This window comes from Ammospiza nelsoni, chromosome Z (genome assembly GCF_027579445.1).
Source record: "Ammospiza nelsoni isolate bAmmNel1 chromosome Z, bAmmNel1.pri, whole genome shotgun sequence".
Classification (NCBI taxonomy): Eukaryota; Metazoa; Chordata; class Aves; order Passeriformes; family Passerellidae; genus Ammospiza; species Ammospiza nelsoni.
In genome coordinates this window covers 38067110-38180672 of record NC_080669.1, presented here as the reverse complement: position 1 = coordinate 38180672, position 113563 = coordinate 38067110, and the positions used below count along the sequence as shown (strand labels likewise).

Sequence of the window (113563 nt, the reverse complement as noted above, 5' to 3'; positions counted from 1 at the left end):
AGACAGAGCTCCTGTATCACTGTATGTTTGCCCCACATGTTGCAGCCACTGGCCTCTGCTTGGATGCCGTAGGACTGTCTCCTGAGGTGGCCAAGTGAAGACGTTGGGAAGTAGAACCTCACTTTCTCAATTACTTACACAAAAAATCGTAGCAAGACGAAATGGCAAGAGATTCTTTCAACACATAATGACAACAAAAATGAGAAGGCTTTGGGGTGAATGCCAAGGCATTAACATCCTCCCTATCTGTAAAGAAGGTCATTGCTTCAATGAAGTTATGTGTGTGCTACATGGTACTTATACTGATTGACAGTCTTCTGCTCTTCAGCAGATACACAGCTGCTGGTGATGCCACTGTCACATTTTGTGGCTGCTTTGAACTTCCTTACAATCTCCTTACTTCTCTGCCCTTAATATCACAGCTGAACCTGATTCTCCTCTGCTACTCATTGCCACGTCACCTGTGTCTCCAGAAGGGACGTACAACTAAGGGACTGTTTAATTCCAAGTGCACCAAAATATTTCATATTACGTAGTGTCATAATGAAATAATGGTATTCACAAACAACATAGAAGGAAATTAAGGTGAAATTAAGCTGTTTTCTCTTTCTAAGGGTCTGTCTATATGCCAAAACAACTGAAACAACTGAGCAACTCCAGGTGCACTGTGTGCGTACAAGCTCACAGAAAGATACCAGCTTTGGTCCCAGAAGCAAAACAGTCAGTTCTGTAATATATTATGTATAGGTGTTATTCCTCAGTGGGGATGGAAGGTTTAATTTATGAGGAGGGGCCAACACAGCTGGATTTGTTCAGCCTGAAGAAGAGAAGCCTTATTGCTTATTTTTAGACTTCTGACAGAAGAGTGCCTGGAGCGCAAGGAAGAGACATACAAGCACACTAAAACAGCAAGGTTTATTTAATAAACAACTAATCAAGGCCCAAGCTGCTTGATGTAACTTTGGAGCAAAATTTTCCATAAAACTGGCTTTTCTTGGGAAAAGAGGTAGGCACAGTTACCTGCAGAGGTCCTTTTCACCCTGAATCATACGCTGACTCTAAGCTGAAAAAGCAGAGCCATCTGACTGCTAAGATCTAAGATGGTTAATTGCAAACATAACAAGTGAGTCTGATTGTGAGCAGAGCTACATTGATGTAAGTAAAAGATTAATACAAATTATTTAGACAGCTATCTACCAACACAAAAGAACTGAAAGTAAAATCTGACACAGCACCAGTAAGTCTCAGCTTTAGTAACTAAAACTTGACAAAAATACCTGTAATCACAAGTGGCTTTGAGCCAAGTCTCAATGACACCTAAAGCCTTCATTGGGATTTGGATGAGACTTCAAGAGTTTCTCTGCATGTGACAAAATCTCTGGTTTCCTGGGGTATTTCCCTCAGCACATGGATCACAATTGCCCTAATCTTTCGCAAAGCTGGAAGGGCATAATGGAGAATGATTGCTGTAGGTTGGAAGTTGGATTGATTTGTTTTAATTAATACCAGAAAAGGTTTGCAAGAAACAGAAAGAACATACAAAAATTCTTGAGGACACATTTAAAGAAAACAAGTAAGAGCTTTCCATGATTTCTAGGAAACAAAATTAATGTTATTATAGTAATTAAAATCTGGCACGGGGCAATGAAAGGATTGTGAGGTATTAAATTAGGAGAATGTGCACTTAACACATGCACCCCTTGGACTGTTTGCTATTTAATGGTTCTGTTCCATGCACACAAACAAGAATTACAGGTCACCAAGAAGCTAAGTATCTGGCAAGGTATTTGCTGAGTTAAGGAATGGCAGATAACACCCTGTAAGTAGTTACACCTTGGACCCATGCCAACGGCAGAGATGCATTTTGCCTAAGGTAAAGTGCAATCCTCAGTTAGCTGAGATTGTGACTAGCAGAATTCTCTAACTAGGAAATACATTACTTTAAAAATACCCTTCTAATAACCATTTGAAGAAACAGTGTATAATTGTCTGCAGAATTTGCTGGAATATCTCAGCAAAACACAGTAAAAGCAACTTGTTTTTAAAAGGTGATGATTCCAGACAAATACATAGAAATCAGCAGGAAATGTAAAATCTTTGTAAGCACATACATTAAGGGACACACATAAACTTTTATGCATGCATATGACTAATAAACCTCTTCCTGTTTTAGATTAATCAGTTGTCTGAATGAAGATGAAAATGTAAAAATGCTGACAGTTCCCTATTGCAAAATAAGTGTACGATTTTAAAACATGCATTTAAAAAATAAGTTATCCCAACTAAATGAAATACATCCTTTTTAATGACTTACTAGTATCAAAAGGTTTTAACATATGTTTCAGAGCTTTTTATCACATTTGTGTCTCTCATTAATAAGACAATTCTAAGCAAATAAATCTTATTTAGCTCTTCCAAGCTTTTAAAGCCACAAAGTTTCATTATGTCTGATGAAAAAAAGCCAGCATGGTTAAGAAATTTATATCAAATTAGGATAAAGTAAGCTGTTTGGAATCCCAACTTTCAAGTTAGCTTCTACTAAAGCACTGGCAAAACCCAGTGCCTGCTTTCCTCAAAGTTAGAACTGAGCTTTCATCCATCTCGAGCTCAAAAATTACTGTCTGGCTGCTCTGCTGCAGCATTCAGCAACAAACTGAACTCTGCAAGCTGCTAAGCACTATTACAACCACAAACCCCACAGCATTCAGTTTGTACAACAAACTTGAATAAGATACTTACAGGTAGCAGCGTTTCTGCTGGAGGCTGAACATGAGATCATTCTAGAAAAAGTGGAAAAATGTATGTCACTGACCCAGTAATTTCTGTTTTAAAAGGCTGGCAGAGAAAGAAACCCAACGAGTGAGCGACAGAGAGAAAGCAGAGAGGGGGAGGGGAGATAGATAGATGAAATTCCAGTCTTTCTGGTCAGCTTGGCTGTAGTTTTCTCTGTACTGAAAATCCACAATAAACACTCCTTGCTTGCAAGACTGCTCCTGACTGCAGAGTCACAAATTACAAATACTTTCAGGCTTCGTATGATAAAAGCACTCACAGATGCCTTGTAGTGTTTACACTCAGCAATGTTTCTCTGCCAGTCAGCTCCAGATCTTCTTTTCCCCTTCTCCCAGTTAAGTCTGTTGGGACCAGAAACTAAGCTGCTGTTACTAATGTTTGCTCTTTGTTGTTCTCTTTTTTCTTTTTTTTTTTTTCTTTTTTTTTTTTTTGTCCCCATTTTTGCTACTTTATTTCCTTTGAAATGCACACAAACACACCACTACAGTAGTATTCAAATTATAATTTTATTTTTTCCCATTCAGAACAGCAAAAAAGACAAAGAGTATAGGCAAAATCCTACCAATTATTAAATATCTAATAGGATTTAAGATGTCTCTCCAGCTTTCTGTTATGAGATTCACATCAGATTTAACTGGCTGATGAGATTCTAAGTAAAATTTGCTATAATACAGTGGGTCATGGGTGCACCCTGAGGAGTAAACCTGACAGCCCTAATTTTCAGAGCACAGAAAGTGAATTGCAAAGCGCCAATACAGGGACAGACTACCCTAATCCATCTCAGCACAGGGACCTAAAGAGTTTTTTAAGTATATAGAACAAAAACATTTTCAGCCCAGCAACAGGGCACTGGGACAAGGGCAAGAGGAACAGCATGCAGAAGAGCTACTGACTTCCAGGTTGTTTTGCAGGAGTCAAATCCAGCACAGCTGTAGTGCTGCAACATTGTCGGCCCTTGTCCCTCTTTGAATCAGCAAGCTGACTTTGACCCTCCTATGGAGACAAAACCACAATATAAAAATGCAAAACTGAAGTCAGTGGGAAGAAAGAAAAGAACCAGCAGATGTTCCTGTGGCATGGCTTATGTACGGATGAAGAAAACAGATGACTGTTAAAAATTAAAATTAACTCGAAGCTACACAATGTGTAATATGATACAATCTGGCCTATATTTCCCTAGGGAAAAAACCACCATGCACAAAATTTTCCTTGAGTTACATTGTTCTTATTAGAGTAATGTACTGTCCTGGATTTCAGACCACACATTTATCAGGCTTCAGAAAAACTTGTTATAAGTATTTGTCTCCTCTGAGCTGTGTAGATGGCTGTGGGTTAGCCTGTATGTTTCTGGTTTTGCTTGCTGAAACGTAACTTCTAATTCACTGTGATGAATGGCCCGTCTGTACTGTACCATGGTCTGATTGGGAGCATCAGCATAACTGTCCTTACAGGCTGATTAAAACAGTGGCAGCTTATTTTAAAGCCTGTGACACATTAATCAATAATATCATTGCAGAAGCTGTCTTCAAACTGGTTTTATTACTGCAGCAATGAACTTAGCATTCCATTTTTTATTGTACTCCTTAACTACAATTAATTTTTGCAATCTATCAAGGTCACATTACCTAAAGGATAGAACGAAATTATCCAAGCTTTTCTTGATAAATGCCAGAGCACTGAAGAGAAGACAAGCCTTTTGTAAAACACTCAGTCTTTCCATTTCAATGTTTGCCCACACAGGAAATAGTGTAGGTATGTTTCCCATAGACAAAACTTAGGCACAGTATATATTTTTTATCAATTATTAGTAAAATCATGCGGTCCAGATTGTTGATATGAAGGTAATAAGTTAAAAGTTTTCTGCAAGCTTTTGTTAACAAGATACAGTCAAAATCAGCCACTTTCTTTACAGGCTTTTATTTGAAAAATTAAAGACCTTACTTGAGGCACAAGGTAGGCAAGAGTACACACACACACACAAGACACCTCACACACAGCCCCATCTCTGCTTTTTCATTTTGACTTACATTGATAATAAAGGCCTAAACCCACATTGTTTGATATCTGCACATTCAGTCAACGGTCCTGTAAGGAGGATGAGGTTCTCAAAGGAACAAAAAAGAATTGTTCTTATCCTAATCTGAAGGCTGTACAAGAAGATCTGCTACATTGTGAGGGAAAAAATACAATTATTTTCCAGGTATCTACTACATGACATAAATTTTATTGTGTGAGCAACAATACCTGATAGCAGCGGTCCATTCTTCATACAACTTTTAAAGAAAATATTCTAATACATCAATGTCTTACATGGAGCACAGAGTTCCTAGACAAGTTGAGCACCATGAAAATATTTAATTTGGCACCATTGTAGAGTAGCACTTAATGAAGACCTAGGAAGAATGGCAATATCCCTGTGGTAGAGGAAATAATTATATTCCCACTAGAAAAGAGCTGGCCTGTTCTTTAATGTACCTAATAAGGGATAGAAAAAGCATTTTTTCACACATCAAGATGCATAGGAGGGAAACGGTAAACACTATGTGTTCAAAATGTAGGCTAAAAATGGTTAAAAATAATCCCAAAACACATGAAGGATTGGTTCATGCTGCCCACTTCTTGTAACAGTGCTCACAACTGGGCTTCAAAATGCATGTTAAAAATGCCCATGTTTTCCCTCTCTTTCTTTAAAGTCTGTTGTTACATGTCCAAGCATTCAACCAAATCTCACAGACCGTGTGTCCTCATTAATGCAAAGGGGCAATTGTTTCAATTGCAATTTACTTAAAACTGAAAGATTTTTAGGAATATTACGTTATTGTTATTAAGGTAATTTGCACTCAGGAAAGGTTACTTAGTTGTTTTAATTGAGATCAATCAAGTGAATTTAATGAGACTCTGGAGATTTTTATCCAGTCTTTGAAAATTGAGCCTTTTGTGGGGCAGGGCCTTTATTTTGGCTTTAAACCACATATGGATTTAGACCACAGCTGTTACAAATGGATTTCCGTCACAGTTCATGTTTCCAAAGTTTCACTGGCTTTCCTTATTTAGCTCGCTCTGCCACTGACTATGAAAGATCTGCAAAAAGAGCTTTCCAAACAATGTCACAGATTTTATTTTTGTATTCTACAGCAGGGTGTAAGTTCTGCAAATGCAGAGTACATTATGCTCAGAAGCATAATATGGTAGGTCTAAGGCATAGCAGATACTGCTCCTGACCTTAAACAGTAGTTCCAGAAAACCCATAATTTTTACAATATTGAAATCATTCTATGCAGAGCATGCAGGCTAAAATCCAGGAATGCTGATTCTCATAAAGAACCTCCCTTGCCTCTGGAGTGTACATTTTTACCTACAGCAGCGCTTTAAGTGTGACAACACATTCCCAAAACCTCTGCAATCCCTAACTGCTCCAAAGGCATGCAGAAGTCTTTAAGCACAAAAAGTGCTTTAAGCTGCAATAATCCTCTAAAAAGATTACTTCTGAAGAATTTTCATTTCTTGGCATTCAACTAAGGTATTATTAAGATGAGAGGGTAATTAAAGAAAATTGAAGGAGCCTTCTGAGATAGGAGAAGAAAAGAAACCACACTAGTTTGCACCTGCTGAGGACAGCTTAGGGAATTCTAGGAAGATGTGTTATTTTAATTCTAACAGCACCAGATCTGACTCTTGCTTGTAATGAATGAAACACAGCAACTGGAAAAATGGATACTCCTCCAGAATATCTCCACTCTACAGTTGGTTACTCCTGTCATCTTTCTACTTTATTATCAAAGCCCAGCCGTGGCACAAGCAGTACCCTCTGTTATCTGGGCAGATGCAGACCTAAGGAAGGTAGAACAGAAAGGGCAACATGAGAGGTTTGAGAGACAAAGCCAAAAAGAAAAGGAGAGGAGAGCAGAACAAAGACTGGCTTGGAAAGGAGAGCTTGAAACCCAGATGCCAGCTATGGCCAGCAGCATCATCTCACACACCTTTGTTTCAACATTCTACTCAACAGCACATTTGTGATAAGACATGGTCTGTTGAGACCAAAGAAATGTTTCCCCATGCTGACACAGATCTGTATCTTTATGTGTACAAGCAGATGGAGATCAGCAAGAATTTTATAAGAAACTATGCATGTAATGCAATAAAGTTTGGTCACTGGAAGCAAGGTTTTCTTTTCAAGAACTCAGGATTACAGTAGATAGTACAAAGAGAAGAAGAAAATTCTTAAGTAAGGACCTCTAATGTCTGAGAAAGAATCTTGAATAGGTGTTTTGAGTTGTATTAACTTCATAAGCGTCCATATATGAAAAAGGAAATGGCAAAAGACATCACAAAACACTAGACATGCTATGAGGAACAGAGACTTTCTAAAAATTCAGCACCTAGCCACTGTAGTTGGTACTCTTTAAAAAAAAAAATCTATTCTACCTTCTCTTCCTCTTTCACTATTTGCACTATTTTTTGCTGTCTTTCTTTTCTAAGTCTGCAAATGACCAAATGTAGGTCCATTTCAGTTTCACCTGGAAGTGCCTAGTTTTTATTCACAGCATCTGTTTCTTTCTTGAACCATCCTTCTTGCACTGGTCAGAGGACAAGCCAAGTTAAAAAAAAAAACTGAAGGAAGTAAATATACTTCATTTAAAACCTCTTTCCAGCTGAGGTTCTTTACAGAGTGACAGTGAATGATAATGTGAGGTGTCTTTTCTCTTGGCAGTTTGTCCAATCAGAATTTTAAATTAGCCAGCCTAGGTCTGAGTGAAAAAACACAAAGTCTCTTGAGGAGTGTAGGGTGTTGGTCAGAAAAACAGATGCTTGCATAAAGAGCTGGGATATTGTGAAAGAACAGAAATACGAATGAGGGACAAAGTTGTCCCATTTTCTGCCTTTCCCAAGCCAAAGGTAGCCAAGGTTAGATCCAAAGTGAGAGCACTACATCACATATGTTGAATCAGCTGCAGAACTTCCAGACCACCAACAAGCCTCATAGAATTCTAGAATGACAGAGTGTTCTGGTTTGGAAGGGACCTTAAAGATCATGTATCCAAAACCTCCTGCCATGGACAGAAGTGTCCTTTACAGGACCACGTTGCTGAAAGTCTCATTAAACCTCATCTCATAGGATGGATTGGGGCACACTTCAAGTGTTGTTAGACTGAAATTTACAATAACTTTATTAGTGCAGACAGAATAGAAAGCCAAAGAGAGCCTGGGCAGAGTGATTAGAAACCTACTCAGCCTTAACAGCATTACAGTGTGCATGGCTGTAATTAGGAAAATTAGTGATGCATGCACCTGTATTTGCATTGCATGTCTCAGTTGCCCACAGCTTTGGAAAATGGCTTTTTCCAGACTGAATTAAATGTCACACTGAACGATCTGAAAAAGTAATCTACCTTGAATTCAAGAATACTAAGTTCTTTGAAGACATGCGTGGCTGCAAGCCCAAAGGAAGCTTGTCCTGTGGGACACCACCATGCTGAGCAAACTCTGCCTGGCTGGTGCAGAAGGGGCTCACTTTACACCAGAGTTTTTCAGGAGGTGAATATTTGTTCATTTTCTAGTGAGATGGAATTTCTGAACTGAATTTTTTTATAGCTTTTGAGGCGAGATAATCCTGTCCTCTGCAGATGTAAGAACTGACAAGACATACTTCCTTAGCAGTTTAGCCCATCACTACATGCAGCAACTGGATACTTAAGGAGACGTCAAAACCTGAAAAAGACATTTTTAAAAATACATCTTGGTTTAAAAAAATAAAAGTTTTAATGTCACAAATCTGTAGACTGCACGTCAAATTGTCTGGGACAATTACACAATTTCAAATTGTAAAGAGACGTATTTAAATGTGGATCATTTAAAAAGCGTACCAAACTTCTCATCACTAATGTTCAAAGTTTGAACCAGGACAAGCCAAAAGACTCACCAGTGGCACTTATGAGCTGTTCAGTCTTGCAGCAAATAGCTTTATTATAACAAGCCAGTGCACACATCAACAAAAAAACCTAGCCAAAACCTGTAGCTTGATCCTTTTAAGACATGTACTCAGGTCACATCTGTAATCACACAGAAGGGAATTATACAGGCAGTATCAAAGACCTCTGACCTGTGGTGGCAGATATGATCTTGACTCACAGTCTTTAATGAATTTCATTATGTTGAGGCTATTGTATTCTGCTATTTACTCTTTCATCCTAAGAAAAGGTAGAAAGAATGGTTTCAAAAAGTTTTATTGATGTAAAAGAGTTTGAAATCATAAGGTAAGTTTGCCCTGTTTTTTAAATAAACAAGCACGCTCTTATCTCTCTTTCCATGCATGCAACATGAGAAATTTGAGCCTGGTTGCTATGATGAGGAGAGGAGAAGTATGTGAGGGGGTTCCTCAGTTGAAGCCACTTGCATGGCCATGCATACACTGTTCAGTTTGCAGGAAGAAGCCATGCAAACACTGTTCAAGATCCTTCCCTTACTGACTGTTTAGAGCACATCCATAGTGTACACCCTCCAGCTCTGACTTCAGAGGGAAGTAGCCCTGTTGGGTCCACTGTTGGGAGACATTTCGTGCACTGCTTGTGTCCTGGGAAAGCCCTTCAAACAACACTTCAAACAAATCGGACAGAACTACTCCTCCCACATGTGCTGCATTGGCTCCAGACCAAAGTGGGAAATTCACTGCCTCTGTGCTCACCAGCTTGGGCACAGGGAGAGCTGGAGCCTCGTGACAAATACAGACACGGTGCCTGCTAGATGGGACCTGGAGGAGCTCAAGGTGCAGGAGCAGGATGCTTGCAGAAATCCCAGCTGCGGCAGACCCGGCTCCTGTGAATGACTGCAAACAGCTTTCCTTCCTCAGGCACGGCTTGGGCTGCTCTGTCCCCCCAGTCTGACAGGAAAACATTCTCTTGTGAACTGGCAGGTCTCACTGGGATGAGAGTGGAATGTAAGGAAACAGCTAACAGTGCACATTTCTTTCCTTTCACCAAGCCTATTCCCTCCATTAACAATACTGCCATAGCATTTCTACAAAAAACTGAGGTGTCAGAGAGACTTCATCCTACAAACACTTAGCTCAGATGTACAAGCCATGAAATTATATATTGCTTGTGGCCAAAGAAGGCAATGACTTACATATGCTGTTAACTACCTTGTGCTATGGTCTGAAAAAATAGTGTAAAACAGCATGGTATTTAGAACCAAATACCAAAACTACTGGATGGAAAGGGGGGGGTCATTAGTACAACTGAGGGATGCATTGATAAACTGGTAATAACTGTATATTAGCAAATTGTGGATAGTTTCCATATTTTTAACAAAAAATTTATTCTTTATATTTTTGATCTCTCTCTACTGCTGCATCTTCCTAATACAGCTGACTTCCTTCCCAAAAGAGGGACTTGCCTGAGCAGGGAATTGCTTAGTCCAGCTTTTCTAGCCTTCAGGGAAGCATAGCCAATTACATTTATATGCAATGTTTAAGGGCAGTTCTTGAAGATTAAGGGCAAGTTCTTGACCAGACTTCAGTGTTTAATGTAAACTCTATGTTGACTTCAATATTCAAAGTAAGTTCGTGTTGGCCAGCAGACACCCCTCACTTCCCTCACATGTCTTTTCCTTTTTCCTGCCTTTCCCTTTTTTCTCCAGCATGATGCAGGATACTGACCAACAAAACAACTGACAAAAGGAATCATGTGTCTGAGAGAAAACATTATCTTGCCTCTAATACTGTGCCTTTATTCCCAAAGCTGACCTTATCAGGACTGTTATAAATGGGGGTGCAGGAAAGCTACAAAACCACAGAATTCTGGTCAGCTTTGAGATGGAAGACCATCTCTGCTAAAATCACTAAGACCTGATAATTTTTTGACTTATTTTTTCCTTTAGGACCAGGATTTACTCTTTAGAATCCACAGATTTTATTGAGCATCGAGAAGATAATCATGCAAATAGAAAAAGTACCTTTTAACCTTAACCAATGTTTTTTTAAAGTCTCTAAATAAGCCAACAGTCTGAGCCAAATCTCATTTTAGACCTCTATTTTTAAAGTATTTATTTGAGTAGATGAAACATGTTGTACCAAAACCAGAAAGTCACTGTGTTTCAAACCAAAAAGAGAAGGCGAAGTTCTTACTGAAGTTATAATAATTTTAAAAAATAAAAAATTCTTAATCCAAATTGATGTCCTGTGTCTTCTGTGGTAATGTGTTCAGCACATGTTTTCTCCCTCCCAGTCTTCATTCAAGTCATGGATAAAACCCTCTGGAGCCTCATTCCTCTCAATCCTGAAGCTGTGTCCTGACAATTTTTAACATCTTCCTCTTTGCAAGAGCCTGTCATAGTAAATCCCTCTCAGTTGTGTCGGTACCAGACAGGGCCAGGAAATTCCCTTGGATGTGGCAATCGGCTGCCCTGTGTTTGGATGTCCTCCTGCAATGCACTGATCTGCAGAGGTGCTGAGCATCTGGCATCCCCCCCTTGCTGGTGCCAGCTGTTGAGGATTTCAGGTGACAGCAGCACACCATCAGAGGCCTGACAGTGAGATCAGATGCAATATTTTTAACAGCATATTCATTTCAACCATATCCTATCAATGTGCTTCAAAACCAGGAAACTTCAGTTGTCTTGATTTTAAGCACTAGTCAACAAACTGCTTACCCTGCAGGCCTAGTATCCAACCTGTAATCCTATGAAAAATTATCATTGCCTAGGTGGATCTTTGAGCTCCCATGGAGCCTCACTGAAATAAATCTTGTTCTCCCTATTCAGAGTTTATCAGGGGATCCAAAATTCATCATTTATCAACAATTCAGTAGAAGTACTATTAGCAAACAAAGCAGAAATACTCCCAGTGCCAAAAACCCTGCCAAATGGATTGTTGATTGCATTTAAAAATTGGATGCAACCACATAGCACTGTAAAACAGAAATGTCTACTTTCATTTTCACAGAGTGTTGAAGGATCCCCTCTATCCTACCTAGGGCTCAGCCAGGGCCCAGCAATGCAACAGTGTGTTCACTGCTCTCATTTTGCTGGGCTGTGAGACCAGGGAGGCAGTAACTTGAAACTGGAAAGGTCACCCCTTTCTGAGTTTTTGTTACAACAGATGGTTACAATCAGCTTTTCCCAGTAAGCACAAATGAAGAATGATGTTTAAATTCTTAGCATCCTCTAGATAACATCTCATGTAAACAGAAATAAATTGCATATAAGAAATGTCTTTAAATGTATTTAAAGGGACTACTGCTATTTCAGCATTCCTCTCTGAAACCAAGACCATGACTTCCTGAATATCTACAGTCCAAGGGGCCCCAAGTTTGTGTTCTGCTGTAATAGCCAAACCAGTTCTTGCTAAGAACACTGCCAAATGCTGGAGACAACAGCATATGGAGCAAATATATCACCCTTCATAAACAAAGTAAATGCCAGAGTTACTATTCATACTGTCTTTGCACTATATAATTTAATTCTGTAATGAGAACACTCTCTCTTCACTAACTATACCAAACATTGTTAAAATCAGGAGGCCTGTGTTACACCCATACTTAGCATGCCATTTTCAGCCTTGCTAAAACAGGATACTAAGATAATGAAAAGCACATTTCTGAAAGATGGGAGGCAGGAGGAGCTGGACAGGAACGTTCCCAAAAAATAACAAACCGTTAATAATGGCAAGAATCAACATAGCTGACACCTGTTACATCATTTACAGTTTAACAGCAAAATGAACTGTTTGTTTAGGAAATTAAACATAATGCTACTTACTGCAAACACATTTCTTTGCTAATGCTGCTTTGTAACCTCCTGCTGGCTACATCACTGAAGCATTTGCTTACTTTGGAAGAAATTTGCTCCTTCCCCATGAGAAAAATGTTTCCTATAATTTTTGCAGTGAGCAGAGGGAGCTCAGGGGTCAGGGGCCCATCCAGAATATTTTTGTAGGAAAAGCTAAGTAGTATTTTGCCTGCTAGCTTACAACCTTATTTTCCCTGTCTCTTTCTTCTCATCTTTTCACTCAAATTTCCTTTAGGGGAATGCAGGGGATAAAAATAGGAAGCCAAAAAAAAAAAGAAGGAGTTTTTGGATATCCTTTAACTAATAGTGCAAAGGTGCAAGTGTATAAGAGAGAAGTAGGTCTATTGCTGCTGAAACTCTTTACTAATTAGGTCAGAACATTAAATTTTGATCACTTCAAATATAAGTTATAGGGGAAACTGTGAAAATTGTTTTCCCACTGGAGTCAAGAAAAGGAAGGCAAAAGATACAGAGAGCCTGGGGAAATTCTAAGGTTGGGGCTCTTCTAAGCTTTTGTTCACAGCTTTTTATCCTGATTTTAATAGCAGTTTGGCTAATACTTTGAGATATCTTCCCATCAGTCAAAGAATACACACAGAAAACACATATGTGAGCCTTTTTCTGTGTCAGGACATCCTTCACCTGAACCAGCACTGAGCAGAGCAGCTATTTCTGATGCTTATCAGGAAAGAAAACAAGCAAAGAGACTATTCTTAAAATCAGAGATTTTAAGGTTGAGTAGAAAAGGCTAGCTCTTTATAAGACCCAGGAAAGTCAAAAAAGCAGATTTGAAATTTCTTTTATGGGTTATATTTTGGTCCACCACAAAATAAAATAATAATTGTAGTGTCAAACTTTTTGTTTCCCGTTAAAAACAATTAAATATTTACTAGTCAGATTTCACTGTATAACCTCAGTGCTTTTTGTGTTTAAACACACAAAAATTCACTTGACTGAAAGATGCTTGTTTTGCAGAAAGAAGAATTGTAGGTTGATAAAGTGGCATGTTGATAACATGGCATGATAAAGTAAACATATCTCCTTTGTGTTCCTGAACAGTGGAGGGGTCTCTTTTCCCATAGAATAGGAAGAGCGGTTGTGTTAATTCAACACAAATGTGTAGTGTACCCTCTTGAAGAGAAAAGGAAAAAAAAACACAAAAAAAATCCACAAAAAAAACCCCAAACCAAACCAAAACAAACCAAACAAAAAAAATCAAAAAACCACCAAAACACTTGCTAATAAGATATCCAGAGTTTAAGTGTTGTACCTGCATGGTACATGTGTTTTTTTTTTCAAAACCATGAGTAAGTTGAAGAAGTCATCATGTTCAATTAATTATTTCTATAGTAACCCTGGAAGTTTGAGCAAAATAAGCAGGAGGACAAACCTACATGTCGGTGGTAAAAACACTCGTATTTCACTTCCAGCAATGCTATTAATAGTTTCATCTTGATTCACTTTCCTGTGACTGGAAATTTCAGTTTCTCTTGAAGAAAAAGGCTCCTCCCATTTTTTCCAATCATGCCCAGTTTGTGTGATGGATGTAGTCCTCCCCAGGACCACGATCTGTCTCTCAGGACATTGTACTGTCTCTCTCATTGTACTGCTTGAAATATCCCCATCTGGAGAAATGTCTTCCTAGAAAGTCTTAGAAAGTTTTAGCAGTCTCAACGCAGACCATGACTTACCTTGCCCAAAGATAAAACAGTGAAAAGTCACCCTATGTACCCCGAGCCACTGAAATTTGTCTGTGATTAGCACAGCCAGAGACAGCTGGAGCTGAACAAACTGCACGGAGACCTGCTCTCTCAATAGGCAGCCAGTCAAGCATCATTTTAGTGTTTCCCAGACAATTCCATGAAATACAGATAGCCATAAAACATCAAGAACATCTCCCTCAGACCATACATTAATCTACTTTAATTGTTTTAGTCAGAACTGGCAGTTTTCTCAGTGTGACTGAGCACATACAGCTTCCCTGCATAGTTTTTAACACGCTGCTCACTCACCCTGTTCTCCACAGGTGGAAGCAAAGGCGCGTGTTGGTAAGAGTGACAAAGAAACAGCCCTACCACTTCCAGGGTAACTCAGCATATTGAAAGGAGTGGAAAAACTCCAGATCCTTTGTTTCTTCTAACAGACACTAAAACTCCCAAGACGGTCAGAAAACGTAATAAGTAAAGGCGCCTTTAATAATTTTCAGTGCATTACATTTTATTAATAATCGTTTGTCCCAGGCAAGCATTTCAGCATGCTGTAAAAATATTCCACATTCTCTAAGACTTAACAGTATTTGTTCACAGCTTTGTGCATACAGAAATAAAAAAGCTAAAATAAGGCCCAACACAAATGAAAATAAACCACAAAATTATTCAGAGCTTCATATCTGTTCCAGAGGAGACAGCTGCTTTCCATGCCAACAGAGAAATCTATTCACATGCAAAGATTTGCTATTTACCTCCACGCATGACATTTTTATCCATTAAAGCTTTAAAGGGGAGGAAAGAAATACAACAGAAACCACTTACTTATCCACTTATTGGGGAATGTATTTGTAAAATATGGCTGCACCAGAACCTGAGCTGTGTTTTTAAGGAGCTGATATGTTCCTGCCCTGAGGAGATCACCACACAGGGGCAAGCACAAGGGCTATATTCTGCCATCAAAAGCTGCTAATCTACTTTGCTCATGTGGAATTTCAGTCTTCACTGGATCTCCTATTCTAGCGTTTTATGTAGTGCTACATAGATTTCTTACAGAGTTTATACTTGTAGAGAAATTCAACTTTTCTTTAAAGAAATTAGATGGAATGTTGCCAGTTTTAGTAGTCCAGTTCATTCTGACCCAAATTTACTTTCTTCTACAATGGATGATAAAAACCAGTATCCATTCTAATACTAAAATGCAGCACTGCTACAAAAAAAAAAAAAAAAGAGTTGGCACAGGCTTCTCATTAATAGCAAAAAATCCTGAGTAAGCATCCTACCACATTCTATGTTTAATGATCCTGAAGGCCACTAAATAAATCCTGTGAACGGATGCATTTTTTTATCTTTCACTCAAATTTATAATTAAAAAAAAAACCCTTAGGAATACAAGAGTGAACCAAAGGTAACAGTACTGAATTATCAAAGGCAGTTATATTTTCATCCCCTTTCATGAGAATCTACATCCATACATGAGGTATTTCAAACATGGACTGTACAAAAGCATTTCAGGTTGACATCTCTGCGCGTAACTTGTCTGGTACAGGGGTAAAGCAATTTGTTCTGTGTCAGTAACAGCATTCATGGCTGATAAGGAAACCTAGGATGTGATTTATTCCTAGAGCAGCTGAAGATGAAATTCCAGCTGTGTTACATTCTCTGAGTTAAGCCAGCTGTAAATTACAGCCAGATCCCTGCAAAAGGCAGAGAGATACTGAAAAGATGAAAAAGGAAAGCATCTCCAGAGACACAGTACCTCACAGGCTCCAGGGCACTTGCCAAAAGGCTTGGCCTGGTTAATGATCGTCTGTGTGATAAGGAACATATGGCTTTCACACTTTAAAAAGAGATTTTTTAAAAGCATCTCAGAGAAGGGAATATTGAACTCAATCAGCTACATTTGGTGAAGGGCAAAGGGAGGGAAGTGCAGTATCTTAGCTGGCAAGAGCTAAAACAACACCAAAAATTCTTACTAGATATGGAAACTGAAAATTACAGATAATGGAAATATAATGTTGCAGGGGGCCACACATTCCCACTAGGGGAAAAAATCTTCCAAAGTCATAGAGTTGGCAGAAAAAAGCCTCTAACCCTGTGGTGGGTTTTCACACCTTCCCAACCTGGTGAATCCAGGTGTAAAATGATCATATGTTTAGCAAAAGTATATGGCCACACTGCCTTCAGGAGCTGCTAAGTATAAGACAGAATTTGCAGTTGTCAATTGTCCATGGAAAGCTTGGACAGAACAGAGGGCAGGAAGAGGAACAAAAATGTATATTTGCCTCTCTTTTCAACCCCTTTTTCCTTGGCTGAGGATGAAACCCTTCAGAGATCCACTGCAGATTCATTATATTTTTGCAATCTTCTGGAAAAGACACATTTAAGATGAGAATGAGAATAAAAACAGCTCCCAATAATAACATTATTAACAAAAATTCAGTTCCTATTTTATTAGAGTCAGTGTTTGTTCTGTTGTAGAAAGAGGAACTTCAGCCTGTGTCTTCTGAATAAGTCTTCCTATTTTTATGGAGATACTTTACATCTGGAGACGTAGCTGCAAAGTCACATAAACATTGTTCAGTTGCAGTAGTTATCCAATACAGAACTTTAAAACTTTTTTACTCTCTGAAACAAAAATATTTAAAACAAACAAACAAATGAAACAAAACAAAAACCAACCAAAAAATAAACCCAAACTAACAAATAAACAGTTTAAAAAAAAAAAACCAAAAACCAAAACAACACCACCAAAAATACCCTCACAACTCAAGTAAATTGCAACTGAGTTATCAAAAACACTGCTCTTGGCAGTGTTTAACTGATTATGCTTATTTTCAAGATGCTTTTAGAAAAAAAACAACAATTTTTTCTCAATTTCTTGATAATCTATTTGCCTCCATTCTCCAAGCCCTATTTCATTTCAAAAAGTATCTATTGAGAGTAATCACAAGCGAAATCAAACTGACAGAAAATTGCTAAACTGTAACTACAGAAAACTAAAGAAAAAACTACTTTTACATGCCAACCTGAGTACCATTTCTTGTCTCTCACTATTATTTCACCACTGTGAGGACATGTACATTTGCCAGCTACATGTGACTAAAACTGCTCCTAAACATGAAGGATGCAGGAAGAAAATGCAAGAGAAGATTCTTGGAATCTCAACTCCACCCCACCACTCCTGTTCTCTGTTTTGTGGACACAGCCAGACTCAGTGGTAGATAGATTCCAGTACTAGTTAAGGGTAATATTTTTACTATAATAGGTTTGAATAACCCCGATGTATGTAAAAGATTCAATGTTATTGCCTTAAGTATTTCTCAGCTTTTCCAGATGGGTATCATTGGCCAAGCTCTGAATTACAGGTACTATGCAAATACCTTGAAAACCCCAATCTCAAGCTTGCTCAGAGACAACTAAGAAATTGCCACTGAAAAATCTTGGTGTCCTGAAAATTTCTGCATGAAAACTCCAGTTGCCACTTTATCTTCTGAAGTCATAAGTTAACAGTGAAATATCTGGCATTAATAAAGAGCAACCATTGATGACAGACCTTGGAAGTGTTTTACTTGATACCATAAATTTTGATAGGCCAAATAACAGCTTCTGTAAAAGCACCTCATTGCAGGGCAAAGCTCACTATGTAGCACAGATTTCATCAACTGATGAACAAATCCAAACAAAATTACGGTGCAGTTGCAGCACTTCCTAGAGGCATGCAGTGAACAAAGCAAGAACTCCCACAGAGAGGGCAGTGATTCCCACCTTACCCCGGAATTGGGAAAACGTGTGAGAGAATAACATCTCCAGGTTGTAATGAAAGAACAATACCAGCAAGACTTCCTCCTCCTCCACTCTGCAGACCAGAAAGCACTTTATTAGCTAATCAGCAAGACCTCTAGCCAGTGGGAACTGAGGGAGTAAAAGCTGCAAAATTACATTGCCAGTCTTCCTGGATGACTGAGCTTGACTGCTCAATAGGAACTGGAATTCTGATTAAAAGGAATTAAAGACTTGTGGGTAAACAAGTTGAACTCTGGCAAACACAAGGCTTGTTGGCTATAAGTTTTGTTCTCATATCAGTGTTAAGGTATACACAATGGCAGGAGCAGTCAAACCTCACAAAGTCATTATCCTGCATTTTATTATGGCAAACTGGGTGCATGTTTTTCTTCATAGCAAATGAAGACCAGTGTTATTAATCTTTCTGATTTGGTTATTCAGTGTTATTCAGTGTTATTCATCTTTCTGATTTTGACCAGTATATTTTACTTGAAATATAATGGTCAAAATCAGAAAGATGTACGACACTGAAACATTTCATCTCACCAAGATCCACAGGTTAAATGCTCCAAAAAAAGTGTTCATATATGGAGTGTTAATTTGTGAAACTATGATTCTGAAGTTATTTCTTGCAGTAACTTCCCAAATGGTAAATGCAGCTAGGCCAATCAAATTAACACCATAGTGCACCAACACTAGTTTAGCTTTAGGGACTTTTGTCCCTAAAAAGCACCTGTACAAGTCTGCCTTTTGAGTAGTGATCCCTGATATATTTCACCCCTGATACACTTCTAGTTATAAGGGTAACATTCACTCTATTCCTCAGGTCTTTCCATTCAAACCTGCATATATTGAATAACTACTAATTTGAATAATCACTAATTATAAATTTTTTTCAAATTATCGAAATAATCCTAGGGAGGGTCACAAGAACTGATGCAGAGAATTCACACAAAGGTTAACAGCAAAGAATGCAACACTGGAAAACTGTAGCTTTTTACCAAATGTGTGCTAAACAAAGCTATTCCAGAGAAATTAAGTTGCTAGAAAACCCCTTCCCAGTGAAGAAATTACTGGTATTCATGGGAAGACATTTAATTAAGTTTTTTCTGAACTTCTATCTAATTCCTAATTCCTGTACTGATTTTTTGCAAAGTGACTTTTTCTGCTCTTTGTATGAGTGAATGAAATAATGAAATCCCACAGGCGGCTAGGAATGTTGCTTACGAATCTTCTGTCTTATAAATGACCAGACAGGTGCCTTGTGAATAGCTTCATTACTTGAATGATGCATCTCTATCACTAACGGATGAAGAGCAATCAATTGAGCCATGGATAATAACTAAAACTCACAAGAGAAATTATGATCAGACTAGCAATAAGTTACTTGCAATTGTGCTTTCATGCTTTAAATTCCAACAATGTAGTCAGATCAGATTTCCAAGTGGGAGAGGAAACAGGATCATGAAAACCCAAGAATGCCACAGCAAAGGACAGGAAGCATGGTTGAAATTCAGAAGGAAAATTGGCAATCAGTTACTTGCTACTCTGAATTTACAGAGCTCTGATACTGCACAGCTAATAGATAAACTGAAGGATGAGGATTATCTATTAAAAATACACAAATAACACCAAACACAACAAGCCAGACAAAATATATCAGAGCTTCTGAAAATCATATAAATTAAAAATACTACTTTGAAATGTGTTTGAAGAAGCACCATAGATAGTAAAAGGCAGTCACAGGTATATGAACATATTAATTTCCACTGTTTCTCTCATACAGTAATACACTGAGTGGAAAAGAAGACTTAAATACCTGGGAGATCACTGAGACATACATGAAAAAACTATTTGTATCGCAGCCAACATTCATTCAGCTGTGTGTGACATTACACACTGCCAATCACAAGGCCACAATAAGGCAGAAAAAGTTCTCACTGTGCTGTTAGTTGCATTCTCTGTGTTCAACCCCCATGGAGCCAGGGCTAAGCATTCCCTTTCTCCAGCATGGACCCTGTCAGATTTCACAGGATGTCACTAAACACCCAATCAGCATTTCTGAATGGTTCCTTCCTTCAGTAAGCACATTGGCTTCACCGGGACAACATGCAGAGGAAGGAGATCCTGGCCTGTGATGGCAGTGTATATTGCTTCAATTTCTCCCACCAGCAGGCACAGGTTGCATGGGCAGGAACCGCACTGCTGATGTCAGCTGTAAATACCAGCCCAAAGCCTGTGCCAGTGCGGCGAGGTGTATGTGGCCAATAAGGTCAACGTCCGGCTAGCAGAAGGTAGAGGCCGACACCCAGCTGCATAAACTGCCAGCCCCACTCTGTAGGCCTCGGCTGAGCTGTAGGCTTCGGCTGAGCTGGCTTGCGGACAGAACTCGCTGCGGATGGGACGAGAGAAGGAGCCGCACACTCACTGGGGGTGAAGTCGGTTTATTGATGAACCAGAGAAACCAACCAAGGAATGGTACCGAGGGGAGGGAGAAGTGAGGTTTTAAAGGAAGGGGGGTGTATATGGGAGGGATTTACAGGGAACCAATAGGGAAGGGTGAAAGGATGAACTTAACTGACATAAGGGGGAAACCAATAGATACAGAGTAAAGGAGGGGCCCCGGGACCTCAGCCAACCACAACCCCCAGAGAAAAGAAGATTCTGGAAAGCTGGGAGGAGTGGGGGGTGATTGACTGGGCCCAGGGAGGAGGAGTCAATATACATATAAGGGGAGGAGAGGGAAGAGAAATTATATAGCCAAAAGAACTGACAACCCCAATGGCGGGAGTTGCCATAGGAATAACATAACTGGCAGGGCTAAACTGGGGGAGGGCAGAACCATTTACATTAAACAGGGGGAAACAATACATAAAATGGGGGAGTAATACAATAAACTTAACACACACACACCACAACATGCCAGGGTAAAGGGAGAGACAGCCAAGCCAGCCCTTTGTGAATCTCTGGTTGTCTTGAGCAGTAGAGCAGACCATGGTCAGTGTGACAGGAGACACCCCTAGACCCTTGAAGCCTGATATGGCTTCTCACATGGCAGGGAATACAGCACTGGGTGGGCTGATGGCTCCTGCAGCCACAGGACTGTGCCGTGAGGAGCTGGGGCTGCAGCCTTGGCACTGTGCACCTCCCCTTGCCCCTCCACTGCCCCCCAGCTGGTCTGTGTGCAGCTCAGGGCAGGCACATGTGGTGATGGTGGCTGAGCTTGGATAAACCTCTAGTCAGCACAGCCCTCAGCCCAGCCCTCTGAGGGACCTTGGCTTGTGCCTGAAGGGACCAGAGGAGCAGAGAAACCAATTACTTTTGGTTGGATATCAATGGGCAGGTGAGTATACTTCAGCTAAATCCTCAGGAAAATGTTCTCTACTGCCCATGGTCCCACCATCTCCTTCCACCCTCTAAATCATATTGTATTTCCCAAGACACTCACAGCTGGGCTTCCCATGGGACATGGTTCTCTTCAGCATGAGCTCCACAATAGATGTTCCTCCTCACCATCATCTTTCTCAGCATTCAGTTTGACATATGTACCTCAATCTTCTTCCACCCTTCCCTGGAATTTACCCCAAATATTTTTCCAACTCTTTGGTTCTGATGCCCGTTTTCCTCATGCCTCTTAAGCATCCGCTTCATCTTGCCTGACCAACTGACTGCATGAGCTAAGTTGGAGCCAGATGGGCCTCCTTCTTTCTTCTTCTAGAGCTGGCTACGAGGGATTGCCCTGAAAGGACACAGTTTCCCCTCTGGCTTGGTGCCCCAGAAGCTTGCGGACATGTCAAGCCTTGATATCCAGGCATCATCTCTGCTTTCCTCCTTTTCCCCAGGTGGTGAGTTACAAAGCTCAAGCTTTCTCATTCTTATAACAACAGTCAGAGGCAGACCTTAAGGACCATGATTGCAGAACCTTTCCCCATTTCTGAGCTTTGAGTCTTTCTTATTGATTAGGAGAGGAACATTTTCCTTTACAGTAGTATCCTGCGCTTGTATTTCACATACAATACTGTTTATTCCTTACCAGAATGCATCTTAGTCTTCCATTTTAGCCCCAGCAGAGCTAGTGTGCTAGCACAGATCCCTGTGCCTCCTCAGGAAGGCTATGAGCTCCTACTATTTTGATTTGCTTTCTAGGGGCTGGTTTTCATGTTTGTTAGGGGCTGGTTTTCCCCCAGGACATGTAACTGCCACATCCTAAACTGAGGGTATGGGTGAAAAAATGAGGAGTTAGTTGCATGCAGAAAGTTCATGGGGAAAAAGAGGAGGAAAGAATAGAGCCAGAATATGGAGAGAAAAATCTTACCTTAAACTTTAGGAGGTAACATGATTAAGATGAACACAAATTCAGACAGGATCAAGAGGTTATGTGGGGAATATGCAGCGTACAGAGAAGCACAAAACAGGGTATTACATTGTGAATATGATCACACCAGGTGATTATGTTATTAGATCTCCTGAGCCTGCTGGTTAAAGGATGAAGAAATACATGGTGAGGGAAAAGGAAGGGCCAGGCGAGGGCTGCAAAGGAAAGTAAAGACTTCTCATCCTTGGATCAAAAGTATTAACAGAGTTCTCCCACAGCAAGCCAATATGTTTTGCTCAGTTTAAATGTATGCTGTAAGTTTAGGTCCTCCAGTTCAAAAAGCAGATGTTAGGCTTTAAAACAACTCCCATCATTGCTTCAGGATCTCATGGCTGGAAACACAAATAAACGCACACAGCGTAATGAAATTATCTGCCACTGGATGCATGGCTTGTCATCATTACCACTCAGAAGAGCAAATTCCAGTTCAGACCACAGCTCCTTTCCAATCTGACTGTTTTCAGTTTCCCCCCCCCCAACACACTTCATTCTTGCTAATGAGAAAGCAATCTCTTTTCACAGACCCAGAAACATTCCCACAGAGGACTTGCTTGCAGAGAAATAGAGGGCCTTTGTTCTTTGTCTAAATTCAATGTCGTTAAAAACAAGCCAAACAGCTGCAACAACAGTTTCAACCAAACAGTCATCCCAGGGACTGAACCTCCCTAGTCCTTTTCAGATCTTCATTAAAATCTCTCTATTGCTTCTTGTTTCTTTCCACAGTTTTCTTCACTACCTCTTTCTAGTGATGAAACACCAGAGAAAAATTTGCCACAGAAAAATGCATGCATTACATGCACAATGTCTTATACTGTGAATGCGATGACAAATATTTCCAGGATGTTTGGAAAGAGCCAGGTCACAGCCCCTTATGCTTTCAGCTTTTTACTTAGTGCCCCTGTGCATCAGATACCCACCTTTTTCTTTCCAAATGCTCCTGAGACATAAGTTCCTCTGCAAAACCCATGGATGGTTAGCACAAATGTCACTGGTCCGTCCCAAGGCATAGCCTGTTCTCTATTTCACCTGTGTGAAACAGGATATGTGTTCACTTACTCTGTGTCACTGCTTGAATTGGATTCCATGGTTTCTGAAACCAAGGAGTCATTTTTGTTATGTGCCAGAGGGACCTCTTAAGTTTCTTGAAGATGATCCCCGTTTCTGTAATATGAAGAATTTCATGGGCTCCCTCACACTTAACGATACTAAAAAAAAAATGGTAGCAACAGAGGATACTTATTATTAAAAAAAAAAAAAAGCAGTGCTTTGTTCTTATTTTAACTAATTGTTGATCTGTCATATCAACAAAGCAACAAACTCCGCCTGTGTTTCATGGATACATTGTTTTTCCTTTTAAATAGCAAAAAGGGAACATTTTTGCAGTTGCTCATTCACTAATCTCAAAAAGCAGTACAGACAGAGAGTAAATACTCCATTGCAGCAGCTATACGCTTTTTCACAGATCAGTTCAGGAAACAAAATGTTTGAATTAGGAGCAAAAATGGCAGCTTTTTGGCAAGGGAAAGAGGGCAAATATTATTTGGATGAGGTCCAAGCAAAGCTTTCCCAGCACATGTTATTTTATCTGAGGTCAAAGGCCTGCAAAAAAAAAAAAAAAATCCACCCAGCTACAGCTTGTGAAGTTTGCCACCTACTGAGGAAAGCACAGCACAGCAATAACAGAAAAAACAGGTGAAAAAAAAAATTTATTGTGCTGAAGCTATTAGATGTTATAGACATATTTACTCTCATAGACTATTCATAAAGACTTCTCGTACCTCTATACAGCTTCCAAAGGACCAAATAAACAACAGAAATACTTCTCCTCCTTCTCCTTGATACATAAAGTTTTAAAGGCAGTGTTTTACCCTGAATCAGTCCTAGATTTTGCCTTATAAACCTAGAATAAAGTGAAAAAAAATACTCCCAGCTTCAACAAGGAACATAATTTCCCAGAAATCTGAGGTAATGAGATGTTCTAACTCACAAACTGCTAGGTAATAAAAAGTCCTGCTGTAGCCATTTCTAGAATTATATTGGTAATTTGTATTTGCCTCACAGGCCCATTAGAAGAAGTACTCTTAAGAAACGAAGAGTCTGCCTTTATAGCAGGAGCATTGAGAAATATAGCCTGCTAGCAAGTCCAGAAAGATCTGTTGTGGTTTGCAAAGATCTCTCACCATACTTTAGTGTGAAACACATAGAACACAACACGGCCCTGGAGGAAGGCAGAGGGTGCTCATACAGGATGTGGAGACATCACTGAGCGTGACAGGGTTGCTTTCATTTCACATTCACTTAGGTAAAATACATATAAATACAAAAATAACATTAATAACCTTAATGGAGCCATGGAAAAAAAAAAAAAAACAAAAACCAAAAAACGAGAAAGTAAAAGGTGCAGAAGACTCAGAGTCCATCTTAGTTTTCCCTTAGCACCTGGTTATGAGGGTACAAATAAAGCCTCATGTAAATATTACCTCCCTGCTAACAGATGAGTTTGCTGCCTGGCATAGCAGAAAGCAACAGCTCCACAGCAGATTTCATCTGCCTCCTGTTGGAGCATAAATCATTGGCCCTGCCTGCTCACAGGAGAGTGCTGTAGGTGAAGTGGGAGCTTCAGACAAAATCTATTAAAGAAGCCCTGCCACTGAGTCACAAGGTGCCAAGAAAACCCCCCTGCTGTATTAACTCCATCTCAGAGAGAGGAGTATTGGGGCAGCTGGATCTCAATTTAGCCTCTCAACAGTTTTTTTTTTCATAACTATGTCCCACAAGTTTTAAAGATGGCAAATCAGATATATTAATAAAATATGAGTTATCTATTAAAAGAAATTAACAGCCAGAAGATCTGTATCAAAATTAATTACAGTACAAAAGCTAAAAAACTAGTCATCTATGATGTAAAATGGAAAAATGCACTATATTAAAGCAATTTTTTATTAAAGTTAGCAAAAGAAACTTTAAGTAGAAGTTCTGATGTATCTTGCCACAGTTCTTTTCATGGAATATTTCTTCCTCTTTATATAAATCCCTGGGAAGCAACCATGAAGAGGCATCCCAATCCATGGGAGAAACCCCATATACTTCACAAGGAAGAATCTAAGTGAATGAAGGTGTTCTGGACTTCCATAACATAAAGGATTTGTCTACAAGACATACGCCTTCAGGTCAGCTCAGCATCTTATCTGTCAAACCTTACTTCAAAGGGTTTGAAGATGGCAAGCCAAGTAGGGCTTTTAGGATATCCAACACCAAAAAATACTGGCACCTCCACTAGTTCACCACAAATAGTTTATATTGTTGTATCTTTTGACCAGATTCCAGGCCAAGTAGGTAAGCTTTGTCAGGGTGAAGTATTTTAAATACATGTTTAAATAGCATATATATTTATGCACGCATTTTCATATGTATGTCTAAAGCTGCAAGAATGTCTATATATATACACCATGGCAACCAATGTCAAACAAATACATTTTAATAGAGATCTACATGAAATACACGTACAATAAAACAAAGATGCTGAACAAAGTCCCAGGTTCTGGTTAATGAGTAACGTCATTCAAAGTCTTCACCTCTGACAGAAACGATTCTGCAGAATAATATCCACATGGATAAATATGGATATATATTTCATCATATGCAGATAGAAAATCTGTGTTTGGCTGGTGCAACTTAAAACTCAGAAATACTTCTTGACAAAAAAATGTTACTACTGCAAGGCTCCAGGAACGGCATATGCAACAGTCCATGTGCTTCTAGCCCCACACAAAGGCTAATTCAGTACGCACTGAGCTGGTGTCCACTGCTGTCAACCTGTGTGCCAGAGCTCTCAGAGCCCCGCAGTCATCAGGGCACTCATCAGGGCTGCACATGGGGCTCTGACACACGCAGGGCAAGAGCAATCTGCTTGCCAGAGCACCAGTAGAAAAGCATAATTGCTGGTCTTCCAGACTGTAGGCTGAGAAAATGACTGGTTGAGTGAATGCCTTACCTTTTCAGGAGGCAAACTAAATCTCCTGCTGAGATGTTCCTAGTCAATCAAATTGTAATGCCAGAGCAAAGCTGGCATACTCAGTCCTCTCATACTCCTCTTCAGTGAAGAAGATAGCAGTGGCTTCTGGAAAAGTTGCTTTAAGAAAATCTTATAACATTGGCCCCTAATATAAAAGTAATTAATTTAAAATTATTGTTGTCAGTGCAAGATTATAATATAGATTTGTGCACGCTACATTTCTTTGGGTTTCTTTCTGGTGGGATAGTTAAGTTAGAGGAGAATATTTTAGTTTTCAAGTACATTAAAATCTTTATGTAAAATTGGAATTAATTTGCAGCAGAATGTCCCATAAAATCAGCTTCATGCCCATCTGGCTGTAGTGCTTTATTAGCTAATATTTCTTGTAGATCTTCTTTATTTCTTCCAAGCCACACAGTTTGGTTCTCATAGCAAGAGCAGCAAGGAGCTGTCAGGAGATACCACCTCTCTGATTACTGCTATGCTGCCCTCCATGTTCACAGCACACACAGCTCTTTTCTCAGTAGCCCCGGCTTCACATTCCTTTCTCATTTTCAACATCTATCTTCAATCCCCTAGCAGGAAAATTGCAGATTTGAAGCTTTGCAATGCTTGTTTTCTCTTCTGTGGGTGGAGCAAGACATCCATGCACCAGGAACCTTAAGCCCAGTGACAGCACCAGGCTCAGTCTCTATGTGTCCACCACAGTCGCGTTCCTGCTTTTCTCCAAAATGGGAACAGACCCCAGATGTGAAATGCATGAGATCCAAACGGGCAATGCACAAGACTCAGACAGGTCTGACCACAATTAACATCCATCTGTCTCAACAACCCCCTCCGATGTTATTTCAGATACTTCTTTACCCCTCCCACCCTAAATGTCCAAGGAAGGCTGTCCAGCCCCCCAGAGCAGCTCCCTGCTTTGGATGTGTCACGTACTGTACCTATGGATCTCCAATCCAAAGTGTCCTCTCAGCTGGCATTTTCACTGTCATGTACTCATGCACCTGCAGGCAACGCAGCCAAAAAGGCAATGACCAATTTACCTGTTTCTGGAGCCCCAAATCCACATCATCAGTTTTTAAAGAAGTTTTACTTTGGTGATACCAATAGCATTTTTTCAGTCTTCAAATCTTGCTTTCTGCCTTTGAGACTACTGTTTTCTCTGTGAATAACCTTTCTCTACAACCTTCAGATGTCTGTATTCAGTCCTCCAACTGATTCTCCAGCAATTAGAAGATCGTCCTCAGTAACATTGCACACATTTCTCAGCTTCTGCTAATCTTATTATAGCTACAGCTATTTCTTTCATATCCTGGAAAATAACTCCCACAGCATTTTGTATTCCCAATTTCAATTAGCTCCTGTGAAGAGCAAACCCTTTTTAATTGTGTAATTTCAGAATCCTTTGTTGTTTGTGTTGTCAAGGGTTAGGTTAGCTTCTGGCAGCCAATGCCCTCCCTGAGGAATAGTCTTTCCCTTCCAAGAAGTGCTGATCTGCTTATTTAAGTTATTTTCTTGGAACAATATAAAGATAGTAGAGGGGAAGAAAAATCAAGAGGTTGAAAGATCCCATGACAGGTGCTATTTCACAGTCCCTGGATAGTCACTGCAATTCTGGAACAGCACAATAAGCCTGCAGTTTCTGCTGTACTCATATTGAGAAGCATGTGAAGAGGTCTGGAACATCTCAAGCTCAAGGCTCTGCTTTTACACACATGAACATGCTCATTACTTTCACATGACCATCAGTAAATATTCTGATAACAACCAGCTCCCCCTGCAAATTGTGAACAGGGATTAGCAAGGATGAACATTTTGTCATTGAGGATGCTGAAACTGGGTCATTCCATGTTCTGCTGCTGTCTCACTGTCCTGAACACAGAGTTGTGGGATGTGACTAGGTTATTTTCACTGACGGTGGCTTGTCCCACACTCAGCAGAAAAGCTGCTTTTCTCTGCTGACCTATGGTTCTGGCCATCCTGTATCTCATACTCTGCAGTTGAGCAAGTTCACAGTGTCATTTTTTGCTATTGCATTCTCATTTTGCTAATGCTTTCTCATGTGAGTCTGAGAAATGGCTTATGTGACGCACCTCACCTCCAGGCAGGTGCCAAAACAGCAGCTCAAGACTGGAGAGACTGCTATCCTGGGGTGCTCTGCTTAGAGGAAAGTTTTCCCACAGAAGCTACTTAGCCCAGTTCCCAAAGTGCACTTCTGGCCAGCAAAAGTGACTGTGATCCCCAGCTGCTAGAAGGGTCACTCCATTCTAAGGTTTGCAGCAACCTCCCTGACAGATCAGCCCAAGGCCTGGTGAGTCTGCAGTCTCTTGCACGTGTTGCTGCCAAAACCAGGTCTGTGATAGACAACACAGGGTTCTTGTTTGCTGGGTTTTTTTTTCTTTTACAAGGGCACCTTGCAATGTTTGGCATCTTTGTCATTTCACTTGTCCCTGCTCATGTTCGCCACGTACAGCTGCCATTAACTAGGGTCACTTCCGCACATAGCCAAGCCAGAGGCAATGTGAGCCACTGGCAGGCAAAGCCAGGTGCCAGGATATGGGCTGCTCCCCTGGCTCTACACAGTACCCCTGGTGAATCTGTATTCAATACATGGTGCCAGTTCCCTGCTCTGCGAGCTGCTGGACCGTGCCACTCTGTCTGCTCCCCCCATTCACCTGGCACAGAGGGAGAGCCAGGCAGAAACCTGCAGATGAAGCCCTGAGCCTTCATGGAGTCAGGAGAGGAGAGAGAAGATAAACTAGGTCCTGCTAAGGGCAGGCAAAGACAGTGGAGCAGGGGAGCAGGAAATTTTCTTTGAGCAAGACCACCACCCCTCCGAGTTCCTTTTACCAGATCTGAACGCTGGAAGATCCATAAAAGGCACCAGTCACAAAAGGAGGATGAAATCTACAAGTGATGAAGGGCCTCTTGTCTGCTACAGAAGATGGACAAGATGCCTACAAAATAAGATTGAGTAAACAAAATTTTGTTCTATAACAATTATTTTCCTGCCAAATACTTCTACCCTCCATGCATTCTGGTTGGATTGAATTGCATAGTGCTCAAACTTCTGCCTCGAGTCTCAAAAAGAAGGGCATGCACTCATGGTCAGCTACCACAAAGATAGCCTCACACTGTAAATAAAAGAGAAGCAATGAACACTATTTCCACTGCTGTTTTATCTTACTTTGTTTAGAACATACATGCCTTTCTCTCATCTATGAGAGACAATTTTAGTGGTTTTAAAGGAATCAAAGTGCATATAGCTGAGACTTGAATTTGGTCCTTAAAACAGTCCTACTTTGGCCCCAAAAAAAGCTCAGACACAGTATCATGATAGTTAATAAACAGCTGTTTCCACAAACACTGTTGGAATCAATCCAATATAAGCAAGCTTTTGCTGATGGTATATTGTTTCCTAGGGCCTGACTGCCAGCAGGGTACTAAGGGAGGAGAAAAAAATCTTACACCAACAAACTGCTAAATGGCACAGCAGGGCACTATGGAAGTCCATACGATGCCAGCAACGAAATGGGACCTCCTGGTTTCTTCACAAGACCTTGCAGGATACTTCCAAGGCCACTTTGGTAACCAAAGCCACATGTATGCTGTGCAGTGATACAGTACAGCTGGTCACAGAAGACCAGTTAACAGGATCAGATAGCCAGGTTGCACCAAGCACACTGAAATCCATACGGACACACTGGGTTGATAATGGTGGATTGTTTGGCACATATAGACCAGGAGTTACAATGCAGGGTCTTTTCTGTGAGATCTAGCAGGGCCACTGACCAGGCTACTACTACGCAATTTGGGTAGCAGTATTGTAGTTGCCAATATTTAGTTAAGACAGTTTAAGTGCTCCTTAAATGTTCCCAAAGAAATAGCTGGGAGACAGAGCCTACAGCTACACTGATCTATTTTCTGACAAGCAATGTTTTTAATAGTTAACAATACAATTGCTATAAATTTTCATCTATTGTCAGAGCCATGCTACAAAAACAACACTGTAACTTAAGAACTTCCAGATGGAAGAGCTATTTCTGAAATTGTGTAACACCCCCACAGGTTCTCCTTGTTGCAAAGTGAGCGGTCTGGGGGATTTTGTTGGTTGGTTGGGTTTTCTTTTTGGTTTTTGTTTGTGGGTTTTTTGATTTTTTGTTTGTTTAGGACACCACCACCTCTGGATTACATTGCCTCCATTTAGTTAGCAAGTGAGTACTCTGCACTATAATTTCTCTTCCTAGACACCTTTCCGTCAATCCTTGTGATAGAAGTCCTCATCATTTCATATTATTTTATTTGGTTCCATAGTCTAAGGTGACATCAATTGTTCATGTGCCACAGAAACTCCTACTTATCCTTCACACATGAATTTCTCTTGCATTTCCTCCCTTTCCTAGTGGCTATCCTCTTTCCCATCAGTGGGGCCAACTGCCACAGCCAGCAAAGACAAGCAGGTATCTCAGCTGCACATTATTCCAGGGAAGCATGGAGCTAGACACTCATGAAAAAGAAAAGATTTTTCTTTGAAGACTCACACCAATTTCAGACAATCTAGCAAAGAGGTGAGACTTCAACTTTGCTGTCCTAGGAAAGCAGTAAAAAAATTCAAGGAAAATAAAATTAAAGGAAAGTTCCTTCTTCAGCTGCAGAATTCTCCAGAAGGAAAACAGATGCTGACAAATTCTCATCGGGGTTTCATACACCAGAAACATTGGGCGTGTAACAGTTTCCAAAGTCCATCAAGACAAAATTTCCAGATGACACATTATAGGATATTCAGCTTGGTGGACCTCATCTCATTTAGCTGCATAAGTAAGATTCCTGAAGTTAAGGAAACTTGCTTGTTTCAGAAACCAGAATTCCATTTTTTGTCCTGCCAATTTCAGTCAGTAAAATTTGAATTCAATTCTGCAGTACTGAAACCAGTATCTTTCTTGCAACATGTCCTTTGGGTAATATATCAAATAAACAGAGAAGCTTTAATAAAAACTAACAACAAAAAGGAAAAAAAAATAGAAAATAGACTATTCATAATGTAAGGCCCACCAATTTACCAAGTAGCACTGAAAACCAGAAGTGGACAAGAAAATATGTAACTTGATTTTAAACAGATTGCTTGACTTCAAACTCCCATAGGTTATCAAAGGAGAGAGAGATCTCCTAGGGCAAAAGACATGAGGGGATGGTTGATGAACAACTTAGCATGAACTGTAGCCCAGAAACCAAACCAACCCTGGCTGCATCAAAAAAAACTGCCTGGCCTGCAGGGCAAGGGAGGGGATTCAGGACCTGCAAGTGACACAACAAAGAGGAATGAGTACTAATCAAAGGAGGGGAAATTTAGGTTAGAGATTAGGAAGAAATTCTTTACTGTGATGGCGGTGAGGCACTGGAACAGGCTGCCCAGAGAAGCTGTGGATGCCCATCCCTGGTAGCGCTGAAGGCCTGGATGGACACAGCCTTGAGCAGCCTGGTTTAGGGTGAGGTGCCCCTGCCCATGGCAGGCAGTGGGCTTAGACCAGATGATCTTTAAGGTCCTTTTCAATATGTAACATTCTATAAGTAACTTTTCACATACAGCACATATCCAACATCTTCAATTAGCTTATCCGGATCTTCCACAGATTTCCTTAAAAACTGACTTGTTCAGTAAGAACTGTTATTACTCAACAGCATACAGTATTTTGGGTTGCAGGTTTCATTTTTCAGGCAAGGCTTATTTTTTTTCTGCCTAAAACTATTAAAATCTTAGCTTGTAGAAAAACAGTCTGTAATTTGATATTCATTAGATGTATTCTCATAGGCCTCCAGAGTACACTGCATTTAAAGTAACATCCTGATGTTACTGTTCATCTTCTGTGGCCACTCAGAACTCTCCATAACACATTTCACTTTCACCTTTTTCCCTTTTCTTCCAACTCACAAAAGTCTGATTTAAAGCATCTCCCACTCCAAAAATTAATTATGAAGCAGGCACAATGATTACAGTATTGTTAGTATTATTGCTTGCAATAAATGAAGTAAGTTGCTTCCACAGCATATGAACAGTCTAATGAAATTACTGTAAACTATAGGAGGAGTACTTTCCTTTTGGGTTGTGAAAAGCAACCTATCTTGAATTTTATGCATATTATAGAAAAAAAAGTCTAAACTTTCTTCAAAGTGCAAAACCAATTAATAGTAGGTGAAAGAACATCTGACATTTTTTCATTGTCAAAAGTTTTCAATGTTCCTATGTAAAACTAATACAGATGGATTTGAAGCGACTGGTATGACTAGAATTTGCAGATTAGAGCCATGCACCTTTTTTAAGTAAAGCTTGAGCATGCATATTCTACACCACATGAAATTTTAACTACAGCTAGATTCCTTTGTAGAATACTGCTTATGGAAGTTCATCAATGCATGCAATACAGAACCTCTCTTAAAAGAGAAACAATCTCATCAAGGTGGGTGGGGTATTACAAATGAAAGTTTTATATCTGTACTGAACATATGTAGGCAATGTGTTTTGCCTGGATCTAAGTCCCATGATCTTGAGCAAATCTGTAATGAAAATAAAACCATACTTAAATTCATACTGCCCTTTTTTCTACAACCAAGTTTAATTCTGAAGATCACCTAATGCTCTGGAGCAAGTTAAGCCTAACATAAGCTATATAAATAGCATTAACCTAATTTTACACATCCTTCCACCCTGACTGCAAATACTGATGTAACATGTCATTTAAGCGTATCAGTAAAATTATCCTTATATACTCTTATATCCACTGTATAGTCAGAATATTGAGTTTTGAGGTCCACATTTACATGCTCAAGCAGGTAAGACCATTAACCTCTCAGGCAGGATTTTAGTAATACCTTAACTTTTCCCAGTCACATGATGTGAACACTAAGTATTTTCCATGCTTCAATGGCACAGATACTGAATCTCAACCACTGCAATTTTCATGGAACAGAAGACCTGACACAGAAAGACAGAAACATCTCCTCCTGCTTATGTGTTTGAAGAAGTTCTCTCTTTAGATAAGTGACTAAATCTAGGAAGGTGCTCCTACCTGGGATTACAGCTGACATGTGCTTCTCTACACATTGGAAGTACATGCTTACACTACTACAAAAAGGAAAGTATTTAATCTTGCAATCACTAAGCATTAAATTTGTTATGCTAACCATGAACACTTGACTTTTTTTCCCAGAAGGTACTCTTCTACAAATTGCAAAGTTAAGAGCCACACTGTTTCTTTATGAAGCTGTCCTATAGCATTTATTACCAGATTACAGGGAAAAATACAAATCAAAACCCAGAACACAATTTTAAAAAAATCCCAAAACACGAGTAGCACCACAAAACCTTCCCAAAAAACCGAGAAACCCTGCAGCTTATTTTGTATTTGCTATCTACATTCAAAAGACCCTTTGTTCACTCAACAGACCTTGACAAGAGGTCAGAAGCTGTCCTTGACAGCTTTATACAACCACTCAGTCTGGACTGGTTGTATAAGAACTCTATGCTTAAGGTAGCATTTATAAATTAGAGATCAGACCTTATGATGATAATGCTTTGGTAAATCTCATCTAGAGGTTCCTGACATACAACTAAAATACAGTGCCAAATTCAGCACTTGGTAGCACAAGCATATGTGATTTATTCCTCTGAAGAGTAAATACAGTCCATAATAATGAACATTTCTACATACTCTTTAAACCAGAAGATGCTTCATTCCTCATTTTCTGTTTTTCTTCCCTCATTGTTTACTCATCAAGTACCAGATAAGAACATGTGAAAACCTCAGTAGATTACAAGCAAAGAGACTGCAGCACCAGGGGAAATATAAACATTCTTTGTTGCACTAGGCAGTGTAAGAATATACAGAAACAAAATACATGAGACATTAGGATTAGTAATAAAATAACCGCAAAGTCTAAGTGGAATTTGTCACAAGAAATTACTTGTTTTACACATTACATTGCAAGGTGTTTTAGAAACGCAAAAAGATCAGATTGTTATACATTTCTATGGCCATAAAGTGCTACATACAGCTGCTACCCCATGTGTATTAGAACAAATATATAACAATCTTGCACCAGCTTTCTTTTAACATATATTTGCTTTCAATTTTTTTTAAAAACAGAAATTCATTCTTTATTCTGATGAATAAAGACTTACAAACTGTAGTACAATGATGTTTCAACAGATTAATATTTGATTGATATGCACAGACATGAAGGTTTTTGTAATAGTTTCTAAGTAGGCAATTCTTAATCAAAGAGAAGCTTTGTCCTATAAGCAGGCCAATTTATTATTGCTTATCTTAAAAAAAAAATCTATTATCGGAAAGAACTATAAACAACATTTTGTCATAATGTAACTGTAAGCTCAGCCTTTCTTGCTTAAACTAAAAAGTTAAATTTGCTCTTGTATATATTATAATTCCTACTATTATCAAGAGAGGCTATAGCATCATAGGTAAATGATCAGCTTTGCTTAGTTAAGTCTCAGCACAATAGTCAAAATTCCCGTGGAGGACGAGCGTGTGTGGTGAATATTATAAACAGCAGTTAAGACTAAATCAGAGCTGTATTTAAGGCCCAGTACAGAATATAGCAGATTTAAAAAAAAAAATTCAAAAAGCCACAGACCCTTTGTATGAACTCTTAGACAGGAATCACTTAACTCGGGCATAATGTCCTAAATAATACTGCATCACAGATGCATTGTGTCAAGGAGACATGCACTTTTCTGCAGCATTTGGAAAACTAAGCATCTCTTGCAGCTCTGTGGAGACCCACCTTAACTGAAGGGTAACAAATCACTCTCACACATTTGTATGTCCACTGTAAACAACTTGGAAAAAAGCCGTTCAGAATAAAGCTTAAAGTAACAAATCTGATCAGTCAATCTTTCCAGCCAAGCCGGGAACAGCAGCACAGAAAGGAGGCAAGCTCTAAATAGCACTTCATACTGGGTGCTCAAAAAACTACAGAGGGTACTGGAAATTTTTGTGGATAAGCGTGTCTCTTCAGTCAGTAATATCACCCATGGAAAAAGTACACTGCTTCTTGAAGCTTTGTACTAAATTTTGAAAAAATCAGTTTCTAAGGGAGATCACTGTTCATTTTTTGTTAGTTTTGATTTCTATCTCAAATCACCCCTAAAATATTAGCTGTAAGACACTCCCCACAAAAACAAGAGATCAGAGACTACATCATGCTCCGCCCTGAGAGTCTGTAGTCCCAGTTACAACTCTCCTGAAACGAAGTACTGTTTGCAACACAAATTACAGAAGTTTTACTGGTAATTGTTCCCACCACCTTCTACAGAAAAATAAATCAGACCCCAATCCAATAATCAGATTAAACCAAAATAATCCTAAACTGAACATATAATGCCCACAGATGCATCAAAAGTATTTTCTGAAAATACATGAGTTTATGCTCACTACAACCAGATATATATAAATGAGTAAATCTTTAGAGAAGTCATTTGACAGCTAATCTCTGTTTTGAGGTTTAGCTACAGTCAACTGAATATATTTGAAAATAAACATGCATACTTTATCAGTAATTCAGTGTCTTGGGTATTTAAGCTTCAAATTCACGTGTGTATAATTTTACATAATAACTTAAGTTACACATTTACAATAGGCACAAATTCCAACCAACAAAGAAATACTTTGGATCAGGTTTCCATTTTGAAAGACTCATTATGTTTATTTAGCTAATATTTTTAAACTCTTAATTCTCCTGTAAATATACCACTCTATTACAGAATTATAAGCAATTAAATGACCCCATTATTTATAAGTCATAGAAGAAAGCTGCGTTCTCAGTAACCTGAGAAGAACTTCTACAAATCATATTGAATGTTTAATTTGAAACTTCAGTTATTCATTTACTGAGGACACATTCTTCACCTATTTCTTTCGTCCTGATTTTGTTTAGGTGGTAGTTAAGGGCAGCAAATCACATACATGAGCACAGGTACTATGAATTTACTGTGCAGAAGTAAACATACCAAACATGGATAAAATATGGAAATGGCAAGTTTTGCAATAGCTAGTGAAAGAAGAGTTATTTGGTGTATACTTAAATAAAAAAGATATATATTTTTATTTTTAAGAACAGACAGCTAGAATCTGCGTGTCTAAATGAATGGGAAATTCAATTTCATACTGCTGTTTGCACAGAAGCATGAAAGGAAAAATGCACTTATAAGTATCTCAATTTTACTGCTCATTTTTGGTAGAAATTAGACTAGAATACGCACATTTTCTTAACAGCAAGATTAAAAGTGGATTCATTTCTTGATGCACAATCAACTTCTGTTAGTATGAATTCTAACTTGTTATTAGGAAAATACATAAATCCACCAATAAACGATTGCTTTAAAAATGGAAAGAACAATCCTGTCTCCAGATCCATGACAGGGAAGATGGGAAACAATCAGTTTCAGTTGTGTCAAGAACTATTTGGGGTAGACATCAGGCAAAATTTCCCAGTCTTTTCTCACTGGGAAAGACATCCTGTGTAAGTTTCAAAATGACTGTTCTCAGTGCTTTTTTGTTTTTTGTTAAACAGGTGAAATAAATCTGTCAGGATCAACTTAAGACTACTTGAGAACAAGGACATAACATCCTTTATAGCTCTGCTTTTCTACAAGTGAAAAATATCTCCTAATATATGTTTCTTTTGAATGAAACAGACCTGCAAAGACATTAAAACTGTAGCCCTGCTTAGCTTCATCTGACAGAGTAAAAATATTGCACTTCACACAGTTTAATTTTGTTCCCAAAATAAAATTTAGTCAAAAATTACTAATTCTTTCCTCTGGAACACAAATTTCAGAATATAGTATGCAAAAAAATGTGGGTAAGGTTATCTGCAGACATTGCATTTTTGTTCCAGAGGAGAAAAAAGTCTCAAGTGCACTGCAGAAAATAAAACTTTTAAAAAATGCAGAAATTATCACCAGTTTCACTGCATAACCTGCATCTGTTCTTATATAAAAAAAATAAAGTATTTTCATTAAACTTTATTGCACCATCACCTTTTTTTTTAAAAATATCCCCCTTTCATTCAAGTCAAATATTAAATTATTTTTATCAACAAAATATAAGGTCTTCTTTAACAGCATGTAGATACAGTATAGGCGCCATACAGAAAAGTCTAAAAGAATGACATCAAATCAGAAGTGACAGAAAACAATCATTATGTTCTTCTCTATGATTAAAAAAAGATTGTGTAGGCTATCTATTGTATGCATGAAAAGCATCCTTTCTCATTCAAGGTGTTGAAGCAGGCGACACCTTCAAGCTGTCAAGTGCTGCATGAATTCTGAAGTGCAACCTGGACTCCATAGAGTATTCCTTGTAGTTGTTTCTGCAAAACAGACAACTTATTTTAAGAAAAAGATGTTTGGATTGAATTGTTTATACTTCCTATGTTTGTAAGTTAACAATCTTTATTCCCTCAACAGGAAGCGGAGACTGACACACAGATGAGTTAAGAGACATTTAAAACTACATACACAAATTGAGTGAAGAAAACATAGACCAATACTAAAATTAAATGTCCTCATAAACTGAATCCATGTCTTAGCATCTCTTTCACTTATTTTGATTCTTTTAACAGCCCTCCCAAATACTAAAATTTGCTGTGAAAAGACAAGCCAAAGCCTTTTCTAACTACAGAAAAGCATATTAGCAGAAAATGTAGGCTTTGACTCAGAACACAATTAAGCCAGAGTAATAAACATCATATGTACAGAAATCATATTCTGTAAATCCCATCCCCCCAAAACAAACAAATAAGCAAAAAAAAAAAAAAAAAACTATGAGGGGACACTATTACAAGACTGGGCTACTTCTCTGTTAACACAAGGGACATTCTATCTTATACTACAATCTACAGATAATGCAAATATGCTGCTCTACAGTACTTAATTAAACTCTCAACTGGTGTTCTGCAACACCATGTGAAAGGAAAAAGGGCTGCGATCAGACAGGTGTAGTGGCCTTTGACCTCTCTTATGAACACCTTTAGTGGAACAGATTTAATTCCCACAGCTGCCCTCTGGGACAGAATGGTACATATCCCTTCCCTGGACTCTCCAGCTTCATCCCATGCATGCAGTGGACCCTCAGCATCTCTGAAGCCCATACAAGAAGTAAACATTTTCCCTTCATACTGTGTCTTATTTCAATCTGTCTACTCCACTGTGTATGAATTTTGCAGTTTCATGAAACTGCAAAATTCAACTATATTGGACAAGTCCTGCAAATCAAGAACAGAGATTTATAATTACTTGGATTTTGAAAGGAAGCTGTCAGGAAGAAAAAACAAGTGTCCTCAATGCTGCAAATACACAGTTATTCTTAATTTACAAGGTGATAAAAATCCACTTACTTTGCAGTTTCTATGTATCTTATTGCTTTTTCTGTCTCATCCTGCTGTTTGTACAGAAGACCCAATTCATACAGCGTGAATGGCACCAAGTAGCTATCATATTTTATTTGCTTCTCACTAAAAAAACAGAAAAATACAAAAATGGTTACTTACAACCCTGTTTAAGTGACCAGTTAACTTTAAAAGCAATCACTGCCTGTAACAGCACATAGCCAGAAAACACATTCTGAACCCTTTTTTAATGGTTAATCCTGTACACATTGATAAACAGTCTTGAAGCATCGTAGTGCCCTAAACATGTAGAAAATAAAGTTGAACAAAATGTAGGTACTCCATGCACCAGAAAACTTTTACCCTCACCCATGCAAAACATACACTTTATGAAGAATTGCTGTCTTTAGGTTTTTTTTTAAATACCTCAGCTACAAAAGCCTGCCCATTGCCAGCTCCCTTTGGAAAAAGATGCTTAAGAAAGTTCCTTTAACTTGCAATCAACCAAACCCCTCTGCCCTGTAACTCGCAATGTGCTTGACTAAACTCATATAGGACCTTAGAAACTGTAAGAGAAAACAAGATGGCAAGAGAACTAAAACACATTAACAATAACTCAATAACAAATTCTTAATAAAAAATTCCATTATTAATTTTTCTAAATAATTTGTTAGAAACATTGCACATGTAAATAGGCTTCCTCAGCCCAAATACCTAAAAACTTACAAGACATTTTCAACTACAACCAGTACTGGACTCATGTTTCATATAGAAAAGCTATCACAACTGTTTTGGAGCTGACGCCCGAAAATCCACAGCACAGGAGAAATCAGTCTTCAACTGCAACATGTAACAACAACTTCTCATCTACATGGGGAAGCATTAATTACTGAACTGAAGCATTAACTACTAAATATTGAATTAAAAAATTAAGCCAAACAAACAGTAAACCTATCTGTATTGTCATTACTTACAGGTAGCTCTGCAAATATAATTCCAAATGTATTTGGATACGACCTGACAGTTTGATTTATTTAGCCTCAAACACCGCATATACAAAGCTACAGTAAGCGTTAAATTGCTACAGAAAAATACATGCAAAGTTTTCTGGTTTTCTAACTACTTGCAGAGGTATTTTAATTTCAGATCCTTAACATGATGTTTATTTAGTCAAAATTCTAACATGACAGCTGCAACAGGAGTATCAGAAATGTCACCAAAAACTAGAAAATCAATTTCTGTTATTTTTTTTACCTTTGAATTACTTTACTGAAACATAATTCAGCTTGCATGAGTCTTCCCAAGTGTTTCAGACAGAGGCCTTTCAGCAGCTGCAACATGCACACATCATCCACATAGTATTCATTGTGATCTAACAGTGAAAGTGAGATATGTCAAACAATTTGAAGACATCATGAAAAGGAAAATTAGATTTTCAATAGGGAATATGTATTCAGATGCAGGATGTTGCTTCTTATGTTCTATACCTCAAAATGTACATATCCTTCAGGCATGGTTTAAAATACTGCTTGCTAAAGAAGATGCACCCATGACATCTGTATCTTTCTCTTAAAAGACAGGCAAAGAAGAAATAAGAAAAATTGAAACATCCAACAAATGGGCATAAACTTCATTAACTGAAGATTAAACAGTCAATAATTAAATGTATTACATTACATAAATAGTCATTATATAAAGATTTCTTACTTGCCTTATTTAAAGACTTCTTACTTCTTTATAGCTAAAACTACAGTGAGACAGGAACCATCATATTATCCTAACATCTCCCCCTGTAACAGAGCACTGACAGACCTCCAGTAGCATCAGTAGCATAAAAAAACCTGTAAAACCATGCCATGACTCTCTTACAGAACTCTTCAAAAGCATCATTTTCAGGTACAAATGCAAGAAATAATGTTTGCTAGTATTTTTATCATCTCTAATGTTTGAGAAGCCTCAGAAGTAGTGTATAATATTTGAAAAATATTTGAAAATAAGTAATAGTGTATAATATTTGAAAAACTTCATTGAAAGTCTTATGTTCAATAGAGCTAAAAATACCAGATGAAAGAGGGTGTTTGAAACAATTCAAAATTTACTTAACAAGTGTGATCCTTTTTAGTTCCCTTAGTTTGTAGCATTTGCTGGGTACATGGAAGGAAAAGAAATGAAAGAAAACACATATGGATAGACAGATGGCACCACATACATTAACAATTCAGGAAGCAAAACACTCTCCCTTCAGATCATGTTGTTTACAACTAATTACCAGCTCTCTAAGGTCACATTATTTTTTTTCCTTAATAGTCTGCCAAAGAAATCCTACATAAACAGTTCTGAAACATGCAAGACTAATGCATTTTAGGACTCCGCAAAGTGCTTTGCCATCATGTTCAGCCTTATTTCTGTCTGTGTTTAAACCCAGAAAGTCTTGATAGATTGTAACTGACAGACTGCGCTTTTAGGGACAGCAGAAGTGCAGCACAGGAGTACTTTGCATTCTCTCTAGCCTGTTTTGCTAGGCTAAGGTGTTGGACTCTGTGACTGTCTCCTGAAGGACTCATTCATTGAAATAACTGGGGGCATGCACTGATGTCAGTAAGGGCTCACCAGTCTTTAACAACTTCAACTAGTACTCTAATTTCTCAAAAGTATAGAAGCTAAAACATTAACGCTAAATGCACAGGCCAATTTAACACAGATAACCTTGCAATAAATGTGGGAGAACCATCTTTGCAGCTGCAGTGGTCTACAACAAAGGATGTATCAATACCAGGATTAAAAAAAACAAGCAAAAAATTATTTTTTCTTGAAGTTAAATAATCTGTTTTTATATATTGCATATGAAAAAAAAAATAAAGATTCCCAGAAATCCTGGGGAAAAAAAAATAAAAACACCATCTCTAATGTCCTCCATTTGTTCCTTCTACCATCTCTATTTTCAGCTCTATACAACATAAAATTACTTTCAGTCCTTGAGAGATCCCATGCTGTGCCTGTTCATGTGAAACAAATGAAATAAAAACAATTCTATGAAGTCTCAATCCCAAAATGACCTTTGTGTATAATCAACACCTTTCTTTCACAGCACCTTAGCAATCCTTTGATATTACTACCACTAAAAATGGTCTATTAAAATTTTATTGTAACCTTGTCAGCAGCCTTAATCTTTTTTTTTTTTTTTGGAATTCAGTAGCAACTCTTTATTTTCACTGAATCCATATCTTTAAAAGCAGATCAAAATCACATCTATGAAATCCAGAATAAAATAACATCTGACAGAAGTTATTACTAAAAAAAGAACCCAGAAAGTATATACACTTCCAGACTATATCCTATTTGCAAACAGTGAATTTCCATAAGAAAAACACAGTGATTTTATCTCCATTGCTTTAATTTTGGTACCTTGTACATCTTTCCTCAGAGATTCAATAGAAAATTTACTTCACCGTTACAACAGATGAGCACTTCTAGTACAAATCACAGCACAATACAGCACTGGATTTCCAACAGGTTCTGTCAGAACTCTCCATGTGGAACTCATGGGAATTACTTTATTTGCAAGTATCTTGCATGTCACTACACTTTTGTTTTAATATTACAAGAAAAAGGAAAACACTTGAGATTTAAAAGGCACACTTGATCCTGCAGAAAAGTGAAGGGCAACACAGAAAATAAAGGAACCCCATTCAAACATGGCCATACAGGTTACTCTCATTTGGTTTATTATATCATCCAGATTTGACCATTATAAATTTCTTGCACGTCCCTGGATAATTTCTTATGCATCATCTCAATTTACACTATAAATCATACTTAGGTATATATTACATTTCTGAATTGCTGTTTTAACCACTAAAATTGTTCACAAGTGTGACTTAGGGTTTAGTGTTCATAACCACTAAACCATACAACCACTAAACTGCTAAATTGTTCATAAGTGTGAGTACAATCTGCGTTCAATAAAAATTATTTTAATGAATTATCATTTAAAAAGATTCACATGAAAAATGACATTTATTCTAGAAAAACTCAAAAGAGAATTCTCCCCAAAAATTCACATGACAGGTAAAAGAACTATGCTGATAAAATCTGACAAAAATCAAGTACTTGTGCAGTAAACCAGTTGTAATAAATGAATTTAAATTCTTTTAGGAGTAAATTATGGGCTGATTCTCTAAACATTACTCCAAGATGTAAAACCATGGTCAAAGTTTATTCATTAAGTATGTTTAATTTTACAACTAGCAAATGTGTTTTATTTTGCCAGAAAGCAAAACAAAAAACCCAACTCATTCATGCATAGCACTTCATCAAATATTTTATACTTTGTCATATTCTCTGCAACATGTGTCCTATGTAACAAAGCATGATATGAATTGGTTTAGAAAAAATATTTTTCAGACATTTAAGATATCAGCAGATTATGTTCCAAGAACACTCTCAAAGACAAGAAAAAACTAAGCTAGACCAGTCATGTTCTGTAACCAATAACCTGATGTCCCTGAGTTTTCTGTATTCTTCTGCAGCATCAATCACACTGCATAAAGAACATATTGAAGAACCATGCCTAAATTTTGTGAGGCTCCAAAACTTCCATACTTTGACTTAATTAGAACATTGTCAAAGCCAACACTTACTTCACAGAATATAAGAAGACAAAAGCATAGAAAAATGTCAGCATTTCTTATAAGATTATTAATTCCACCTTAATTGATCACTTACTAGTTTCATTTTGTAGAGCAGCTTCTTCTTTCTCAATTGTTACCAGTAAGTTTTCAGTAAGGTCTGCTCTTTTGCCCACAATTGCAAATCCATTCCAGACATACATCATTTCCTGATTAAAAAAAAAAAACAAAACCAACCAACCAACACAAAAAGGTGAGAACAACCCATGGAATTGCATAAATATTTAACTAAAGAGTGCCTCTGAAAAGGCTGTTGTGGAACATTTTTGAGTATATAAAATACTACCAAAGCTTGTTTTGGTACAACACATCTATGAATAGGAAAGGAAAAATTACATTGAATGTGTGCTGACAAAGGTAATTTGTGTTTTTAAGAGTTGAATGTTTTGATACCTTTTTAACGGATTCTACTATCATGTATTTTCACAGATCTTCAGAAATTAAACTGAACAGATTTTATCAGGACAGTTTACCATCACCCACATAACATGTCAGCAAAACCGGATGCTTTAGATTAAACTTGTGGTCCCTGCCACCTAAAATAAAGAAGGAGCTAAAAGTAGTTCTTTCTAAAGGATGATAGGTAAATTTGGAATTTGCATTTGAGTGTGTTCTTGTATATACAGCATACTTATGTAAGCATGCACCCAAAACCACGCTCTAAATGCTCTAATCGATAGACAATTACCTGCCATTCAGGGCAAAACTGGAGGTAGATAAAACTTTCTGGATAAAAATGTGATTCCAGTAGGCACATCCAACACACGATTTTACTATAATTTCTACAAAATTTTGTTGGAAAAAAATCAAGGCAAATCCTGGAAACATATCTTCCCAGATGGCTCAGTACAACAGTAAGCAATGAGCTTGATTTGATACATTATTACATTGTAAAACTTGAGGAGAATAAGGGTTAATGCTCACCAACAAGGAGCTTTGCCAAGATCTTTACTCAGTCATTACAAACTAGAGTATCATTTGTTCTACCGTAATTGAAATTACACCTCTGAAATATGATGCCTAATGTCATTCTGAAGCTGATACAATACATTGGTGAAATATTTCCACTTGCATTTGTAGTGTAAATATGTACATTTTCAGATAGAGAAAAAATCTGGTTGTATCAAAGTCTGAAACAATGTTAATAACATCATCAACTACATCATGCTAGATTATTTCAATTCTGTAGTCCTGTCTAATTTATATTTACTGAAATAAACCATACATTATGTTTGGTTATGCTTAGTCCATGATGAAAATATTCCTAAATTAAAACAGAATGCTGAATTTGACAGCAAGACCAAATACATATATTCACAACTTACAAGCACTCTGCTGTACAAGCCCAAGACAAATTTTACTTAATCCTCTACATGCAATTTAATACAGAATGAATTTTAGATCCAGAGGATTACTTTTATTTAGACTCCTCCATCTATATCAATGAGCATTAACATAAGAAATTTCTTCTTGAATTAGGATTTTCATGCACAGTTGTTGGTAAATTATGCACATACAAAGATTTTAGCATACACATATGAGAAGTATCAGTGCTGTGCACACAGAAGCAGACTGTGCAATACTAATGACTGATGTTAAAATAGAGGGAATTAGAATAGCATTCATAAAGTTACTTCAGCTTCTGCTTGTTTTAATCAGACTCAATACAAGGGGAACAAAAAAACACAAAAAACCAATCACCACATTTCATTTTCATAAGAAAAACAGAAAGTATCAAAGTACTCTTTAACTTCCTAATGAGTCTAGAAGACAAGGACTAAAATCCTACCAACCTAAAGAACATTAATGCAGTTTTCTGTATGCTGAGCTTTTCACATGAAAAATATGGCACTTGTTTTATACTGCTGCTTTGTTGGTAGTATGATCCAGTCTCTAATACTTTTCACCAAAATCACATTGAATTAATGCAGTACTTCTTTAAAAAACTTAAAATGCAGACATATAATACCTGACAATATTATTCCTTCCCTGTAAAATGAACTATTCTGATTTCTTTTCTCTTTGAAAAGGATGAAAACAAAGCAAGAACACATACCAAGGCAGGTAATATCAGCTTCACTGGTTGAGGACATGCATAGCGTCGAGCTTTCCTAACTGCAAACTTCTCAGTCGGGATAGATTTTCCTGCAATTCTCTGTTTTAGACCATCCACTTGTCTACAAGAAGGGAAAATGGAAAAAAAAAAGTTTTTTGTTGGTATTTTTTTTCATCTCATTTTAGTTAGAAAGACTTACTGTTATCCTCTGAAATTTAACATCTTAAAATTTTTTTACACCATGGAGATCAGAGCTGCAGGATTTATCTTTGCTGATAAAAGCAATTCTAATGCTAAAGGCAAACAGAAAATAATGGAAAGTTTATGGTTATAAGCAAGAAGTAAAACACACAAGATAAAGACATGGGAGGACAGAGAGTACACATTCAGCTGCTTTATAAAAGTTTACCTGAATAAAGACACTATGTCCTCACCAGTCCTCTTCAAATCATCCTCTGGAAGCATACACAGAATTGCTGCCTTCTGGAATACATATATTGCCTGTTTCAAAAAGAAACCACATCTGATTTTCTGTGTTTAATCAATACATTAAAGACTCAAATCTCTCACCCAATTGCTGTAGCAAAGTATTCCCATAATTCTCAGGCAGATATAACTATAAAACCCTTTGTCACAGAATTTATGCTGTAAGTTTATTTTTAATGTATTTATATTTTTATATCAGTCAGAAAGTTAAAGGTATCCCCTGAAAAAAACAGGAGAATTTATTTTGCAAACCACTGTCAAAGAGATGAGGTTAAATGACTTAACTGTTCTAAAGTCCATTACTGTTATTATACGGTCTATTACTTGTAGACATGAAAAAACCAGACGGAAATATCTGGGTACTGATTCAAAGAATGTTTAATAACTGGGTTTTGCAGGAAAAAAAAATCCATAATTCTATTAAAGACACTTGCATTTCATGCTGAATATACTATTCTCTTCCACTTTTGCCAAGAATTAGATGTATACCCTTTTTCATTAAGATAATAAAAGAGTAATCTATAGAGGAACAGATAATAATAATGCATAAAAGGTTATTGGCTTGGTTCATTGCGCTTGCTTCATACCGTGAAAAACGTTTTTACAAGGAAAAGGTTATCTGATAGCCCAGCTTTTCTTGTGAGATCCTGTCCCCAGCAGCCTTTCTCATTTTGTGCCACAAAGCATCTGAAGATTAGGTGTGTGTGTTTATAAACACCAAACACAGTTTCTTCAGCCAAGTTTTACTAGTGAATATTAGAATTCGACTTGAGACACAAGTTTACAGTTTTCCCATCCCTCTTCTTTCTCCCAACCTGGGTAAGCAGCTCCATTTTTGGCGGGGCCAAAGCATTGCTGCTTATGGTTCTGCTGCTTCAAAATGTGAAATAAAAAGTCATCCTTAACCACCCAGTTAAAACAGTTTGGTCCCATTGTGTCTCTGTTTATGAGTTTCCCAGGAAGGCAAACATTACACTTATTGTGCAAAATTAAAAGTGACTTTAACTGTAGAGACCACTGGTATACCACAACAATGTCCACCTGCCCATTTACCTTAGACCACCTGCTCTCTTTGCTGAGCAGGTCTGCATATCGATATGCCCGAAGCCAGTCCTGCTGGAAGGTGTAGCACCACATCAGTTCCCAGTAACAGAGATGATGAATCTGTTTCCACTCTTGCTGGGCTGCTATGCAGTCTTGGAACCTCAACTGCGCCTATGAGTAAGTAATTAAGGAAGAATGATGAAAACTGGCTCAATTATAGCTCCATGTGAGAGCAGTGTCTAATTACAGAACAAGCTCTTACCTAGCACCCAGGTGGAAAAACACCTGACAAGTAAAATGAGATAAACTTCCCTTTCAGTCTCACTTAGAGAGAGGGCTGGAATCAACATTGACAGTGAATGTGAACAGGGGTAACAGCATACTTATCAGTCAAACTGATACATAGATGAATTAATTGTTTTTCCTCCTCAGGCTAAACACTAAACAAAAAATTTTAGAAAAAAATATCATTTACCTTTTCAAAATTTCCTTTCAGTATATCTATTCTGGCAGCATAAAATAGAATAATGGAACCCTTGAAAAGAGATGAGAAAAATAACCAATTAGGAGTTTGAGCATAGGGAAATACATTTCTGTGATAATATTTATTAGAAATACGCACATTTGGAAATTTCAGGAGGTAGGGTTCGAGGAGACTGTCTGCTTCCTGAAGGTTGGCTTCCCCTGTACCTAGAAAACGTAACAAACCAACCTCAATGTACTTAAAGGAATCCAAGTTTTCACATTGTATTTGACAGATCAATGGATGATAGCTTTATGTGAAAGCAGAATTATTTCATCATCTTGTGTTTCTATAAACTAAATTCTTGTCTCAAAGATACTTTGTGATTTAAAAATACTAAATGTCTGTAAATTGAAAAAAATTACAGACAATATAGGAATATTTTTTAGACTGTTCCATCACTGATCCTAGTTATATTTTTAAATCCCTTTAATTGCTTTAGCAAGATAGGAAAACATCCTCAGCTGCCTCTTCTAATTTTGACATCAGTAATGAAATACAAGTGATACTGGAAGAAATGAAGTTCTCCTTAATTTCCTGATGAGCCTGAGGGACAAGTACTAAAATACTTAAATATTAAAGAATGAGAAAATATATGGTAAAGAAGCATATAGAATTAATTACGACTTCCAGCTCTAAATGGCAAAAATAGTTAGTTCTGGTTGTATAGCTTTTTTCTGGAGATAGTTTTCACAACATCTGATTTAAATTTATGGATAATGATTTTTCTGTACTTAATAATATTTTGCAATATTTTGCTGTTGAGACAGCCCTGCAAATGGAGCAAGATGTTGGTATAATGCTATCTACCCTCACTATTTCTGCAGACACAACTTTGTCATGGATATTAATTTTAGATCATAATTAAGTATACAGCAAACTCCTATTTGGCCACAGTTTTGAAATTCTGTTATAAAAATAAATCACAATATCTATCATAAGGTGTAGCATGACTGAAAAGCTACACAGTGGGTCTCACCAAGGATTAAGGAGACGTAAGTATGATAAACCAACAGGGTGAAAGTACACAGAATGGCCCTCAAACTGCTGCCAGATGCGCCTTCCCGTAGTTGGCAGAGGCCCAACTCCTAAGAAATATCACAAACACATGCAGAATTAACTATAAGTATACAGAGTTACTATCAATTTTTTCTGGCTAATGAAAATTTAATTTTCCCTTCAGATGTAAGTATTTCACAATTCAGTACGTATCTCAAATCCAACAAAACCCTCTACCAAAATATTTCTGTCACAGCTAACAGCACTAAGGAAGAAGACTAATCTAACTCTTAATAAAATCATGCATTTCAGTGCTCTGGTGAAATGGGAACACCACATGAACCATGCAGACACACAGGTCTACAACCCTTCCCCACTGTGTTCTGACTCAACCTTTCAGAATAACATCCTTCAATCTATGTTCGGTGGGAAACTCTCTCAACTGTTCCAGTGCTACTTGTTGGTGTGAGACTTCCTCCACTGAAAACCCTGGCTATCCTCAATTCTCTTCCATCAAGTCAGCCATAAGTCAACTATTTTGAGGCTCTGACCAAAATATTACCTCTGCTGATACACCAATGTCTAAAGACAGATCCAGATTCATGGAGCCTTACGCAGATCTTAACACATGAGATTTCCCTTACGTTTCTGTTTAGACCCATTACATAACAGCTTGACTATCTGAGGGGTGTTGAGCTCACAGCTTCCCTAATCAAAAGCAATGACTCCTCAGAAACATATTTTTGCCTCAAAACAAATATTAACAGATCAGTTTTATTGCATAGCAACTTGATGAATTATAGGAGAATTCAAGCACCACACAAAAAAAAATTGTGATGATATTTCAAAATCATTCTTTTCTTCCAGCCTTTACTGCATTTTTAGTCAGGGAAAAACAGGTATTTTGAAAGAGCTTCAGCAAGAACCAGGTTTTACGGAGGAAGAAATGGAATGAACTGGTCTCTACTGAAGTCTAATTTTACAGCAGGAGAACCATATTGTGGACAATCTAACAGCAATAAGACCATATGGTGACTGCAGCTATAGTAATTTGAAGTTCAGTTGTGTGCAGTTCTGTGGGTCCCCTCATTACAATTTCTTACTTGAGGTTTTTTTAGGTTTTTCATTTCTTATGGGCATCAAAAGGAGTTTTAAAGAGCTGTAAAATAATTAAAAAACAAGTTACAAATATTTTTGTCATCCATGAGAGAAAGATGTACCTAGAGTCCAGGATGACACATGATATTCAGAATTTTTTTTTTCCCAAAGAAATGGGCAGGGATTTGTGTGGAAAAATGTAGAAATATGACTCTTCCCTCAGTTACTGGTGAGAAATGTCAATTTCTGACTACATCAACTAGGAAAAGAAGCTGATATCCCCTACTTAAGGATCAGCAAAAGGAAAGGATATTGCATTGGCAAAATCTCCTCTTAAGTAAACTGGTCCTTTCTCATGCATGTTAAAGAGTGGAGTATCACCATATGTGCTTTTATGCCTGTATCATCTAACCCATTTCTCTTTTTAACAACAGTAAAATACTGATAAACAATCAATATTATACTTCCAGTGTGGAATACATGGCATTAAATCCATCCAGTCTTTTATCTGAGAAAAAATTAATTTGAAAAAGCAAGTATCAAATTGAATACCCTATTGCCAGAAAATCCAATAAATTCTAGAAGTCGAAGGATCCTTCCTGGTAAAAGTGACAGCATCTGAAATACATTTAAAAATAAAAAGATAACTGTAAACATGTACACTTCAAAAAAAAAGTTACATTGTTATAAATGTGAACCAAAAAGGCCAGCTACTATGTTAAATGCTATTAGACATTAGTAAAAATTTAGTAAAAATTTTTTACATTAGTAAAAAATTAAAAGATGAAAGAACCTGAAAGTAAACATGCATGCTCAGAATTCTGATGACCATCCAGCATGAAAATAGACAGAGTCCAGCTGTGCTTCTCTAGAGAATGACAGATTTTTCCATCTTCAGCTGGTTAAAATCGCTTGAAAACTGTGGGTCTTTTAGAATGAAAGTCTTATCTATTTTAGTATGACTCACAACCTACAACTGCCATGTTCCCATACTATTATTTCATTTTATTGGGAGTCTCACAGAGGCCCTACTTGTTCCTCTTGTGGGAGTACTGAATCAGCAGATCAGTCAGCATAATGGTTTTAGAAATACTAGCTGTTGCTATCATCCTTTAGCCCTCTATCACAGGCATTTTTGTTCCCTCTGTTACTGCATCTTCCACATCACAACAGAAAATGTACAAACATCATAACCACCTTTTCAATAGCATTAAGAAGCAGGTCAACTTGAGGGTCAGTTTTTAGAAAGCTCCATTCACCCTAATACGTTTTGCCCATCAGACACTTTTTCTGTTAAGCCTCCTACTGAGAGGACTCCATGAAGAATAGGAGACGCAAGAACACCTATGAACACAGTTGCTTGAATTTTAAAGTCAGGTGCAGATAAACCTGAGTTCTTCTGACCAGACTTAAAATTGGCCATCTCCAATCTAGAATGATACAGAAATTAACATACTGGCAGAAATCAGCTTTAACTATTGCCATGACAGATGTGAACAGGTAACTGTAGCAAATTGTAAAGAAAAGGCAATTTTCCTTTGCACAAACTCAGTAAACTACTGCTCATTCTTCTACGTATAATTATCTATGAGAATCTAGAGTATGTCACTGAAGTAAAAGAATGGGATACATGAGTTAAAATTAAACAGTCACTCCAGGCATTTTGTAACAACAGCATAAGCATCTTTAAAAATCCTGCTACACACAGGTAGATGCAGCTCCCTTTTCACTTCAGAAATAGATGTATTAGTTACTCCCAGAGAACTAAACTGTTCAGAATAAACTAACAGAAACATCCCAGAAAGCATGCACACACCCAGAAGTTAATGCTAGTTTCACATTGCATAAAACCTCAAACCCCATATCTCTATTTTACAAATGTGTAAATGTTAAATTAGTTACAGTAGCACATATACAAAGAAAGTCCTACAGAATAACCCAATGGCCTTTCTGTAGAAGAAGAAGTCATACCAAGTTGAATGCTCCAATTCCAAGTTTCACTCCTCCTTCAAACTGGTAGTATGTTTCATTTTTGCTTTTGTTCCCCTGAGTCGTCTGTAGCACCTGATGACATTCCCTTGTGATGGAGAAAAAAACGAGGGAAGGGGAAACACAACATAGAAATTACTGACTGATGACTAGGATAGATACAAAAATATTCCTTTGTATTTTGGGAGCATTAATGCCACTCCAACTGCTTATATTACTTTTGAATTCAAGTGTTTTCTAATAGCTTACTTGTATATTTGATAACTTGTCCTAATTTTCAGGCCACCTTTGATAAAGTTGATCATATTTTCATCCTGGAAGAAAAAGATCTAACTGTAAAATATTGTGTGATCATATTACACATAACACATACATAAAAATCCTCCAGCTACATATAAATTTATTAATAAGCTTATGTCATAGTAGGAAACACTAAAAACATTTTTCAGTCACTAAATGTGTCTCTAAGACTGACATTAACACTTGCTCTAAGTTGTCAGGGAAACATTTCTTTAGTGCACATTACAAATTCTAAAACTGAAGAGAGAGGTGAAAAAGAAAGTCGAAGTGTTAGTTATGGCAGAATTTGTGATGTATATAAATGAACCAAGAAAGCTCTCCACCAGATGGTGCTGCAGGAACTGTTTCAAATATTTGGAAATGGCGATTCTGACATACACAAGGAAGCCTACAGAAACTGGCAGAAGACAAACTGAAAAATCCCTCGAACAGATGAAACTATTGCTGATCAAAAGTTACTACCTGTGTTATTCAATTTATGTGCTTACTAACCTCTAGGAAAACCAAAACAAAGCCACAATGTACTTGCCATCAAAACTAAATTCCTGAAAAGCAAAATATTGGTTCAACAGGATGAATTTTTTTCTCCTAGAATTCAAATAAAAGGGGAAGATGCTGGCATTTCAGAAATGCAAATTTAAATACTTAGGAACAGTATATACAACATGGAAAATGAAAAGAGCAACAAAAAAAGGCCTCAGAATGATCAACCAAAGGAAATTCTGGCTTTCATAAAAATATTACCATTTTAAAACTCTTCATCTCTCTTCTCTGCAAGTCTGAACACCCAAATGCAAGTGTTTCAGTACAAGAATTCTATTTCCCTCTGAATGTTTACATTTTTGTTATCATCATCATCATCCTAACACTAATCATGATCAGCCAAAGATGAAAAATATGAGGCAGCACAGCAATCAGCAAAGTAGGGTATTACAGTCAAAAGCAATACAGATGTGGTGTTTTGGAGAAAATATACATCTAATGGTTTTTTATTATTTTATACTGTCCTAACTCACCACCTCCAACAACATTCTTTTCATGGTTAAAACAGACTTCACCCACCGAATAAAAATAAAAGAAGGGTTGATTCCACATGGCTAGTAAAGGAGCAAGCTAGTTACAGGAAAGACTAACATTCCACTAATAGTATTTCCTGACACTTCTGGCCAAATCAAGTAGTTCCTAAGTCATAAGCAAAAGGAACTTATTCTGACCTTAGTGTATCCTATGTGCCTCACTTCGTTCTCATAATTTATACTGGAAAAGATCATCTATAATACATATTTAATAAACACTTGTTAAACACTCACATATCTTCAAAAAGTATGATGAACAACTCCTGTTTTCAGGAATCAAGTTTCAAATTGAATTTGAAAACTCTGTAGCATGAAGTCCCTGAATTACAACCTAAATCACTAGCACCACACAGTATAAAATACCAGATCTTTCTGTGAGCTGAATTGTTACCTCAGCAATGCTAAGCATGCCCATTTTATAAGCATTCATTACTGTATTATTCCTGACACCATGTGCACACAGAGCAAGATGGAATTGGAAATTACACATGTATCAGCTGAAGTTTGTTAGTTGGAAAACATTCTACTCATTAATGCAAAAAATGACTTGTACTTTCAAACAATACACTTCCTCATACTTGAAAATATTTTTATGCAGGCACTGGACACTGTCCAATGTGATCCAATGTGCAAATCATTTAAACATACCATTTTGTATAAAACAGGAGGTATGTTTAAAAGGTGGTATGTTTATACCTTAGGGTAATACCTTGATATCTGAATATCATCTTTGGTTATTCATACAAACAAAGAGAGAACTTTGCTGAGCAGCACAAGATTTACCATACTTTCAACTGCTGCCATGAAATAACATTCAACAGAAAAAAAATTTTGTTTGAACATCACATCTTTTGTTGAGAAACGGACTTTACCTGTACGAAGGTGAGAGCGGCTTTCTGTAATAAGCACTCAGCATAGCAGATTTCAGCATGCATTTCCTCTATATAAGAAAGAAAAGTTATTTACTATCAGCAATGTTATTGTCAATACTGTCTTCTTGGGGTCAATGGAACAAACAAAATGCTGCCAAGACAAGAAAGAAAAAAAAAAAGAAAGAAAAAAAAAAAAGCAAAATTCTGCTGTTGCCATTTCAGTAATTGCTGAGTAATAGCTCTAACACACAAATCCCAACAGAATTCTTCTATTTCCCTTCTTCTCAGACAAAACATTGTCAGAGCTGACCTCAGTCTATGGCAAAAGCTACCTGACATTCTGGTAGATGGGTCTCCTACAATTTTCATTGATTCTAAGCTTAACAGCCCACTGCAACTCAGTCTTTCTGGCCTCCTTCCACGTCTTACAAGAAATTTCTGTAAATGAATATTAACCCTCACGGAGGTTCAGGCTTTTCCTACATCCACTGAGACATTATGAACAGGTTTTCACCAAGTCATGCTTAACAAACTGAAAGCCCCAGGCAGACTTTCTGTCTTCATGCAGCACTAAAGTACATTTGATTTAACACACATGACACAAGTTGCTCTGCACCCATGCTGCAAGACCAGCCACATGCACAAGGCTGCTGTATGTACAGTGCATACGTGGTGAGTTTGATGTGTCCAAGTATTAAAGAGGATTCTTGTGCCAGGTTAGAAAAAAATGCATACTTGACTCTGCCTGAATCAGAAATAGGAGATCAGCATTTTCAGAGCCATGAACAATGTACTGATACCATTTCCCAAAACACCTTAAGGCAAAACAGACAAGCACAAAACTTGTTAATATATTCAGATTCCAATGCAACTAATGACAAGGATGTACTCCTCCGCATCAATGGTTCTTAAACTTTTGGGAGCTCTCTTAAATCAAAAAAAGGAAGTTTCCCTTCAGTCCTATAATGTGTTGTGAAAGGCATTCCTTTCTTAATTCATGCATGCTCAGAGACAAAAAAAACCCCATTAGCCTGAATTCTCCACTGAAGCTTTGCATTCAAATTAGAAAAGATTATATACATGATTTGCATGTTTATTACTGTAAGACACGAGTAAAGTCAGAGTTAAGCATATTTGTATACATTGGTAGGGATAGTTTTGAGCTTTTTTCACTTTTTTATTTTAACTGTGTTATTTAACTACTTACCTTCAGTCAACTGATCCACTGTCTGTTTAGAAACTAGATTGGACAAGGATTCCACCACTGTGCTTCTTTTCCTGAATCTAAATAGGTTGTGCAGGGAAGAAAAGAAAGCCATACATTTCAACACAAACCTGAATTTAATAACTGGAATTCTTAAAAACTTCCAACCAAAATTTACACAGATTCTTAGCAAAACGATCATGTGTCAACAGTTTAAATTCTTTCAGTAGTCTAAAGACTTGTATGCCTCTAGGCTAAAGAGCCTATCCAACATTAAATGCATGCTTGCAATTTCCATTAATCTACATTAAATGCGTGACAGCTTCAACCCCACTGCCACTCACTAGCTACAGAGGTGTCACTGATGCTGGGCAAGACACTTTAACTGGAATTCAAAGTTTTATGAATTGCGTTTTTCTGTTTCTTAAACATGCACGCAAAATTAGAATGAAAAAATGAAAAGGAGCTCTGTTTTCAACAAATATGTTTCAGTATTTTATGGTGGTTTATGCCAGATAAAATGCCATAAAATCACACACTTAACTTCCAAGAGATCTCAACTCACATTTTAATTCCAAAAATTAATTTTTGGAAAAAAATTACAAACAACTCGGCATTATGAAGAAGCTAGAGAAACAACGCTATATTCAGAAAATGAATGCACTCTGTAAGCCAAGGAGTCACTGATTATAAATACTAACCATTAGCTTATCATTTTTGTTTACACTACACATTGACAATTGTGGGATCCTGAGAAGAAGATTATAACACTACACATTAACATAATGCACACAAGAAAAGAGTCAATTAAGGTACATGTAGTTATGGTAATTCTTCAACTTCGAACATTTAATTAACTTTCTCTTGCATTTTTATGAGTTTTGAGACAGACTACACCAGAGTACTCATGAATTAAAGTTTATATCCTGCAGAGATGAAATCCTGTACTGCAGCTGTCTAGAACTAGAGGCACATCTAATCTTCAGACACACTAAACAACACAGTTCAGATGAAACTGCAAATTGATAGCACATCCAAAAAAGATGCAGAAACTGCTGACTTCTTCTCTTCTTCAGACAGCATCTGATAACGTTTTCTCATTTCTTTTTTGCCATGGCTAAGATGATGATAATGTTAAATGTCTAAACTAATATTTGGCAGTCATTTTTTGGGAAATAATTGTGATAAAATAGATTAACCAATATTGAAGAAGAGATTTGTTTAAACTTCAGCTTCCACAACCCATTCTCTAAGGGGTTTTTTTTGCTGTCCAAAGAAAGACCAGAAGCAAAATGTTCAGTCCAGATAATTTCTGATGTGAGCAACAGAAATTGCTCTTAACATTGTTAATTTTAAGGTAATCTAAACATATTTGTAACTACAACAAAAAAAAACTTATTTGGTTTTCAGCAGAAACCTTAGTACAAGCTTAATTGTATCAGACTATTGGTTCAACCTTTGGAAACAACTTTTTTAAGATGTTTGCATGCTGAAAGGGGACAATTCAAAATACAGGCCTTGAAACTTTTGGAAAAACAAGAAGTCACAGATGCCAATGGCTCAGACAGTTGAAAAATGTCAGTTTATGTGTAGGTCTACACAGTGAAACAATCATTTAACTAAATGTAGTAGCTATTAATACCCACACAGGACAAGTCTGTTGTTGCCACAACACCATGTAGAAAAATATCTTCACCAGTAATGTAGTGGGACTTAGTCCACCTTAACAAATTTAGGCCACTCTCATACAGACAAGAGCCTGCTTTTAAAACATACAGAGAACTGGGGTATGTCACAAATAATACTTTTTGGATTTAGTATCTCATTACGGTTGGGATTGCTTGGGCTCACCTTTGGCAGGTTTGCAAAGCATCCTTCATTGTAGAAATTCCCACTTGTATATCCTGCTGTTCAAAGGTCATTGCAGCTTGCATAACTAAAATAGTGCTGTATCCAAGTGCATGGTACATACTATCTTTGGACCTAGGGAAAACATGAATGTTGTGCATTTAAGCAACACTTTACATTGCAATACAAAATTAAATGCAGAGACACTTGTGTAAATTTGTGAAAAGATGGAAGAATTAAGCAGGAAAGTAACAGATCTGATAATATAATCTACAAATGTTTATTGGATAATTATGACTTAAATAGCCTTGAATAGACATCATTTTAGCTCACTTTCTCGACTTGTTAGAGAGAGCTCACATCTCATGAGTTCATAATAGATAAGGATAATAAACTTCAGGGTGAGACTTCAAAAACAACGTCTCCTGAGTTTTATTCTCCCTGACCTTGGAGCAAGAAAGATCCTGGTATTCCAACAGTAATATCATCTTCCACTGAGCTTAACTGCAACTAATTCTAAGAGATAATATTCCTGGCCTACTGCCTTCCTCACATGAGCTCTCCAGACCACTAAAAGCAAACACTTGATAGCTGCGTCATCCTTCTGATGTTTCATTTAAAGCTGTCTTTGAGCTTGTTTGTACAACATCAACCAACGTATCACTCTTAATCCATTCTTACTAGCACCATACAGAGGGAGAATATTACTTCACTCTATTGACATTGGCTACATATCCCTCTTGCCAACACATCCCTCAATACCATGCGCTCCTTTCAGACACAGACAAGAGAAGAATGGTGGATGGGATTCAGATCCCAGTCCTAAAGATCAGCCACTCAGACTGCCTCCCGATGAAGTCACAGGTAAGACAGGTTTCATCTGTGAACTTCTCCATATTCTTTAATTCCCTACATCTGCACTGCCATACTTTTCTTCTCAGTGGAAGAAAGGCAACAGGGGAACAAGGAAAATAGTCAGAACATAAAAAGATGAGCTTAAAGATAAGCACCAGACTCAAACATAATATAAAACATAACCAAAAGACTATTCTGGAGCTTTGCTCCAGCTTTTCTGTATTGTCAAAAACAGTTTCATTTTACAAATTATTTGATCAAAGATGCATTGAATATGGTCTTGCTCCCCAGCCTCTCCCCTCTGCTTGAGGACAGACAGAACGCTAGAGTGATCAACTCTATAACATCACAATTCAGTGCTTCATAAACAATGTCAGATGTCTTTAATGACCCAAAAAAAAAAGTTTAAAAAACCACAAATATGGAGAAATTTTGGAAAAAAGAGAATAAATTAAAACTACTATGTTCAGACACTTTAAATTAACCTTCAGGTATTAAATACTGTCTGTTTACAACAACTTCAGGAAATAACAGAATCTCACCATGGACGAAGTAGTTCCAGCGCTTCCGAGAACTTATTGTTTAGAAATAAGTTCAGTGCCATTGAACATTCTTCCAGAGCACACTTGAGATCCATCTTGGATGCCCTAAAAAACAGATTCTTAGTTTACTCAAACTATAAATATAAACAAAAATATTTAAAATGCCTTTTCGTTATGTAACACAGGTCTTTTGTGGTGATTTTGTTTTCGTAATTTAATTTTTCAAAACTAAAGCATATGCCTGACACTTTATCTATGTTACACAGGTGCATTGCTTATTTAAGTGATGTTTATAGCTCCGTCCCCCTAATCTTACCAGAAAAATTCTCAAAATTTATCATCATGTCCAAGCTCTCAATCTTTCCCATCAGTAGAAATGCTGTTCCAGACTCTGTGCTCATATTAGAATCTCAAAAGAGGTCACAAGACAATATTTTAATCTAAAAAAATCACATACAGCGAACATGTATACTACAAATAGTTCTGTCAGAAACCTAGCTATGCCAATAGCTTTTTTCATCCTAATTCACTTCAAGTAAAAGCACTTGCACTTGCTTAAGCAGAACCCATCTCAACAAACCCATTCTTTGGCCAGTTCTGTCTGAAATACTCAGGGGCACTCACAAATTATTCCATGGGCCGAACCTGGGACAAACTGACAATCATGGTAGTGACATACTGCCAGAGGCTACACAGCCATCAATGTGCACAGATGGATCTGGAAAAGATAATCTCTCTACAGCTTTAAAACAACAGGTTTAAACTAGATAATGGGCTTTCTACAAGTACAGTTAAGCAGTGGTAAGCAACAGATCATGTCAATGAGATAAATATTTAAGTACTGAACTGAAGTGAAGAACTGTAAAGGACGAATTTAAGAAAAGAACAACAGAGGAGTACAGCTGCTCTAACAGTTAAGACACACACAAAACAAAGAGTGGGGCGAAAATATGAAAATATGACTAGACTTTTTTGACCTCCAAAGAACAGTGTTGAAATGGCTTATAAAGATCAAAACTTTTTTAAATCGTTCAATTTTATTAAATAATTACAGGAGTATCATCTGCTAGCAAAAACATTCCAAATAAGTATTTTTAACTACATTTAAAGGCTGATTTTTTTCCTAGTACACAAGCAAGGACCTGAGTTAGTCCCTTAATAACACATTATCCCTACCCTCTGTGCGTTCCCATGCTTTTGTATCTTCTTTTCACATCTGTGTCTAATGAAACTCTTTTCACTTGGTCCATGCCTAGTTAGATTACTCATTCCATTTGCTCTGCCTTTCCTGCTAGGAAGAATGGGTTAGTTGCTTTCAAAAGTTTTTCAAGAAAGTAAAAACAAAAGGTGGGAAGAGAGTGGGGAGGGATTTTTTTCCTTCCTTTAAATACCAAATTGGCACTAGTTGTCTTTAGTGGCAAAATAAAAAACACCACCACCACCACATCAGTAACTGAAGTTCATACCTACTAGACACCAAGAATGAGTTTTTATTTCTTCATACTTGCACACTACAATTATTTTGTGACTAGCACTGAAGCAGTGGCCTGTTCCAGGTCTGTCCCCAAACAAATGCCAAGATCAGTACTAAGGTGTGTGGAATCTTCAAAATTACAGAGGACAAATGACCCTTTTGGTCCTCTCCTCCTTGCAGGCATGGTTACTAACTTCGTGGTGGGCCAAGAACTCTGTCAGCCATGGGAACAGAAAAACCCCTTGTGAGGCAATTTTCTGCTTCACATACCATGGAGAATATGAATGGTGATCTGAAGTCAAGAGAGGGAAGAGAGTGGCAAACAAGGCATGTATAATCATAGAGTTCATAAAACAATCTGAAGAAACATGGACCACTGGTAACTACAGGTAATTTAAGAACTGATGAAAGCCTTAAAACACTAAGTTTCGATATACTGGTGTTCAGCCTCAAAACAGTATGCTTCCCACATGAGAAGCATGAGCAGAGAAATAATATCACAGTACTCCACCATTGTAGCACTTCTCCGAAGGCAAGGACCAAGATCTAAGGGCAACGTTTTGTTTTCAACTGCTTTACTAAGCCTCATCTTAATGAACAGAAATACATTTTCTGTACTTGTATGTTGTAAATCTGCACACTTCCACCTCTGCAATCAGAAACTGCTGGAACTTCCACTGGACAGAAAACCTAATCTTTATTTCATTTAACACACCCATGGATATGACAGCATTTTAGCTGCATGTATGGATGGTTTGCCATCAGGCTCCCAAATCCCATCACACCACCAGCTTGAGCATCACCACAATATATCAGTATTTGCAAACTGATCTCACAAACCACAGTTGTGTAAGGACACAAAACTGTATTTTCCCAGCTAAATGGGTAAGAAACCTATCTCTCCAGCACCTGGCTATCGTGTTTTTTTCCCTTTATTACAAACTCGTTCCCCTGATGCTGCCTATATGCGACCAAAGTCTGCAGACAATGCAAACAGTATTCCTTAAGTTAATGTATTTAATGTTCCCTGCATCAAGCATGCAAATGATGTTACTGTGCCACTTCAGACATAAAACTTGGGAAGCCAGTTTTCTCAAACTGTCATTTCTGGTAAGTGAATCATATTCTCTACCAGAAATTTCCTCATTCCTGTTTCATTACTCTCCACATATGTTTTCTAATGTTTTCCTACATCCTGCAGCACAAGAACATAACCAGAAGGATTTGTTGCAACTCAGATTCCTAACTTGATAGCGGAATAGTCAGAAGAAAGGAGCACACTGACTCAGAAGCAACCTGGTTATCTTTGCTGGCATTTCTATGCAGTGGCTCAGAATAAGTACATTTCCTCTTCTACTCCTGAAACATCACAAACTAATTTCTACAGCAAGTTACCAGATTAGTGAACAGTTCAGTCAGTAATGCTGACTCACACTCTCTTTCTGACTCATGCTGTTTTCCTTCTATCTTATTTTTTCCCTATCTCCCGTCCTGAAATGGACAGGAACTTTATACATTTTAGTACATTAGATGAACATACTCTTTAATCTAACCCAGAGCAGATTAAGTTAACACTACTTCCATGATGTTATTATGGATTTCACACCTAGTGATTTATTATGGATTTTACACCTGGTGTCATGGTTTAACCCCAGGGGACAGTCAAGCCCCATACAGCAGCTCACTCACTTCCCCAGCAGTGGGATGACGGAGAGAACTGAAGGGTAAAAGCTAGAAAACTCATGGGCTGAGATAAAGACAGTTTAATAGGGAAAGCAAAAGCCTCACACACAAGTAATGCAAAAAAGGAACTAACTCACTGCTTTCCATGGGCAGGAAGGTGTTCAGCCATCTCCAGGATAGCAGGGGGCCCTATCACAGATAACAGTGACTTGAGAAGACAAACATCATGACTACAAATGTCCACCCTTCCTCCTTCTTCTCCCAACTTTATATACTGAGCATGATGTCGTATGGTATAGAATATCCCTTTGGGGCCCAGTTTGGGTCACCTGCGCCTGCTGTGTCTCTTTCCAATCTCCCACATACATGCAGTTCCCTTGCCTGTGTGACTACACGAAAAGCAGAAAAGGCCTTAGTTGTGGGAGGTGGTGATCAGGGAGGTCCCTGAGCAGCAGTAACAAAAATATCTCCATATTATCAACCCTATGTTCAGCACAAATCCAAAACACAGCCCCATACGAGATGCTGTGAAAAAGGTTAACTCTACCCTAGCCAAACTAACACTTATCCGCCCCTTATTCCATACCCTTTATGTCACACCAAATGTCACACTTTCCAATACCCTATCACCTTCCCTACTTACCTGTTTTGACAGATATAGAGAAAGACATCATTCCCCTAGTCTGTGGAACACCTTTGTCAAATGTTCGTAAAACGTCCAAAAAATATTTTTTTTGTTGAATCCATGCAGTCTATGACTTTGTCCGTCACCCTTGGTAACAGCCTTTTGTCTTAAGTTGCAAATATAAGATGTGGCTGGGGGTGTAAATTCTATTGCCATCTGTCAGAAGTGGGCAGTTATCTTCTGTTAATTGGGCCACTTGCTAAAACCAGGTGGGGCAGTTTTCTTTATCTCTTCCACAACCCATCCTCCCTCCAGGAAGATATTTTCTGTTAATATGCCATTGAGCCTCACTGTATGACTGATAAAATTACATCATCCCATTGTGAGATGCTCCACCCAGGGGGAGGAGCCAAGCATTCCTACTTGGACATAATCTGAGATTTGGACACCACAGGCAGCTTTTCCCACTGGATTCCCAGAGGAGCAGCTTTTTCCACTGGATTCCCAGAGGAAGACCAGGCCCATCTACACTGCCACTGGACCTTCAGAGGAAACCTGCACCCTTTTACAAGACCATTGTTTCAATAGGACCACATCTGTCACTGCAAGAGGACTGCAGCCACCATTCAATCAGACTGCTACCAACAGCCTGACCAACAGGGTGTCAGGTTGTATTCTGACACTGTCAGTATTGTTTTATATTACTGCATTTTTATTTTTGTGGTTTTTTATTTTTCCTAATAACTGTAATTACTACTCCCATATCTTTGCCTGAGAGCCCCTTAATTTCAAAATCATAAAAATTCTGAAGGAGGGAGTTTACATTTTCCATTTCAAGAGAGGCTCCTGTCTTCCTTAGCAGACACCTGTCTTTTCAAACCAAGACAATTTTCCAACCAGGTAGCAATGTTTTGCCACAGTTTAGCAGCCCAGATGGGTTTACCCCTAGGCTGCCAGTTATTCTGCTTCCACTGCTGCCACCCCCACCATAGGGCAACCACCCATGAATCAGTACAGAGGTATAAAAAAAAAGCATTGGCCATTTCTCTCCTTCAGTAAAGTCTAAGGCCAATTGGATGGCTTTCATCTCTCCTTATTTACTCAATTCATGTTCTCCTCCAGCAATTTCTGTGACTTGTCATAGCGGACTCCATACAGCTGCTTTCCCACAAGCAGAAGGATTAATCAGTAAACAAGGTATATTGCTTCTCAGTTTCTGGGAAATTATTATGTACTGGGACTCTTCAGCGCAAGCCTGGTGACATTCCAAAAATCTTTGCTTCTGACCAGCTCATGATTAATTCCAAGTTTCCTGGATAAGAAGGGTTTCCTATCCAAACCCTTTATGTGATCAATGCAACTCCTTTAGTCCTTTTGAACATCCAACTCAACACAGGTAACTGTGCCAGAAGCTGTGTGTCAGTACCAATCATCTCTGAAAGGTGCCAGTATCTCCTTTTCCTTTAGAGTATAGTGGGCTTCAGATCCTCTGTATACTCAGCTCCAAAAACATAGACGTCAGCCTCAAAACTTCCCTGGTGCTTTTTGCCAGAGGCTCCAGGTAGGTCCACTCTCTCCAGCTGCAATAAAAAGCTTGTTTTTTACATATGTTCAGACTGGCCCTATTCAGACTGGCTCGAGGGCTACAGCATGAACTATTTCCTACTTGATTTGTTCAATGGCTTGTTGCTGCTCAGAGGGCAATTTGAAATCATTCTTCTTCCAGGTCACTTGACTGACAGGGCTACAATCAGACTGCAAGCTGGAATGTGCATTCTACAAAATCCCACACCACCTAGAAAGTCTTGTCTTTTTTTTGCTAGCTGTTGAAGACATCACTGTTACCTTAATAAAAACCACTGGGATCTGACAATGTCCATTTTGATTCCTAAAAGCCGGATCTCTGTGTAGGTCCCTTTACCTTATTCTGTTTTATGGCAAAACCAGCTTTTAAAAGGATTGGATTATTTGATTCTTTTTCTCAAAAACTCCTTTTACTATATTTTCTCACAAAATGGTATCATTAACACACTGCAGGTGTTTCAGAGCTTCATCTTGTTCCAGCCTTCATCAGTCTGTGGCAGATGATACAGCTGTGTTTCCTTCCGACTGGCAGTCAATTCCAGGTACTATGGACACAGCTCCAAACAAAAGCAAACTGTGGCCTGCACTCTACTCCCAAAGGGACTAACAAAAACACAACAGCAGTATCAATTGTGGCACCATGTGACTTCCTTTGACTCCAACTCATATGGAAGTTCCTATAGATCCAGTACACCCGGACTCAGAGGTGGTACAACTTCATTCAAGCCACAGTTTACTGTCAGCCTCCACTCTCCACTGGACTTTCAGAATGGCCATACAGGGTTGTTAAAGGTAAGCAGGTCTTGCTGACCACTCTGTGGCTCTCTAGGTGACAAATTAGTTTATAAATGGAAATTGGAGAGTTAGATTGTGAGACATTGCTTCTAGTGCACAGTTGTGGTGGCAACTGGCACCTGCTGTTCTTCAGCCCAAGAGCAAAAGGGATGTCTGAAATTTCCTCAGTCTACAGGGTAGTTATACCAAAGCCCATCAGCAGCGTTTTGAATCCTTCACATATCCTCTCCTGAGACAGTTTATGCCAAGGATGAAGGGAGCCTCTGCTCCCGTCAAGACAGGATATTTCTGCCACTCATGCCAGTCAGGCTAGTCTCAGCTTCCAATGCAGTAAGCTCTTTGGATCCCTCTGTCATCCCAGAAATCCAAATGGATCCATCCCTATGCAGCTTGATGACATTAGGGTACATTGTGCACCACTGTCTACTGAAGCCTTATACTCCTGTGGGGCTCCTGTGCCAGGTCATCAAACCCACACAGTCCAATAAACCTGGTTATTTCTCTCCTCCCCTAGGTGGAGGCAGGGCCCCTTCAATACTGGTCACAATGTTTCCTACTATTATCTTGCAGAAATGGACTTGTACTTCTCTCCATATGTTGTATTGCATTAAATAGTTTATTTATTTGTTGTTTTGCCATGGGTTTGGTATTTTGCACTGAATAGTATGTTTGTATCACATGGTTTGTTCTGTTTTTCCCCTCTCCCCCAAAGCCCCTGGTGGTGGTGGTGGTCTCTCCCCAGGTCATTCCTCCTCTCACCCCTCCCATCGCTTCCATCCCATTGGCTTCGTTCGACACCTCTCCTCCAGCCCCCTTCCCCTGGGTTTAGAAGCTCCCACAATGAGACTCTCCATCTCTTTTTTTCTCTCCCGCATCCCCTGGAATAGTTCCATAATAAATGTGGGACCTTTGTCCCGAGGAGAAAGACTGACTCCAGTCTTTTACTTTTTACTTGTAAGACTGTGAAGGACCCGAGGGTCCAGAGCTAGCCAGACTGGACTGCCCCCAAAGGCCCCAGGTCAAGTGTACATCCACAGAGTCAGTAGTACAATCGGACTGAAAAATCTGCCTGAAAAACTGTTTACTGGAGACTGAAACAGCAACTTCAAGTTATGGCTGTTTTTCCCTGCAATTCCCACACCAGTGCATCTACAATCAAGGTATTCCCACCCATCCCACTTCCTTGTCTCCTCTCCATGGTCCTGCAGGTAAAATCGTAGGGTGCCCCATGGTGTGTATCTTCTATATCCTCTCTCTCAAAGAAAGAGGATGCCTGCTGTCAGTTACTGAAATGTAGGCTCACACATATTCCCTCTGAGTTGCTGGAGCTCCTGCATCAGTTCATCAGTTAGCTTCTCCACAGATTCTGTGATGGAGGAAGAAATACTGTCTTTATATTCCCCGAGCTGCCAAATTGCATCAATTGCTGTTGGTGGTGCATCATCTTTCCAACTTACTGTTGTCAAAGGCACTGTTTCATGTGCCCTTGCTACACTTCATAGAAATTTCTGCAACATGAGTAATTGACACAAGATGTGGTCTGGCTCTGAGGGGACCTGGGTGTTGACCACATGAAAATACTTCATTTCTTGAACAGCTAATTCCCTTAGGAAGTGAGTCACTTTCTCTACTGCAGTCCATCTGTCTAAATTACATGGAATATCATCTTTACAGGGATACCTTCTCCCCCTCACACTTGATAAGAATCACGGCCAGGGGTCTTTTCCCCCATTGCTTTGTCAGTGTCTGGGTCCTTGGCAAGTGATCTTAGCCTGGCTCCATACCCACTAATTCCACACTGTTGGCTCCATTGTCCCACCAGCACACTAGCTAGGCAGCAATATAGTCATGGATGACTGCTGAAATCTTCTCATGTCTCCCATAGCTCCCTCAGGGATAGGGATCAATTCATGTCACTTCTGGTTCCTGTGATGGCCTTGATAATGGCTCTGAAAAATCACCCTTGTGATGGTTCTGCTTCATCATCCTCACTCTCCTTGTCATTGACTGTTTTTTGCTAAAGCTTTTTGACTGGGTGATTTTGATGTATCTTTCTTCTGCTTCTGTGCAGGGTCCACCAACACCAGCCCACGCTGATTCTCTCCTTCAGTGGTTTCAGTGCCATCGCCACAGTTGGTGGGAGTGGAGTAGTCACAGTGTCTTTCAGGTGGCTGGAGCAGCTGCAGAGCCTGTTGTCATCTCACTGTCATATTTAGAGACCTTCTTTTTCTCCTGCAGGTACTAAGCAGTGTTAAACATCGTGACAGAACAACTTTTTTCAAAATTTTAGTAGTTTTTCTGGATTCAGCATTTGATCAGATTAAAGGTGCAAGCACACTGAAGGTGCTCACTGCCCTAGGTACTGGCCCATACAACCCCAAACACCCTGTCATTCTGAATTATCCAGCTTTTGGGCATATCTCATGTTATTAGTCTGACCTTAAACAAGATCTGAACCATACGCAACAACATGCTGGCTCCTAGCAAAAAAACCCAGGCTGTTTTGAAGGGCAGTCAAAGGATATTCAGGAATCTTTAAAATCTTGACTACCAGCCTGGAAGACAAGGAAGGAAAAAAAAGGAGGAGAAAAAGATATAGGAAGGTGTCTCCCTCATAGGCTGTTCCTCTGAGGAACCAAAAAACCTGATTATTAATTGCTCCCAGCAGGTGACTCCCAAGGCACAAAGGTGCCTGCAATCTTGCATACAGACACATCATGCTGGTGAGCAACGACATTATCATGTGATAAGCCCATTCCATAAAATACAACACACAGAACACGTACTGCAAGTAAGGAATTATTTCGATAATATAGACAAAATACGACAAGTATGAGAGCAAATAAATCCATATTGTAACCAGCAACTATTAAACCAATAAAATGAATATTTATAACAATTTTATTTTAACACACTTTAGTCAGATATCTCCTGATCTCAACCCTTTGCGCCCCACACTGGGCACCAAAAGAGACTCGTGTGGTTTAATCCCAGATGACAGCCAAGCCCCATGCAGTTGCTTACTCACTCTCACACTGGTGGGAAGGAAGTGGAAGGGTAAAAGAGCTAGAAAATTTGTGGGTTGAGATAAAGGGAATTCAATTAGGAAAACAAAAGCTTTACAAACAAGCAAAGCAACACAAGGAATCAACTCACTGCTTCCCATGAGCAGGCAGGTGCTCAGCCATCTCCAGGAAAGCAGGGCCCCATCACACATAATGGTGACATGAAAAGACAAATGCTGTCACTGTGACTGTCCTCCCCTTCTTCCTTCTTCCCCCCACTTTATATACTGAGCATGATGTCATGCTCTGGTCTGGAATATCCCTTTGGTCAGCTTGGGTCACCTGAACTGCAGAATCACATAGAATTAACTAGATTGGAAAAGGCCTTTGAGATCAAGTCCAATCTACGACCAAACACCACTGTGTCAGCTAGGCCATAGCACTAAATGCCACACCCACTCTTGATTCTTAAACATCTCCAAGGGTGGTGACTCCAGCACCTTCCTGGGTAGCCAAAGCCAAGTCTTTCTTTCTGTGAAGTAATTCTTCCTAATGTCCAACCTGGACCTCCCCTGGTGTAGCTTAAGACTGAGTTTTCTTGTCATGTCACTGGTTGCCTGTGAAAAGAGACTCATCCCCACCTGGCTACAGCCTCCTTTCAGGCAGTTGTAGAGAATGATAAGGGCACCCCTGAGCCTCCTCTTTTTCAGATTAAACAACCCCAGCTTCCTCAGCCACACCTGATAGCATTTGTGCTCCAGACCTTTCAACAACTCCACTGCCCTTCTCGTAACACACTCCAGCATCTCAACATTCTTCCTAAACTGAGGGCGCCAGAACTGGACACAGCACTTGAGATGTGGCCTCACCAGGGCTGAGTACAGGGAGATAATCCCTGCCCTACTCCTGCTGGCCACACCATTGCTGGCACAGGCCAGGATGCCACTGGCCTTCTTGGCCCCCTGGGCACTGCTGGCTCATGTTCAGCTGCTGTCAGTCACCTCCCTGAGGTCCATTTCTGCCTGGCCACTGTCCAGCCACTCTATTCCAGCCTGGGGCACTGGCTATTGAGGCCAAAGTGCAGGACCTGGCACTTGACCTTGTTAAACCTCATTTTGTTGCACTCCACCCATCGATCCAGTCTGTCCAGGTCCTGCTGCAGAACCCTCCTACCTTCCCAACAGCTCATCGATACTTGCACCCAATTTGGTGCATCTGTGAATTTACTGCAGACATACCTGATCTGCCAATCCAGACTATCAATAAAGATATTTAATGGGGCTGGGCCCAACACTGATCCCTGGGGGACACCATCAATGAGCAGCCACCAGCTGGATGTGGCACCATTCCCCTCCACTCTCTGGGCCCGGCCGCCCAGCCAGTTCTGAACCCAGCACAGAGTGCTCCTGTCCAAGCCGTGGGCTGCCAGCTTTTCCAGGAGAGTGCTGTGGGAGACAGTGCCAAAGGCCTTGCTGAAGTCCAAACAGACAACATCTACCAGTTGATTCACCTGGTCATAAAAAGAAGCCAGGTTGGTCAGGCAGGACCTGCACCTCTGAAATACATGCTGGCTGCCCCTCTCACGTGCCCTCCCAACCTCCTCACCAATGTGGCATTACAGAAGGTGGAAAAGGCCTTGGCTGTGTGTGAGCCCTGCTCACCAGTTACAAAAGCTTCCTTGTATTATCAATCCCATGTTCAGCACAAACCCAAAACACAGTCCCATACCAGCCACTGTGAAGAAAGTTAATGCTACCCCAGCCAAATGAAATAAAAAGGATCAGAAAATTGTGCTATACTGAATGTTACAGCAAGATAATAACGTTACATTACAAGGAGAATAAAATGCTACTGTATTACAGTCCTGACACTTTAGGGATTTTTTTTTTCCCCAACAGATAGCATTTTTGATAGCATTTTTTAGGTTTTCCTCTCACTGCTATTTCAAACTTCTTTCAGGAAAAAAGAGGAAATGTTGTGAATCCCAGCAATAGTTTGTGTACTTTAAGTTTGATGATAAACTAATGAAATTATTCTAATTCAGTGGGAATATACTGTTCATAAGCAAGTTAATTATTAGCAACTTTAAGTAGGTTCTTCTAACAAGCTACTTGGAACCACAACAGAAACAAAGCATAAGAATACAACCTGAAAACCCCAGACATACCGGAATACTCACTTATTAGGACAACAGTCCTCAAGATGAACACAAAACAAAAACATTATTAATTTAAAGCATCAGAACAGTTTACAACTTAAGTTCCTTTCCTTTTTTCCCCCCTCTGTAGATTAATAGAAAAAGGGAGCATAACTACCAGCCTAAAAAAAGGAAAAGTCAGTGCATTAGTATTTAAAAGTTATGTACACATGAGTAATGAGTTAGGCAATGACATGCATCTCTCTACATCAGGGTTTAGTCTAAGAGTATTCCTGAAAAGCCATTATATAGCTGAAGTTGAACCTTAACTTGGTATATGTGGCTGTCTTTGTATTTGCAGAAGATTTAGTAAGCTTTTAACAATCACCCCAGGTGCAGTGATTTACCAACTCTTCTCTTAGAAGGGGTTTCAGGAGGTACTGCAGAATGGGAGAACTGCAGAAAAAAATTTACCTGTAATCTACCAGTGCTTTCCACCTTTTATATTAAATCTTTAGGACTGGGTCCCACATCACCTTTTTAACATCAGCTAGACTCAAGTGTTCAAGCAACACTTTACATGAATAGGGATTGAAGAATTTAGTTCTTAAACTTCTAAAACATTTTGTTGGCTTTTTTTACAACACGGCCAAAATAATCAGCCTTATCTGATAAACAACACTGAATTGCCAGCAAATTGGTTTCGTTCAGCTGTTCTAATCAAAGGTAGCCTCACTACAGTTACTAAAAATGTTTGTAATGATTAGTGAGAATAAAGCAAAATTTTAAGTAATAAAGACCACAAAAAAGTGAAACTAGCAATAACTGTTTTAAGATAATAATATTAAGATGCAAATCTGACACAAACTAAAGGAAAAATAAGGTCTTCTAAAAATGCAGGAAATATGGCGAAAATGCTATTTTGAGTACAAGTATCAAGAAAACAAGATGCATTACAATTAAGAAAAAATTTTCCCAGGACATAAATACTGTAGCCAACAAGTGACCCTTAACACTTAGAGGAGCTAAATCAGAAGGAAAGTATTTTAGAGGCATTTACTTTCATAAACTTAAATAAGTATCACCTCGTGTGTGAACTACAGTATCGGCAGCAAGAAGCTACCATATGTAGTACTCTTCTTGAACAGCATTTATCCAAGTGTGTGCTGGAGTATTTACTGCCAAACTAACGATGACAAAAACAGCTTTAAAACGGATTGCTCTCAGTTGGTTCTTGTCTTCTGGAGGAAGATTGTTAAGTCAAATAGTCATAATATGCTGTCAAAATCTGATACTGTCACTATACAGAATGCTTATATGCTTCCTGAAGTAGATCTTTGCCTTTGCAGCAATGAATTGGTTCAAGAAAACTCAATATTGAACTGCTTATATTTTACCATATCAAAAAGAGTAACTATCTTAAACAGCCACAACATGACTTCTTAACAGGAATTAACAGTTGATCCTCAGTAGAATCTATCCCATACTTTCATTTTCTTGGCTAGAAGGCTCTGACTATTTTTGTAAACTGCTCTACTTCAACTTTAGTGATCCCTGGTAATGTCCAAGAACAGCGATAATTTTAAAGTTTTTTACTTGACAGGAATCCTTTTCTCTTCCCTCCACATACCAAGGGAACTATGTGCAAACCACACTATGCTTTTTCCACACACCTGACCCTGAGCTGTGTACTTCCATGCCTGCTTAGCATAAAATAAACTCAAATCCAGCCCTCCCATGCAGAGGGCCCAGGGCCTGCCACTAGGGCTGAAATGCCCCAGCCCTAGAGATGCCAAAGCAGGCAAGGAGAAACACCCCTCTACGGTTAGGGTGAGAACTGCCTCCCTCCCATAGGCCTTTGCCGGCACATGTTAATGTCTTGAGTTCTATTAGTTTGTACAGTTGTTCCACCTCAGTTCAGCCCTCGTTCACCATATCTGTACATTCGCTAGAATGTTCTCCCCTCTCCTGATCCCACTTTGTTGCAGTGTTCCATTCCTATTACTCTATGATTCCCCTGGTTGGCTGTCTCTGCTCTGCACCACTTCCACCTGTTCCCATTGGTCCTTGACCCTCCGATCAACCCCTTTTTCCCACATAAAATTCTGTGCCACTCAGCCCAAGTTCATCTTTGTCCCTGGACCCCCTCCAAAGCAATAATCAGCTTTTGGATCTCCAAACAAAGACCTTCCCCTCTTTTGTCAGCCATTGTAGCAAGTGTGCTCTGGGCCCCAAGAGCGCTGGTCGCTCTCAGAAGAGCCTGCTGAAGCACACTGCTTCACTCCCAGTCTCCTTGGAAGACTTTCTCCCAGCCAGCATCAAAAGCTGGACTAAAATTACAGTATCAAACATCACAGTTTACAGGTCACAGACATAATAAATCATCACTTCATGTTCATGTCTGGCATAACTTCACACTGCAAAAATGCACTTGATGTCCTCTTGCCTGGTTTTACTATACAGCAGAAATCCAAAACATTTGAAAAACTGTCACCACCATATTACTACTCTTTTTTTAAACTGAAATGACTCAGACACCTTGTGTTACTGCAGCAAAAGTCTGTTCCTGGCATAATTCTTTTTGCTGTGTTTTCATTTTAAACGATGCTTCAGATTAGAAGCATGTCACTAGGACAAGAATACTAACATCCTTATTTCTGTAACATTTAAAAATCATACATTAAGAAAAAGGTAATTGTTAAGGAACAGGTTCTTTGTTGATTTCTGTCAGTCCTCAAACATGCAAACACTGGAAGTCCTGTCATAGTCTACTGTTACTTCAGTCTCCGTGAAGGAGAAAGAGGAATCCTCCTTTGCTGTGGCAGAGACTCCTTCTGCCTAGCTCTGTAAAATACTATACAAACCCCATATCTTTTATTTTCTTTGACTATTTTATCTTGACATGTGTCAATTCCTCTTGTGATTAACACCTTTCCTCTGTAAGGTTTCACATTCTTTCAATAAACTTTAAGTAGAAAACAGACTGTGTGTCTGTGAGTAATAGGAAACATCTCTATTATGTTTATTTAAGGAAACACCAGTGAAGTATGGCTCTTAGTACCTTTTTAATGTTCATCCAAATAGAGGGCAGTCTCCTGTGTCTGAAAAGCTTGCAGGATTGCTTATCTCCTCGTGAACACTTTTTTTCTGATGATTTGTCCTTAAAATACCTATTTTAAGGCAGCATTTGATGTTTTTATATGCACAGCTAGCAACTGCAAAATTTGAAATGTCCAACAGGAACCACTTTCACATAAAGACTAGCATAGACCCATGTGTATTCACTGTACCTGAGCAATCATACAGACAACTCAGATATTATTTCTGTCTGGAAATATTTCTTCAAATAACTTTCTTCATGTTTTGAAAGCACTGGACTTCTCACCACTAAGTTTGTAATTTTAAAAGAAAAATGGCTTTTGCATCTTATCCCTCTCATGCATCACTCATACACCCAACAACAGTAATACTTGTTTTCTGTCTAGTGCTGCACCAAAATTTAGATTCAATCCCTTCTTAAAGGACAGCATTAGATGCTATCACTTTTATTAGTCATTTGCACAGACAAAGATGCAGCACAAGTCATCACACAGAAGGTGAGAAACTTGTAGAACTACCTTCCTGTAACAGAGCAGTGGGTTGCACTAGTGCTCATGGCAAAAGCCCACCAAGAGCATCATGAAATGAAGCAAAATTACTTGTTGTAAAATCCTACTGAGATAGTCTGTTAGATCTACATTTTATGTTCTAGAGTTTTTAGTGAAGTATGGCTGAAGGTATTACAATCCACGCACATAGGAAACGTTCAAAACAGCAAATGGAAATAGCTTTTTAGTTGTGTTGTATTTTCTTATACAAGGGATTACTCTATATCTCACAAGTGAGAGACTTCTGTATGCTTTGCTTTAAACAAATACAAGCAGAAATGCACAACCTTTAGGAATAATTCCTGTATCAAGTCTGAACCTAAGGAATTCTCATCAATGCACATTATTCTGAGGGACAACTGACATATGCAAGAAATTGCACACAACCCTCAATCCCACACAATGCTACAGCTGGCATATGTCTTTCAGTATCTTGTTGGACAGGTACAGGACAGCCTCTGAAGGGTCATCAGGCAAGCCTCATGAAGCTAAAATTTTCTTCTTTCGCCTATAGGCATGCCATGCATACCTTTCACCCAGAGAATAATTCAGAAATGCAGAATCAAATTGAGTAACCTGTCTCACAGCTGAACATTTCTTGCTGCAGATACTAAAGTATATTACGTCCCTGATAATTCTGGAGAAATATAAGATCACGTGATCAATATTTTTAAAATGAGAACAGAAAAATTGTTGCAAACTTTTTTATCATTTAATCTAAAACTCTGTGTTCAACACCATTTATAAACACACAACAGAAAAATGGCTAAATGCTGTAAGAAAAATGCCTTAAGGCATACTGCTAGGCATATGAAACAATTTGCAATTTATATAAAGCATTTCCTCTCCTAGGCTATTACCATTAATACAGAAAGTCTTCAGTCAACTGGTCAGTATAGTAAACAGTAACTTATTTTACCCAGGTATTAAATCCACTAGTCACACCTCCACAGCAAATTCTGCATTCATGATGTATACACTCCTTCTTATGAGAAGCATGAATTTTAGGTAAATAAAATATTTATGGTAAGCACTGAAAAAAAATTTCTTGCCAATGCAGGCAGACTTTATTCCTTTGAAGGCTCACAGTCTTCACTGTTCCAGAACTTCACCAATGCATGCAATATTCTGTATGCTGACCACTCACTTAAAAAAAACCCAACTGGCAGCAAAATTATACAAAACTGTGCTAGCCAAATTTGAAAACAGAAAGAAATTAGTTTAAAAGCCTGGTACAAAAAATGTACCCAACATCACACAAATTTGAAAACAAAGAAACAAACAAAAATAATAAAAAATCTCACCAGCAAACACACAACTGACAAAACACCCCCTAAACGGTCATTTAGTTTAAATTACATTAGGTTATGTAACTTGGTATTCAGGCAAAACCATCAGGGTAACACACTTATTTTCACTTATTCCTCCCTTAGGACTTCCTTACACTGTATTTGAAATCTTATTCTATAGCAGAGAGAGACAAACAACATTGTTATTACCCAAGCCCTTCCCTGGTACTACCTTCCATTTGAATTTTTGGAGACAACTATCCGCCCACAGAGCTGGTAATACGCACAATGCAAAGACCATGGTAGAAAGCAATTCAGATTAGTATTGTTGCATCTCCCTCCTCAACACTACCTCACTATGAGATAGCACCATTTAGCCAGCTAGTTGTATCTTTATCAGTGAATTTCGGGATCATTGCTGCAATACTAACGGACTTACCCATACAATCCTTTGAATGATCAAGCCAGCTCACCACTAGGCCATTTTCCTTCCTTTAATACCACTGGGGGTTTTGTTTCATTGCTTGGGGGTTTTGTTTATTGTTGGGTTAGGATTTTTTAAATAATTTCTTCTACCTCAGATTACAGTTGTGGCAGAAAAGATGATTCAGAGCAAAAAGAAACAGCAGCTAGCTGATATTACACATTTGTATACATAAAGAGAAAGAATGGAAAACTATTTTTCAAAACAAACAGCTGTGGAAAAGGAGTGAGAGCTCTCAGAAAAACAGTGAGAAGGGAAGAGATAACTGAAGGAGAAAAAAGGAGATAGCTGCTCCTATTGAAACAAATTATTATTAAAATAGTATGCACCGAAATCAGCTGAGAATTACTTCACAGTTTTTATCTATACTTTAGCATTGTCAAAAAATGGTGAGGCTGATAGCTTTTCATAGACTACTGGAATTTCACTAAGAGAGGACTTTATTTGATCCATTGCTATACATTAACAGGTATAATGTTACATGTAATGTAGCAACAAGGCAAGGGCAAAGATGGCAGATACAGCTTTGTCTTACAGACCAGAAGCTGGGCATAGGAAAAACCTGCTAGTATTTTAGGAAAAGTGTTTGCCCTCTCTTTCTTTTTAGAACTAGAAGTCTCAGTCTTAGCCCTTCTAAACTTAACAGATTTACCTACAAGTGACAACGTTCTATTTTAGGAATTATTACTGCTCACAGCAGCAGTAATGCACTACAGGAGTACTGCAGTGGAGGCGATGATTTTTAGCGTTGCAGGAGGTTGAAGCTGTGTAGGTGATTAGAGTCATGGGTTTGGGTTGAGGCTACTAGTAGGGCCAGCCCTGTGCCTGCTTTGCAGGTGGAAAGTGTTAGTATGAGGATGGGTAGGATGGTAGAGGCTGATGATTGTACTTGGATAGGTCATATGGCTAGGGCAATGTATATGGACAGTATTATGCTTTCCAAACATAGTAGGGCTGAGATTAGTAATGCTGTCTTACAAATGAAATGCATTAAAAGACCACCAAACAAACAAAACCTTTCTCTACAAAAAAACTTCCTTCTTAGAAGTCTCATCAGATCTTGAAATATTAATGTCAGATCACCATGTGTCAGGAGACAAATGTTTATTTGCTTTATATTCTGCATGTAAGTTTTGTTTGCAATCTCCAACTTAAGAGGGCATGCACTGGACTGTCTTCCAGTCAGAAAGCAGCCCAGCACCCAGAGTACTGTCTCATGGTAATCTAACAACTGACTACAAGAAAGCGATCAAGAGGTTCAGCCTCCAAATATTTCAATGACTGAGGGAATGGGGACAGATGATGAGACAAGGAACTTTCCTGGTCGTCTGTCTTATTAAAAACATGGATTTTCCTTATCAACATATCTCTACCAACACAGCATCTGAATATCACAAGAAAATACTGATTGGTGTATATCCTCACATACTACTCTACAGGGGCAACAAAGCAACAGAATAAGCAGGAAGGAAGAAAATCTAGGCAAAATTGACCATCTGCTTGAATCTCAGGTGCCACAGGATCTAGTGCCAAGATGAAGCTCATCTTGCTGGCTCACCATCAACCCACCACTGCCAACAGAGTCTACTACTCCGAAAATAACACAGGCTACACTTTGAGCCACTTTTGTGTCTTATCTGTATTTTTAAAAAGAAACATGAGCATAGCCAAATGTTCCAGTTTTTGACGGATCATTATCCAGATTCAGTAAGCCAATAATCAATTTACCTCAAGTCAGGTGGTTTTTTATCATCGGAGAAGCGTCAGCAGTTTTATATGACAACAAGTTCTTCAGTTCAACAGCAGATTGCATTGCACATGGACAGAAAGAGAGACCCAAATTTACCATAAGGACTCACCCATATTGTGAAAGCAAGACATGTCAATTCCTTAGGTTACTATTTACCCACCTGAATAGGCATACACAGTTCGTCTGATCACTAAAATGATTACAAAATAAGCCTATTTAAGTCTTTTCAAGCCACTCCAGCATAAATTTGACCCTAAATATATGTAAGCTTAAAAACTGCCAAGAAAACAAACAGATCACAGGCATTTAGAATTGACCAAGTCCACCTGAGAAAGCAGAAAAATCAAGGAAGTGTCAGTACTGGTTTGCAGGCAGAAGAAAAATCCAATTTATTATTTCTATTCTAAATTTCTATTCTGTTCAACACTAATGGGAATACACAGCAGTATAAAAGATTATCAGATTTATTGAAAGGGACTCAGTATTTTTAGAGGTAAGTTTTAACATGAGATCTTTGCAGGTAAACTGAGAATTTACTGTATTTGCATACTCCTTATCAGACTAACAGTTTGTATCAAATAATCAAGCTGAGGTCATTGTATGCAATATGATGTACAAAAATGATCATCTGAATATGGCAGAGAGCGATAGTGCCAAAACTTAATATATAGCATGTAGATACAGACAAGTAGATGTCCACCATAAAAAAATACACAATTTTGATCTGTTGAACATTTCTGCTAGAAAATAGATCCAAATAAGGCATACTGACAAGAAAATAGGTTGAGAAGGAACCTCCTTGGAGAGCTGGCATATACGAATAATAATGACAGCTCACTACAAGTTTTACATTAAATGAACAGAAATTTCACTTATCTTGCTATGGGGAAAAGAAAATCATGCTGCAAGTAGGACACCAGATCAGGCCAGATGTTTATGGGACTAACACTGCGTCACACAAATATTGGCCTAGATCCAAAGAGACAAATAGGACATCATGATCCTAGCAAGACACTCTTCCTAAACTTCAAACCAATTTACTTGTATTTATTACATAGTGAACTTACAGCCTGTGCTGGAGATATTCTGAACTAAAGTGTCTAAAAGCACACTGCATTATACTTAACACGCAATACTTTGAAAGCACTGCATTGCATCCCATGAAATTAATTATTTATGTTTAAGTAAAAAATTATATAACCTCAAATGGTTAAATGAGCACAGCTACCAAGAGCAGAATACATAGTCTATAAACGGAAAAAGTAGCTCTAAGTCTGATACTGTCCTTAAATTACCACATTTTAAAGAATGGCATCCCAAAATACACACCTTGCAGTGTTCTACAACCTACAGTATCTGAGCTGATTAAGCACTGACATCAGCAGAGAAGCTTCTGCTCTCTAAAAGCATTGTTCACCACTGTGAAGTGCAGAGGAGAAACAATTATTTCATAATTCCATTGTGAATATATAGTTTTCCCTTTATCTTCAAGGAAATCTATATAAAAATAACAATGTTGTATTTTGACATACATTCTAAAGCAAATTTTCACAGACAAAATCCCATAAATCTTGCTACCACATTCATGATTTCAAGAACTATTAGGCAGAGATAATATACTTACAGGATTAATTCAGTTAACTTCAGGTATGTAAATACAGTCCTTGTGTAAAAATAAGTGCTGCTTCTTTCACTCTTTTCCACCGTGCGCGCACACACACACACACCAAAAAAAAAAAAAAAGGCAAAAAGACAAAGAAAAGCATAAAGAGAAAAGTGATTCTGTTTTATTTCTCAGTATCCACGAGGTTTCATTAATGAGTTATCAAGCAAAAAGAATAAAAGTTTCCATGCCTGCAGCTGGCAACAGAGGCACTCTCCATAGCCGAATTCAAAAGAAATGTCAGTGAGAGTGGCAGCAGCTACAGTCAATGCTGGAAGCTGATGCCTCTGCAGGAAGAGGATGCTGGGAGATTCTACCAATCTGTGCTGCAGCCTAATTCTAATCCATCACTCCTAACTGCAACGGGAAAATGGAGACATGAGGAACGCAGAGTAATTTATATTTAAAGACAAAAAAGGAGTCACCTTTGTATTTGCTGAATACAAAAAAAAAGAAAAAAAGGACAAAATTAAAGACAAAAAAGGAAAAGTATGCTAATGAAACTGCAGTAAAGTATGTTAAAGCAACTGCAGTAAAACTAGATCAAATATATGAGAGTTCATAGCAAGGAACACTGAAGAAAAATAAATAAAGAAAATCAGGCATGAGCTAGTTGACAGTACTCAAACATCCCTTTTTTTTTAATTAACCCTTCAACATTCTTTTCCCGAGAAATCCAAATTTTTAGCTAGAGTTCTATGACCAAAACAAATCACTAACACAGACAGCTGCTAAAAAACAATTCTCTTTATGAATATCAGCTGCCACAGAACAAAGCAGGAGTCAAAAGCAAAACAGCTACAACACAGTTTTATCCCCCTTGGTCTAATCTCTCTAGATGAGATATGATGAAAGTTCAATACAAGGGAGCTAAGCAGCAGAAAATTACACAATGTCCTCCACTATTACCTTCAAAAGGTATTCTCTAAAACTGTAGCAACTGAATTAATAGTATCTAGTTCTAGCTATGTTTACTGTTACTTACTCACAAAAATGAGTAAAATGGAAACTACAGGTTTGCATTTACTTATTTCAGGTGCATGCGAAATAGGTATCAGCAGTAATACTCCAAACCAATTTATTTAAACAATGTACTTTTGTTAAAACATTCTTATTTGTAACATACTAGGAAAGAATTACACAGTATTTTCTACAACACCTTTGGAACCAAGGGCTATGATCAGGTGGAAGAGGTTTCATGAATTTTTTAAACCTTTCAAAGAGATGAAATTGACACCTGTAATTTATGGACAATAGCACCTTTAAAATCGGGACATTCTACATTTTCCATAAAACTTGAACCAGCGGTGTTAAAGACCAAGGAGTTGAGAGATATATATCCAAGTTCTCCACCATGTCATTTGAAGGAGTGCTTAGTATATTAACTGACAATTTGCATAACAATATTAGGGGCAGGGAAAGTAAAAGTGCCAAGATTTCTGTGACCTTGTTTACACATGAAGAACAGACAAGTTTTAATCGAGGCTGCCCAGTCACAAAGAAGTCAACTCAATTTCCCCACAAAACATAGAGTGCTCTGTTTTTAACATAGGATAAGGTTCAGACAGTCCACATCTGACGGCTCAGAAACTACTTTCTAGAAAAAGCTGAGTTAGTCAGGAGAACATTTCCACAGAGCTGACAAAAACAAGCCTTCTGTCTGCAAATACGAGCCCATGCTCAAACATTTTCCCCTCAACTGACTTAAAGGAAAATGAATACACATACACTAAACCTTCCACACAGACTGATTCCCAAAACACTCTGTGACAGCATTTAATCCTATGGGAAGGAAGGGGTGGACATGACATAACCAAATAAAACACCAAAGCAACACTATAAAAAAAAGGTCATTTTTTTGTTTGTTTGATCACTTAAACAGGAAAATCTGGGTTTCAGTCTGTTTTCCTTAAAAACAATCCTGCTTCTCAACACATTCTGACTAATTTATTATTTTTCTTCATTGATGAGTTAAAACTCATCTTTCCATTTTCTTGTCTAAAGCACTTACATCTTAATGGTTGCACCACAAATCCAAAAGTCTACATCACTTTCCAAGTCTCAGAAGTTATTCAGAGAAGGCAATTCCTGAGCTGCAGGGCCACAAATAGTGTTATGCAGTCTTTATCAAAGCACAGAACAAACATTATTTTCCTGAAAGATCTTTAAAGAAAGAAAACAGAGATATCATAATGTATTCCAGCATAATATCAAGATTCCAACACAACACTTAAATAGATTCCGTAAGTCTCCAGAAAGTCCCATTCTAAAAATTATGTGAATTTAAAGCCACAACGTTGATTTGTAATGAATGAACAAGCCACAGAACTGCAAAGAAATATTTATGCTCAAGTAAGACAGATTTCTTTTGGTGAACGTGAGATAACAGAAAAACATGCTGTAATATCTTTTTGTGCACCAGCTTTTAAGCAAAGCCTTGCAAAAAGAATAACAGAGTGTGGAAAACATGCAGAGTTTTGGGCACTTCTGTGGTTTTTTTGAATTTGGGTTTTTGTCTACCTCCTCTCCTCGGTTTCTAAGGAGCTACAAACACAAGTGGAAACACACATGTCAAAGTGAACAGAAGATCCCAATACAAACAATAGCACAATGTGGCCTGACATTTTCTACTGAAATACAAGCACAAAGAAATCTTAAAGCACAGGCAAAAGGTGTAGTGGGAATAAACAGGTGTTTAGACATGAAAATGTGTAACCATGAAAACGTGTAACCAATGGAAACCTCCCCAAGTTTAAAAATCTATAATCTTAGAACTGTTTGGGGTGAGGAAAGATTAGAGAGATAAGGCTGCTGTATCATTACTGCTCTTTCAAATCTTGAAACTCACAATATGAAGTAGCTAGTGGGTCATGTTTTTATATTTATGCAGCTATGAAAATATCTTCTAGACACAAAAACTGCCTTTACTCAAACTTTTTGCCAGTAACCTTGAAGGTCAAACATAAGAAAATAAAATATTGATGACTTAAATTGTCACAGCTGCTTCTCACCATCTCAAGACAATGCCAAAATGTGAGTTTAAACTTAGGAAGACAGGAACTGTCCCTAAAAGTTGTTGGGTTGCTGAATTAAAATTTGAATTTAGAGCCATTTCCTTAACTGTTCAATTTCATTCACGGACAAAACACTCACATGTGCAGGTGTAACTGAAATCTTAACTACACATCTAAGATTACAAGGATAACCTGCTCTAACTTCCTTAAACACTTCTGGCCCTTAATCTATCACCCCAGTAATACCACACAGAGCTGCTTTGGCAGGATCAAGGATTAACAGTACACGGCTTCGGTCAGGCAAAGAAAATGCAAAAGAGAATCAACCAAGTATGTCTCTTTCTGCTGAAATTGATAAAGACAAAAAATCCCAGGAGTTCCATTCTTGATCAAAAATCATCTGTCTGCTTTGCTTACAGAATGCAAGCTCCCACTCTTCCAATACTTAATGTTTTAAACACATTTAAGTGAGATCTCGCTCTCTTTCCACTGATGACATGACACAGGGTCTGGTGTCTAAAATTTCTAGAAAAATAGCACAACATCAAGACTTCCTCTGCATATGAGCTGCTTGAAGCCATCAGCCAGACTACTGCATTTCTTCCCAAAAACTATGACAGAGCATCTTCATACAGAGCATCTACATAACCACACAGCTATATAGATAGAGCAGTTGCTCTAAATGCTGCTATTCATTTACATAAGCCTCTGATATTGGTTTAGTAAACAAAGGCACTATCTTTGCCTTTATCTCAAAGAGAAAGACTGCATGGCAATCTAAGGCAGATTGAATTGACAAACATAAATTGATGGCTACTTATTCCTTTCACATACAGATGACATTTTAAGGAACAGTAAGTAAAATGAGATGGACAGAAATAGAAACAAAATTATAATTTCATGCATGTTCTAAACAAATTGAGAACTTCAGAGGATAAAATATATACAGAAATCAAAATAGCAGTGGCAAGGTCAGTACATGCTAAGCATAATACAGTGATGGTTAAAAACTGTTAAGAACTCAAACCGCTTTCAATCTAGTTGTAAAGCCAAAGACAATATAATTTAGAAAATTACACTTTGACAACAGAAAACATGAATATCTGCAAAGATTCAAAGAGATTTTCAGAATTCTCTATGAAGAGATTTTCAGAATTATTTGAAATTAAGGTAGCAGAAATATTTTGAAAAAAATAGAGAAGTAGAGAATTATCTTGTTTAGTGAGACTGAAATTAAAGTTGTAGTTTTTCCACAGTAAGATTTAGGTATTGATGAGGCATTTTTAGCAAGCATTACATAAAAGAATAAACCACACAAAATCTGCTCCATCTATGTATGTATATCTATGTTTTTGTATCTGTAGATGCTTGGCAGGCACTAGGTAACTCAGTCAAACACATCCACCGAGACCAAAACTTGGAAGGAAACACTCCAGTGCAAAAATGGTAAAAAACAGCCTACCACAACAAAACTTCTTGTCAGAGGCTTCAGTTTCCACAACAGAAACCACAGTTTGTCTCTAGTTACTCAGTCCCTTTTACAACAGAATATGCCAATCAAACTAGCTCTGAGTTAACACAAACAGATAATGATGAATTTACTTTGACATATATTCCACCTATTATCTTTGGAAGATTGAAGATGGTCTATGAAGTGTTGCTATCAAACCAGTACTTTCAAAACTCAGTTACTTTTGTTGGCAGAGAAGATATTAAATGCTAGTGCTTGCTTTAAGTAAAATAGCAGAGTGACCTACTGTAATAGTCTTCTTTACCTTTAGTACCAGTAAACAAAATTCACAGTAAATAACTCTGTTTAAAGGTTTCTTCATGTTTCTACAAAGCAAGTATTTTGTGATCATTACATGTTTTGGAGTTGTTGCTTATATCTACAGTAACTACCATGAGTAGAAGATTACAAAAGAGAATCTAATACATTTAAACCACTGGAGCAAAGACTGATTTTCTCCTGGGCCTGTCCTCAGACATGACAGCCAGCACATGGGATTTAAGGAAGGATTTTACCATATTAAGGTAACTTACTGCCCTTTCAACATCTAACCTGCACAATCTGGTATCTGTTGGTAAGCAATAATATTAAAAGAAGTTGAAGTCAAGTTGGATTAGAAAAACCATTCACTAGCATCTACTGGTGCAAAATACAGAGCCGTGTTACTCTATAGATATTTTACACTAAGAATTGCAGAGTGGTGTGTGAAATACATGAAGATCTGGTTGTTACACATTCTTTCCCAATTCTCTAAACCACCATGATGATCTGACAGAATCTGAACCAAAACTGATCTCAAAAGTAAATGTGAGCCTTTGTTGATCCAACTCCCTATAAAAAAAGGTCCATTTTAGTTAAATTCAATAAGATATAACTAACTGCAACAAAGGACTCAAACCAATGCCAGGCATCTTATCACAGAGCTCTAACAATGTCACCTTCCTATTCAAAACAAGGGAGAATGAAACACTGACACAGAAAAATTAAGAACGTGACTATTAACAACAGCAAAATAAAAAAAACAGACACAGCTTCCCAGAAACTTAAACCTCGAGCCATTCATTGCTTCAATATAGTAATGAAAAAACTACAATTAATTCTCTGTTCGTAGATAGAGAAAACTCAGGAACAACCAGTATGGCATTAGATTTAAAAAGGGCTTTCCCTCAGGCAAACTACTAGCATCATTTGAAAACTACAATCAAAGCATTTCAAGAAAGATAAGATGGAAGACTTCCAGAAAACATTCGAAGATTTTTTTTCAGTTTCTTAGCCACGTTTTTTTTAATAGTCATATCTTTGAAAGAATTTGGGAAAGGCAAGTCTAATCCAGTGAAGAATCCTGCCCAGATACAAAAAAATATACACATTCACTATGTTCAATGTGACAACACTGTTTTTTGCCCCATTAATATTCTCTCTATCATCTGTTATTGACTCTTCTATACAATGCTTATTGCAGATGGAAGCAATACTAGCCAGAATAAACTGACATCCTAACTTGTGTTATAAGAAGTGTACCTGTAAGTCAGCTATGAACACAGAAGAGACACTCAGGAAGAACAAATTATTTATTATTTATTTTGGCTCTACATGCCAAAAATAAACAACCAAGCCCAGCTCAGACATCAACAGAAAACAACAAACCACTTTCTCATGGAACAAATGAACATTGGACAAATAGTCTCACATAGCATTTCAGAGTTACTCTTGTCCCTGTCCCAGGGGAGAACAGCAGCTGAAGAGATAAGTTACCCAATCATGGACAAACTGCAAGGCAGTGAAGGAAGAGTAAGTAATCTTTAAAATGAAGAATTCCCAACTTGAACATATCAGGTTCTTGTTTCCTTCTGAGTGTCAAGAAACAATGCTTAATTTTTCTCAGTTTTACACAGATCAGACTTTACTATTCTAGGTAAGATACAAACAGAGGGTCTGGCAATATGTAAAATACAATTTTCCAAGGCCATGGATGTTTTGGCCATGAAGTTCAGTCCAAACCTACTGCTGGGTCTAGAAGTGTTTTAGTGATCTGAGGATATCAGCAAAAGTCCCTTCCTCATGTGTCTCATGGCATAAAAATGCAAGAAAATCCTGGAGAAAAACTAAAACCACTTACAAACAGCATAATGTGTTTTCATCACAGTTTAACACAGTTGTTGCTTCAGCATGAGATCTTACAACAGAGAAATGACTATATCACTTCATTAGGGGAAAACATCTGTGCAGCAGTATATTATAAGACAGAGCAACTTCCATTTTGAAAATCTTGCTTAGATAGTCTTACATAACGTATGATCCAAAATTTTCCCAATAACATTAAGTGACTATATTTTTTCACCATGCAAAAATGTCTAAAGCTGTCAGTATGTAATTCAGTTACTAGATTTCTGGTTTAATTCCTTACAATTGTCACATTTGTTGACAAATATTTCATCATATATATCAACCTACTCATACTTCCATTTCTCAACTCTTGAGGACTTTAACTGTTCTGAAAAATGTGAATGTAGTCAGTGCATATAAAATTATATTTCCCTGGAATGGTGTGCACACAGTATTCTATTTCCGTATAAGGAATTTCAACAAGCATACATTAAAAAAAAATTCTACTTACACAGGGATGTTTTCATAGGCATCTTCAAAGTTTTCCTGCAGAAGAAAAAAAGAAGTTTCAATCTAATGTGCATTTGTTTTGTAGCACAGCAGAAATTTACCATTACCAGATAGCACTTACTTCTACAATAGACAGTAATCACCAGAATAGTCACAGTCTACTGACTCTTTGCTAAGCTTTCACTGCAAATCATTATACAGAGATATTTCCGATGGGCCTACTACATCAGACTACAGCTGAATTAAACCAAAGATGTTTTCCTTTTTAGATTCTAAGCTTCCACCATGTAAATCACAGAAGGCAATACAGGCTTATGCTTCAGGAGTCTGTGCAGCACACGTCAGGATGCACTAGCTGAACAGTATAATCAACACACAAAACAAAAGGTGCATATACCTGATGTGCAGGTTGGCCAGAGTACATACAAGAGGTCTGGAATGCATGACAGATAGCATGCATATACAGCCAGCTCCCACATTAAAAGCTGTTATGTCAACAGCTTAGTCCACAAATCTGGAAGTTGTTGCTTTCCATCTAGATTCAAAGTTCTTTCAACCTAGATTCAAATTTCAAATTGAAATAAAGGAAGAAATGCACAAATGTAAAAAATGTAAAAACAAGCAGAACAGCGTTGCTCAAAGATCGTTTATTTCTGTATCCAGTTTCCAAAACTGGGCTCTAGAAGTGTGTGGCAAGGACAAATGGGCTACAGCACTCCCTCACAAATCCCTCTCCACCTCACACTTTCCAGCCTCTGGCAACCCCAGGTATTCAAGGCCTAAATACAGTCTGATCATCATGTGATTTTCAACAGATCTCTGTTCCTTCCAAATTCCAGTTTCCTCAAGCGCATGTAGACTGTTTTATTCATGAGTTATAAAATTAGTAAGGAATTCCATGAGCCTGATACCCATTTTGTGCAAAATAAGAATTTCTACTTGAACCTGGCTCCAGCTACCTTTGTTTAACAATTCCTAGTTTTATTTATTCAAAAACAATAAAGAATCAATTTGTACTTACTCTTTTCTTAAAATTTTGAAAGCTTTTGTTACATCATCCAACTTACCTCTCTTCTGAGCCAAAGACTGCTACTTTACTCAGTCACTCTTCAATCAAAAACTATTTCCCACATGTAATTGTGTGTTCTGCTCTTTCCTTAAGAAAAACTAGAAGCATGATGGAACAGATTTTTAATATATCCCGGGAAGGTACCTCGAGGAGACTAACCCCCATTTCCATACAACCCTTTTCAGTTAGCCTCTGAAGTCTGCTCCAGGCTAGACACTCTCAGCTCCCTCAGCCCCTCCTCACATGATTTATGCTCCAGACCCTTCACCAGTTCCATGTCCTTCTTTATACATGCCACAGCACCTCACTGTCTGCCTTGGAATGAGGGGGACTAAATCAGAACACAGAATTTCAAGAATGGTCTCATCAGAGCCAAGTACAGGGAGAACTTGAAAGAACTCAGAAAAAGCCATTTAAAAGAACTCTGAAAAAGCCAGTTAAATGATCCTCCTGATCTGTGGTAAACTGGAGTTTCAGAAAGCTGAATAGAAACCAACAGGAACATCCTGAACAGAAATTATGTTACCCATGTCTCACCCTAGACACTGACAGCAGTCACCAGTCTTCTAATAAACTCCTTCACTAAAGACTACTTGCCTCCTTTAGACACTTCTGGAGACAAAAGAAGAAATTCAGCAGAACAAACACGGCAAAACACACTTATAGCTTTTGGAGCACAATTCCATTTCTCCTAAGACAACAAACCTGAAAAGCAAAAGTAACGTACTTTGAACTGTCAAGTACTTAATAAAGAATAGTAATGACTGGAAATTCACATGAAAAAATATCTATGATTTGACTCTTTTGCAGGCTCTTTCAAACCTTCATACAAGGGCAGCACCTCCATTCAGGAAGAAACAGAGAGAGAATCTGCATTCTGTCTAGCTAAACGCCTCCTTTGCCTGGTGGCTTCTGAGTTTTGATTCCTGTCATTCACACTGTTCAAATGGCTGTCCAAACATTTAAAAGGATGAAGTACAACCTTAATCTTTTTCCCCAAACACCAAGGCATATGCATAGGGAATAGTCACAGACTTTCAAGGGACTCCTCAAAAGTGCTGAAAACAAAATCACTGAAGGCAGCTTCTATGTAAAAAAAAAAAAAAAAAAAACCAAAACCAACAAAAACCAGCAAAACAACAAAAAACCAAAAAGCCAATCCATAGGTATTTCTGAATTTTCCCATGTCTTCCTATTCTCACTGCATTCAAAATGGATGTTAGAAAGTCTTCAAATTGGTATCTTAGTCCCATTTCCACAGGCTTGTACAAGTTTGCAGTTGACTTTACAGACTCTCAGACAAAAGATGGGGGCAGTAGAAGAGAAGCCTAGCCATTTTCTACTCCATTCCATGCCCATTACAACCAAAAAGTGGCATCATCCTAATGTGTAAAGTTAAGGACTGAAACAAAGGTAACCAGAATAGCTCCTCCCTCATCAAGTTCTAGAAGCGATCACATTCCTACCACGAAACAAATTATTTAAAAAGTACTCAGAACATATTCACTTTTTTCCAGTAGTCTGTTAAAATCTACTTGTAAATTAAGTCTATTCAACAAAAAAATTGAGTGAAATGTTACATAAAATACACAGCATCTTAAAGGCCTAAGCATGTATTTAATATACAAAAGTGTACACATATGCATATGTCAATACAAAAAATAAAATCAAGTGATTGATAATGTTTGTCTGCTCTTCAAAGTATGGAAGATCAAAAACATCGACAGATGCATTCTTGCACCTTCAATTAAAGCCTAGTAAGGTTTCTATTTTCAAGTGCTCATTCCAGCACTACAAGTTGCAGCTGACACAACTGAGAAGCCACAACAGTTTCCAGAGGGGCTCGTTCATTTCAGTCTAGAGCAAAGCAGGCTATTTAATGCAAGGGACGTGTTTTTACTCAGCACAAAAAAAGGGCATTGTCAGGCATTGGCCATGGCAAGTTCCTTCAAGACTGAATGTGACCTCCACACTTAGCACAAAACACCATTTCCATTATTTACATGGCTGAAGAGACTGAGGTGGATGCATTCATTTACTCCGCCTGATCCAGGTTTGTCCTCCAGCAGGTCCCAAAGATACTGCTCCAGTGTATCCTTGCTATAATGGTGTCCTGTCCACAGGACACACATACAGCAGAAATCCTCAGCAAATATAAACTGTAGTTAAATGTACAAAAAGGACAACAAAGTCTTAAGAAATACACGAGCATGTAAACTAGCACCAAGAGAAACAGTTTGACAACTATCTTGCTCAATACAATGCTGGTTAATGCTGCAATCCACAGGTTTTTAGAGCACTTTTTCCAGAGTACACATCAATCCAAGAATTTAAAACACATAAATATATGCAAAACTGCCACTAGATAGCATGACTTAGACTTTTCCACAGATATCTGAAAATCATTAGCAGAAGATTTATCAAAATAGAGCCATCTGAAAAATTATGTTTCTTGAATTGCACAGTCTTTGATTTAGTTTGTTTGATAATTGCATTATTTCTTTAAATCTTTGTGATGCATCCTTTTCAAGATGCAATCAGGCTTAAAAATTAAGTTTGCATAACATAGAGGTACTAATATGTTTTGTGATGCACAGAAAGTGAAAATCAGAGACATAAATGGACACAGTGTACTAACGCAGAAGAAGGGGAGAGTTCCTGCACTCTAGCAAGAAATCACTCACAGCAGACACTCCACCTCTCAAGCTTCACAAAAGCAGCATGTCAGGATGGTTCTTTACCTAATATAAGAACATCTACCTACACTTGTTCTAATGCACTGGAAGAAAGAAGAAACAACTTGCCTTGCTTATTAGAGATTCTAGCATCAAATGTGAATTCTACTTTCTTCCACATTCATCATAAATCAACTCTAAGGAAATTTCCGACTACATCCTGTGACTCCTCAACTGTTTTTAAGTTCACTAAATATTTTATCATGCTAAGCATTTAAACACTGCTCTTTTCCAAGTGAAGCAGGCCAATTTGATCAATCTAAACTATTCCTTTAAAATTCAGATTTATGATAAAATATGACTACCAAGTAGGCCACGAAGCATCTGGTTCTCCTCACTGAAAACAACATTACTTCAAAAAACTAAATCCAATAGTATCTAGATACAGCAGACATAATTTGGAATTCATAGTGATTGGGCAAAGGAAACAAGGTTCCACCAAAAGTGTTAATCCAAAAATATAAACATAACATGAATAAGGGTCCTTATTAATTCAACAGACAAATGAGACCACATAAAATAATGAATTCCTACCCAGCATTTAATACTATTGCTCTACCACATTCCTTGTCCTTATCACAGCTCTATTTTGTCAGTATTAAATAAAGAAAAGTTTTAAAGTGAATTGAAAAAACATAAACTTATCTGTAATACCCTCCTTGGGAAAGCCACATATTAAGTTATTGCAAAGCATGGGAATCCATGAAGATAGTTGCATATTTAACAAGCACATGCACTTCAAGATGCTTTTGTTAAAACTTCTGTTCAAGTATGCATACATCTAACTACTCTTTTACTCTTTTGTAATTCAGTCTCACCCCATGTTCTTCTCAAAAAAGCCATCAATGCTAGGTGAAAGGATGCACAGGAAACCCAGTCTCTGGCCTCAGGCATGCTGCCCTACATACTCAACTGCAGCTGCCCATGAAAGCTCAGTTACCATTTTGGAAGTTGGTGACTGAATTCTACATGAAGAGAAAAAGGCTTCACTGAGAGGTCTAAATTTTCTTAACCAAAAAGAAAGGATAACACACCTTTCACTGTGTTCACGTTAAAGTTGTCATTCTGTATGTGGATTCATCCCCCAGGACTTAGGGATTTTAAATAAAACTTAGCTTACAAGCTCAGAAACAGCTTTCTAAAATTACAGGAGAGGCTTCCTATTGACCCTGGCTAAAAGTTGGCACACTCAGCCGAAACAGCACTGGCATATACATTGCATGTGGGAGTATGCATTAAACTCTTTCCCTTTGGTAATACTGAACACAGGAAAAACATGCAACCATGGGAAGACAGTGGGTGAGGTATAAGAAGAAACTGACCTACAATGCTTATAATATGAATGGAGATTACAGAAGACCTTCCATGCGGTCTTCATTTTATTGTAGACGAGTAATGTAGTAGCTGGCTCTCACAATTAAGAGGCAGATATTACGTGGATGTTAAAATGTATAGTGATGTTATTGTAATACATCCTCCCATAGTCCTCTTTCCCCTCCCCCTTGTCAGGACATTTGAAGAAGGCCAGCTTGTTACCAGGAGGCACAGTGTGACAACACCTGACCTCCAATCAAGATGTAAGAAAGTCAGCTCCAGCAATGGATGGCAGAGGAGTTGACTGACAAAACTCTGAGAGGGGGCTAAAGATATAAAAGGCAGAGCATCCATTTTGTAGAGGAGCATGTGGCTTATAGTCACAGGGACTCCCAGGACTGCAATTTTTCCTTATTCAGTCCTTTGTTGCAATTTTTGTTAAGGTTTAATAAAGCTGTTAAAATTTTAAAAGTGAGGGTCGTTTCTCACAGTTTCAAAGACGAAACCAGTTTCCAAACAGCTTCTCTAAGTCAGCAGTCACCATATACTCTTAATATCAAATGGAACAGAATATAAATATATACACGTCCCCCCTCCCCCTTTTCTGTTAAGAAATTTTGTGACTATTTTTTTTCTCCTTATCCTTAGCCAGGACTAAATAAAAAATTATTCAAAGAAACTGGTGGCTAAGAATTTTTCATTTTAGGTCCACAAAAGTGATAACCTAAAAACACTGTGCATTTAAAAGTTACCAAACATTATAGCGATATGAAAGCTCCTTAGAATATTACTCCAGAATACCAAACAACAACATGCTATCTCTCCACTTAGCCGACTTGACTGAACTGAGAACTGCTAACAGAAGCTGGAAAATAACAATGAACACCAACGCAACTCCCAGACAGACGAGTCGGGAAGACCCTTGCTCAGGTGAAGACCCATCCCTGTGATTATGTAACTTGTATGGAAATCATTAACTAAATAGAGGGGCTGTACTTGGGAGGTTGCTAACACTGAACTCTGCGTCTAAATAATGGCATGGGAAGCCTGGAAGGGCATGCTTGACTTGTGGAATACCACTGAGCACCCAGGCTTGCACAACTCTGAAAAAAAATAAATAATCAATGTCCCTCTTGTGGAATTATTAGCTTGTTGCACATCAGTTAACAAATCTAGTTTTTGTGGACAACTCTAAAGCATTAAGTATCAGAAATTACTACTTCACAAAAAAGAATGATGGAGGTGAACAAAAGAGCAACTTACCAGTCTTAAATGACGAAAATTTAGTTTGTGAGACTGTTCCGTCCAAAATAAATACATCCAGCCATGAAAACTGGTTTTGACTCATCTGAAGTTAAGAGAAGTAGGGTAACACAGCTACACACATCTACAAACTGCAGATAGTACCTGCATGAACTAAAAAAAGAGAAGCAGTTCTGAGAACTTGACTTATGAAACTATCTATTAATATGCCGGAAAGGTGTCCATAAAAATCGGATGGCAGTGGACAGAACAACTGTTGCTTAAATGGGCAGTTGCATGAGAAAACCCGACTCAGTACTATGTATTTTCCCATACGTTAGGAAACAAAATACCCAGCATTACAGCAGGATCCAAGAGGTTATTTGTGATGTATCTTCAGCTAATTCATAAAGTATTGATGTAAAGAAGATGTATTTTGATGAGCCAAATAAAATTTAGGTTTCATCTCAAAAATTTAAGATGCTTTTCACTTCCTAGTATTTCTGTAGAATTGACAAAACTTTGCATTATAAAGTGCGTAAAAATCATTATTTTTTAACTACTGCTTCATTAGACTTCATTGCTCTTTTCTGTAAGAAACTGCTATCTACTCTACAAGCCAGTAGAACATAAAATGGAAGTTAAACTACATCTTTATGTTTACAGGCAAAAAAAACCCCAACATAGGAGAGAAACATCATTTCAATGCTATCTTGGCAGAGAAACAACTTGGGAGAGCAGAGGAAGGAAAAGATATCTCCCAGTCTTCATCTCTGTCACCTACATATGCTTTATTTGACACTTCGACACCAGATCCAGGTATTAACAATTAATAGCCTTGGAAGAGAAACAACTGAATAACACACAGTTCAAAGGGGAAGGAGATGATGAAGTTGTTACAAAACAGGAAAATTATTTCCCCTTGCCAGCGACAGAAATAGCCTTGAGGCAGCAAGAATGGAATGAAAATGCGTAAGTTCTGCTCTACACAGTACAACTAATTTTCACATGAAAAGTAAAAAGTAAAATTATTTCTCTAAAAAAAAAGCACATATTTTTACGGTTACATATTATTTCAGATTTTTTGGTTTGAACTATAAACATAACTCATCTGCTTTTTAAAAACTCTCAAGATTATTTGCCTAAAATAAGAGTGTTTTTCCAGAGAGTTGAGTGTACAGACAATGGTCGTTGTTTTGGAGAAGCTGTGTTTTCTACTGCAGATGAAGAACTTCAGTAGTCAGAAGCCAAATAACAGACTTGGTAATTCAGACTTACTTATTCACTCTCATCCAAATAGAACATGCGACATTCAAAACTTGGTTGGGAGGTTGGGAGTCATGCTTTAACAACAACAACAACAACAACAACAACAACAACAAAAAAAAAAAAAAAAAAAAAAAAAAAAAAAAAGAAGAAACTAAAATCAAACCACAAAAACAAAATGACACCAAATATTACAACGCCAGAGACACATCCACACACCAAGAAGAAATGTGGATCTGATAAGGTAAAACTCACTTTTGCTAGAAGTTAGGTTAACTAAAGAGCTGATGAACAATTAGAAATTAAAACAAATTTCAGTGTCATTTAGCTTGAAAATTAGATGTCAGTAACCACAAGAACAAAGGCTTCCCCATTACAGTCTGGAACACAGTGGCCTTTTGATTTTGGCTGCTGATCACCCAAAAATTTCCAGAAGATACAAGAAAATTGAGTCTTTAAAAAATATATATACCCTCCAGTTTTTACACAGAACAGACATTTGCAATGGAAACAACTGTTATAATTAAGAGCAGCTAACCAACATGTTACAGAAAGTAGACAGTTCCTACTGTGCCTTCAACTGCATGCAGCCAGACGATTCTTAGACAGCCATACTGTAAAAACCCGGGCAAGACCAAGAACAAACCTCAGCCAAAGGAACTGCAGTCACATGTGTCAGGCTGGCTGCATACCAAAGGCAGCCTCAAGATTAAGGTTTTTCTGCACCTACTTGTAAAGATGGGCAGTGACATTTTAAAAATTGGTATCACTCTCACCAGCTATTAACTGGGCGAGCTTCTACTGTTTTAAACAGCATCCTTCCTTCATGACTGAAAAGTGGAAAAATCAGCAGATTCAGCTACACACTCACCAAGTAAAGCATTATGACTACTTTAATTGACATACAAATGGTTGCTGTCAACAGTTATCCATTATCAGATTCATATCCAACATGCTGCCGAAGAACGCATAATAGAGTTTCAGTTAAAAGTTGGCTAAACACCAGGACAACTTTACTTAGTGTTGACAGTGGCTTCTTCTTCCTATTCAACCTGCAGTTCTTTCTACAAAGGAAGCACTTCTAAGAGGCAGAAGAATAGGATAGTAGCCTAGAACTTTACTGCTGCAATAAAGCTTTCATCTTCCTAGCTGATCACCTTTTCTGTCTGTCTCACACAAACCTCCCTGGGCACCCCCAAGACCAAAGGAGTGTCATGTAGCTTCTATCTGTTTGAATGTGGTACTGGAAAAAAAAAACAAATCAAAACAAACAAACAAAACACAAAACCAAACAACAACAACAGAACAAACAAACCACATAATCAAGAGTTCAACATTAATTACATTTGCACCAAAGTGCACTCCTCATAGAAAATCTCTGCAAATATTGCATATGATTCTATTATTGGTCAACTTCATTACACAAAACTGATTGCCAAGCAATCCTAAACTGAAAGGCAAATACAATCAGCTTGTCTGGATACATCTTCTTTTTCCTACAGTAGGAAGAGAAATTTGAGAAGAACGCAAAAGCTAGTACAGGGCCCGAGAAGACTGAAAGAATACAAAAGCATTCTTCTCAAAACAGATACTACACAAGGGAAAACACTAAGCTTGTCCTTCCTAGCCATAAGAAAGATTACTCAGTCAAATTAAATCTTGCAGCAGACAAGCTTTTAAGTATTTCAAGAACTCTGTGTCAAGCTCATCAGTTTTTGTAAAATCTTGTACCATCATTCAGTCATTCCACAGAAATTGCATAAAACACCACTGAAATCAAAAAGAATTTTAGGATGCTATTTATTATGTTTATAAAGTTAGCAAGAGTTCTACTACATCTTTCTAGTCCTAATAATTCCAACATGAGTAAATACTAGTTACAGCTGTTTTTCCAGGACACTGGACACAAACATGGATGAGATACCACTGCTGAAAGACCAATCTGATAAGGCTTTCCCTACTTTAAGCCACACAGCTTAACAATAAACTTTCAATAAACTTCTGTTGGCTTCCAATTTCATTATTATTTTTCATTTGATAAAAGAGGTGGGCACAACGTAATTTCAGAGACACAAGTAGAGAGTACTTTGAGACACTAACTGAAGGTAGAGCAGCAGAAAGAGAGCAAGTTAACTCTCTTAACATAGGCAATCAAGGCATGAGCAACTTGGAAGTTACTAGCCACACTGAACTCAAACCAAAAAGCTTGGTCTTCCACAATCTGGGAAGGTTACTATTTCCTAGCCAGTGACCTACCATCTATTTTAGTTCAGAATTGGCTCTCTCTCATCAAGTTTAACTTTCCATGACTCAGTAACATCCACAGAAACTTCAGCTCAGTTTAGTCAAAGGATCACTAGACAGTTTGCTGATAATGAAATGTTATCACTTCAAGAGATAGGGTATCAGTAGATAAGAAGCCAAGATACTTTTTGCCCTCACTTGAGTCAACACAACCTACCACATAAAATAAAAGTTATGTGAAGAGGAAAGAAAAATATGATTGGAAGATCCATTTAACAAACAACAGAAAACAGCTCTTATTGGAGGTGGAGTATCATGCTTCCTGTCTCACAAGGGTAGGTCTATTTAGCATTTTCATCTAACCTTTCCATGGTCATTCCCATACTTCAGTGTTTGTAATGTGACTGATGAGGCAGAACCTGACAGTTTTTACTTACACATAACTCACACATAGGATGGATTAAACACAAAGACATAGAGAAAGTCAAGCTGCAATTACAATTAAGAGACAGTCCTTGCTCAACATAAGAAACAGACACAGTGGAGTCTACTTCCCACTAAAGCAAAATATAGATAGCTAGACGAAGAGCACATTGTGTTGTCCTGGACTTTACTAAGCAATTTCATATAAAGATGCTTGATACTTACCACTTCCAAGAGATGTCTAAAGCTACCGGGAAAAACCCTAATTATGGTTCACCATGCACTTAATATAGACTATGCAGACAAAATCAAATTACAGCTTCCCTAGAGAGCTATTTTGACAGTGTTACAGAATGCTTATAAACTACAATGTAATCAACAATCCTATATTAAATCTCATTCAAGACACATTACTTTGCCACTGGTGATATTAAGACATTACAGAGATGACCCCAAGCTGGGGAACAGAACAGGTTTACCTCATATTAAAAACAATCTCCCTGTAACTAATAAAGACTAGCTTTGCCTGTAACAAATAAAAAAAGATGAAAGGGGCATTAAAATTATTATCTTAGGTTTTAACCTTTTCCTGTCTTCCTCTGGTTAAGTATCTGCTTGACTGTACAGCTGATCACTCATTTGTAAAGAATATGAATTGTAATAGCAGCTGCTGCATATTTAGCACCACAAGGTTCTATTTTATGTGAAAAGCAATTTAAGTTATTTTTCTTAACTGATGCATTTCCTTTAAAAGAAGATCTTGCTGCAGTAATGGTAATTCCAACAACCCTATTTTTGATTAAGTTGTTCTTATTTCAGAACTTCAAAGTCTCTATATTTTCTGATCCATGAGCAGTACTAACTGCAGTAACAGAAGAGACCTTTAGAAATCAACTTTATCTAGAGTTAAAAGTGGCTGTATTGCAAGATGAAAGCAGCGACTTTTGTCCAGAGCACGGCTTGTTCTCTCTGTGCAAGACTAGCTTCCATCTCTTCTGAAAACTATATATTTTCATTACCAGAAAAGCATTGTCAAAAGGTTGTAGTAATTTAAAAACATTACTAGTATAAAATTAACTAATGATTAACTACTTTATATGCATTCTAGGGAGTTTGTTCTTTCCACCAGAAAAAAAAACCAGACAAACACCTAACACAGAAATACGGTGTCACATTCAGACCAAATGTCACATTAAATTACACTAAGCAGAATCAGATCTTGACTTAACCAGCCAGTAAGCTAAAGTGTTAGTTCTTCCTGGGCTACTTACAGGCAAACACAAAAAGAACACATTCTCATTTGAAGTTACAGTAATTCTTACAAGAAAATAAAACAGAAAAACCCTACAAGTAACACAAAAATTTCATTAACATAAAGTAATAGTTAGCCTATTAATGCCCCCCTAAATTTTGGTAATGTGCCAAGTGTCCATGTAAGTCTACAGCTTTACTTCTTCTGTCATGTCTCCCCCAATGTCAATTCTTCCTCCAGTCCATCCCCAAGCAGAGCATGGTATTTCTTCAGGTACTGCAGGATCCAGAACAGAGACAACAAATGGACTACACAATTGCACTGAAAGCAGCATGTGTTTCCCAGTCGGAAGCTGTAACATCTGACAGACAGTTGTAGTTCCATTCCCCAGCATGCACACCCCCCAGTACAGCTTACTGACGTCATGGGGAATTTATAGCCTTTGAAAGATCTAGCTGGCATGTAATAACAAGGACAGGATTAATAAGCAGTTGTTACCAGATGTATCACTCCTTCTACCCAAAGGGTCACTTTACCACAAATGTAAGTTTACAGTTTGTCAGTGCCTCTAGGCAGCTGCTCATGCACACACACTCCCTCCTCCTCCTCCTCCAGAGTACTCATGGGCAATCAGAGCACTGGCTCCTCTGCAGCAAGCCCACACCGCAGTAAGTGTCTCTGCCTCTCATGACTCATACGTTGCCAAAGGAAATCCTGCATGAACCGCACAACGGTTCAATCCAAAGCACTCAACCTCCCCTTGCACCCTTTCTTCCTTCCACCAGCACCCAGAGACACAGAACAGAAAAACAGCCAAAAATGTTACATGAGGTGTAGAGATCTTCTTTTAAATTATGGAAAGGGAAGTATCAGACAGACAATTTTTCCAGGCTGCCAGGAAACTACTTATATCATAGCTGATCTCTACCTATTACTCCTATCCTTATCCATTTTCACTTTAGCACACAGTCATTACATACTAGAAAGTTTTTATCAGTTTGCGGATGCTGTTGCAGAAGTTTTTGAAATTTCACATGGATTTTTTAATTACTCATTCATACAAACACTTAAGGGTGACTATTTTTTAATGTTAGAAAGATACCATTTAGACCAAATTCTGCAACTAATAAAATCTAAGGTCAATAGCCACCAGACCTCACATACATAAACTGAAGAGACCAAGTACTATGGTATGATCTACAAAGATATAAACCACAAAACTGATACAGAGTTTACCTTCCCAGAATAAAACTGCTTTATCTCATCTACAGCAAAGACCAGACCTAAAACAAAGAAAAAGGATCAGACACAAAACTTTCAGTCAAGGACAAGAGGAGCATGTTTCAGAGACAACTGTACAGGCAAGCCCTATATCCTTGGCTGTCATCGCAAGATGTAATCTCAGCTTCCCCTTCTTCCTCTCAACATGTCTCCCTCACACCAGAGGACTTCCACAAACATCAAACACAAAGCAACACGTTATGTGGATTTAAAAAACAAAAAGAAACTAAGCCAAAATATTAACCACACTGGACGTCAATTCTTTCAGTGATGTCAGGCAACTTCCTTTCTCTGCTGCACCAGAAGAAGACACCCACACAGAAACACTGACAGGAATTGAAGGCAACTGTACAAATCCCATTGGCCAAGACAAGTTGCTTTTTGTAGAAAAACTAGGTAACAGGACCACAAACTGTGTTCCATGTTGCAACTCAGACTGCTGTTCAGAGAAAGCACATAAACCACTAAGTAATGTCTAGTTTTCGTCCCCATTATGTTTTCTTTACTGTTCCTTCATTTGTGCCCATGCACAGCTACCTGTGATGACATACCTGTAAGATGAACACTCTGGCTGATTCAGCATGAAACTAGTAACTTCAACATGTACCCAATAACTTCTTGCCTACTTTCCCTTACAGCCCTGAACATCCTCCTCTTCATTCACACACATTACTATTTAAAATTACAAGCACTTTTTCAGTACTCCAGTGTACAAATTCACAACAAGCACTAACTGAGAAAGCAGTTAGGAGGAGTCTTTCACAGCAGAACTCTGAACTGCAGAAGATAATAAAAACAGACCATGATTTCCAGGAAGACCCTCCTATGGGGGACCCGATTTGTGACACTAACATGACCCTGTATTTGGTTCCAGTTCACAAAAAAGAACAAAACTGGAAAAACCTGCATTTAGTTTGCACTTCCAATCCAAATATAACTTTATGAACTCAGCAGCTAAAAATCCTATCATTCAAATAAGTAAAATGGACTTTTAAACAACCTACTTTTTTTCTTTTTTTTTTTTTTTTGTCTTGGATTTTAAGACTCCTTTGGTGTAATTTGCTGAGAAAAATGTTCACTCTGAAGCTTAACTATACAACTTTGGCCATCCCTTCATCTCAATATGACTTGAAATTACATAGTTCACATTTAGCAGAAGATACAGCACTTTGGCAAAGCATCAAACCAAGTACGCCATCTTCGAGAAGGGAACGGCCATGAGCTACCCCGTATTATTCAGAGCTATAACCGTGCGGCACTTCAATCCAAATGACATTAAAAAACAGACACTGAGCTGCTACTGAATGTCTCTTTCCCATGGTTTTAAGAAAACTTTGCTGAAGCTGAGTAGACCACCCCTTAACAAAGCCAGCTACTTCAGTGGTGTGAAGTAGACTATACAGGCAGGTATATTAAACTGTATTTCTCAGAGCTGCATGTTTTTCCTGCTAAGATTCTCCATCTGAACATGGCACAGATTTAAATATTTTTTAGCAATATGCTTACACCAAGTCTTACCTTTAAATTCTTTCTCTGGTCCAAACCACACACTTAAATTTAGGCAGATTGCTTTGTCTCCGAAGTTGAGTTCCTAAGCTTTTCCCGTTTCTCTTGAAAAGGAACATAATAATTAACATCTTCATCATCTATTAAAAATACTATAATATTTAGATTAAAATGGCTCAAACACTATTGTTCTTCCTTAATGCAGCTAACAGAATTACTTTTCAAAATACTTTTCTTACTGGGAAGAGCCAAAAAAGCTGTACTTCATTAAGTATTCAGTTATGCTACAGTTTATGAAAAAAGTCAAAAGTCAATCCCATATTATATATTGCTTCTCTCAAAGTCATTATTTTAAATTGTTTTTGTAACAAATTACTGATTCCCCAAATTAAGGTGGGAGGGTTTTGTCAAAAAGGAGGACTACTTCAGTTTTTGCATGTTTACTCAGCTCCTTCCAGCCAGCTGAGCGAGAAGAACCTTGAACATCTGTGTAAGATGCCTCACTCTGCTGGTTTTGGCTGGGGTAATTTTGTTCACAGCGGCTAGTATATGGCTGTGTTTCGGATTTGTGCTGAACACAAGAGTTGATACTATAGAGATGTTTCTGTTATTGCTCGGAGGGACTTACCCACAGGCAAGTTTTTGTTTTCTGCTTTTTGTATTCCAGTTTGCGGAGGAAGTTGGGTGTGCAGGGGAGGTTGGGAGGGGACACAGCAGGGGCAGGTGACCCAAACTGACTAAAGGGATATTCTAGATCATGTGGCATCATGCTCAGTACGTAAAGGGAAGGAAGAAGAAGAAAGTAGAAGAAGTAGAAGAAACATCACCACTCTATGGAGTGGTGATGTTTTTCTTCCCAAGTCATTGTCACCTGTGATGGAGCTCTGCTCTGCTTTGATGGCTGAACACCTGCCTGCCCAGGGAAGGAGTGAATTAACTCCTTGTTTTGCTTTGCTTTTGTGCACTGCTTTTGCTTTCCCTATTAAACTGTCTTTATCTCGACCCATGAGTTCTCTACCTCTTACCCTTCTGATTCTTTCCTCAATCCCACTGGTGGGGTAGTGAGCAAATGGCTGTGTGAGCTGTCAGCTGGGCTTATACCATAATATACACCTAAAAAGAGATGGATTTACCAAATCCACACAGTCACAAAGCCATTAAGTTTAACCAACTGCCCCAATGGATTTAGTAACAACAGCCTTAAGGGAGAGAATCCAGACAAAACATCTTCATCTTAGTCCATTATTTCTTGGTGAAAATAAAAGCCAGTGTGATATATTCTATCATCACTATAATCCCACTTCCCTCAACTAAAACTAATAGAAATATTTTTTTCTTTCCTCTGGCCTACTACTAGTTACAGACAAGTATTTCTACTCACCTACCCAACACTACACTTTTTAGAAGAACCGGTGCTGCCAAGAGTTGACAGACACACAATTATTTTCAGAAACAGGTTTTCCACTAACCTCCTCTCTGTTTGGATGACAGACTGTCCTCATTCACCCTCCAATAAGAGGATTTCTGGAGAGCAAGAGTGCGTGTGAGGTTGACAAGAAATCTGAGGAGTGCAGCACACCCAAACACTGGCTTGCAGAAGTTTATATACCACTCTGTGGCAAACTGAATGCTTTAGAGAACTGGAATAAAAGCACGATTCATTCACTGCATCACAACAAACAATAGCATTGCTACTAAGATAGTAGATTATCTTGCCTTAGTATGTGGTAACAGCATTACCTCCTTACTCCAGAATAAGATGACAAGCAAGTCTTTACTTGCTTGATAAGAAAACTTTACCATTAGCACTTGGTGTATGGGCCTAAGTCCACACGTCTGTGATATTTACTGTTGACTGAGCAGAAACCTTTTTTTGAACCCGAGAGGAAGGAATTTTCAGCTCTCACAAACTCTCCCATTTCTGACTATTCAAGCGAACACTTGACTAACTGTGGCACACAAGTCTTGGCCATGTCCAGGCTCTAATCAGAACACATACTAATAGCAATGTGTGTCCAACTCTCAGACTACTTCAGAACTTCAGGAAAAGAAAACTGTACTAGTTGCAATAGTAAGGAAAGTTTCAAATATGTCCTTATGGTCAGGCAAGCTTTGGGAGATTTACTTAAGACAGGAGGCACAAGATCAGGCATGTCTATCACCGACTCCTATATTGAGTCATCCTGGTCCATGCTGCTAAATAATGTATGGTCTGCCAAGAAGCAACTAGGTTCCTTTTCTCTTTCAACACACAACCACTTTGCCAAGAGAGGGGCCCAGCAAGAACCTTTATCCAAGCCAAGGCATCAAGTTGGCAGTTTCATCAAGCTCATCATGTCTAGAGGTTTCTCCAAGCATACTGGCACAAATATGTCAGCAAAAAAAGAAAAAACATTTGCAGAACCAAATGTGTTTCCACAAAGTCATAGCTCTCACACAGATTGACTGGAACTACAAGAAGAAAAACGTCCCCCTTTAAGCTTATATATGAAACAGAATGGTCTTTCCATGTAGGTTGTGGAAGAAACAGTTCAGAACTGTCTTAATTTTGAGTTGTGGATGGCTCAACCCTGGCGATGTTCAAGGCTAGGATGGACAGCACCTTGAGCAACCTAGTCTAATGGGAGCTGTCCCTGCTCTGGCTGGGAGGCTTGGGTCTAGATGATCTTTCATGTCCATTCAATCCCTTAACATTCTGTGATTCTACAGTGACTGGCAAATTTTTAACCCAATTACCAAGGCAACTGTACAATTTACAGTTGTAGTGACAGTAACTTTCACTACTCCAAGAAAAGGCTACATTAAAAGATACCGGGTTCTACTTCCCACACCAGAATAGCACCAGTTCAATATACAAAGAATACCCAAAACCTTAGAAAAAAGCTAACTCTTCCTTTTGGTTATACTTTTTTCCATTCATATACAAGTAAGCATTTAAGTATCACCACCTCATACCCCTCCTCTAAGGAAAAAAAAAAAAAAAACCACTAAAACCAAAAACAAACAAACAAAAAAACCCCAAAAAAACAACCAACCAACAAAAAAAAAACTAACAAAAAACCAACAACCGAAACAAACAAAAACAACCCCAAAACCAAACTTGGAAAAGAAGTAAAAGCAAAATGTACTTCCTTTTTAAAATTCACTTCATAGGTACATAGCTTTCACCATTTACATCAGCTCTGTCTCCCTAAGAGGCACATGGTGCTTTTTACAGTGGTTCCACCTTTTCCCGTATCTTCTGTACCCTTTATCTCTCGCTCTGAGGAGAAACAACTCACAGGTTAGCAATAGTGAATATTAAAGAAGAAAATTTAATCGGAATACCGCATACTCCTTTTTCCTTCTAGTAAATCAGTAAAGACTCAGTTTTTTTTGCCTCAGATTTGGCCACAGTCAACCAAGGAATGCAAATGCATGACTCTAGGAAGCAAGTAAGAAACGGAAAAATGCAAAAAATAAAAGTAAGCCATCTCAGAACAACATGTGTAGTATAAAATTGAAGTACACGTGCTTACTTTGAACAGTAGTCACAAGGAAACAGTACCTCTCAACAGGTACACCTATTAAGTAAAGCAAAGTTTTACTTGAACTTAAGAACTTCAGAATCTTGGAAGGACAGACAAGAACCTAATTTTGTTAAATAAAAAAGAAATTACTAGTCCTGTTTAGCTTTCCATTTGTGCTGCTGAAATAGAATGGTCCTTATCTTAGATGCCAATGTGCTCTGACAGTAGGAGAGCCCACACAGAACCAGGAAAAATGGATGAGCCATGTGCCAAAGCACAACACTTTGGAAAAAGCAGGCAAGAAGAGTACAAATTTTACATTCTTCAGCTGACTAAAGTGTACTCAAGGAAACAAAATCATACAAGTCAGATGAGGATGTTTAAAAAAAAAATTATCCTTCAAGAGAGAAAGCACCCCCACCAGTGCCTCCCAGTTCCATATTTCCACCACATTCTAGTTTTTAAGGTAAAAAGGGCAGCACAACAGCTTGTTTCCAGTTTCTCAAAGTCTCTGTGGAAGGGTAGCTACCACCATCTCTTACCATTGAGGCTGCTGAAGAATCCTCAGTATAAACATGAGTGAGAAAATAGCCAGTGCTGCACATTCTATAATTTATTCTAAAGTTCATTATTATATAAAGCTACTGATGTAAAGAAGCATACCACTAGGAAATTCTTTAATCATAAGTGCAGCAGCTGCTGCAGCAGTGGATGAAACTCTTGAGTACTTAAACCAAGTACTAACCGGCTTTTGAATTAAAGACGATGCTGGTTTCATTTGAAATTAGCTCTGAAGATAAACTGTCCAGGCTGGTAAAGCCAGCCTATACAGTGTTTATCCCTGCTTGGGCAGTTCAAGAGAGTACAACATGCATCATAAGACCTTCATTACCTAAATTTTCCTTAATAGCTTAGTTTAGAGATGAAGCACAGATTAGCTGAATTGGCCAAGCTGTCCTTAATACAAGTCAGGGCTTGTACCTACAGCTAAGCCAGCAACTAAATACCACATAGATGTTCTTTCACCCCATCACACCTCACATTCCCCACCCCATCTCCCTGGCAGGGCTATGTTTCAACTCTAAGGCAGTCAGTTGCAGGTGTGCTTGACACCTCGCCAAGCGAAAGTGAACTCTGGCCCACACACTGCTGCCAAAGGCATTGAGAAAAATCTGCTAATAATATCAGTTGTGGCACCACTTGGTGGCCGTTGAGTCCAGCTGTTATTCAAGTCCCAGCAAGTCCAGTAAAGCAGCACTCAGAGCTAGCATGACTTCGGTCAGGCCACAAGAGTTCTACTGTCCCTTAGTTCCACTCTCCCTTGGACTTGACTGGGTGAGTGGGTCCTGCTGATCACTCCTTGGCTCTGGAGTTTGCTGATCAGCTTCTGGGTGAGAATCATGGTCTCTGCTGGTGCTAGGCAGAGACACCAAAGCACCACTGGTACCCTTTAGGTCCTTGAAATGTACTTTCCTGAGGTAGCCTCTGTTAAGGATGCACAGGGCCTCAGGGGTCATCACAGTAAGGTGCTTCTGCCACTCATTCCCAATCAAGCTCACTTCAGCCTCCAACAGTCAGCTACTGGGATGCCCTTGTCACACCAGAAGTACAAATGGGTTCTTAATAGTTTGACTCTGCACTGGTGACTGCTAGAGCCTTATACACCCATGGGTCTGACATGCTGACAGGTTGTCGGATCCACAGAGTCTAATAATCATGACTGCCCCTCTCCTACACCTGGCTGGATCAGGGCCCCTCCACTCCTGGTCACTGGACTGTCCACTTACTTCATATAAAGAAAATAAGATTAGAATTTCTTTGCAAAAAATTAGGAGTAAGATAAGATCTTCCACTCTGGTAAACTGGAGACTGGAAGAACAATTTTCCTGGTAAAAAAGCCATTTGGGATTGTATCTTCCTACAACTCAAGTTACCAGTGCCTCTAGACTTCAAAATAGGTTTTCCATCCCACTTTCTCATGTCTGCTCTGTGATTCCTCAGACTAAAACACAGAGCAACCCACAGTGTCTACCCTCTACATCCTCTCACTTGAGCAAAGAACACTTACTCTTAACAGCAGAGATACTGGGCCGTACAGATGGGGAGTAGGATCTGTCATTTTTTCTGTTGCCGGAACTTCTGGAACAGTTTTTCCCATTTCTCAACCATTTTTTCTGGTCCATAGGGACTCAGTATTGCCAGAGCTGACAAGCACTTTGCCCACCACCACTGCCTCTTTGTCTCATTATCACCAATAAATGGGCACACAACAATGGTGCATGGTGTGCTCCACTCATATTGCCACCCCTAACGGTCATGCACACTGGATTTCACCTGGATCTGTGGGTAGCTGCACATTGTTTTGGTCACAATAAATAATCTCTAGCATGGCTGATTCCCTCAGGTGCTGGACATGGTGATCCACTAGCCTGGGTGGCACATAACATCTCCCTTAAAGGGGTACCTCTCTCCTTCACACTTGACAGGAGTATCCTCCAGAAGCTGTCAACTTGTATTCTTTTCCTAATTGCCTTGGTAATGCCCCCTTTTGTGCAAAGAAATCCCAGCTACTTCCTTACTCTAAAATTCCAGGATGGGTGAAGTCTCTTTATATATTCCACAGTTCACTCAGGGATAAGGTATTGAATTGTTGTCACTTTTCTGTCTTTTCCTCCTGCTCTTGCGATAGCCCTGCTTCATCCTACTTTACCATGAGCTGACTTGTGGGTCCATTTCTTCTTGTTTATATGAATGACTGATACCTGTAAGAGTTGCTCCACCTGCAGTGCCCATCAATGGAGCTAGAGTCTGTCACCTTCTTGACATATTTAAAGACCTTCTCTTCCTCTGATGGTACTGAGTAGGACTTTCCGTTCATGAAGCCATACTGGCTCTGACTGACACCTGCATTGTATTTGAATGCTTGCAGAGAAGATTATTCCCAGAATAATCTTCTCCACACTTTTACTGGTCACTGAAATGAGGCTGACAGGCCTGTAGTTTCCAGGACCACATTTGCAGTCCCATCTCTTCAGAGAATGTTAGCCAGATTGCAATTGACTGGGACCTGTCCAGATTCCCAAGACCATTCAAAATTCATTTAAAGAGATCTTGTGATGAATGACATTATCCAGCTCTTTTGAGTACTCTTGGCTGAATTCCATCAAGCCCCACAGACTTCTGGGGATCCAGCTACTTTTTCATTCTCATAGCCATAGTCCTCCAGCTCAGGGTGCTGGGACACGCTTAGCCCATTTTCAGTGTTGACAAGAGAGGCAAAGAAAGCATTAAACATCTCTGCCTTGTGTACGTCCCTGTTTGTGAAGTGATCATCCTGTAATGAGCCAACGTTATTTCTGCACTGCCTTTTGCTACTGACGTATCAAAGGACGAAACCTTTTTTTATTGTTCTAACAGTCCTGGCCATCTTCAACTCCCTCTGAGCTTTGAACGCACAAATTTTCTCCTTACAACAGGGAGTAGCATCTCTGTATTCCTCCCATGCCACTAATACAACGAATGCTTTTAAAAATTTTCTCTAACATGTTCTAGTCAGATTTGTTATTACCTGAACTCCTATTTGGCACAAGAAAACGACTGTCCTGGTTTAACACCAGTCAACAACCAAGTATTACACAGCCACTCATTTGCTCTCTGGCCAGTGAGATGAGAATAAGATTGGGTGGAAAAAGTAAAATCCATGGGTTGAGATAAAGACAGTTGAATAACTGAAATAAAGTCAAATTAATAATAATAACAACAGTATAGAAAAGGGGAAGGAGAAGAGAATAAAGCCCAAGAGGAAGAAGTGATCCACAATACAATTTCTCACTGCTTGCTGATTGATATCCAGACTGTCCCCAGGCAGTGATTGGCCCCTTCCATTAAACTCCCCCCAGTTTATATATTGGGCATGGTGTTCAAGGGTATGAGGCCACCTGTCCTGGACATGGTCCCTCACACCTTCTTGTGCACCCAGCTGCTGGCAGCTCATGAAAATTTTTGGTTTAGGGTAAGCACTAACAACTTACTTAACAACAACTAGAAATCACTGTTATTCAAAGGATGCTCATACTGAATCCAAAACACAGCATTACATCAATTAACTCTACCCCAACTAAAGTCAGGACAAAACCCTAGAGTTTACCACAGCAAGGGCACCAAATCAACTTCAGATCTGTAAATAATCCTTAGTCCAGCTCCCTTTGGCCAAGCAAGGAATTCTTTTATCATCTAGATGCTTCTCAGTCATAAACCTTTCTGTCCAGCCACACCCCTCAAATTCACAAGGACCTGGATTGGGTTTGTGGGTTAATTTTTTTTCATTGATAGGGAATCCCCAAGTAACCAATTAAGCTGGCTTTAAGACTTTGAAAAACCAGGGCAGCAAAGAGTAAACTTAAAGGGAAGCAGATCTGGCCCGCTATTTTAAGTAATCTTTAGACAGTGAGGGGGGATGGGAAAAGGGTGGATGGGGAGAAGAATTAAAGTTTTGCTTGAAGACTCTCCAGTGGCTGGGAATGCTACTTTGCCCTTAACAGTAAGTATATCTGTACATATAACTCATTCCAAATGAATACCATTGTGAATTCTTTTAAGGGGTGAATTCAGTGTCATGTAGCAGTTTAAGTGTTGATGGTATATCAGGTTTGAGTTCACAATAGGCCACAGCACAGGTGAACACTTTGCTCACATAGTATTTAGGAAACTGCTTCCTAGTGGAGAATAACCACAAACACACTTCAACACCACAGAAGCAACACTGCACTCATGAAAATACTGAGTTTAAGAGCTTTTTTTTTTCCTAGATGGTATACCCACAGCACTATCTCATTGATACAGCCTCTTAGTCTTAGGTCTCTGGTTCCTCTTGGCAGGTTTCTTTTCCTTTAAACAAAAAACCACCAATGGACTAATACACTTACGTTAGTTTTAAAAAATCCAAAGATTTATTTACAATTCATGCCATTTTCTCCCTGTTCCCACCGGAAAGCCACAGCTGCAGCCAATGAGACATAAATCAGGAAAACAAAAACAAAAACCCAAAAAAACCCCCAAACAAACAAAAAGAAAAACAAAAAATTCCAAACAAACAAAACCCCCACAGTATCTGGCACTTCCTTGAGCTGCAAGAAGCATCAGGAAAAGCACAAATTTTATTCAGGGACAGACTACAGCAAGAGGCAGCTACCTGGTACCTTATGCTTGGACTTTAGAAGAAAAGTTCTTGCTGGTCTATGTCTTGTTAAGTAGGAAACAATTTCAAGTTTTAGTTTAACATATTCCTCTTCAAAGCTTCAGGGGCGAAGAAGCATTCACAAGTCCCTGCAAAGCAAAATTCTATGCTAAAAGCTACGTTATATAGTAGTAAGCATGCACACTTAAATCAGGAAGCAGAGCTCCCATCTGCTGTGCTCTATGTAAACAATACTATTTAGATGCATGCAGTTCATAAAAAAAAAGGCTTATAGAGGTGTGCTGCTACCTCTGTATCTATGCATCACAGCCTCTGCAAACACCAAAAAAAAAAAAAGCCAAGACACTCAAAAACAATTACCATGTGCATAAAATCACAACAAGCTTATTAGTAAAGAGACTATACTGAACATATACTGACATGCTGACTATACTGACTAGGCAAAGACAGTCCACAGTGGTCTAGACAACTTTCTTTACAAAAGCAGCGACCATCCCCAAGATAACCACGTACCCTCTCCTCCTGAACTCTGGAATCTGACCAGGAAAAACCAAAGTATTTTCTGCATTACCACTACAGGTCTGTTTCAGACTCCAAAGGATCAAGCACTAAGCAAATCAGGCACATGCAAAGAGCATGAGGTCTTTTAGGCTTATACTGAGAAAACTTTACACTTTTTGCAAGGTATTGCTCAAATAACGCCTCTTTCATGGTCTTTTATGCCTACCTTTTCATTTTATTTGTCTTTTGCATGGAAGTTTCTTTTCCTCTGAAAAAGCATTAGCATTTAACATCAAACTCAATGAAGTACATTCTTTCCCACTGTTCATACAGAACAGCTGGGCTACAACAAAGTTGCTGAATACCTGTTTCAACAGCTGTGAATTCCAACTATTTGTTCACTGAGAGAGCTGCAAGAGCTAGTCAATAACTTTTTTTTCTCCCAACTGGATAAACATCTTGGCTTCACAGAGATGACTTTATCATTTCGCAGTGATTCACTCTGGTATACAATGAAATTGAAGCATTTCACATCCTCTTCACTGCTGCCACATATAACCTTAGGAAATAGAAACTTTCACAGCATGCTCTGAAATACAGGCTAACATACATTCCTATTCCCTAACGAAGAACAAGCTAGTTCCACTGAACTGCACGGCATAGCAAGTCCTACGTAGACTTTAGTTACTTACCACATCTCAATAGTACCACACCTCAAACACTGCGCACTGAAAAAGCATGTATTATTGAGTACTCATTCATAAAGTGTCTTCAGCAAAATTTAGGCAGGTTTGCCTTGCCAACCTTCCTGAAGATGCTGCTGGAAGCATGCAACACTATTGTAGACTGTGCAGTCAAAAATCAAGTCTGTACTCCCACACGTGCCTGCCAGGACTGCGTGTATCTGTGTATCTGTGTTTAAAAGCACGCTCCAGTTAAAACTGCCTCAGTTTGGCAGTACCATTCTCAAAGCTCATCTAGGAGAACACTTTCCAATCACCAGTTTCTCAGAGGTGTTGTCAAGGAATCCTGCTACCGGTGTTCTAGACTGACAGTGTAACAAGGACAATCTTCAAGTTCAAGCGATCGTCTGTCTGGAGGCATTTCTGTCTGGGCTGTTTGAAGGACCTTTAATAAAACAACGGCGAAATTATAAACGCATCTTACGCATACTACAGCTGTGACGAGCCGCATTTCCAAGGCAGTGTTCGTGTAAGACCCCAGGCCCACGGGGCGCTCCGGGACGCCCCCGCGGCGAGGCCTCGCTCGGCCTCACGGTGCGCCCCGCCGGGGGTGGCCGCTGCCGCGCACCTGTCCCTCGGCCCCGCGCCCGCCCGCCGGGAGGGACGCGCACCGGAGCGGCCGCGCGGCACGCTCGCACGGAGGAGAGCAGGAGCTGGGGTTAAAGGCAAAATTAAAAAATTAAAAAAAAAAGAAAAAAGGGGGGCAAAAGGAGAAATGAAGAAGAAAAGAAAGCAAATGACGGGCATGCGGCAAGGGGCCGCTTGCGGCCCCGCTGCCGGGACAACTCTCCCCAACTCTAGGCGACGGACTCGCCCCTAGACCGGCGGTCAGGCCTGCCCCTATCCTGTCCGGCCGCCCGCCCATCAGCCCCCACCGCGGAGCAGGTGGGCGACTGGGACGGCCGGCGCAGAGGAGCCCCTGCCCACATCTCTCTCGCCGCCGCCGCGCCGGCGGGGACGGCCGCTCGCTGTCCGCACGCCCGGAGCCCCTCGGTAGTCGCCCTCCGTTTACCTCCTCGCCGCCGCCACCGCTCTCCTCCGTGCCGTTTCCTACGCTCGCCATGTTCCCTCTCCGCTGCCCGCCGCGAGAGATCTCTGCGGCCGCCGCGCACCGTCCACTGCTCACAGCCCAGCGGCGCTACCGCCCCACGCCCTTCCCGGCCGCCCCCGCTCGATCCGGCCCGCTCTGGCCCGGCGCCGCTGCTCCCGCCCGGTCCGTCCGGGGCCGCGCTCGCCGCCTCCTCCCGCCCCGGCCGCCCCGCGGCTCCGGCGGCCGCGCCCCCTCGTTTGCATGGCAGGGCCCGCCCCCGCCGGTCGCGCCCCGCCGGCCCTCGGCGTCCGCCCCCGCCACACGGCTCGCGCTGCCTCTCGGCTGGGGCGGCATGGGATGTCCCGGGGCTGCCGGACCCAGGAGCGGTCGGAGAGTGCAGCTGGACGGGTTGGCGCAAGCGGAGCGTCGTCCCAAACTCGTGCCGAAGCCCCCGTCCTTCCCCCGTCCTGCAGCCCCACCTCCAGCCACGCTGCGGCTTCGCGCCACCGTGACCGGCTTCAGTGACCGAGGTGCCGCAAAGCTTCTCGCAGTCGTTCCCGCGGTGTCCTTTCCAGTGCCTGGGTTACCTGAGCGGCAGCCGGGCCGGTTCAGCACACCTGACCCAGCGGTGGCGGACTGGCGGTCTGTGCCGGGCCCCGCCGCCTCCGCCGGGGTGTGCGGCGCCGCCCGGCCCGCCGCTCCAGGGAAGGGCAGCGCGAGCTGTGCTCGTGTGCGGAGGGGCCTCGGGTGGCACTGCGTGCAGACCCTGCCGCTCCGATGTGTCAGTGACCTACAGGTACTCACTCTCGGATGTCCGGGAGAAACTTGCGCTTAGAGTCCTTCAGCTCCCCGTGGCCAGGCTCTGGGGAAGAGCGGCTTCATCACCATGCTGGCTATCGCTTGGAAAGAAAGTTCACAAAGCAGACAGTTCTCTGAGAACTCTTAGAGTCCCCCACCTCACCTTGTCCTGTCTTTAGTTCACAGTATCATAATGCTCTTTGCTCAAAATATACCAATTTCCGCTTTTCTGTTTTCTGCCAGCTGAGGTCAATGCCAACTAAAAGGCAGGTAGTAGCATGATGCCCACGTCCTACTGGTTCTCTGTCACAGCCCTTGTTAAGAAATACATATAGTTTTGTTAGTCTGGCTTCCATTAGAACCAGAGAGAGATTAAGAGAGAAAGAGAACTGAACAGATTCAGCTAACCAGGAGGAAGATACAGTTTAAGAGCTTTTTGCAAGATTTGGGAATATAGTCTAGATAGGTCCTGAAGTCTAAGAACAGGCAGAAGTACAGGCTTTCAATGTAAACTGACAACTGAAGTGTCCCTACTAATCTTATATAGACTGCTCTTCTGTATCTGCTATTTTTACTCAGCTCAGCTAAGTAAAAAGGGGAGGAAAACCTAGCATAAATATGTTCACCTTTCCTGCAAAATTCAGTTAGGGTACCACAGACACACTGTTCTCCCATTCTCATATTGCACTTGAATGAGTTTCTTTACTGGCAACTTGTTGGAAGATATTCCAGTGATATTAATATTTTCCAGGATTGAACTGAAGCATATGAAATATACTAGTCATGCAAAAGCAGAAGACAGGCTCATACATGCTTTGTATTTGACTCACAGCACAGTCATGTCTGCCCACATGTCAGCTCCACCTGAAACCTTTTTTATGCTGTTCACAAAGATTATTCTGCAAGTTATCATTCTCTTTTGAAGACATGATTCTCTTTCTGTTTTTCAACTTCAGAGGCAATCCCTTTGAGGTATCCTTTAGCTTAGAGCAGCATACTATCTCCATTTGAAACTCAGTTTTTAACCACTATTATTACTTAACAGAATACTGTGGGATATGCATTATATGTGTAGGATAACAACTAATACATAAGATCTGGATGAGAATTAGTTATGCCATTCAGCAGAAGCCACACATCTAAGCAGTTATGTACTAGCGACAGAGAATAAAAACTTAGCATGAACACGATCATTTAAGTTTTTGTAGAAACTGTTAATGTACTATAGCACCAACACTTCTAAAGTTAGGTTGGGGAAATCTCATTAATGTGCAGAGTGTTAAGTCATAGGTGGTTGCTGTGTGTGGAAGTCGTAGCTCCATGAGTCAGAGGTTCAGTTAATGTACTCAGCAAACTCAAGACCAAGGACTAGTTTATCATTTTGTCAAAATTAGCTCTTGATAGGTTTCATTTATATTACTGTATTCTCTCTTCCCCACTCTTACACTCTTGGGCAGATTGAGGGTGATATATATCAATAGCCTTTCTCCAGTCAGAACAAAGATGTGTACTAAAATAATTGTGGAGGAGATGACTGCATCAAATCGTGCCTGATTGAGGTAGCTAAGGCATGAAAATTGCTACTGAAGTCTGAATACAAACCCTGAGAATGGCAGAGCCATTAATGAGTTTTGCTTGGTCTTTTAGAAGCTTCTACAGTGCTTGCTTTTACTAAAGTAACTTAATAATGTAATAGTCAAGTAGTCAAAAAGGATATCTCAAAACCACACC

General features: G+C 38.8%; 1 protein-coding gene across 2 annotated transcripts; it reads right to left on the bottom strand.

Annotated features, from left to right (window-relative positions):
- Positions 1 to 34092: 34092 nt before the first annotated feature.
- Positions 34093 to 112031, bottom strand: TTC39B (tetratricopeptide repeat domain 39B). 2 transcript variants are annotated; one of them, XM_059492513.1, is made up of 19 exons: positions 111839 to 112031; positions 85724 to 85758; positions 58447 to 58551; positions 57053 to 57184; positions 55205 to 55281; positions 53998 to 54065; positions 51999 to 52063; positions 51732 to 51837; positions 50313 to 50378; positions 48643 to 48751; positions 47763 to 47830; positions 47616 to 47675; positions 47150 to 47311; positions 46020 to 46111; positions 45611 to 45731; positions 43592 to 43703; positions 40121 to 40238; positions 38876 to 38992; positions 34093 to 37849 (listed from the first exon to the last, which is right to left on the bottom strand). In XM_059492513.1, exons 3-19 carry the CDS (start codon positions 58539 to 58541, stop codon positions 37753 to 37755), a joined length of 1665 nt encoding a protein of 554 aa, XP_059348496.1. In that variant the 5' UTR covers positions 58542 to 58551; positions 85724 to 85758; positions 111839 to 112031; the 3' UTR covers positions 34093 to 37752. The 2 variants fall into 2 exon arrangements, with proteins under 2 accessions (XP_059348496.1, XP_059348495.1); XM_059492512.1 differs by lacking the exon at positions 111839 to 112031 and adding an exon at positions 111017 to 111189.
- Between the last annotated feature and the right edge of the window lie 1532 nt (positions 112032 to 113563).

Bases quoted from the DNA above. Each gene is read 5' to 3' on its own strand.
- TTC39B (XM_059492512.1), bottom strand. From the start codon at position 111,067: ATGGCGAGCGTAGGAAACGGCACGGAGGAGAGCGGTGGCGGCGGCGAG. The intron at 54,066-55,204 runs GTAAGTAGTTAA...TTTCTTATATAG, and splicing joins AGTGGATCAGTTGACTGAAG to AGGAAATGCATGCTGAAATC. The intron at 51,838-51,998 runs GTAAGCTATTAG...CTCCATCACAAG, and splicing joins ACAAGTTATCAAATATACAA to GGAATGTCATCAGGTGCTAC.